We start from the raw sequence: 119,310 nt of genomic DNA, 5'->3' as shown, positions 1-119,310 counted from the left end.
AGATTCCTCACAGGTGTGCTGGAGGCCAGGGCAATGCCAGCTGGAGTAACAATATCCTTAGATACTGTGTTTCTGAGGTGTTCAGGGCCAAGAACAATAACTTCTGTCCGAGTTCAACATCAGATGATTGCAGGTCATCCAGGTCTTTATGTCCTTAAGGCATGCTTGGAGCTTAGCTAACTGGTGAGGTTCTTCTGGCTTGATCGATAAATATAGCTGGGTATCATCCGCATAGCAATGAAAATGTGTGGAGTGTTTTCTAATGATATCCCCTAAAGGAAGCATATATAAGGTGAATAGTATTGGTCCAAGCACAGAACCTTGTGGAACTCCATGACTGACTTTGGCGTACATGGAGGTTTCATCGTTAACATGTACAAACTGAGATCGATCTGATAAATACGACTTAAACGAGCTTAGTGCGGTTCCTTTGATGCCAATTAAATGTTCCAGTCTCTGTTATAGGATATGATGGTCAATGGTGTCGAATGCAGCACTAAGATCTAACAAAACAAGTATAGAGACAAGTCCTTTGTCTGATGCAGTCAGAAGGTCATTTGTAACTTTCACCAGTGCCGTCTCTGTGCTATGATGAGCTCTGAAACCTGACTGAAAGTCCTCAGGCAACTTATTGTCATGTAGAAAGTCACACAGCTGGTTGGCGACTGCTTTCTCAAGAATCTTGGAGGGAAAGGGAAGGTTAGATATAGGTCTATAGTTGGCTGAAACCTTTAAAGGACTGTGGTACATAGCCTGTTAATAAAGACAGATTGATCATGTCTAGTAAAGAAGTGCTGACTAAAGGTAAAACCTCTTTAAGCAGCCAGGTTGGGATGGGGTCTAAGGTCAATGGGAGGAAAGCAATCTAAACATACATCAGGTTTTACAGCTGTTTCTGAGATTCCTGTGTTTGAAGGTAAGATACCACCTGAAGACAGGAGGTGATCAATTCTGTCTCTAATAGTCACCAACAGCCACCAACAACTCTCTCTTCCTCTCCCTCTTTCTCTCTCTCCCTCTCTCTCTCCCTGTCTCTCTCTCCCTCCCTCCCTCCCTCCCTCTCTCTCTCTCCCTCCATGTCTCTCTCTCTCCCTCTCTCTCCCTCTCTCTCCCTGTCTCTCTCTCTCCATCTCTCCCTCTCTCTCCCTGTCTCTCTCTCCCTCTCTCTCCCTGTCTCTCTCTCTCCCTCTCTCTCCCTGTCTCTCTCTCTCCATCTCTCCCTCTCTCTCCCTCTCTCTCCTTGTCTCTCTTTCCCTCTCTCTCTCTCCCTGTCTCTCTCTCCCCGTCTCTCTCACCCTCTCTCTCCCTCTCTCTCTCTCCCTGTCTCTCTCTCCCCCTCTCTCTCCCTCTCCCTCTCTCTCCCTGTCTCTCTCTCCCTCTCTCTCCCTCTCTCTCTCTCCCTGTCTCTCTCTCCCTCTCTTCCTGTCTCTCTCTCCCTCTCTCTCTCTCTCCCTATCTCTCTCTCTCCATGTCTCTCTCCTCTCTCCCCCTCATTCTCTCTCTCTCTCCCTCTCTCTCCCTCTCCCTCCCTGTCTCTCTCTCTCTCCCTCTCTCTCTCTCTCTCCCTCTGCCTCCTGTCTCTCTCTCCCCCTCTCTATCTCTCTCTCCCTGTCTCTCTCCCTCCCCCCCCATTCTCTCCCTCTCCCTCTCTCCATGTCTCTCTCTTTCTCTCCCTCTCCCTCTCTCGCCCTCTCTCTCCCCTTTGATCGTCCTCTCTCCTCCTATTTTCTTCTTCTCCTCTCTCTCTGATTCTGGAGGGGATTTATTTGCTCTTTTCGTTGGTCGAGCACAATTGTGTTATTGGAGATAATTAATTCCAATCCCCATCAAAAGGCCTTAGTGGCCCTGGGGCCCCTGGTTCTGGCTTTCTAGTGGGGGGAATGAAAGGCGAGGGGAAGAAAGGGGCCGAGAGCCGCCTCATTGTGGACGACATTTTCCTCCATAAGGCGCAAGCGTAGAGAAAAGGGGCTGAGGGCTTTACTCAAATGATGCTGGGGGCCCCGGGGCCGCCACCGCCACCGCCGGAGGGCCCCGAGCGGCCCCGCTCCGCCCCGCCGAGAACATATGGCTCGTATTACAGCAGAGTGGGTGGCAGAGAGACCAGTTAGAGAGACAGTCCAGGTTTATCTGACTGAAGTAAAGATACTTCATTTTATTTTTAATGATTGAGACCAAAAAGATAAAAGATTAAATATCTATTTTATATATAAATATATTTATGCACATGTTGGAGCTGCATTAATAATAATTAGCATTATTATTATTCTGCAGATTATTTGTGCTCATCTGTAAATACTTTACTGAAGTAAAAGTACTAATACCAAAATGTCAAAATAATGTAAGTATTATCAGCTAAAAGTAAAAGTATACATTCTTAGTGTGATTGCATTATTAATGATGCTTTAAAAAAGACAGTTGGATAGCAGCAGTAAAAATATAAAGAAAATGGAAATACTCAAATAAAGTGCACATTTGTACTTTGACAGTACTTGAGTGAATATAATTATAATATAATTAATTATATTGCTGAAATTAGTTTTGAGCTTGTTTCTTATTTTATTTGAAGAATTTTAAATTTAAGATGCAAAACAAGAGATGGTTTCAGTTTCAGAGTCCAAAGTGACATCTTCAAAACACAAATAGAAACAATCAACAACAATAATCAATAAATCAAAGCTGGTATCAACACATCATCAATAATCAGAAATGAAAGGAAAAAAGGTAATTAAAAGCATCATTATAATGTAAGTATACTATCTGATTATTAGATGATTCAGAATGACTGCAACATTAATAATATTCCTGTTTATTAATCTGAATATTAATTATGACGTCAATATTTTCCTGATTCTTTATGTTTCTGACAGATTATATTCTTCACAAAGCTGAAAACATTTTGGAGAATTTCTAAATTTATCTTTATGATTATTTATAATCTAATAATCTGTCGGATCAATAATGTTCATTGTATTATTCCATCAATGTTACTTCAGGTTTATATTATCATTATCATTATTAGAACTACTGAAGCTTTAATGGTAAGACAGACAGACTGTTATTAATTAAGAAAATAAAACAAACAGTTCTTTAAGTGTGATAAATAAAAGGAAACTCATTAGATTTTAAAAAGCACCAGAATGTTTTTTGATGAACCCCGGTATGTTAGGACCAGGAACCCCGATATTTTCAACCCCTCTGACTCAAAGACTAATCATTCAGACTCATTTGTTTTGAGTCGAGAGGACTCCTGCTCTGAGCTGTCTAACACCAACATGCACCTCCTGTTTCCAGAGTCCATCATCTTGTAGCATCTTTTATGTGTATATTTTTTACTACATTATCTTGTTCTCGCTAGTTATCTCGTTTGTGCAAGTTATCGTCTTCTTCATGCAAGATCATATCTTGTTCAAACAAATTATTATCATGTTTGTACAAGATTTAGATCTTGTTGATTCAAGTTATCTTATTTGAAGGAGTTATTATTTTGTTCGCACTAATTATAATCTTGTTCACGTAATATTTCTATCTTGTTCTCGCAGGTAATTATCTTGTTTGCGCATGTTGTTATTTTGTTCACGCAAGATTTCTATCTTGTTTACACAAATTATTATCAAGTTTGCGCAAGTAATTATTTGTTGAACAATATGTGGTCCACAGGAGCGACGTGGACTCATGACCTGTGTGTTTGTAGGACCCTGTTCAGACAGAAGAGTTAAGCTTCAATTGGAGATACAAGGTTTTCACTGCAGCTGTTAACAGGTGACAAGGTGTGTGTGTGTGTGTGTGTGTGTGTGTGTGTGTGTGTGTGTGTGTGTGTGTGTGTGTGTGAAACAACATTCAGTTTTTATGTGAAATTAAATTTTACATCAACATTTAAAATGTGAAAGAAGCTGAAATTTTTTTCTGCAGTTTTTTTCTACAAACTGAACTCTATTTTTTTTTCTCCTTAGTGACGACCAGATGTGACCCTCCACAAAAAAAAGCCTCTCTGTGTTTGGTTAAATCATGAAGGTCATCGCCAGTAAAACGGCAACAAGCAGCTGATCCAGACAAATCAAATCACACATATTACACATGATTTACTGTTGTCAAATGTCAGTGAACGCATCACACTGAAATTATAAAGACTCATCTTCCAATCATCAGTCAGGTTATAGTTTTATCAGGAGAGAGAAAAAAAATATGTTTTATTCGCAAACAGGACAATAAAGTCACATAGTGTAATTAGTCCTAATTACTGGGCATGGTGTTTAATATTTGCTTTAATGAATGATCTATAAATGAATTGACCGACTCTCATCAGACAAAGTATAATCTCATGAAAACAAACTGTCAAACAATTCAATTTATATGTCACAAGTTAACGAACTGAACATATAATTACATATTATATATATTATCATGAATATTACATTTTAACATTACTTGAGTCTTTTTGGGAACTAAAAAATGACTAAAACTGGGCGCATATTTATTATGATTATTATCGGTGATAAAAGTGAATTAAACATCTTTCAGTTTTTATTAAAAGAAAAATACGTGAAAGAAAATACGAACAATGTTTTGAAACAAGAAATAAAAGATAGAAATGCTGTTATAGTTGTACCTTCTGAACAAACCATTGATCATTTTTATGTTAAAATATCTTTATAATAGAACCATGTATTCCTGCTGCGGTTCCTCTCGGCTCCTCTCGGCTCCTCTCGGCTCCGTGTTTTCGTGTTGCCGTTTCGGGATCATGTCGGCGATAATTAGCGGATAATTACAGGATCATTAGAGACATTTCGCGGCTCTGCGGCCAAAATGTGAGAAAAAGCTTCAGATCAAAGTGAAATCTGTCGGGATGTGTTCAGGTTCACGGAGCGGCGGCGGAGGTTACAGCCCACAAAGAGACACGAAATCCGGCTACAGCGGCGGCGCTTTGAGGCGCTTTGAGGCCGCAGGAGGTTCACCGTGTTCGGCTTGTTCACCAGCATGTTGGAGGGGAGAGAGCCGAGGGCTGCCGGCCGAACCCGAGTCCGAGCCCCGAGAAGTCCGACTAATGTAGGAAGACACGGAGAGACAAGAAGAAGACATAAAGACAATAAGAGACAAGAAGAAGAAATAAAGATAATAAACGACAAGAAGAAGAAATACAGACAATAAGAGACAATAAGAAGAAATAAAGATAATAAAAGACAAGAAGAAAAAACACAGACAATAAGAGACAAGAAGAAGAAATAAAGATAATAAAAGAAAAGAAGAAACAGACAATAAGAGACTAGAAGAAGAAATACAGACAATAAGTGACAAGAAGAAGAAATACAGACAATAAGAGACAAGAAGAAGAAATACAGACAATAAGAGACAAGAAGAGGAAATAAAGATAATAAAAGACAAAAAGAAGAAACAGACAAGAAGAGACAAGAAGAAGAAATACAGACATTAAGTGACAAGAAGAAGAAATACAGACAATAAGAGACAAGAAGAAGAAATAAAGATAATAAAAGAAAAGAAGAAACAGACAATAAGAGACTAGAAGAAGAAATACAGACAATAAGTGACAAGAAGAAGAAATACAGACAATAAGAGACAAGAAGAAGAAATACAGACAATAAGAGACAAGAAGAAGAAATAAAGATAATAAAAGACAAAAAGAAGAAACAGACAAGAAGAGACAAAAAGAAGAAATACAGACATTAAGTGACAAGAAGAAGAAATACAGACAATAAGAGACAAGAAGAAGAAATACAGATAATAAGAGAAGAAGAAGAAATACAGACAAGAAGAGAAGAAGAAGAAGACATAAAGATAATAAGAGAAGAAGACAACATGATAAACTAATAAACATTTGAACAGTCAGAAAACAACTTCCTCCAAATAAGAAGCTGATCGATTGATTTTTTTAAAAAAAGAAGCTGATCGATGAAACAGATCTTTAAATAATTATTGATAAGAAATAAAACTCGTATTTTTGATTAACTGACAGAGACCTCGTATCTCCACTCTGGGAACACTTATTCACGTGATTCAAATCATTTTCTGAACCTGCTGCAGAGCTGATCTGGATCCACCAGAGCCACCTGAGACTGAAGAAACCTCATAAAACCAGCACAGACCGACGGTCACCGACACTGCAGATACGAGGTTTTCACACGGACACAGCTGATTCATGCGCCGTTTCTTAAGAAATAAAATGACAAACAAGATTTCAACTTTCAACTGTCTGCAGTTTGATAATTTATGATAATAATACTAATAATTATAACATTAATAACAATAATACTACTAATAATAATAATATTGAACCTGTTAAAGTGATTTAATCCTGACACGAAGAAGAACTCATGCAGCAGAAACACTTTGATGATATTTTAGCCTTTAAAGAGTCCAGATCCGAGCAGGACCTGAACCACCATGAAGGTCAAGACCTGAACCTGAACAGTTTTATACACGTCCAGTATTTGAGATTGATTCTAAATAAAACCCGGATGTTCATTCTGCAGGTCTGTCGTCTCCTGATAATGTTCTGAAAAGAACTTATATTTATTATTATTATTATTATTATTATTATTATTAATGATTATTATTAATAATCTGGATCAAATATCTGAGACTGAGTTCATTGCTGACAAAGAAAAATACAAATGATAATAAAACGAAATGAGACAAGAGAATTCTTCTTCATGTTAATAATTGATTAATCACTAATGACGTCATTAAATATAAACTCAATTATTAATCAGCAATTAATAACAAATCAATAATCAGTGTTTCCTTGTTTTATTTGAAAATGACAGAATAAGTTAAGAACATGAAGAAAAACATGCAGCAGAGTCGAAAACTGACGGAACAAACACAACAAGGACTGGGGGGTCTTTTTGCACATAAAATCCAATCTTTCCTTCTTTCCTTCTTTCCTTCTTTCCTTCCTTGCTTCCCTGCTCCCTTCCCTCCTTCCTTCCCTCCTTCTCTCCTTCCCTCCTTCCTTCCCTCCTTCTCTCCTTCTCTCCTTCCCTCCTTCCTTCCCTCCTTCCCTCCTTCTTTCCTTCCTTGCTTCCCTCCTCCCTTCCCTCCTTCCCTCCTTCCTTCCCTCCTTCCTTCCCTCCTTTTTTCCTTCCCTCTTCCTGCAGACCTGGTGGAGGATGAGGAAGAGGAAGAGGAGGAGGTCAGTGCTCAATAAAACAGCTGCTTTTTTCCAGAGAAGAGAAGAGGACAACCTCCCACTTCATTCATGCACATGGTAATAATCAATAATCAGTAATTAATAGTCAGTGATGGACAGAAGAGTTTAAATACACAGAGAACAGACAGGAAGTGTTTTCTCCTTTTACACACAGAGTGAGTGATTAAGTATCCTGAACACCTACAATTATTAGTCAATTCTTTTCATAATAATGAATCATTCATGCTATTTTGAAAACCTCCATCAGTTCTCTGGGGGACATTTATATCTGTTGAACTCGAGTGTCTTATTAAGTTAATATAATAACAATAATTATAATAATAATAATAATATCTGGAAATGAAAAAGACAGATGCGCGACTTTTCAGCCCTGAGTGAAGTCTGCAGGTCGTCGGGTGAAGACGTCACCCTGGACTCATTTTATTGACTAAAACTTAAACAGACACATTCATTTTTAATTGTTAATGTTAATTAATAATTACATCAGTGAGTTCCAGTAACTAATAATTACAGATTAGTGTAAAGCTGATCATTAATTCTGATGCGACTCAATTTTATGAAGATCATGTGTCATGACTGAAAGTGTGTAAATGATGAAGAGATCAATATGTCTTCAAATGAAATCCAAACTGAGTCACATTAACTGGTTCCCAGCACATGATTCTTCTTCTCGTTATTAATCTAATGGAGGACCTTTGTGTCACTAAACACTTTGTATTAATAAATGATTTTTTTTATTATAATAATATATTCATTATATATTATACAGAGAAAGTTCCTCCGCTTCTCCTGAAATTACATTTCAATCCCTTAAATGTTCAAATGTTCGTCGGACTGAGGAGCCATGTGGAGGTCTTGATCGTCGATCATCAATATTCTTTGTTGTTTTCCTTTTTCACCAAAATATTAAAAGAAATTCACCTAAAAATACAAAAAGTTTGGATTTTATTTTTATGGATTTCTTTAATGTGAAAAGAGTTTTGTAGAAAAACACGTTGATGAACATTAAAACAGTTTAACAGAAACATTCCTGAGAATCAATAATCAGATCTGATCAATAGATTGACGACGGCAAACAGAGAAAAGATCAAACGGTGAGAGACTGATCAGGGATCTGTCTGAGACGGACGAGGACACGCAGAGAGGCGGGAAAATCAGTGTGTGAACTGACCCTTTAAATAAAAGGCCTTTTGATCTGCAGGGGGTTTCTCACTCTGAGGGTCGCGACCCCTCCGGAGGTCAGCAGAGACACACACGAGGTCGTGGGAGAAATAAAGTCTCGTCATGTTACAGGAATTATAATAATTAATCTCTCGTTGTTGCCATGACAACCACGTCATCATCAGCAGGTGACCTTTGACCTTGAGTCAGAATCTCCTGAAATATTAAATCAATTCAAATTTTAAGGCCTTAATTTACTCAGTGGTTTCCAACCTGAGGCTCTGGGCCCTCGGAAGGGTCTCATGATATATAACTAGAAATATGAGAATCATTGCAGATTCTCTCTAAATATGACAAAGTTAAAACCACCAGACGAAGGCGAAGGCGAAGATGAGGACGAGGACCAGGACGAAGATGCAGAGACTCATGAAATCTAAACGACCTTAAATTAAGTGACTATTTTAAAACCTTTACAGTGAGCTCAGTCTCTGTCTCATTTGACTTTCTAAAGTTATTTCTTTCATCACATTTCATCTTCATCTTCATCTTCTTCATTCCAACAGGACGCATGTACAAAGCCCTGCCAAATTAAAACCATGCAGCATAAATGTTAACAAGTCCGAGAGTGAAGAATTAAAACTTCTTCATTCATACGCTGAGATTATGTGTAGAAGACAATTTAAGTGTGCAATGCATGATGGTAGTTGGAGTGTGGTTAGCGACTTAGACTGTAGGAAACTGACTTATATGATAATATTTGAGACATTTAGTGAGATCTCTTTAACTTGAAGAGTTTTTAGAGGCCTGGAGGAGTAAAATGATCCAGTATCTCACAAAGAAATACTGGCAATAAACTTGATTTGTGTAGTAGGAATATTTCGTTTCTCGTTTATCACCTTGTTAATTATCTCTCGAGTCCCTGCGACTTCTACGTGCAACCACATAAAGGAAACACTACCTCCTGCAGAATCATCCAACATGGATGAACCTCCTCCTGGACTCTGGTCTGACTGATGATCCTGGTCTGATTTGAGGAGAATGTGTTGGAGGTTTTATGTAACATTTGTTGGAAATCTCTTTGGATGAACTTTAGTTGTTTGTGACTTGGTGTGTAAAAGGAGAACACAGACCTGGGATCAGTTTAGACAGCTGAATGTTAACGTGTCTCTTTGTGTCCTGGTTTGGTCACAGTGCAGGAGTCCAGTTCAGCTGCTGCAGTAACCAGCAGTCCAGCAGCAGCAAAGTCAATCTGGTTCAGTATCATCACAGTCAGACAGGAAGTCCAGGATGGACAGCTGCATGCAGAGAGTCCATACAGGAAGTGCAGCGGGTACTACGAAGTGTTGAGGAGTGGTCTGGGGTACACCCCCTGGTAGTAGGAGGCCTCCAGAGGCTCCATGGTCCTCCCCCCGAGGCTAGACGCCCCCCCACTGTAGGAGGAGTATTGCAGTGCCTCATAGGCCTTCAGGTCCAGTTTGTGCTGCTGCTCTGAAGACGACATTAAATTATTGATGGAAAACGGGTGGTTGAAGGAGTAGTGGGGGTCTCCTTTGAGGTGCAGCTGGGACTCATGTGCCATGGAGTGGGGGGGTAATGAAAGGGAGGACAGGAGCTGGGAGCCGGACACCTTCAGGTCCGACGCCCCGCCGACGCCTCCCCGAAGGTCCAGACCCGGAGGCGAAGTAGCCTGGCTGGAGGAGGGCAGGGAGGAGGAGTCCAGGAGTCCTGGAGGTTTGATGGAATCCCCAGAAGGTGACGCTCCTCCCCCTCCTCCCCCCTGCTCCTTCCTGCCATCAGATTTTGGCGACATCTTCTTCTCGCACTTGAATCTCTTCTGGCGGCGCAAGTAGCAGCCATTTTCGAACATGTTCCCGGAGTCTGGGTGCAGGGTCCAGTACGAGCCCTTCCCCGGTTTGTCTGGCGAGCGGGACACCTTGACAAAGCAGTCGTTGAATGACAGCGAGTGCCGGATGGAGTTCTGCCAGCGCTGCTGGTTCTGCCGGTAGTACGGGAACAGGTCCATGATCCACTGGTAGATCTCGCTGAGTGTCAGCATCTTGCTGGGCGCCTGTTGGATCGCCATGGTGATAAGCGAGATGTAGGAGTAGGGGGGTTTGGCATGTGGATAGCTCCGTCTGAATGCCTTGTTGTCGCGGCCGCGGTTCAGCCCACTGCCGTTGTACGCCATGCCGGGGCTCATGGTGGGACTCATGCCTCCATACGGATTCAGACCCATCGAGGCCTGCTGGGCCGACACCGAACTCATACTGGATGGGCTCAGAGCCCCACCCATCGAGGCCACGCCCCCGCCCAGACCCGACATGGCCGCCTGAGCCGAGCCGCCCATCCCTCCCACCGGGGCGGGGCTCAGACCGGTCCCGCTGTACGACATGTTGAAGGATCCTGATGTGGTCCCGCTGCTGGGCATGTAACCCGACATGGAGCCCATCCCGAGACCAGAACCCATCCCACCGCCTGCCATTGGAGAGTACATCTGCAGAGAGACCAGAGACTGTTAAACCAGAACAAGAACCAGTTACACCAGAACCAGTTAGACCTGAACCCATCCCAACACTCATCTCCCATTAGAGAGTCACCTCCGCCGAGACCAGAACCAGTTAAGGGACCAGTTAGACTAGAATCAGTTAGACAAGAAACAGAACCAGTTAGACCAGAACCTATCCCACCATTCTCCATCGGAGAGTATACCTGCAGAGATACCAGAAACAGTTAGTGAACCAGTTAGACTAGAACAAGTTGAACAAATCAGATCTAAGCCAGTTAGACCAGACCAGAAAGACCAGGTAGAACCAGTTAGACACAGTTTAGAACCAAATAGAACCAGATAGAACTAGAACCAGATAGACCAAGTCTGGTCTGGTCTGGTCTAACTGGTACTGGTTCTGGAGCAGTTTAACCGGTTAGACTAAAACTAGCTGGACAAGACTTTAGACCAGACCAAAGACTGTTAGTTAAGATTAATAACAGTTAGAGCAGACCCAGTTAGATCAAAACAAGGATCAGTGAGACAAGATCAGAGTCAGTTGAACCAAGTACCTAAGAACAGAACCACTTAGTGTACTACCAGTTACACCCGAACAAGTTATACCTGGTCTGGTCTAACTGGTACTGGTTCTGTCTGACCAATTATACCAGAATTTAGACCAGACCAAAGACAGATGGACCAGTACATGTTCAGCTTCACATTCAGGTGTTTGTGTAGCAGGACATCATATAGATGACAATAAAACCAGTTCAAGTCCACTCAGACCAGGTTTTACATGTTTGTGTTTGACCTCTGACCTGCTGTCATGACAGAAATAATCAAACTGGTTTCTGATCTGGTCCAGACTGATCGGGACTAACAGCACCAACAGTAAGTTATCAAACTGATACATTCAGTTTATTTATTGATTTATTTGTTTGTTTTGTTTATTGTTGATTGATTGATCAGATATATTTCCTGACAGCTTCATTTTTTATTTTGTAAGAGTTCAAACTGAGCAGCATCTTTACATTCAACCTGAAAAAATGTCACGTTTAACCTGTTTGTGTTCATTTATTGATTATTATCAAATAAAAATCCCTGAAAATACTGTTAATTAATCCTTAATTCACCCCTGATAATAAACACACCAGCCGGAGGTCACTAATGTGTCCATTAATTTGAAAACAAAACCTTTCAATTTGAATAGCCCTTCATTAACAAATGAAGTAGACCTTAAGGTGTACATGAAGTCATTTTAGTTAGTTATTAAGGGATTACCTCCTTAATGAATCTTTTATTAACCCCCGAAAAACAAACTAAACTTCAAATGAAGATGACTTCAACATGTGAAATAATGTTTTATAAATTAAAGTCTATTAATTAATCCATAAATGAGCCCCTCAAATTATTATTACATCATGTAGAATAAAAGAAGACTTTCAGTTTCAGTTCACAGGTGAATCAATATAAATTCATTGTAACACTTTACAATAAACTTAATAAATAATAATAACAAATGAATCTGTTAATGATCTTCATTACATCATAATTATTGATCATTAATAGTGTCACTTTATCTGAGATCTGAGACGAGCACACATTCAGTGTCACTTATTAACAGTCCTAACATATTTCATGTGCAATGCTGACCTCAGATCAGACCACAGAGCGAGACTCTGATTAATGAATCTGACAGCGAGACAGACAGGTAACATCACCTGTCTGTCTTTGACTTTATTCATTATTATTTATCACTGTCCAAAATATGGAATTGACTCTTTATAATGAACTCATTCTATATTTTATAAAATAATATAATTTCTATAATACCAAATGTTATATTATTTTATGTTATTTTATACAATATAATATATAGATATTTAATTATATTATATATTTATAATATCTACGATATCAGAAGCCTGATATTTTGACCTGACGGTCAGTTTTCAATTTGATCCGCGCGCTGCTTCTGTCTCCACTGACGGACTTTAATTAATATGTCACCAATAAAACATTAAAACTATGATATAAACGAAACAAGGGATATAAATGTCATCATCAATCATGTTAATAACACACCAATAGAATAATATTTAATAAAGAAAATGATTTAATATCAACAACCTGCGGATTCACGAAAGATTTTACATCCAATTTAATATAAAATCACTCAAATTCAGCCGATGGTTTTTAACAAATTCTGTTTAACTGTAGTAACGACAACATGAACAGTTAATAATCTTAATATCATATTAATTACAGCTCAACATGAACTTTACAGCGGCCGCTCTGTGAAATAACCTGATAAGATAAAAAAAAACATTATTATCAGGTCATAACTCCTCATAACTCATAACTTTCAATATAATAATAATAATTATTATTATTATCAGATGATGTCTTTAATGTTATTATCAAGCAAAATGTGTGTTAAAAACGACACAAACTGATGATCAATAACTTTTGGTTTCATGAAAATGATTCCTCCTGTCAGCCTTTCATACAAAATTCCTATTGAAAAAGACACAATTTTAGAATTAAAACGACATCAGTATAATGCAGGTGTCACATGACAAATAAAAACTTCTGAAACATGTCGCTTCAGTATAACAGCTGTACTTCATTTTATTTCATTCTTTTATTTAATTCGTCTTATCTAATTTCTCACAGCTTTGACCTCTGTGGAGATTATCAGTGTGTTCAAATGTTTCCAATCTGTCAGATGAACATTATTAATACAGATTGATCTCCCACAAGGTTTCTCTTCTCTTTTTTTTGTGTGTGTTTATTTTGTTAATTTTGTTTAGATGTAAATTCCAAAAAACATTATAAATAGGCTTATTTGATGAATAAAGCATTGTGATTGTAATACATTTAAACAGTCGATCGGTTCATCTTGCGCCGAACTTCTACTCCACAAACTCAAACTATATTGAAATGATTCAAACATTAAATAATAACGCGTTTGTCTTTCTATCTTCAGCTGATTGTGAATTTGTCATTTTTACGCTCCGAGTTTCTTTTTCAACTCTTGCAGTGAAAGCTTTGAGCGGCAGCGGCTCAAACAGGCGATTCATGTTTCAGTTTGTTGTTTTTACACCTATTTTTAAAATAGTTAGAAAAATAAACTTAGTTTGACGGAACAACACGTTAATATTTCCCGACTTCATAATAATAATAATAATAATACTAATAATAATATCAATAATGATAATCATGTGACTTTAATAAAGCGTCTCCTCCTCCCCTCAGAAACTCCTCTCAAGTTTAAACGTTTTTACTGGAAAACCAGAGAATTTTCCATTTAAATGGAAATGATCCGGACCGGTCTGACCCGGGTCTTAGACCCTCTCAGTGACGGTAAAAGCAGCGGTAAAGCGGGCTGAGTGTGACCGACCTCCTCGCTGTAGTATCCGCTCCAGTCCGGAGCCTCGTGCCCTTCCATCTTCACGGTGCCTAGCATGACGGGAGCCCGCAGGCGGAACACGGATCCTGCAGGTCCCGCTCCTGTTCTCCGGGTCCTGTCCCCGGACTGCGTGTCTGTCTGTTTCCTGGTCCTGGTGAAAGCGTGCCGAGCCAAGCCGGGCCAGGAGGAGCGGAGAGAGGCAGAGTGTTAGTGTCGGAGGAGGAGGAGGTGATGGTGACCTGCGGACTGATGTGATCCTCCTCCTCCTCCTGTATGTCCCACCCTCCAGCCCCCCCCCCCCCCCTCCCACACACACACACACACACACACACACACACACACACACAATCACTTTATTACCAACATAAACAGGAATTCAAGGAAAATAATTCATGTTTCGTTGGAAAAAACTGAGACTCAGACCAGAAACAGGACTTTAGAGTCCACGTCCCCCTTTTCCTCGCCATCTCTTCAGCTGTTTTTATATTGAATGTCCCTGAGTCCCCTTATCCACCTTGAAACTGCTTGACTTCACACATCATTAATGATGTAATGAAGATATTAACAGATTATAGAGAATCAAAAATGAAACAGTGAAAACCTTAAATCCCTTTAATGGATCCAAACTGTCTGAAAGACTAAAATATTATATTCAGATATTTAACAGGTTCACATGGACAAATTCATGGAAATATTAAGGGACTGGAATATATCAATTAAGGGGTCACAGCCTATATTTACAAAAACATTACAGGTAGTTTGTTCCTAAATCCAAATAAGTGTTGATTAATGGATACATTAATAGGCTTTTAATAGATTATCTGCAAGTTTAAGGGCTTTTTAAAAAGGGGACTGAATCAGATGAAATCCATTTTTGAATTTCCACCTTAACTGAGGAAATAAAATCTTAACTCAAGATTGCCTTACTCGCTTCTCCAAACCCTTAAATCCATTAGAATACCTTAATATATAATATGAGAATAATAATCAAATTAATGTATCCATAATTGATTACACAATTATACATTATTAACAATTAATTCATGGGATTGAAGGCAAAATATTAAGTCCAATAGATGAAGAACAAACAGGATTTTAAGAAGAAAATTAAAATGTATTTCACTGCAGCAGCACAGAGAACATAAAACTTAAAACACTTAAAGGTCGTGAGTCCAAAACAAAAGCAGGGACTTCGTCATTCATTCATTTTTATATCAAAGTATTGATTCAAAGCTTTAAGTAGGAACATAACCCTGTAACATATAAACTCCCCTCAGGTAGCTGTACTAATCATTATTATTTGTATTATTATTATTTGTTGAATTTATTGAACTGATTATCAGACATGTAGTGACCCTGTTTCTGATCACAGATCTGATCCAGGTTGACGGGTTCCAGGCTGGTGATTTAAAGCTGTTAATGAGCAAGTAACAGAGCAGAACAACGGCTCACTGCTCACCATTATCACACTGGATTAACTGGATGATCCACTGGATTAAAGGACACTTACACCAAAATACTGAGAGGAAGAGGAGGAGAGAAGAGGGAAAGTAAAATAACTTTATTGATACAGCAGTTTGAAAGTATTGTAGATACAGAGACAAAAAACAAATATATGAATATAAATATAAAAGAGAGAGTGACCAGTTCATTATTTTATCTGTAATCAGTTTGTGGAGAGGTTCTATGTAACCTTTGTTGAGAGATGACTCAACTCTGAGGTCAATTTTGAGTTTTAGTTTGTGGCGTTCAACTGCATAACTTAAAATAAACTGCATGAAACCGCGTTCTCCACACATCTCGCAGCAGGAGGAAAAAACAAACACCGACTGATTTACAGCGTCCAAACGGACAAACACACATACAGTCAACCTAGAACAGGTGTATGATGATGTCTTGGATTATTAGTTGAACAGGATTTCAAATCTATTGGATGATGGATCCAAAGGTTCACAGCCCGTTCACTATCATCACATCAGACACAGAGGAACACAGATACAGAAGTTACAAAGATAGAGGTACAACAAGTACAAATACTGCATCCATCATTTGTAATAAATTAGAGGAAACATGACAAATTAAGTTCTTTATTTAGGCCAAAAGGCTCCACCGTCTTACAAGTGTGAATCTAATATGTCACTGCAGCCTAGTTTCAGAGCTCTGGATCTTTTCGACGTGGGATAAGAACCTCACTGCAGAGTTTCGGATCAGGTAGACCTGGGCTTTTCTGCAAGATTCTTGACCTTTTGGTCCCAGGGTAAGAGCCCTGGTATATGCTTTTGGACCAGTAACAACAGTACAGTTATGAACTTCAGTGCAGAGTTCTGAACTTGTTGGACCAGGGACTGACCTTGCACAAAGTTCTGAACCCGTTAGACCTGGATGAAGTTTTTCTGCAGAGTTCTGGATCCAGTTGGACCAGCCTCTACCTTATGAGGCCACTTCCTGGCCCAGAGGACTCACCTGTTTTCCCCTTCATGGGGACAGAAGAGCACTTGGTGAGTCTGAATAAACCTGATTTGAGCTGGACTGTGTTACAGTATTTCTGTGATGTCATTTGTGTTGAGATTGAAAACATGGAGGTCCATGAAATTCTTTAACTCGGTTTAAAAGCCTGGAAGTTATAGCTGAGATGACATCACTGTCCAGGTTCCTGTTTGTGATTAAGGATTCAGATCCTGATGAGGAGGTGGTTCAGGTTTCTGTGTGACTCACAGGACTGTAAATCCTGCAGCCATCACACTAAAAGCTCCTCAGTAATAATTATCCTGTTACTGACTCACCTGTCACCTGTCCATGACCTCCTCACACAGACTGACAGACTCCAGCAGACAGGATGTGAGGTCTGAGGATATGACACTAACAGGCAGGTAGAGACTGGACCTGGACCTGGACTTGAATGCTTTCTTTAGGGTCCCCTGCTCCATTTAGAGTCTTCAAGAGGAAATGAAGTGACTGCTGCTGTTGCGTTGTGTAACTGTCTTTAGGGTACTCAGGAAGGAGGATCTGTTTCACCACTGACTTGGTGAATATCTTCCTGATATCTGCTGTGATTGACACGCCATCAAAAACAAGCAAGAAACCCGCGACAGTCGAATCAGCAGAAACATCATAAGAAGACTTTGTTGTTATTCTACCAAGTTGTGTTCTGTATGATCTAAATTAACATTATTCATATTTGAATAGTTACCTCTCTCTCTCGCTCTCTCTCTCTCTCTCTCTATATATATATATATATATATGTTTTTTTCTAAAACACATTCAGTGTGTGTGTGTGTGTGTGTGTGTGTGTGTGTGTGTGTGTGTTACAACCTGTTATTAAAGTCATGTTGATGGCTTTGTTTCACCTGAACTCTTCAACCCTGTTTTATCAGTTCATCTACACACACACACATGCACACACACACACCCACACACTGCTGTCAGTCATCATGCTGCAGACTACCTGAAGGTCAAACACTGTTAAAGTGTCTCAGTTGAACTTTCATCATGTGACCCCTCCAGTATCAGCTGAACTCACTCCACACACACAGCAGTGGATGGAAGAGTTCAGACTACGATACCCACAAACCACCTGTATTTCGCCAGGTTCATAATAAATGTACCATTTTGAATTCAATAAAGCACTTATCATATTTGACATATGCCACTAAACTTGAATTGTCGTTTGTGGCCAACGTTGTGTGTTCCATTTTGTTTTACTCGCCTGACATCTTGGCACTGTAGCCCAAGCTAGCATACCTGTCTCATCGTCGCCATCACCTTCTGGTCAAGCACCAGTACCTTCACTCTCAAGCCGCTTTTTAATCATAAACAAGCTGCTGAGTTTGGCACATTTGGCCGTGCCACCTTGTAAAGCTTTTTTTAAATTCTGGTCTTTTCAGCTCCCTCTTTTCTCTTTCCACTCTTGTCTTTGTTTATGTCTTACTCGCATCGTCTACCAAGTTGTAGCCTAATTAATCTAAAGATATTGTCACCCTAGATGGCATTGCCCTGGCCTCCAGCGCCACCATGAGGAATCTCTGAGTTGTCTTTGATCAGGACATGTCCTTTAACTCAAACTTCAAGGACTGCCTTCTTTCACCTCCGTAACATTGAAACATCAGGAAGATCCTGTCTCAAACAGATGCAGAAAAATGAGTCCATGCATTTGTCACGTCTAGGCTGGATTATTGCAATTCCTTATTATCAGGCTGTCCCAATAAGTCCCTGAGGACTCTCCAGCTGATCCAGAATGCTGCGGCACATGTACTGACAGGAACCAGGAAAAGAGATCATATTTCTCCTGTATTAGCTTCGCTGCACTGGCTCCCTGTAAAATCTAGAATAGAGTTTAAAATCCTTCTCCTGACCTACAAAGCTCTTACTGGTCAGGCACCATCATATCTTAAAGAGCTCATAGTACCCTATTACCCCACTAGAGCACTGCTGACAGGTGAAGTAGATACAGATACAGATTTCCAGTTTCTTCCTGAGTGTCTGACCCTCAGAGGGAGGAGTTGAACAGTCTGATGGCCACAGGCAGGAATGATTTCCTGTGGCGCTCTGTTGTACATTTGGGAGCAATGAGTCTCCCACTGAAGCTGCTCTTGTGTCCGACCAGTATGTCATGGAGAGGATGTGAGACATTGTCCAAGATGCCCCGCAGCTTAGACAGCGTCCTCCTCTCTGACACCACCGTCAGAGAGTCCAGCTCCACCCCCACAACGTCACTGGCCTTGCGGATCAGTTTGTTGAGTCTGTTGGAGTCCGCCACCCTCAGCCTGCTGTTATAGTTATAGCTGCTATTTCTACTGCCAGTGCTGCCATACATCTCTGCCTGTCTGTCTGTCTGTCTGTCTGTCTGTGTCTCTATGTCTATCTCTCTCTCTCTCTCTCCCTCTCTCTCTCTCAAACCCAACCAGTCAAAGCAGATGACCCCCCCAGCTAGAGTCTGGTTCTACTCGAGGTTTCTGCCTCTTAAAGGAAGTTTTTCCTTGCCACTGTCGCCAAAGTGCTTGCTCATGGTGGGAACTGTTGGGTCTCTGTAATAACATTATAAAGAGTCGGTCTCGACCTGCTCTATTTGTAAAGTGTCATGAGATGACTTTTGTTGTGATTTGGCGCTATATAAATAAAACTGAATTGAATTGAATTAATTACATCATTAATCAGGTGATCAATCGTAACCTCCTCCTGGGCCTCTGCAAGCGTGGCCTACATGATGTATTTATAAAATGATTGTGTTTAGCGACCCTGTCACCGGCCTTTGCGGAGGCGCCGCAGATTCTGGTCCAGGCTCTTGTCATTTTGTGTCTAGATTACTTCAACTCGCTTCTGGCTGGTGTACCTGCCTATGCCATCCGACCTCTCGGCTCATCTAGAATGCAGCAGCTACAGCGCTCCTCAGCACCCTGCACGGGCTACCGGTGGCTGCTCAAATTCAATTCTAGACACTGGTACTTGCCTACCTTGCTGCAAGTGGCTCAGGCCCATCTGACATCCAGGACATGGTCAAACCATACACCCCAGTCCGTCCACTGCACTCTGCACTCCCAATCAGCTTGCTACTCCCTCACTACAAAGGGGCCCAGTTACCGTTCAACAAAATCATGACTGTTTGCTGTCCTGACAATCCACAACGAGTGGAATGAGATCCCCATCGACATCAGGGCAGCAGAAACTCGGCACATCTTCTGTCACAGACTGAAAACTCATCTGTTCAGACTGAGCAAAGGGAGGAACAGTCGTGTCTGTATGACTCAAGCCTTAAAATGTATTCAAATAAGATCCTCTATCAAGACACTACAAATCATATCCAGCTACAAAAAGTTAGAACAGTAGTACACAGAGTCGTTGCAATGGAAACTATACACTGTCTCGTCTCGACCCAGTAGATTTGCAGACTGGCACAGTGCAAGTAGTTGCAGGTCTTGCTGCAAATCGTCTGAACTCGGCTTGAGAAAAGGAAGACGAGAACATCAAATCAAAATCACTGCATTAGCTAAAACAACCCCCCAAAAAACAATACAGATCCTGTTTGTTAGATGACTTCTTGTAGACTAGCACCTTTTTGCAGGACCTGAACCTGGTCTGTTACTCTAAAGTGTTGGGAGTCGGGCTGTTCCACACTCATTTTATTGCACCCAAACCAGCGTAAGATCTTTGATGACCTCAGTCTGCAGGTAAAGATCCAGTGTTACACCTGATCAGCACTCAAGATCTGCTCGTAGATATCAACCCCACCGCTCTGGTGGTCTAACAGCTGATGGTTCTGTTGTTCTTGTGTTCTGCTGTTTACAGAAATAGAACAAACAGCATCAGTTTGTTACCTGATTCATTGATGTGACGTGTTTGTGTTGTTAGGTGGATGATGCCACCTGCTGGATGAATGATGATCTGCTGCTGTTTGGACCGATAACAACATTTTCGGAGCGTAATGATCATATTTTAAATGTTTACAGTGTTATTGAGGTCAAATACAGACAGCCAGGAGTCTAATTAGTCTGTCCTGTCAGTCGCAGACCTCCAGAGGCCTCCAGGGGGGGGCTCCAGGGGGGCCTCCAGGGGGGCCCAGACACTTTGATCCAGATGCTGTGTGTCAGTGGATGTTTCTTTCTGGTTGTTGTCGCATTGAACTCATTTTTCATCCCCACAGCCTGTGCAATGTGTTTTACGCTATGATTAATAACATCAACATCACAGCTCTGATTTCTCTTAAATCTGATTTAACACGGTGAGGGATCAGCCAAGGTGAGTGAAAGACAGAACAAACTAAATTTAAATAAGACGGCAACATTACCTCATGTTGACATTCAGATGTCACAGCAGCAGAAAGAAGATGAATCTGACCTGTGGATCATTTTGATGCACTTATAATAAAGTGTCACTTTGAGTCCAGTCGATTTCAGATATTTATAGACACTTTTCTCCTCAGACATGAATATCAACTTGATCATTTGCTTATTATTACTGTAAACTATAAACTACTGTGTCATATTTTCTCATCTGATAGCAGGAGAGGTGAGACTGGTAACTTCCTGGTTTCAACAGAGAACTACATTACCCAGAATCCACCTGTGAGCTGAGAGAAAGCGTGATGGAGCCACTAGATGGAGTCAGAACCATGAACCACCAACATGACCCCCATTAATCCTCTTAGTTCATGACTCATTTATAAGCTTTGTTTGAAATAAACACACTGAAGTTTGTTGTGCCAAAAGTCCAGATCCCAGATCAGATCCATGACAGCTGTATCTCAGAGGAGATTGTGTGTTGTTCAGTCAGTAACAACAGCAACAATGTGAGAAATCAGCCATTTATTAAAACAATAGCATCAGTGTGAAGTGCTGCCAGTGACTCACTGACTCTGATCAATGACTCTGATTGTCTTTATTACAGGTATAACTAGGTCATGTAACTGAGGTCACCTGTGGGATGCGGTTGAAAGCTCCAAGAGCTGTTTCCACCGAGCAGTCAGTTCACTTATTATATCAACACTATCTAGTCCCTCAGCACTTTATTCTGAATGTCAAAGGTTCACATCAGCCCCCATTGCTTTTATTTTGAAGGTCAGAAAGTCAGAAATCGTACACGTTGTGGATTTAAACCTGTTTCATGAACTTCTTCTTCATTCATTCATGGACCCCCCCCCCACCCATCATACACATTTTTTTTACACATTTATTACTATTCTTATTCTTTTTAATTACATTTAACTGTGATTGTACCTTCTATGATTACATGTGACCGATACACTTGATTGATTGATTGATCCTTTAATCTGTCCTAAAGTGATTGGATCAAACTGAATTAATGACAGAGGAAGACTTCATTCATGACTGATGAAGATCAAAGTTATCACAACAAAATTCAGTTCGTATTTTAATAATTTAAAATTCCAAACAACGACAAGTTGGTGTTTTCACAGTGTCATTATCATCATCATCATCATCATCCTCTGTGTCCTGCAGGAAACTCTCAGCTAAACTGTTTCTATGACATCATCAGTGAGGTGACCTTCAAACAGCTGACAGGAGATCAGTTAATGAAGCAGGACGACTCAGTGATGAGATGGAACACAAATCCTCAGATTTGATCAGAGAGAAGCTTTTATCATCAACAGTATTGATCAATCAACGGATTCAGGTCATCACTGCAGATTATAGATCAGAGCCATCATCATCATCATCATCATCACCACCGTCTGTCAGGACACTTTATCAGCTGCTCAATAATGAAGTTCATGTAGACTTCCCGATGTTCAGACTGTGTTAGAAAACATCTGGTTCTTTGATGAAAAGTCAAAACTACAAGAAGTTGGGCATAACACCTACAACTCCCATGGTGCATCTCACTAACAACATTTTGCTTCAACTCGCTGTTTAAACTAACAGATTCCACATCAGTTTTATGGAATATTTCTTTATAACATCATAAATAAATGTACCAGAGAGGAATTATGTTTCTGAAGAAATGTAGAAGAATAATAATATGTTACACAGCCGTGTAGAAACTTACGTCACGACAGTAATAACATTACAAGTATTCTGGCTGCCACATAACGGTAACAACAGACACTGACCGATCCAGCTGATCCAGCTGTCAAGAAAAGATATTTATGGAACCTTAGGTCAATTCAATTACCATGTGACCCTTTAAGCCAATCAACTGTCAACATATAAATTACCTCCATTTCTTTCCGTGCTCTGATGAAGGCCATTACGCCCAAACGTGTTTTGTTGACATGGCCAAAAAGAATTGGTGAATTTGAGATTAGTCATCTTTGTCCCAAAGATCTGTGCCTGCTACCTTTTAGCTTTGAGTATTCAACATTAAATACATAAATTCTGTAGGAGACAGAGTTGCATTCTGGGAACAGACAGGTCAAATTTAAAGGAAAAAACTTTTGCAAAAATAAAATTTTAATTAATTTTATAATAATTGGTCTGTAATTTGAGTTCTTGAAGTATTGTTTCCTTAAAAAGAGTGAGATTATTTCTTAATATTTCAAATCAAAGCTGAGATCATCATGGTCAATAAATGTATGAACCTGAACAGCAACAACAATCAATCAATAAACTGCATTTGATTGACACCTCAGTGCTGTACATTCAGTGAGGTCAAAGGTCAAAAATATCAAAACAAAGCAGTAGTTGTTCCAAATCCACCTGTATGAGTCAGAGCAGGGGGCGGAGCTACAGCAGAGACACCTGAAGAAGAGCTTTCAATTGCAGTCAGACTGAAATCTGCCTGGTGACGTGCAGCGAAAAGCATGGCTAACATCTTACTGTCCATCACTCCCTGCAGCCAAGCAGCATCTCTCCTTCTTCTCCTGCTGCTGCTGTTTGTATTATTTCACCTGCAGTTATATGGTCAGTCCCGCCCCCTCTCTGATTGGCTGGTTTCACAGGTCAGTTTCAATCAGACTGAAGGAGGCAGGTCAGTTCATGACAGGAAGTGAACAAGTTTCATCCCGTTTCAGAGTGACATCATCAGATTCATCACTGTCATGTCAGTAAGAAAATAAAATCCTGCTTCACATCCTGGTGATCATTTTTAAATCGTCACTTTGTAGATTTCTGTTGTTGATGTGTTCAGTCCACATGATGTATTCTTTGTCTCCAGGGTCCTTCTGAGACATTTATACTCTTCTGACAGGATGTTGATGCAGCCAAACCAAGCATGCAACCCTCAGTTACCCATAATGCCCCTCTCAGTGTAGATCTGGATCAATGTAGGTCGTAGAATTTGACCTTGCACAGGATTTGTAGTCAGAGAACTACATCATCAAAACACAGTCTGGTTCTTTAAATCCTGGAGGTGCCATCGGGGTACAGACTACATCCTGGAGCTGGTGTTGGGGGTTCCTGTTCCTGTACTCTGAGTCCTCCTCCCAGTTCTCCTGCTGGTCCTGGTCCAGACTGAGTCTGCGGCTCTTCAGGGCGGTGCTGTAGTAGTCCAGGTAGTCCAGGGGCTCCTCGGGGGCCTCCATCCAGTGCAGACACAGGATCCTCTGAAAGGAGCGACGGAAGTTGTCGGACAGGAAGCCATAGAGAAGCGGGTTGGCGCAGCTGTTGGCGTACCCGAGGACGACGGCCAGCTGGCTGAGGGTGGGGTCGTGGTGCTGCAGGAAGACGCCCACCAGCTGCACCACGTGGAAGGGCATCCAGCACACCACGAACACTGACACCACCACCGTAACCATCACCGTGATCTTCCTCTCCGACTTCCTGCGCTGCTGCCAGCCGGCCCGCAGCGCCACCACCCGCAGCTGACTCAGGATCAGCACGTAGCACAGGCAGATGGCCAGCACAGGGAACAGGAAGCCCATCAGGAAGGCGTAGACCGCGAACGCCGCCATCCAGCGGCGCTCCGGCTCCGGCATCTGCATGTTACAGGCCACCGAGCCGTCCGAGTTGGGGGCGGTGGAGGAGAAGAGGATGATGGGAAGGATGACCAGGAGGGAGAACATCCACACGCACAAGTTCACCAGCTTGGCTACAGTGGGCCGCCGGTACCGGGACGCCCGCAGCGGGTGCACCACGGCGATGTACCGGTCCACGCTGAGCACCGTCAGGCAGTAGATGCTGGTGAACATGTTGATGGCGTCCACGCTGAGCACGAGGCGGCACAGCGCCGAGCCGAATGGCCACCGGCGCAGCAGCGCAGCGGTGACGACGAACGGCACGCTGAGCATCAGCAGCTCGTCCGCAACCGCCAGGTTCAGGATGTACAGGTTGGTGGCCGTCTTCATCTTAGCGTACCGGAAGATGACGTAGATGACCATGGAGTTCCCGCTCAGACCGACCAGACACACCACCGAGTAGATGGAGGAGATGAGAGCCGCGGAGGACGCTCCACCGCCGGACACCGAGCCGTTACCGTTCAGCAGGAAGTAGCCGCCGCCGTCCTCCAGAGAGCTCAGAGTACCATGAAGAGGAGAGGAAGACAGAGGAGGAGTAGAGGAGGAGGAGGAGGTGTTCAGCTGCATCACAGAGAGATGAAGGAGAGATTCATCCAGAAAAATAACATCAGATCATCAACCTGCTGCACCTCAAATGATCCGGTTCAACGCTCCAGAGAGGGAGGTGGGAGGGGGGGTGAGGGGGAGGGAGAGAGAGAGAGGGAGGGAGAGGGAGAGAGAGAGAGAGGGGGGAGGGAGGGAGAGAGGGAGAGGGAGAGAGGGAGGGAGAGAGAGAGAGAGAGGGAGGGAGGGAGAGGGGGGAGGGAGGGAGAGAGGGGGGGGGCGTGAGGGGGGAGTGAGGGAGAGAGGGAGGGTGGGAGAGAGAGAGGGGGGAGTGAGGGAGGGAGGGAGAGAGAGAGAGGGAGGGGGAGAGAGGGAGGGAGAGAGAGAGAGAGAAGGAGGAGAGGAGGAGGAGGTGTTCAGCTGCATCACATAGAGATGAAGGAGAGATTCATCCAGAAAAATAACATCAGATCATCAGCCTGCTGCACCTCAAATGATCCGGTTCAACGCTCTGGAGAGGGAGGGGGGGGGTGAGGGGGAGGGAGAGAGAGAGAAGGAGGGGGAGAGAGAGAGAGGGAGGGAGGGAGGGAGGGAGAGGGAGAGAGAGAAGGAGGAGAGGAGGAGGAGGTGTTCAGCTGCATCACATAGAGATGAAGGAGAGATTCATCCAAAAAAATAACATCAGATCATCAGCCTGCTGCACCTCAAATGATCCGGTTCAACGCTCTAGAGAGGGAGGGGGGGGGGGTGAGGGGGAGGGAGAGAGAGAGAAGGAGGGGGAGAGAGAGAGAGGGAGGGAGGGAGGGAGGGAGGGAGAGGGAGAGAGAGAAGGAGGAGAGGAGGAGGAGGTGTTCAGCTGCATCACATAGAGATGAAGGAGAGATTCATCCAAAAAAATAACATCAGATCATCAGCCTGTTCAGCTGCTGAAGCCTGGAGTGAGGGAGGGAGGGAGAGGGGGGAGAGAGGGAGGGAGAGAGAGAGAGGGAGGGAGGGAGGGAGGGAGAGGGGGGGGTGAGGGAGAGAGAGAGAGGGAGGGAGAGGGGGGAGTGAGGGAGAGAGAGAGAGAAGGGGGGGGGGGGGAGGCGGGGGGAGGCGCAGACTGTATTTAAAGCTGGCCAAACTCTCCCGGAAACGGCCGCTGCCATCTTGCACTGGTGACACTGGTGGTGAGTCGCGGTATTGAGGTCCCGCCCATACACCTGCCCGACCCAATCACAAGCACACCACAGTCAATCACAGGTGTCAATCGTGATGTCCCACCCCCAAGTCACCCCCAAATATCTAATTAAAACAAACTTATCAGAACAATGAACACTTGAACAAACCCGAGGTAGTGAATATTGATAACGTAAATGTACTTCAAGCTGAAGTAAACAGTCACTGGAGACTGAAGAGTTGAATGCAACACATGGAAATACTACTCTGCTTGTTTTCATTGACCCAGTCTTTGTTTGACTCTAGTCCTCATAAAGGAGACGACACAAATGAAATGGAATCCATCAAGTGCCTTAAAGTGATCAGTTTGGATTCTTGTAGAAAGCAAAAAATATTTATATTATTTGATTTAATTTGTGTTGTTGTTGAAATGTGCCCACCATTACAAGGCTGTAACACTCAGGAGCTAATCAGGAGCTTTTTTCAAGGTTTTTGTAGAGTGCAAAAACTGATATTCTTTATTTTAATTTAATTCATTTTATTGTTGATGAAAACACATCATTCCAAGACTGTACATTGTCAGATTCTTTATAAGACCCTGCTATAATTGTTGATTTTTTAAAAATGTGTGTTGAATTAATGACTTATTTCCTGTTTGAACATCTCCGTTCTTCAGGAAACCGGAAAACCCGTTTGTAAATACACAGTGTGTTTCCTGTCCTACAGAAACCTCTTGCATTATGTGGCCAAAAGTATTTGGACAACTGAATGTTTTTGTCATATTGATTAATATGGGGTGTGATACATACTTTTTTACAGTTTGAACCAGCATGTAGCTCTGAACAACAACACTGATAAATGACAGACATGATTTCAGCTTCTGGTTTTAAAATAAAAAAAGTCTTTATTGAACAGTAAAAACTTCTCCCATAATTATCAAGTTTTCTGTCTTTAACACAGATTACAACTCATATTCAGAAACAGATTCAGCTGGACATTGAAACATTCAGCTTTTTATTTTCTCTAAATTTCTCTATATTTAAATGATCATTAAAAGTCCTAATTAATAATTCTGTTTAACTCTTCAGTCTGTAAATAATAAATTAATTAATTTTGATCTATCAAAAGACAAAGTCAGAGGCTAAATGTTTTTTGTTATTTCCAGGGCTGCAGTCAAGTCACTGACAAGTCAGAGTTTAAACACTAGTCGAGAGTAAGACAAATCCGAGTTGACCAAAATAAGTCAAATTATCCATGAGATAAATTTGAGTCAAAACACCCACAAGACAGAAACAAGTCAGTCAAAACACTCAAAAGACAGAAACAAGTCAGTTAAAACACTCACAAGACAGAAACAAGTCAGTCAAAACACACAAGACAGAAACAAGTCAGTCAAAACACTCAAAAAACAGAAACAAGTCAGAGTAAAAACACTCAAAAGACAGAAACAAGTCAGTCAAAACACTCACAAGACAGAAACAAGTCAGTCAAAACACTCACAAGTCAGAAACAAGTCACTCCAAACACCCTCAAGACAGAAACAAGTCGCTCCTTGCTACCTTGTCATTGGCTGTTTCAAAGTAATCCTTGCCATCTTTGCTCTTCATCGCCATCTTCTCCGCCTTCTTCATGGCACGTTTCTTCGACTGCTTCATCAGGCAGCATTTTACCATCACTGTGACGACTATCACCAGCACCACTAGCGCCGCCACAGCAACAAGCACCGGGATCAGGATACCTGACAGCAAGCCACTGTCGCCGTTTGCCACCATATCCATGCATGCCTGCGAGTCCTCGTCATGGTGTTTCCCATTCTCGTCGGAGCAAACGCACCTGTGGGAGCCCTCGGTGTTCAGGCAGGTGTACCTGCAGGGGGAGCTGCCACTACACTCATCAATGTCCACACAGTTTCCAGAAGCGTCTTTATCGAAGCCGTCCTCACACGGCTGGCAGACGGTGGTGAAGTTGGCAGGGGAGTCGTCCAGCAGCCGCCACACAGCAGGACGGCCCAAGCAGTAAAGCTCCAGCTGAATTGTGGACCAGCACTCTACCTGGATCCTGCTGCTGTTGTCAGGGTCCAGACTGAGGAAGCGGGCACCAGGAATGAGGGGGTGCTGACATGAGTCCAACCCTGGCACTGGTTCAAGGTCAGGGTCAGGTCCCTGTAGTTCAGGTCCAGTTTTAGGCTTAAGGTCAGTTTCTGTTTCTGGTCCTTGAGTAGGAAGTTTATGTTCAGGTGAAGTTGGTTCTGGTTTTAGTGTTGCAGGTCTAGGTTCAGGCTTAGGTGATTCTGGTGTAGCAGGTTTAAGTGGTTCTGGTGTAGCAAGTTTAGGTGATTCTGGTGTAGCTGGTTGCTGAGTAGCAGGTTTAACACTGGCCTCTCTTTCCTCAGGTGTATGTCTTTCCTCAGGTGTCTCTCTGCCCTTAAGTGTCTCTCTTGTCAGTGTGTCTCTCAGCTTACAGATAAACTGGTAACTGGTCTTACAGGTGACAGGGATCAGGCCCCACCTGGTCACTGTCGACCCGTCTAACTCCCCCTTTAGCGCTGCACAGCGAACCGTCGTGCAGGTTCGCTTTGGCTCCGCTGTCCAGCGGCTCACCTGCGACTTCTCGCTGCCATCCTCCATCCACTTGAATCCTCTCAGTGGCAGCATGGGAACGACACACTCCTTCTTGACCCTCCTCAGCCCAACCCAGAAGGTGAATTCGTTCTGATTCAGAGGTGACGATGACTTGGAGACCAGGCTGAGGATGTCTGCGACCTCCTGCTCGGTGGCGAGGGTGGTGAGGACGCCTGGGGAACAGTCCTCCATGGCCTGATCGAAGCTGGCGTGGGTGTGGTGGACTGTGTAGCGTGGTGGTGAAGCTGGGTCACCCGAGATGTTTCTTAACAGGACGATGACCACCCAAAGGTAAATCCAGCTGGAGCAGAACTGAGACGCCATTTTCTCTGACTCCTCCCCCCCTGATGATGATGTCAGTCTGTCAAAACAGAGATCGTTGCACAAAAAGTTTGTTTCTGTTTGCACATAAAACTGTAAAAGAGACCAAATTGAAATATTTCTAGAAGAGGTAACATTTTCTGAAGAAACTTTGAGTGTGCTCACTTCAGTTTAAAGATTTGATTCCCGGGGTCTCACTGACTGACTGCATCGATCAGATTATTGATATCTCCAAACCAGTAGGGACAAAACTGAAGTCACTGCTTTTGGTTCTCCACAAGGACAGGTAGAAGGTCAGGAATGTACGAATGTACATTGTCTTAACACTTATTAATATATCTATTTAATATCTATTTTGAACAAATATTTTTGCCTTCACCTAACAATAGAAAAGTACTAAGTTACTAGATTTAGCGGAACTAAATCTAGTGAGTTTCAACTATGCATCATTTCAAAGCGATGGACGAGCCTGGAGTTACTTAAGTAACAATTTTTTCTTTGTCTTATTCACAGCTGCTACTAACTGATTAAGCACACAGTCCAAGAAATTGTTTTCACACTGCATTAAACTTAATCAAAGATCATCGTCCTAAACTGATTCAGTAATTGTTGATAGAACGGTTCTGTTAGTGTCTTCAGACTCTTTTTGTCTGATTCTAAAGAGTAGGAAAGAAGGAAGAAGAGTCTTCCTGCTCCTGATCTTTATCACTTATGTTCAAGATGACACAAATCTGACTATAATGACTTTAATGAGTTAATTTTCTTACCCTCAAACTGAGACTCAACTCGTCTTCTTCAGCTCCTCTCCTCCTTTATCTCTTTACCTTCTTCTCTTCACTTTCTTCTCTTCCAGTTCTTTCTCTGATTTTCTCCCACCTTTTCCACAGATGTTCTCCTTCTTTTCTTCTAGTCCCTCCCAGTTTCTGTTGGTTTGTCCTCCACAGTAGCTCTGCTGATAGACTGACTGCCGCCGCCCCCCGCCCCCCCCCCCCAGGACAGGAAGTGTGTTGTGTCTTGATATGGCGAACTACTTTCCTCCAGAGAAACACTGTTGTTCTCGAGATGAGAAACAAACTTCAGAGTCAAGATTCTGAAACCAGTTTCATGTTTGAACCAAGTCTCTCAAATGTCTTCATATTTTCAAAGTAAGATAAACTGTATTGATCCTGCACAAGGAAACAGAAATACAGATAAGCCACTTGAATTTAACCTGAACAGACACAATGTAGATATAATTCAACTCAACTTTATTTAAACGGCACTTTACACACAACACAGTTGATCCAAAGAGCACCATTGTATTTGTACAAACAGTGGAAACTACCTCATTCACATACAGTGGAGTATGATTGTTGAACAGCAACCCAGATGCTTCCTGCTTCCTGGAGGAAGTGTGTGAAGAATGGCAGGAAGTCAAGGGTCGTGGAGGGTGGAGCTATGACCAATGGATCGCTGTTGTCATGGTAACACCCTGATAGTAACGTGACTGTGTGTGTGTGTGTGTGTGTGTGTTAGTCCTCATCAGATTTAACTGAGATTTATTTTGGAGGTTTTCGTGAACCACCTGCTCATGATTGGTCATTTTCTAAAGCTCATTATGACATCAGAAATAAATAATAGTACAAAAACTACCCGCACAAAATACTACCAGTAGCACTAGCAGTAGAAGAACTTTAAAAAACACACAAGCACCCAAACGGGTAATACTATTAGTACTACTAGTACTAATAGTAATAGTACAAGCAATACTATAATAATAATAATAATATATTACTATCAGTATACAATAAAGCCGGTTTTACTTACCAGTAAAATCACTTCTAGTTGCAACTTCACAAACAGCACTACCAGTAACACTGGTATGAAGGTACTAGTTTGACCCTGCACTTCCTGTGTGATGCTGCTGAGGACCGGTGAAATAATAGTTCACCTCAATAGAGTTGATCCACAGTTAATCAGCTGTTTAATAGGATAAAAAATCAATAACAGTCTGAAGAGTGATGAATGAACCTCAATAAAGTATCATATTATTAATATTACTATTATTCATTATAAAATGTCTATCTGTTCTTCTTCTGTGGTGTCACCTGTCCACCTGCAGCAGGTGAGCACCCTGCTGAACTGATGACGCAAGTCTGCCCTCAGCTGATTGGTCGGTTATGTTATCGATCCTGTGACACTCACTCTGACTGACTGCAAATCAGCTGATAGGAGGGTTCAGGTGAGGTCACACACACCCACACCTGCTGTGTGACAAACAGATTATTGATTACTGATCAGGCGTCCTGCTGCTCTCAGTTGGAGGCGGAGCTCTAACGAGGAGAAAGCGACTTTCTGTGGAGGACCAGACTTATTAACAAAATGAAAGATCCTGAATATATCCTGAATATAAACTCTGGAGGTCAACTGCTGAGTATTTCAGTGTTCAACAGACACATTTTATTTAGTTAGTCTCTCTTAAAAGCTCAAACTGACAGAGCATCACCGTGGCGATCGATCGAAGTCAGCAAGGAGGGTCGCCACCGTGGCAACAGAGTCAGAGAGGAAGGTCGTCACTGCAGCAACAGAGAGAGGAGGGTCTTCACCACTGCCAGACAGTAGAAGTGACAGTAGACACAGCAGAGTCCAGTCCAGCAGTCAGCAGAGTAATAATCCAGGTCAGATGGTGGAGTTCTGCTGCCCCCTGCTGGATGTCAAGTTTCGTCTGATCTCATTTGTTCTTTAATTTTCTTCATCACAAACAGTTAAAACCTAACTCCAAAGAACACATAGATTATTAATTTATTAACTGAAATCTGCAGAAGATTTTGGATGAAAAGATGTTTTAAAATAACATCATCAGAGTGTGTGTACTCCTCATTATTATTAATATTAATGTCGTGACAATGTTGTACTGTGAAGGAGAAAATGACAGCAACAGTTAACTTCTCCACAGCAGAGTTTTATTAGAAACATGAACAAAGAATGAAAACATGAACTTTTAGGACTTTCAGTGTTCAACAGCTTCAAAGCGAAACAACAAAAAACAAAGAAATGACCAACAGTCGCCCACAGATCAGGGACTAATATAAAGGAAGTGCACAAACTTCTCTTATAATTTATGGAGAATTATTATCCCTGCTGAACAAACATCGCTGTGGTTAGAAAATGTAATAATCTAACTTAATCTGATTACACGTCACGTTTTACATCAAACAGCTGCTGTAGGTTTCTGAAACCTGTTGATCGTCACAAAACACAAAAGACACTTCACACAAAGCTGCTCTGCTTGACTCAAGTTACAACAATGACGTTTTGTGACGATCAATAAGTTCTTACATTACTGTGATGACTCAAAGTTTCCAGACTCTGTTGTTTCTTTTCTTTGCAGTCGCTCAGCAGAGATGATCTGATTTCACATTAGTCACCATGTGATAAACAGCTGAAAGAAAATAGATTAACTGGCTGAAAAAGATTTTCTGTCTTCTGTCTGTCTCTGATGGCAGCACAAAGTTTCCTTCTAACTGTTTTTATGCTTTTTAAATTATGAAACACTCAAATATTTTTTTCCTCTTTTTGAAAAACTGCTTGAACTTTGTGCATTTGAACAGTTGTATTAAACACAGAAACAGCAGCAGACCAGAGGTCAGCTGTCTCACTGCCATGTTGGATTAAAACCTTTTAAAAGGAGCAACTTTCAGCTCCTGAAATCATAAACTTACTTTACACGTTGACTCTTTTCAAACGCCTGCAGTACAGTTTTAGATTTCTGAATGTATTTTTCATACTTTTCCAGACAGCTTTTGGTTTCCATAAGTTATTAAGATCTATAGGAAAATTATTGAAATTTAAACTTACTTCAATATGACGGATGACACGATTTCTGGTTGTTAATTTGCACCAATCAGAATTCTCACCTGCATCTGCTGTGCTAAGCTACTGCTAACAGACATCACTTCCTGCTGCTGTTAGACAAGGCTTTAATTGTGAAGCAACTACAGGAACATTGGACATTGTATTTGTCACCTAGGTTACCTGCTAATTGTTCCATAACTTTATAAAATGTTAGCAGTGATGTAACACAACAGCATCAGACTTCAAACAGGATGTTTAACATGCGTCTCTACTGGTTATCATTGTTGTGAACCTGCTGCAGGTAACAGCAGGCAGTGTTGGCTTGTTAGTTCGTTGGTTGACAGGTTGTCATGGGAACTCAGGCAGCAAATGCAAAACAAAAGAATAAACATAACGCAGGCAGGTGAGGGGACATGTGAGGGGATAGGTGAGGGGATAGGTGAGGGGACAGGTGAGGGGGCAGGTGAGGGGACAGGTGAAGGGGCAGGTGAGTTCAGGCGGCGCTGGAGACAGCAAGTTTCTTCAGGTGATCCATGAACACCTGCAGGCTGACGTCGTCTGTCAGGATGGGCGCTCCAGACTCCTGCAGAGCAAACATCACATTTCACATCAACACTAAAACTGGCGTCAGTCTGAATCAAAGGTCAAAGGTCAGAGTCTTACCTGTCCCCAGGCGTACATGTTGTTGTGGGTCTGGGAGGGGTTCACTTTGGAGAGCAAGAAGCGAGCCTGGAATCATCATCATCATCATCAGTCTTCAACTTGATATTGACAGAAAGTTGAACTGTGCATACATGTATTTAATATGTGTATTTCTACTATAAAATGATTTTTTTTTATGTTTAATAATTTATTTGTAATATTTCTTTATTTTTACTACAGAATACTATGTATGTATGAATGTATAGTGTATATATTGATGTATTACTGATGTATAGTTTATATACTGACAGCTGCAGAGAGGTCCTCATCAACGGTATCCACCAAGCCCGTGGCTACAGTTAACTCCAAGAGTCCACTCTCGCCGAAGGAAACCAAGGCGGTTTCTAATTCACACTGAACCCCCCGCTGGACCTGTACTGGAGCCTGCCCCTACGTTGCCTGAAACGGACAGACCTCCAAGCAACACTCTCCAGGGACGGCAACCCCCGTTGCTCTAGTGGTCGGATCTTCCATCGTTCGCCATCATAAACTTCATTATGTTTTTAACTGAAACATGGTTGGATGATAACAACAGGGCAGCAGCTCTTATTGAGTCAGCGCCTCCTAACTTTAACTTTCTGGATGTAGTTAGAGCAGGAAGAAGAGGAGGTGGAGTAGCCGTTATATTCAAAGATGTGTTCTTGTGCAAACAATTATCATTTGGTACATACAACTCATTTGAAATTTTGGCAAAGTACAAATGAAACAACTTAGCCAGCAGTTCACTCGCAATGTCACTAGAGACATAACCCGGTCTATGAAGGATCTGGAGACGGAGGTAGTAGCACTGCAGACTTTAGCAGAGTCTACAGGAGATCGAGGGCTTTTAGACTCCCTCAAGTACAAAAAGTCGGCCATAGCCAGCATGCTGGGCGTTACGGCACAGGGAGCTCTGGTCAGGTCTGGTTTCCTGAACATCTCACAGATGGACGCCCCCTCTCACTTCTCCTTTGGGCTGGAGCAGAAAAAATGGACAAAGAAGATCATTCATGCTTTACGATCGGGTAACGGCTCGGAGATCTCAGACTCATCTGAGATCTGGATGTTTGCTGCCGGTTTCTACAGAGACCTCTTTAAGAGTGAATGGTCACATAATCCAGATGTGCACAGCAGTTTCTTCAATGACTCCCTCAGGTAAGTACAGAAGCAAACCGTCACCTGGAGGCAGACATAACTCTGCAGGAGCTGTTCACAGCCATGGCGAGTTTGCAGAGCGGCAGAGCTCCGGGGATGGACGGCCTTCCTGTGGACTTCTATAAGTCCTTCTGGTCTGAAGTAGGGGGAGACCTGCTCGAGGTCCTGACAGACAGTCTCCAGGGAGGGAGACTACCTCTGAGCTGCAGGAGGGCCGTCATCACTCTGCTGCCCAAGAAGGGAGACCTACAAGACCTCAAGAACTGGAGGCCAGTCTCTCTGCTGTGCACGGATTATAAAATCCTGTCCAAAGTTCTGGCCTTGAGGCTGAGAGAGGTGATGGCGTCCATCATCCACCCCGACCAGACTTACTGTGTGCCCGGCAGGCTCATAAGTGACAATGTCGCTCTAATTCGAGATGTTTTGTAACTCTCCAGTTCATTGACTATAGACACCGGTCTTATTTCCATCGACCAGGAAAAGGCTTTTGACCGGGTTGAACACCAATACTTATGGCAGACTTTGGCTGCCTTTGGGTTCAACCAAGGCTTTATAGCCAAGATACGGATTCTCTATAGTGACATTTTGAGCGTCCTGAAAATAAATGGTGGCCTGAGTGCTCCTTTTAACATCCAGAGGGGGGTGAGACAGGGATGCTCTCTCTCTGGCATGCTGTATTCTGTAGCCTTCGAGCCTCTGCTTCACAAACTGAGAAATGATCTTAGTGGTGTGTGTTTCCCTCATTGTAATGTGCCTTTTAAGTTGTCTGCATATGCTGATGACCTTATTGTGCTGGTCAATACACAAAGAGATGTGGACATTTTAGCAGACGCTGTCAACAAGTTTGGTTTTATCTCATCTGCAAAGGTAAACTGGGGGAAGAGCGAGGCTGTGATGGTGGGGAGAGGCTGGGGGATCGGCTCAGGCTCCCTGGTGCTTTAGTCTGGAGGAAGGGAGGGCTGAAATACCTTGGAGTTTTCCTTGGCGATGAGGCCGTCACAAGGAAGAGCTGGGACGATGTCCTTGAAAAGGTTAAAGGTCGGCTCTCAAAGTGGAGGTGGCTTTTACCGAAGATGTCCTACAGAGGCCGTACCTTGATTTTAAACAACCTCGTCTCATCTGCCCTGTGGCACCGGTTGGCCTGCGTCGATCCTCCAGTTTCTCTCCTGGCTCAGATACAGAGGGTTTTAATTGATTTTTTTTGGGAAAGGATGCACTGGGTCCCACAGAGTGTCCTCTTCCTTCCTAAGGAGGAGGGGGGGCAGGGCCTGGTCCATCTAGCCAGCAGGGGCGCTGCTTTCCGCCTCCAATTCCTACAAAGAATGCTTACTGGACCAAAGGACACTCTGTGGAGACCTTTATCCTGTTGCATCCTGAAAGGTTTTAACAACCTGGGTCTAGATTTTAGCCCTAACCCTGTTAATGGATACCACTGAGATGAGCACATCATCCCTGCCGGGTTTTTATAAGAGTGTTTTTAGGGTGTGGAACCTGCTGAAGAAAGAGAGACAGGAGAAGGTGGGCTCCCTGTACTGGCTCCTACAGGAACCCATCCTGTTGGGCACGTGACTGGATTGTCCCAGCTGGGGAGGAGCCACACTGTCCAGACTGCTGCAGACTGCAGGGGTCTCCAGGCTGGGACAGGTAGTGGAGCTGTCTGGGCCTCGGCTGGAGGACCCCGCTAGGCTGGCTGCTCGGTTGGGATTAAGGTCCATCCGAGTCACCGAGCAGCTGCTGGAGCACTGGAGATGTAAACTGACAGGACACGAGTGCCTACTTTTAAACTCTTTTATCAACGGTACAGTTGCTCCAAACAGAGAGGATCCGTATCCTGCCATCTGCCTGGTACCGGATTACAAAAACTGTAGCGGACCTCTGATGGAGCCTGTAAATCCTGCCTCCCTGAAGGGGGCCTCAGGGAAAACCCTTTACAGACTAATGGTAAAAACTTTGAACAGAGACAAATTAAATGGACGGACTGACACTCCATGGAGGGGTTACCTGGGTCTGGATCCCAGATCAAGACCTTCATGGAGGTCTTTGTACAAACCTCCACTGTCTAAAAAACATGCTGACTTGCAGTGGAGGATCCTCCATGGAATTATAGCAGTGAACTCCTTTGTGTCAGTCATCAATCCATCTGTGGAGGACAAATGTCCATTTTGTGACCACAGAGAGACTTTCACTGTTTTTATGAGCGTCACTGTCTTTCTGCACTGTTTCTGTTTTTACAAACTGTTTTTACCAGGTTTTTATTTGTGGTTTTAAATACACTCGCCAGCACAAGCACAAATGCCAGGTTTTAAACTTTGTTTTAGGACAGGCCAAGATGGCGGTGTATGTGAGCCGGAGGAGGACGGTGGAGGACGGGTTGATCGTTGATGTTGTTCCTGTGTGTGTGAAGATGATCAAGTCCAGAGTCCTGATTGATTTTAGCTTTTATAAGGCAGCAGGTGACCTGGACTCGTTCCAGCAGGTCTGGGTTTTGAAAAGGTTCTCTGTTCTGTGGCAGAGGGAGAACTCAGCTATGGAGATGTGCTCGTCTAAGTTATTTATTTATTTCTGGAAGGTTTTTAATGTAATTTATTACGCTTTTAATGTACTATGAAGAGCGGCTAATAAAGTTGATTTCAAAAATAAAATAAAAAATCTCTCTGTCTCTCTCTCTGTCCCTCTCTGCCACTGTCGCGGGAACTGTTGGGTCTCTGTAATAATATTATAGAGTTGGTCTAGACCTGCTCTATTTGTAATTTTTGATTTGGCGCTATATAAATAAAACTAAATTGAATTGAATAAAGAAACTGATATATTGACGTATATATATATGAATGTAAACATAGATACAGTTGTGTACATATATGCATGTGTGTTAGTGCCCCCACCTGGCTGCCTCCATGCTCGGTGTCGATGTATCTGGGCATGGGGAAGCGAGTATGCAGCAGCTCCTGGGCGTCGTCCACTGGAGCCTGAAGGAGGTGTTTGAAGTTTTCATACTCTGCCATTTCCTGATAACCGGCCTTCCTCCACTGAGCTACAGTCTGACAGACAGAGACGGGGGGTTTTGATTGTTTAGTTCTCCGCCACTGTTGCTAAGTGCAGGTTGTGGGTGTGTGTGTGTGTGTATATGTGTGTGTGTGTGTGTGTGTGTGTGTGTGTGTGTGTGTGTGTGTGAGCACCTCTCCGTGGTAGATGAGGATCTGAAAGAAAGTGTCCATCAGCAGGATTCGGTCTGGCAGGATGCTGCTGCTGTCCAACAGGACCGGCTTAAACAAAGAACACTCTTATCAATCACTGATCAATCACTGTGAGTGCAGCTGCTCTATGAAGCCTTCTCTGTCCCTTCACATTAAAGCTTCACTTCAGTTTGGAGTAAATACCTCAGGTGGTCCGTTGAATGAATAAGCGTAGAGCACAGGTTGAATCATGATGAGAGCCTGAGTCAGGTCCTGTCTATTGAACTGATGTCTGTAATATGAACTCTCATCTGGACTGTTGTTGAACACCTGCAGGAACGGAGAACGCCGCAGGTGGAACATGAACTGGAAAAAAAAAAACAGGTAACAGGTCAGCAACAGGTAACAGGCCAGCAACAGGTCAGCAACAGGTAGCAGGTCAGCAACAGGTAACAAGTCAGCAACAGGTAACAGGTCAGCAACAGGTAGCAGGTCAGCAACAGGTAACAAGTCAGCAACAGGTCAGCAACAGGTAGCAGGTCAGCAACAGGTAACAAGTCAGCAACAGGTAACAGGTCAGTAACAGGTAGCAGGTCAGCAACAGGTAACAGGTCAACAACAGGTAACAACAGGTAACAAGTCAACAACAGGTAACAACATGTAACAAGTCCGCAACAGGTAACAACAGGTAACAAGTCAGCAACAGGTAACAACATGTAACAAGTCAGCAACAGGTAACAACGTGTAACAAGTCAGCAACAGGTAACAGGTTAGCAACAAGTAACAGGTCAGCAACAGGAAACGTCATGTAACAAGTCAGCAACAGGTAACAACATGTAACAAGTCAGCAACAGGTCAGCAACAGGTAACAAGTCAGCAACAGGTAACAACATGTAACAAGTCAGCAACAGGTAACAACAGATAACAGGTCAGCAACAGGTAACAATAGGTAACAGGTCAGCAACAGGCAACGACAGGTAACAGATCAGCAACAGGTAGCAGGTCAGCAACAGGTCAGCAACATGTAACAAGTCAGCAACAAGTAACAGGTCAGCAACAGGTAACAAGTCAGGAACAGGTAACAACATGTAACAAGTCAGCAACAGGTCAGTAACAGGTAACAGGTTAGCAACAAGTAACAGGTCAGCAACAGGTAACAACAGGTAACAGGTCAGCAACAGGTAACAACATGTAACAAGTCAGCAACAGGTAACAACAGATAACAGGTCAACAACAAGTAACAGGTCAGAAACAGGTCAGCAGCAGGTAACTACATGTAACAAGTCAGCAACAGGTCAGCAACAGGTAACAGGTTAGGAACAAGTAACAGGTCAGCAACAGGTAACAACATGTAACAAGTCAGCAACAGGTAACAAGTCAGCAACAGGTAACAGGTCAGCAACAGGTAACAAGTCAGCAACAGGTAGCAGGTCAGCAACAGGTAACGACAGGTAACAGATCAGCAACAGGTAACAACATGTAACAAGTCAGCAACAAGTAACAACAGATAACAGGTCAGCAACAAGTAACAGGTCAGGAACAGGTAACAACATGTAACAAGTCAGCAACAAGTAACAACAGATAACAGGTCAGCAACAAGTAACAGGTTAGGAACAAGTAACAGGTCAGCAACAGGTAACAACATGTAACAAGTCAGCAACAGGTCAGCAACAGGTAACAAGTCAGCAACAGGTAACAGGTCAGCAACAGGTAACAGGTCAGGAACAGGTAACAACATGTAACAAGTCAGCAACAAGTAACAAGTAACAACAGATAACAGGTCAGCAACAAGTAACAGGTCAGGAACAGGTCAGCAACAGGTAACAGGTTAGGAACAAGTAACAGGTCAGCAACAGGTAACAACATGTAACAAGTCAGCAACAGGTCAGCAACAGGTAACAAGTCAGCAACAGGCAACAGGTCAGCAACAGGTAACAAGTCAGCAACAGGTAGCAGGTCAGCAACAGGTAACAGGTCAGCAACAGGTAGCAGGTCAGCAACAGGTAACGACAGGTAACAGATCAGCAACAGGTAACAACATATAACAAGTCAGCAACAAGTAACAACAGATAACAGGTCAGCAACAGGTAACAGGTCAGGAACAGGTAACAACATATAACAAGTCAGCAACAAGTAACAACAGATAACAGGTCAGCAACAAGTAACAGGTCAGGAACAGGTCAGCAACAGGTAACAGGTTAGGAACAAGTAACAGGTCCGCAACAGGTAACAACATGTAACAAGTCAGCAACAGGTCAGCAACAGGTAACAAGTCAGCAACAGGTAACAGGTCAGTAACAAGTAACAGGTTAGCAACAAGTAACAGGTCAGCAACAGGTAACAACAGGTAACAGGTCAGTAACAAGTCAACAACAGGTAACAACAGATAACAGGTCAGCAACAAGTAACAGGTCAGGAACAGGTCAGCAACAGGTAACAACATGTAACAAGTCAGCAACAGGTCAGCAACAGGTAACAGGTTAGGAACAAGTAACAGGTCCAAAACAGGTAACAACAGGTAACAAGTCAGCAACAGGTGACAACATGTAACAAGTCAGCAACAGGTCAGCAACAGGTAACAAGTCAGCAACGGGTAACAGGTCAGCAACAGGTAACAAGTCAGCAACAGGTAGCAGGTCAGCAACAGGTAACAACAGGTAACAGATCAGCAATAGGTAACAGGTCAGCAACAGGTAACAACAAGTAACAGGTCAGCAACAGGTCAGCAACTGGTAACAGGTTAGCAACAGGTCAGCAACAGGTAACAACAGGTAACAGGTTAGCAACAGGTCAGCAAGAGGTAACAACAGGTAACAGGTCAGCAACAAGTAATGGTCAGGAACAGGTCAGCAAGAGGTAACAGGTCAGCAACAGGTAACAACATGTAACAAGTCAGCAACAGGTAACAGGTCAGGAACAGGTCAGCAACAGGTAACAGGTTAGGAACAAGTAACAGGTCCGCAACAGGTAACAACAGGTAACAAGTCAGCAACAGGTAACAACATGTAACAAGTCAGCAACAGGTCAGCAACAGGTAACAAGTCAGCAACAAGTAACAGGTCAGCAACAGGTCAGTAACAGGTAACAGGTTAGCAACAAGTAACAGGTCAGCAACAGGTAACAACATGTAACAAGTCAGCAACAGGTAACAACAGATAACAGGTCAGCAACAAGTAACAGGTCAGGAACAGGTCAGCAACAGGTAACAACATGTAACAAGTCAGCAACAGGTAACAGGTTAGGAACAAGTGACAGGTCCGCAACAGGTAACAACAGGCAACAAGTCAGCAACAGGTAACAACATGTAACAAGTCAGCAACAGGTCAGCAACAGGTAACAAGTCAGCAACGGGTAACAGGTCAGCAACAGGTAGCAGGTCAGCAACAGGTAACGACAGGTAACAGATCAGCAATAGGTAACAGGTCAGCAACTGGTAACAACATGTAAGAGGTCAGCAATTGGTCAGCAACTGGTAACAGGTTAGCAACAGGTCAGCAACAGGTAACAACATGTAACAAGTCAGCAACAGGTAACAACAGGTAACAGGTCAGCAACAGGTCAGCAACAAGTAACAGGTTAGCAAGGCTCCACCTGCTGAATCCCTTAAAGCCCTTTTTTAACTTTCAATATCTCAGCAGGTGTTACAGTGTGTGGCACAGGTAATATGTCAATACAGTTGGTGGACTAATAATACATGCAGAACAGGTACAGCAGAGTATTACGGGATGTAGATCACCTGAGGGTAGAGGGAGAAGGTCTCAGAGAACCTGAAGGAGTTTGGGTCATCTTTGTGATAATCTCCAAACTTCTGACACTGAACACAAACAGAGATTAAAGTTAAAATCATCATATATTTGAATCATGAGTCTATAACTGTAGTTTTTACACACCAGTCTGATGAGCTGTCTGTCCAACCACCGGAGAACATCAGGACCCTCCTCCGTCTCCGCCCGGTACACTGCCAACCTGGCCATCAAGATGGCCGCCGCCTCCTGATCGAAGGATGCCGCAATGCTCTGAATCTGAGTCTGAGCGTCTGCCCAGCTGGAAGGAGAGGAGAGGGAGGAAAGAGGGGAGGAAAGACAGGAAGAACGGGGAGGAGAGAGAAGGACATTACAGGAACAGCAAATTCCTTGTAATGTACTGTATGTTAATTGGCAATAAACAGTTTCTGATTCTGATTCTGATTCTGACATTACCCCCCCCCCGGGGAACTGTGTGTGTGTGTGTGTGTGTGTGTGTGTGTGTATCACAGGGAGAGTTTGGCTTCATTTTTGTATAGTGGGAGGAAGTAGAGACGCGTCAGCCATCTTGTGTGTCTGTGAGTGAGTGTTGTCGTACTTCCTGGCAGTGGTGGTGACTCTGATGCGTCTCTGTCCAGATGAGTGTTGGTACTGAGTGACAAACTGGATTGCTCCACGGCCGCCCTGAGGGATCGGAGCATTATGCTGCAACACAAACAACAAAAAGGTTCAACAGCTGGAATCTGATCTACACATTCAACAGTCTGGTGTGCATGTCTACAGAGACAGCAACTTTGAGTATTTAGCTGATGATTTTTCAGTACTCCTTAAAATACAGTAAAATTCATTTTTACGCTGTAGTAGTGATACTTTCACTAACATCAAGTATGTGAATACTATAATAATGCTACTGATGTTGTGACGATCCACTTCAGTGGATGCAGAATGACCAGAATCAGTTGGACCATGACCGGAGCCAGTTAGGCCAGGTCAGACACAACTGAACAAGATAAACCAAACCAGTTTGACCAGATCACAGAACCAGTTAGAGCAAGTTTAGAACCAGATGGACCAGGTCAGAGACATTTGGACTAGATCAGTTAGAGTAAAACTGAACCAGTTCAAATAGATTACAGCTAGTTGGACTAGAACCAGTTAGACCAGATGTTAGACCAGATGTTAGACCAGATGTTAGACCAGACCAAACACATGGTTAGAGCAGATCAGAGACAGTTGGACCAAGTCTGTAAGACCAGAACCAGTTAGTGTACTACCAGTTAGACCGGAATCACTAAGACCAGATCAAAGACATTTAGACTAGACCAGTTGGAGCAGATCAGAACCAGTTAGAGGAACAGGTCTGACAAGTTGCATGTCTCACAATTATTTATGTTTATATTTTATTTGCCAGATTTTGTTCAGTTGTAGTGCTAGTGTTTGAGATGGCCTGATTAAATAAAGGTTATTCTATATCATTATTTTATATAGTTTATATTATCATTATTATTATTATTATTATTACTACATGTTGCAGCAGGTGAACATATATATACTACACAACCAGACACACTCTTCTCTCTGATTGGCTGCTTCCCACCTGAACCTAACCTAAGCTCCTCAGTGGTCTGAGGTTCAACAGCGGCAGGATGATGATGATGATTACAAACCTGCTCACCTATTATTATTATCTGAGTCAGGCTCTGTGACACGTGTACACACACACACACACACACACACACAGGATATTGGATGTTCAGGCAGCGTTGACATTACAGTCAGCAGATAACTGTGTGTGTGTGTGTGTGTGTGTGTGTGTGTGTGTGTGTGTGTCCTCTCATCATCATCTCAGCAGGTGACTGACAAGTGCACCACGGCAACGCCACCTCTGGAGACACACACACACACACACACACACACACACACACACACACACAGCAGGACACACCTCCTGCAGTCTGTCCTCCAACTCTTCGGACTCAGACTCTGATGGTCTCGAATCAGATTTAAACGATGACTTTAAAGATGAAACTGATCCCTGATATTGATCACAGACTGGCTTTCGTCTTCACGGTTTGACCTTTGACCTTTGTTCTGCTTCATTGACTCTGCTGTTAAGCTTCACGGAGGATAAAGAAGACTGAAGTGACATGTACCTCTTTTCCACCAAATAGTTCCAGGAGGAGCAGCAGGACCAGAGAGTCTTCTTTGTGGATTTTGGTTGGTGTTTCCACCTTGAAGATTAATTGTTTGACTAATCAGCTGTGTTCAGCACTCCAGACTTCACCCTGATAGTTCCTAAGTCATTGGAGAGTTTAAGGGTGCAGAGCAGGGCCACTTTTGGGGGACCAGAAACCAATTAAGACCCTGGTTCCACCGGTGGAAACACAGGGAAAGTTCCTCAGTGGCTGCTCACTCTCCAGGTTGTACTCTGGATTTTTAATGATATTTAACATCAGCGTGTTTCAGGTTCAGTAATCTCACCATTGTGGTTCATCACCTCTGTGGTGACCTAGGTCCAACCAACCAGCACTGCAGGATTTACTGTTTATATCAGAGACGTCTGGTGTCTGAAGAACAACACAGAGGACGTTATGTATTTTCACTGACTGAGTCTGACCTTTGTCATCATCCAGGGAGCCAGAAAACTCAACGTTTGTGAGACAGGAAAAAGTCAAGGTGAGCTGAGGTAGAAGCTGATGTAAAGACAATAGAAGCAACTGTAAAGACTGCAGAAAAGGCAGTACAGACAGTAAAAACAGCTGTAAAGTCAGTTGAAGGAGCAGTAAAGAAGGTTCCTGCTGCTGTTTATACTTTCATGGATATCTGATATCATGATATAACATGACACACTGAATCGTCCTCAGTGTGTTCAGGTTCAGTCCGATCACTGCTGTGACTCATCAAGCATCAGTTAAACACTGTGGTGACTGAGGTCCAATCAGCTCTTCAGACCAAAAGCTTCTGGATTTACAGTCTGTTTATATGCGAGACTTCTGTTCAGGTCTGGATCTCAGACTGAAGAACAACATAGAAGAGGTTTGGAGGTGTCAGTGTCAGGTTTCTGGGGATGATTAATCAATAAGTTGATAGTTTTTTGGGTTCTGGGAAATGTGATAGGCATTTCTTACTGTTTTCTGACATCCTGCTTAGATATACCATGGGAATATACCATGGGACCTGGATGGCTGAGAATATTCACAGACTTCAGACGTTTAATAGAACAAATGAATTAATCGGTTGAGTGAATAAACTGCAAAGATTGGCATCGTCCTGGATCCAGAAAACCAACTTAGGCAAAACAGGAGGAAGCTGAGGTGTGACGACCTGTCAATTAAACAACTGTCCCCAAACATTCTTCACTTTAATCCTCAATATCCTAGTTCCTAGATCTGTGATGTAACTTGTAACTGTTGATGTACTTCCTGTCCTGTGAGTCTGTCTGAAGATGGCAGATGCTCTGAGGACGTTGTATGCCACTCTGATGGTTCTGTCAGGTGTCGCCTCCATCTGTGGGAACCTCCTCCTCTTGCTGGTGCTCCTCCTCAACAAGGAGCTCCGGACCGACACACTGGGCCTCACCCTGAGCTTCAGCCTCAGCGACCTGGCCCTCGGACTCTCCACCATCCCCTTCGGAGCCTACAACAGCCTGGCCTGGCCCTCCTGCTGCCCCAGTGAGGGCGCCTCCTGTCAGGGCAGCGGCTTTATCTTCCTCCTTCTGCAGACCTCCTCTATCCATTCACTCACCTGGGTCACCATCGATAAATTCACTGAGATCTGCTTCGCCCTCAGCTACAGCAGCATCTGGACGGCCGGGCGGAGCCGGGTGGTGCTGGTCCTGGTCTGGTTGTTCTGCCTGGTGAACGCCGTCCTGCCCCTGCTGGGGTTCGGCAGCTACGTCTACAGCGAGTCGCGCTTCCTCTGCTGCCTGAGCTTCACCCCTGACAACAGATACTTTGTGGTGTTGTGGATGTTGGCGGGCATCGTGGCGCCGATCCTCACTATGTGCTCTCTATATGGGTATATCGTCTACGTGGCCAGGAAACAGGCCAGGAGGGGAACATTTATGTGCAATGAGCTGCACTGCTACTACGTTCCTGCCAACAATTACCTGAGGAGTTCCATCGTGATGGTCACAACCTCAGGTGAGTTGCTCCACACTGATTCGTCCTACCAGCCAGCTCCTGTCTTTATAAATTTGCACTGTTTGTCCGAACTCTGTTCAAACCAACAGAATTTTCTTTTAAATCTTTGTTTTCAATTCTAGTAGAGATCACAGAGTCTCAAAAGATCCCACATATGTAAGGCTGTCAGAATTTTAGGAAAATTAGTCTAAAAAAAAAGGGTGGTGAACTTATGACATTAGTATTTCTAAAATCCTGGTTACGGCCCTGGCTGTACGTTTATCCTGTGAGACATTAGAGAACAGGAGGAAGTTTTTCCTTGCCATTGTCTCCAAAGTGCTTGCTCATGGTAGAAACTGTTGGGTCTCTTTAACAATATTATAAAGAGTCGGTCTAGACCTGCTCTATTTGTAAAGTGTCATGAGATGACTTTTGTTGTGATTTGGCGCTATATAAATAACATTTAATTGAATTGAATTGAATTAAAAGGCACCCCACCCCCACCCCCTCAAAATTTAAAAAAAGGGACTTGCCTACCTGATATACTGTATATACGGCCAATTTTACTCCTTTAATCCAGCATATTGCCCGTTGGTCCAGTCTCCCTTTGTCATTACTGGGGAGGGCACACCTATTTAAAATAAATGTTCTACCATGCTTATTATATCCATTTCAAGTGGTCCCTATAGTATTATCGTGCAAATCACTATCAGACTTGAATAGTGCTCTCAGTACTTGGACAACACTACATTCCCGCTGACGCCCCTATAATTCCCCCCCTGGTCTAGAGCAGAACTCAGGAGTCCTTTTACAACTTACTTAGGACCTGATTGTTTGTGAATGATAACGGATGTTTTATTTTTCAGTGCATTGTGTTTGTGCATTCCTGTTTTGTATTGCCATTAGCTTTTTCATCTGTCAAATCTGTCATGAACTGTAACCCTGTCAATGTTTAAAAAAAAAATAAAAAAGGGACTAGCCTTTATTTGTTTGTAGCTATTACTTGTAGATATTGTCTTTATTTGAACACCAGCTTTTATCTATGAATTTACAGTAACTTGACAACTCTCTAATTGCAGAGGACAGGAGTTTATACGTAAATATGATCCGTCAAGACTAAGATGTATGAATTGTCAATCTGCAAGCATCATAGAAAGGACAGCTGCTTCATGTGTGGAAAGAACTCATGTACTCATAAAACTCAAAACAAACAGTAGAATCATATGTACATGTTGCCTTGACAACAAGAGCTGAGAGGAATGTCTGAGATAAAGCAGAGCAGAAAGCAGACAACTGAGAGTCACTCTGTTTGTCTCAGGATCAGCTTCTATGTTTACCTTTGTGACTCACTGTCATTACTCTAATTATGGCGACACACAGTGTCATAAAGACAGAGAGGGTCAAAGGTCATCACAGCAGCCTGCAGACAGTGGACGACACATTAACCAGATTATAGGTTTATATTCTGACTATTGGACGTCTCTAAATCTACTCTACTACTAGTCCCCATATCTCTGCAGCTAGTCACCTGATCTCTGCAACTACTCCTGAGACCTCTGAAGCTAGACGCCAGACCTGAAGCTACTCCCCAGACCTCTGAAGCTAGTCGCCAGACCTCTGAAGCTAGTCGCCAGACCTCTGAAGCTAGTTGCCGGTCCTCTACAACTAGACCTCAGACCTCTGCTGGTGAACTGCCAGTTTTTGGTTGGTTTTGAGGTGGTCATGTATTCCTGGTTATGTGTTGACAATTTCCTGTCTGTTTCCCAGTGTGCTTGCTGGTGTGCTGGCTGCCCTACATCTCAGTGTGTCTGTACGAGACATTTAGTGGTCAACAGAGTCCTGCTGTGACCTCTGCCCTCTCCGCCTGGCTGGTTCTGAGCAGTGCTGCCCTCAACCCCTGGATCACCTGTATGACGCAGACGTAAGTAGGATTCCACAAAGGCAAAGCCAATCATGAATGTACACCTTGTAGGATATAGCCCCTTATATAAATGTCAGATTAGTTGTGAAACAGCAATAAAACATAATAATGATGATAAGGAAATTCTGTCTATTTGTCTGTCTGTTCCTGCGTCTCCAGCAGGTACAGGGAAGGGGTGCGTCGGAGCATCAACAAGTTTATTCAGATGTGTGCATGTTCTGGGACACCTCTGGAGACCCACCCCCAGAGCTCCGCCCTCCACCTGGACACAGCCAATCCCATCAGCACAACAACAATGACTACGGCAGCAACACGTCCACCGTCATCACCAAAAACACCAACACCACCGTGATCAACACAATCCCGACATCATCATTCAGTCCAAAGTCAGAAACACCTGCTGTATTTGCAGAGACAAACAGGTCATCAGACTGGCCTATGACAGTCACACTGCACTGTGGGAAATGTAGTTCAGCCCTCCACTTCAGTTCATATGATTTGAAGACATTCCTCCTCCATCACATTCAGAGCTTGGAATCCAGCTGAGTTGATGGATGACGACGGTCAGTGGATGATGTTTACCCCCAGCTTTCAGGTTCAAATCCTGCTTACTCTCCCCTCCACACACCTGGCCAATCTCTGCATAAAGCAGGTGTGACTGTTGAATTCAGAAAGTAGCCCCCCCCCCCATATATTTCAGTTTCGGAAAGGGGGTTTCAGACACTGTAAGACGGTCAGACAAACGCTTTGTTTGCTATTGGCTGGTTTGCCATAAAATTGATTACAGACATTCATGGTCCCCAGAGGATCCTCTGCCTTTCCTCGAACCCCATCATCAGGTCAAGTTTTCACTTGGCAGGATACCTCTAAAACTAAACACTGAAATCCCATCAGCCTCAGCTGTACTGAGTTCAAGTTGAAGTGGATCAGCATCTGATTAGGATCCTGCTGGATGCCTTTGTGTGGACGTTTTCTGCACAAACTGGGAGGAGACCCCAGGAGAGACCCAGAGGACACTGGAGGGATTATATATCTGATCAGGATCTTACTGTCTTCCTGTTTATCCATCAGTAATGACTCTCACCGGCTGACGGGAGTGCTGCTATGGCTGCAGACTGTTGCTGAAACACTGAAACTGGAAGCTTAACATTTTTCAGGACACCACTTTGAAATGTGGTTCTGTGTGATTCTGTATAAAAACTTCTTCTCACAGCTGAGAGTTGAGCTGATTTAACATGTAAGGAGAAGAGTGCTTCAGGAGAAACAGCGTGTCTCTGACTTCGTCATATCCAAAGAGTCGGAGCTCTGGTTGTATAATAAGCAATAACATAATAATAATAAATACTATTAATGGATATAGACTGTCTAAAAGTGCTTGTTTCTTTTCTTGTGTGGCAGTCCATTTTCAGGATCTTCTACTCGATCAGTAAATCTTCAAGAACCCCTGATGCACAAAGCATACATAAAGTAAAAGTCACCTGAGTGGGGTTGGAAACAGGTTTTCCCTACTGTTCAACAATAACTCACCTGTGACTGCAGCTATCATCTGTGTTTTGGTTGCATTTCTACAGCCACAAAATCAACCTCAATGGAAATGTCTGTGACCTGAGTTTGTGCTTTTGTTTTGTTATTCTGATAACATCAATCAGCAGTTTCAGACTGATCTCAGACCATCTAATGGTCAGAGGTCAGGTGTTCGTACCTGGTTGACCACCTCGAAGTAAAGAGCCAGTGTGGTTGTTGGATCCAAACCACAGATCTTCCACTGACATGTTCCTCCCGTCCCGATCTCCTGTACCACACACACATGCAGTATGTTACTGTACAGTACAATGTACTACAGTGTTATACTGTATAATACTCTATGGTACAGTATAATACAGTATAATACTGTGTACTATAGTACAATACAGCGTGCTACAGTACAGTATAATACAGTACAGTATGTAACAGTGTATTACAGTATAATACTGTGTACTATAGTACAATACAGTTTACTACAGTACAGTATAATAAAGTGAACTACAAGTTAACCTGTTAGCACAATGGAAAAAAATATTGAGAACAGGATGTTAACTATTGCTAAATCACTAATTTTTACATTTCTATTTCTACATCTGTTAAAAAAAACAAACAAATATCATGTAAATCAACATCTTTTCTCTTTTGATGGAGCTAGGCTAACATTTGCCCCCTGCTTCCAGTCTTTATGCTAAGCTGGGCTAACCATATCCTGGACCTGTCTCTGTACTGGATGAATGATAGGATGGAACAATCTAAGAAAAATAAGAAAAAAACAACAGCCTGTATTTATGATTGTGCAAAACATTATTATTTTGTTTCTACGTGAACAGAATCAGATAAAATAAGGCAGCTGTTGTTGTTCTCCTTATAATCATGATGATTCAAATTTGGCGTTATATTCATTGGTAACAGCTGGTCAGTCACATCTGACTGTTAATTATCCAGTTATAATTAAAAGCTCTTTCAAATCAAACACACAGAGATTAAAGTGAGACAGAGGACAGACAACAGGAGGATTTCCGTCAGGTCAAAGGTCAGCTGTGTGTGTTACGTACGTTCTCAGAGACACAGGGTCCTTTAGCGTTCAGAGACACACAGGGTCCGATTGCTCCTGACACTTTGATCTCTCTGGAGGTCTGAAACAAAACACACAACACTGACTTTATTCATCTGGGAGACAGGTGACCAGGGGGTGTAGTCTCTGTCAGCAGGTGACCCGGGACAGGGCCTCTGTCTGCAGCCGAGGGCAGGGCCTCTGTCTACAGGTGACCCAGGGGCGTAGACTCTGTCTGCAGTGGCCTCGGGGCGTGGTCTCTGTCTGCAGGTGACCCAGGGGCGTGGTCTCTGTCTACAGGGGGCCTGGGGGTGGGGCCAATACTGGATTTTTGAGACCAGGACCAATACTGACATTTAATTCTCATTTTCACTTGTTTGATGAGGATCCTCAAAAGAATAGTGACTCAGATCTGTAGTGGGACAGTTTAAAGTGTATAAATCAACCTGACAGTGCCCTCTGGGGGACAAACTGTTTCTAAATGAGCTCAAATTTATCTTCTCTGGTGACACATACTGACTCTGATCAGCTGACCTGACAACAGTCAGCTGTAGGTTCGTACCTTGACCTCCAGTGTGGCGGCAAAGGCCATCTTGAAGGATCCCTGGACGTCTTTGGTGAAAACTCTCTGGAAGGTTTGTTTAAACAGAGATGTGTTGAAGGAGTCTGCCATCACCATGTACCCTCTGGAGAGACCAAGAAATACAAATACACAGAGTTACATCACACAACCAAATCTTTTCCTCTGTTAACCAGAGGAATATAATTCAATAATTCAACACTCCGTGCAACAATGTTTCACATTAAAAGCCTGTCAGCAGCTCAAAAGACATAATTCCTCCCCTTACCTGGAGGGCGTTTGTGAAACATCTACAGGAAGTGTTTCAGTGACAAAAAACGAAAGAAGCAAGGTAGAATTGAGTGACCTTGTGGGTACTATCACAGGTCTGGGGGTTAGGGGACAATGGCATCTTCCCTCCAAACCTCATTTTAGAGGGAATATATTTACAGGTCAGTTTCCTTTTGTGCTTTTGAACCTTCTTGGTTATGTTTGTGTGAAAGATAATTTAATGGTTTCTGGCATCGGATGTGCTGTAGTAACCTGGAAACTGTAAATCTGTTTACACACAGTAGGTCAGTCGTCTGATTTCTGCCCGACCTGAATCTGGAAGCCTGGCTGGATTATTTTACTTGTGGTGGTGAGAGAAGATGCTGCTTCCTGATTTTAAACATTTGGTTTGTTGAATCAGTCGGAGCAGACTGACGACGCACCTCTACATGTAATGATCGCTTCTTCTATCCTCCCGATCAACAGTAACTGTCACATGAAGAAAGACGATTAGAAATCTATCAAGCTGAAATCAGGTTTCTCTGATCTGATTACAGAAACCAGATTTCTTCTTAACACAATGTTTTAGAAATCAGCTAACTGTAGAAAGACAGCTGTAACCTGGTTACTGAAGAGCAGTTGAACGTGTGTGTGTGTGTGTGTGTGTGTGTACCCAGTGTAGTTAGCGCAGCACTTCATCTCCAGCAGGCCGGTCTGATCGAGAGCACAGGCGTAGATGTCGATGATGTGACCGTTAGTGGACGCTCTGTTAGCTAAAGACTCATAGTGCTACACACACAAACACACACACACACACACACACACACACACACACACAGTTATGAAGTCGATATCTCCCCCCCACAGTCTATAAATATTATCAGTCAGTATTATTCTTACAACAGATTTCTGTAGATCTCACTCACCTTGGTGGCTTTCTTCATGAACTTGGCGTTGTCCTTCTCAAGGTCATGCCAGGACCTGATGGGGGTCTTCAGTTCGTCTCCCACCACCATGCCAGGACCCTGCGTCGCTGGGCCGCCAATGAACGTCATGATCCGAGCACCCGTGTTCGGGAAGGTGCACTTTGGGTAAAAACACAGACTCTGTGTGACATGATGCTGAAACCTGAACACTGCTGATCTAAAACTGCGGCACATCTCACCTCCAGCAGGCCGACAGCGATAGACATGGCGACACCCAGCGAGCGCAGCGGTCTCTTTCCCTGAGTGACGGGCCAGGGGTCTCGCTGCAGCTCCCCCAACAGGTCAGTCAGATTCATGTCGATCTTCTGCACCGGCTGCAGGAACCTGAAGTAAAAGCCAAGAACACACGTGATGCTGAAATTATAACATGTTGGTTGATTCTGACTACTGACTACTGATTTCTTTTTTTTCTCTTTTCTCTTCTTCTTCTTTCTGTACTTCTCTATAGAGATCAATCAAACACTTGATCGTATTTTAAACATTTTTCTTTTTTTTTTTAAACATAAAAGCTATTCTGAAAATGCTAAAATACGGACTGCCTTAAAGATTCTGTATATACAGTGCATCCGGAAAGTATTCATACCGCTTCACTTTTTCCACATTTTGTTATGTTACAGCCTTATTCCAAAATGGATTCAATAATTTTTTTCTCTCAAAATTCTACACAGAATACTCCATAATGACAAAGTGAAAAATGTTTTTTTAGACAATTTTGCAAATGTATTAAAAATAAAACACTCAAATATCGCATGTACATAAGTATTCACACCCTTTACTCAATACTTTGTTGAAGCACCTTTGGCAGCGATTACAGCCTCCAGTCTTCTTCTATGATGCTACAAGCTTGGCACACCTGGATTTGGGGAGTTTCTCCCATTCTTCTTTGCACATCCTCTCAAGCTCGATGAGGTTGGATGGGGAGCGTCGGTGCACAGCTATTTTCAGGTCTTTCCAGAGATGTTCAATGGGGTTCAAGTCCAGCTCTGGCTGGGCCACTCAAGGACATTCAGAGACTTGTCCCGAAGCCACTCCTTTGTCATCTCGGCTGTGTGCTTAGGGTGGTTGTCCTGTTGGAACGTGAACCTTCGCCCCAGTCTGAGGTCCAGAGCGCTCTGGAGCAGGTTTTCGTCAAGGATCTCTCTGTACTTTTCTGCATTCATCTTTCCCTCGATCCTGACTGGTCTCCCAGTTCCTGCGGCTGAATAACATCCCCACAGCCTGATGCTGCCACCACCATGCTTCACTGTAGGGATGGTATTGGCCTGGTGATGAGCGGTGCCTGGTTTCCTCCAGACATGACGCTTGACATTCAGGCCAAAGAGTTCAATCTTGGTTTCATCAGACCAGAGAATTTTGTTTCTCATGGTGTGAGTGTCCTTCAGGTGCCTATTGGCAAACTCCAAGCGGGCTGTCATGTGCTTTGTACTGAGGAGGGGCTTCCGTCTGGCCACTCTACCATAAAGGCCTGAGTGGTGGAGTGCTGCAGAGATGGTTGTCCTTCTGGAAGGTTCTCCCATCTCCACAGAGGAACGCTGGAGCTCTGTCAGAGTGAGCATCGGGTTCTTGGTCACCTCCCTGACCAAGGCCCTTCCCCCCCGATTGCTCATTTTGGCCGGGCGGCCAGCTCTAGGAAGAGTCCTGGTGGTTCCAAACTTCTTCCATTTACGAATGATGGAGACCACTGTGCTCTTTGGGACCTTCAATGCTGCAAAAACTTTTCTGAACCCTTCCCCAGATCTGTGCCTCGATACAATCCTGTCTCAGAGGTCTACAGACAATTCCTTTGACTTCATGGCTTGGTTTGTGCTCTGACATGCACTGTCAACTGTGGGACCTTATATAGAGGACAGGTGTGTGCCTTTCCAAATCATGTCCAATCAATTGAATTTACCACAGGTGGACTCCAATCAAGTTGTAGAAACATTTCAAGGATGATCAGTGGAAAAAGGATGCACCTGAGCTTAATTTTGAGTTTCATAGTAAAGGGTGTGAATACTTATGTACATGCGATATTTGAGTGTTTTATTTTTAATAAATTTGCAAAATTGTCTAAAAAACATTTTTCACTTTGTCATTATGGGGTATTGTGTGTAGAATTTTGAGGGGAAAAAAAAGAATTTAATCCATTTTGGAATAAGGCTGTAAGATAACAAAATGTGGAAAAAGTGAAGCGGTATGAATACTTTCTGGATGCACTGTACATCAACACATATATACACACAGCCGTATATCCATACATCCCTCCATTTTTACCCTTATACATATATATACAGTGCTGTGAAAAAGTATTTGCCCCCTTCCTGATTTCTTTGCATATTTGTCACACTTAAATGTTTCAGATCATCAAACAAATTTTAATATTAGACAAAGATAACCCGAGTAAATACAAAATGCAGTTTTTAAATGATGATTTCATTTATTAAGGGAAAAAAGCTATCCAAACCTACCTGGCCATATGTGAAAAAGTAATTGCCCCCCCTTGTTAAATCATGAATTAACTGTGATTAACCACATTTTTTGGAAAGCTGAGTTCAATTTCACTAGCTACACTCGGGCCTGATTACTGCCAGACCTGTTGAATCAAGAAATCACTTAAATAGAACCTGTCTGACAAAATGGAGCAGGCTGAAAGATCTCAAAAAGCAAAACATCATGGCGAGGTCTAAAGAAATTCAAGAACAGATGAGAAACAAAGTCATTGACATCTATCAGTCTGGAAAGTGTTACAAAGCAATTTCTAAGGCTTTGGGACTCCAGTGAACCACGGTGAGAGCCATTATCCACAAATGGAGAAAACTTGGAACAGTGGTGAACCTTCCCAGGGGTGGCCGGCCTACCAAAATTACTCCAAGAGCGCATCGACGACTCATCCAGGAGGTCACAAAAGAACCAAGAACAACATCTAAAGAACTGCAGGCCTCACTTGCCTCAGTTAAGGTCAGTGTCCATGATTCAACAATAAGAAAGAGACTGGGCAGAAATGGCATCCATGGGAGAGCTCTAAGGCGAAAACCACTGCTGACCAAAAAGAACAGGCTCGTCTCACATTTGCCAAAAAACATCTTGATGATCCCCAAGACTTTTGGGAAAATATTCTGTGGACTGACGAGACAAAAGTTGAACTTTTTGGAAGGTGTGCGTCCCGTTACATCTGGCGTAAAACTAACACAGCATTTCATAAAAAGAACATCATACCAACAGTCAAACATGGTGGTGGTAGTGTGATGGTCTGGGGCTGCTTTGCTGCTTCAGGACCTGCACGACTTGCCGTAATTGATGGAACCATGAATTCTGCTCTCTACCAGAAAATCCTGAAGGAGAATGTCCGGCCATCAGTTCGAGACCTCAAGCTCAAGCGCACTTGGGTTATGCAGCAGGACAATGATCCGAAACACACCAGCAAGTCCACCTCTGAATGGCTTAAAATAAACAAAATGAAGGTTTTGGAGTGGCCTAGTCAAAGTCCGGACTTAAATCCAATTGAGATGCTGTGGCATGACCTTAAACAGGCCGTTCATGCTCGAAAACCCTCCAATGTGGCTGAATTAAAACAATTCTGCAAAGAAGAGCGGGCCAAAATTCCTCCACAGTGATGTAAAAGACTCATTGCCAGTTATCGCAAACGCTTGATTGCAGTTGTTGCCGCCAAGGGTGGCACAACCAGTTATTAGGTCTAGGGGGCAATTACTTTTTCACATAGGGCCAGGTAGGTTTGGATAGCTTTTTTCCCTTAACAAAATGAAATCATCATTTAAAAACTGTTTTTTGTATTTACTCGGATTATCTTTGTCTAATATTAAAATTTGTTTGATGATCTGAAACATTTAAGTGTGACAAATATGCAAAGAAATCAGGAAGGGGGCAAATACTTTTTCACAGCACTGTATATATACATATATACATATACAGCGGGGGAAATAAGTATTGAACGCATCAACATTTTTCTCAGTAAATATATTTCTGATGGGGCTATTGACATTAAATTTTCACCAGATGTCAGTAACAACCCAAGTAATCCACACATACAAAGAAATCAAAACATATATGTCCATAAATTAAGTTATGTGTAATAAAGTGGAATGACTATATATTGAACACATAAAGAAAAGAAGGTGCAAAAAGGCATGGGAAGCCAAGAAACCAGCTGAAATCTGTCAGTATTTAGGAAGCAATCCTGCCCCATCAGTGCAAATTAATATCAGCTGGTTTAATCCTAATTGATGGCCTATAAAAAGGTTTCTCATTACCAAGGTGTCACACAAGAAGCATCTCATGATGGATAAAAGCAATGAGCTCTCTCAAGACCTTCGCATCAGAGTTCATAGAAGAGGCCCCCAAAACCTTCAAGATTTGAAGACAGTTTGTGTGGAAGAATGGGCAAAAATCACACCTGAGCAATGCATGTGACTAGTTTCTTCATACAGGAGGCGTCTTGAAGCTGTCATTACCAACAAAGGCTTTTCTACTAAGTATTAAATACATTTCAGCAAGCGTGTTCAATACTTTTTCCCTGTGTCATTCCACTTTATTACACATAACTTAATTTATGGACTTATTTGTTTTGATTTCTTTGTATGTGTGGATTACTTGGGTTGTTACCGACATCTGGTGAAAATTTCATGTCAATAGCCCCATCAGAATATATATATATTTACTGAGAAAGATGTTGACACGTTCAATACTTATTTCCCCCGCTGTATACATATACACACACACATATATATATAAAAATGTATGTTTCTGCTGGTCTTTCTGTCTCCGGAGCTGCAGTCAGGATCTATGACTGCAGTCACCTGCTGCCCCCACAGTCCTGCTCAACACCCACTGCTTCAAAGATTATTATTAGTCCCCCCTAGCAGCCATTAAACCATGAGCAAGGCAGTCTCAGTGCTGTGATACCTCCAGAAACCCGACTGAAACGTTTCAAAAAGGTTGTTATTTTCCAGTGAAGGGAGAAATTGCTTGAACACTATTTTTTCTAAATTGTTTGCTATAAAAAGGTAACTTGGAAATGAGTCTATGGTTTGAGGGAGGGATCCAGCCCAGGTTTTCTTAGCAGTGGGTTCACACAAGAAGTTTTAAAATAATCAGAGACACAACGATTCGACAAGAAATGTTAAAAACGGACAGATTCCATTACTTATATAATAAGTCATGGGATAACACTGGTTCAAACTATCTTGTTGTGGGTGAAGGACATCAGAGTAAGTGGCATTGGGGTAATAGAGGCTCTAATTGACTCCACTTCATCAGTTAAACACAAATCCTTCAGCATATTGTTATAGTGTAATAATAACTCTGTCACAATATCATAATGTACCTGTAGACCAGATTAGTTCTCTCTTTCCTACATCCCCAGCTGTGAACATGTATTATTATCTATCCAAGGCTGCTTTCTTTCTGAGGTCTAGACCTGAAGAGGTGCAACAATATTTAGTGAAGACAAGCAGATGGAAGTGACACCAGATTATTGGTGAGGGACCTGATGGGCTTTGACTATCAAACAACGTGCAGAACTTTACATTAAAGGAGCAGAGTGACACTGTATCAACAGGAGATTCACAGCTAAGAAGCTCACTAGGCCTCCACCACGAGCCCTGACCCTGAACCACAGTGAGGAGCACTCAGTTCAACAGGCTGGCTGTGATCGTTAGTTTGAAACCAAGATTCTGTTCAAAACATATAATCATTTAAGATGAAAGTCTTACTGGATAGAGATCTCACGATGCCATTTCAGTGTATTTCTGCTGGGAGCTGAACTGAGTATGATGGAGAGTGTCAGTGACAGGTGTTGTGTCCAGGTGTGCTGCAGGAATGACTCTCCTCTCTACGGTGCTTTCTTAGTTTGTTATAGAAAGCCCATCTGTTGTTCTGTTCAACCCTCCATCTTGCTGCAGATTCAACATTTGTTTGGCTCTTTAAACAGGGGAGAGCTACCCCTCACTTAACTTTGGGAAACTGCGACGTTCTGTATCTGCTCCTCGTCTCTGCCTTTAACGAATATATCTCGAAACCACTTTATTCCCTTCCATGGAATCTTTGTCTGTGACCTCCACTGGCTGGTACACATTCAGTAACCTTTTCATTTTAATCACCTCAACGCAACCTGAGGCAATGCGTCTCCATCTTCCAATATCAGATTTTGAGTAACGGATCGTAATTGATGGATTTTAGTTGACTGAAGTCTTGTGGTAGATTGACTCAGTGATACTCATATCTTCCTCTGGTGGCTATTAATTATAGGGCAGCTCTAATTAAAAGTGAGAACCTGTGTTTTTCATCCATTTAATTCACGGCCAGATAATGGACCAGAATCTGTAAGAGAACTGCAGTGAAGGATGTAGGAGGTTTTGATAGGTGTATCAGAACATTGTCTATACTCCCCCTCCATGTCTAAACTAGATGCTATCCTTTCAATAAATTCAGATGTCTATACCTTTTATATTTTCATTTTGTTTCATCCATTGGCTCAGAGGCTCCAAAAACATGGCAAAGAGAAAAGGACTCGCTGGACCCCCATCAACAGCCACGTTCTTGTGTGATCGAGGTCGAGAGTTTCCCATTAATTGAGCCTGATGTTTATTATAAAGAGCCTGGATGGTTTGGAGAAACGTCTCCAACACTTGATATAAAAAGTCCCGTCTGACAGAGTCAATATGCCTTTTCCACTATTGCTCCTATTATAGGTTGCATCACATGCAACGTTCTTGTAGAACCTGTCTGATCTAAATGAAATAAATAAATAAATGTTTTCCATACGTCTGGCCAGACTAGCAGTAAACAATATATGATCTTGATTAAGGACTCTTACAGGACTACAGCTAGAAAGTTCCACTAAAATCACATTTCTTAATAGTGAAACTTCATATGACTCATATTCTGTTCCCAACGTCTTCTAGTTCACACTTTTTGTTAACCTGAGGGCGTTTTGACCAGTGCTGTGTGTGTGTGTGTGTGTGTGTGTGTTTTTACCTGTTGGACAGAGGCTGCGGGGCAGTTTGAGGACCTCGTCCCTGAGTGGCTGAAGGTTTGGTCAGACCGAGCATCTCCTGCAAAGTCACAAACAATTCACAACTGGTTAAACTGTTAACTACCAACAGTACAAGTTACAGTGTTAGTTAGCACTGTTAGCTACCTGCAACACTAGAGCACTTCTGAAGCAGCAACGTAAAGACCAAGCTACCTCCCCTGGATTAGGAAGACCTGGACCCTCCCTGGAGCCAGACCTGGGAGGTGGCCAGGTCTACACCCACCAGGTACAGGCATGCTCAGCTCAAAAGGAATGACATGGGGTCTTGGGGGCCGACCACTTCAAGGTGTTGTCAATCAGGCAGCAGGTAAAGTAGGGAGGTATCTCAGGGTCTTGTTCACCAGTGAGGGTCAGATGGAGGTAAGGTCAACTGGGGGGGGGCACTCTAGCAGTCATGGAGACGCACAGACCACATTGGAGGGATTATATAACCCATCAGGCCTGTGAACAAGAGGAGCTGGAGGACGCGACACGTCTGGGGTACTTAGGTTAGCCTGCTGCCACCGCAACCCAGACCCAGATAAGTTTTAGTGTTAGTGAGCACTAGTAGCTACCTGCAGGACTACTTACAGTGTGCTGGCTGAGTTAGATACCTGTAGCTGCTTAGCGTTCAGGTCCTTTGTCCCCCTGAAGACATAGCTCTTGGAGATCCCCTCACAGCCGAGCTCATGAACCTGAACCATCCGGCCAAAGGTGATGAGTCCCACCAGTGCAGTGGGAGGCAGCAGAGACAGGGACATCTGTAGAGACTCCTTCAGAGCCTGCAGGTCCTCGTCCTCCATACAGGTGTCCACCACGTACAGGAAGACCAGTGGCATCTGAGGACCCCGCTGAGGACAGAGACCACATCAGGTTTTCTGTCAGAAAATATGGTCTGCCTGCCTGTCTGTAAGTCTGATTACCTGTCTGTCTGTCTGTTTGTACTTGTCTATCTGTAAGTCTGCCTGTCAGTACCTGTCTGTCTGTCTACCTGTCTGTCTGTCTACCTGTCTGTCTGTGCATGTGTGTCAGTCTGTCTGTCTGTACCTGTCTTTCTGTCTGTCTATCATTCTGTACCCGGCTGTCTGTCTGTACCTGTCTTTCAGTACCTGTCCATCTGTCTGTGTGTACCTGTTTGTCTGTCTGTAAGTATGTCTGTCTGTCTATACCTGTCTGTCTGTCTACCTGTCTGTCTGCAAGTCTGTCTGTCTACCGGTCTGTCTGTAAATCTGTGTGTACCTGTCTGTAAGTCTGTCTGTACCTATCTGTAAGTCGGTCTGTACTTCTCTGTCTGTAAGTCTGTCTGTACCTGTCTGTCTGTCTACCTGTCTGTCTGTAAGTCTGTCTGTCTGCCTACCTCTGTTTGTCTGAACTTGTATGTCAGTCTGTCATTCTGTTTTGTCTGTCTGTCTGTACCTGTCTGTCTGTCTGAACTTGTATGTCAGTCCGTCTGTACCTGTCTGTCAGTCTGTCTGTCTGTCTACCTGTCTGTCTGTGCATGTGTGTCAGTCTGTCTGTCTGTACCTGTCTTTCTGTCTGTCTATCATTCTGTACCCGTCTGTCTGTCTGTCTATCATTCTGTACCCGTCTGTCTGTCTGTACCTGTCTTTCAGTACCTGTCCATCTGTCTGTGTGTACCTGTTTGTCTGTCTGTAAGTATGTCTGTCTGTCTACCTGTCTGTCTGCAAGTCTGTCTGTCTACCTGTCTGTCTGTAAATCTGTGTGTACCTGTCTGTCTGTCTGTAAGTCTGTCTGTACCTATCTGTAAGTCGGTCTGTACTTCTCTGTCTGTAAGTCTGTCTGTACCTGTCTGTCAGTCTACCTGTCTGTCTGTAAGTCTGTCATTCTGTCTGTCTGTACCTGTACCTGTCTGTCAGTCTCACCTGGACCACGTACTCGATGGTGGAGAACTGTGGCAGCAGCTCGGCCGGTTGATTCACCTCAGAGATTCCAGCGTAAGATGGAGGAAACTGAAACAGAGCAAATGCTCACTGTGTGTGTGTGTGTGTGTGTGTGTGTGTGAGAGGTGTTGTACCTGTACTGTAACACATCACAGGTGTAGTCAGTGAATGTTGGGGCCACAGTTAGAGAAAAACATGAGGTTTCAAGAATAAAGTCAAAATATAATATAATGAGATGTGGATAAAGTATTACTTTATAATAACACAAAAATACATGCGGAATTTGATGAGTAAAATGTCATAATGAGGTTAAGTTCATTTTCTTTAGAAAACAGTATTAGGAAAATAAAACTAATTCTACAAGAGCAGAGGTCATAATTTCTACAAAACATTATAATATTACAAAAATAATTTGTAATTGTATGAAAAACACAAACGACGTAACAACATTTGGTTGTAATTTAAAAGTCACAATGTTGTAAAAGTTAGAATAAGTTGTGGGTCTGTATATCCTCACAAGTCTAGAAGTAAATATGTGTGTTTATACTGTACCTGGTTCCTCTGGTAGCAGAAGTTACAGGCCCACAGTTTGGCTCTGTAGTCCACCTGGCTGAAACACACACACAGGTGGACGTTAGACTGGTGCTACACTACCTGTCTGCCTGTGCATGCTGTGACCTCTGACCCCTGTCTAAGACATCACCCAGGTGTGCAGTGATGCGTACCACAGCGGGTTGAGCACAGCCCGGCAGGTAGCCCTGCTGCAGAGAACCGGTTCGTACTGGATCGGTGGCAGGTCGGGTCGTTCCCTCAGCGGGGTGAACAGAGACGCCACCGGCACCACCATCCGGGTTGCCTCCAGCCGGCTGGACGGCCAAACGTTCCAGCTGAACCGCACGCCGTCACGCTCCTCGTTCTGAGCGATGTACTCTGGGAAGGTCGCCATGGCAACACAGGGAGACGGGGGGGGGGTCGGACACACTGTCAGGTAAAAGCTGGGGGGGAGACAACATCAGTGTTATGCAGTACCACTAATTGTACTGCAGTACAACTAACTATGCTGCAGTACCACTAACAAAACTGCAGTACTACTAATTATACTACAGTTCCACAAAACAAAACTGCAGTACTACTAATTATACTGCAGTACCACTAACAAAACTGCAGTACCACTAACTGTACTGCAGTACTCCTCCTCGTGGTCCTCCCTCTGGTGCCACCTTCAGGTCAAACTCGGATCAGACCCTTTTTACAGGTTTCTGATGAATCTTTGTAGATAAACCCGTCTGTACCTGAATGTCCGTGTTGCGTCTAACCAAAAGTTTTGTTTTCATTTAAAGTTCTGAGTTGGTTCTTGAATATTTTGCATTTTAACCCATTTTTTTCTTTTTGAATGTGTGTGTTTTTCGTCCAGGCCACACTGAACAAGTCTCTTTAACACAATTTTAATAACTGTAACTTATGTATCTGATGTCTGATATTTATTACGTTTTTACAAAAAGCTTTTTCAAAATACTACAAGAATTGTACAGAGTTTGGTTGGTAGCCTGTCAGTAACCTCTTATCTGGGTTCTGTTGGTATTTGGACCTCAGTGTTTCTTAAATCCTGTATACAGCTCTGAAAATCAAAATATTCATTTACACGTTTTGGAAAATCTTTCTTGTCAAATCTTCTTATCAAAACGTCCAAATTCCTTCACAACTACCCCTCCCACCTGAGAAGTCACCAACCAAACTCTGTACCATTTTTTAAATATTTAAAGAAAAAAATCACTTATCATTATCTTGTTTTCACATAACTGTAATGACGTAAAAAGTAAAATATTTCCTTCTGAAATGTGGAGAAGTAGAAGTATTAAGTAGCGGAAAATGGAAACCAAAATATTATATTGCAGTAACTGTACTTGGATAACTTTTCACCACTGCTGTTTAACACTGAGACTCAGACTGAAGCTGTTTATGATCGACAGACTGCAGGTGATCAATCAGAGCTGATAATCAATGACAGCAGTTCATTGATCAGATGACCGTTAATATTTAACTTTGCTATTCAAAATCCAGTCTGTTTAGATATCTGCTGCGGCAGACCGACGTCAGCAGGTAGCATACCTTCATGACACGCACAGGTAGGGTTCATGTGTGTCAGTGTCACACCTGAACCTGAAGGTTTTACTCCAACAGAAACTAAATAAACTAGTTTTATCTCCAGACTTCAGCTCAGTTAGCCTCAGAGCTAACAGCTAGCTGACAGGTAACCAGCGGCTTCATTAACGTCACACAGGTGACAGGTACAGGATGGACAGACAGGTGGCCTGGCTAAGTCCAGGAGAAGTTGGAGGTCTGTCAGGTCCAGGTGAGTCTCTGTATGAAGGTAAATCAGTGACTCACCGCCGCTCTAATGCTGTCGCTGCTCCTCTTGCTCCCTACTGACAACGAAGCAAAACAACATGGCGGCGGCCCGGCGCCACGTCAAGCCACAGAGGAGAGAAACAGGCAGAGGTCTCACTCTGAGCAACATTCAGGAACTTGCTGTGCTGTCATGGAGCATCAGGGCGACTGTTCGAGACAAACATCCTACATTGTGAGAATAAGTCAATACAACGAGTCGAGAAAGAACTAACTAATTACTAATTACTCTTTAATGACAAGAATGACTTTTTAATTTCAGGTTGAAGGGTCATGAGTGACAGGACAAAGTCGTATTTTTACCAGAAAGACAGAATCACGTGACTGCAGGCAGCAAAGTAAGTCATTCAAAAGTACATAGATGTAATGTTTAACATCAACATGACAAATGTCATAATGTAATATAATATATCATAATCAGAATATCGTGAGAACATTATTCTATAAAATCCAAGAGCAGAACATTGTGACAATGAAGATATTTGACGTTTTCTTAAAACATACTTTATTTTCTATAACTTCTTCCTTAAATAACTGACTCCAGACCTGTGTGGGCTGAACACTAACCTGAGGTCAACCTTTCACAAATTGAAATGCAGCAATGTCCTACTGTGAGGTGGCTCACAGTCCATGTCAGAGTGAATCATCTCTACAGTGGATCTTTGGTCGTGCCTCACCCAGAGCGCAGATCCAATTTGACTCAGAAATATGGAAAAAGCTAAAAATCCGAGAGAATACAAAATCATCCTGGTAAGTTTGACTTTTGGAGATAGTGTCTCACACTTTGCCATCATTTTTACTTACAAGTCAACATTAAAATTGTAAGATGGCGATTACATTTACATTAGGTCATAAATTTGACTTGAATAATCTACAATCACCTTCTCTCTTCTTTAGACTAGAAAATCTCGCGATGATTTATGTTTAAAAAATATCTGATTTCTCACGAATCATTTGTTGACGCCCACTTTATCTTCTAAACAATAAACAATGAAATAAAAAGACTGCAGGTTTAAAATTGTGCAATACAAATGTTTATTATATGACAAAAATACTGTCACTAACTAATGTTATCTTCATCATCATCATCATGTGGTGTCTCCTCATCCAATCAGGAGACTGTCTGCTTTTAAATCTTATACACAAGCATCTTATACAGAATTAAAGTAAGGAGGCCCAAACACAACAAGCTCATCTTCCTCCTCTCCATCACTTAAAGGAGCAGTCCAACACTTTTGTTATCAGTCAGATGTTTCAGATTGATTTCAGTTTGATCTTTGAAACATCTGAAGAAAACAGAAAAGAAGAAACTTCCTAAAATGACAAACAGCTTCTTTAAATCACCATTTTTCTAAAAGCAGAAATCTTTATTTTCCTGTGAAAAGCAGCAATGACAGAACGAAAACCCAAACATCTTTTATTTTGTCTTTCTGCACTTCCTGCTTTTGCACTCTAAAAGCCCCCCTCTCCACCTGTACCTGTCAGGAGGCGGGGCTTTAATTTAAAGTTTTAATGTTTTAAGGCAGCTGGTTGGTTGGCGGTCACATGTTGTTGAATCCCATCATGCCTTTCATGTTGCCGGCGGCTCCCTGCTGGAACTGACGCATCATCGACTGAAGACCCGCCATACCGCCTTAAAAAAAAAAAAAAACAACAACACACCACACACTTAATTATTATTTCAGGCTCCATTTATGCTGTAAAATACAGTTTGGAAAAAGGAAAATAAATAAATAATAAATAAACTTCATCAGTTTAGAACAAGAATAAGTTCAGTTGTGATCAGAGGATCAGGAGAAACCCTGGTTGGGGGGGGGGGGGGGGGGGGGTTATTAACCTGTTATTAGCCTGTCAGGGCAGGGTCTGCTGGGCCCCTGTGGATAAGTCCCATCAAGTCCAGAGTACACAAAAGACTGCTAGCTTCATTATGTGCACCATCAGAGCTGAGTCAGCTTCCTGCTGCTCTTGTTTCACATTAAAAGCATTGCATTGACGAGTCATATGAACGCATTTCTTGTGAAGGAGCTACAGGAAATACACAGACTGCTGATGAACAACAAGATGAGAACACATTCAGATCGATAGTGAGCTGTAGACTCTCCCAGTTACACGGAGTTGTCTATTTCTTTGATAAATGTAAACTTGTTGGTATGTCCCGGCAAACCGCGTCCTTACTGCAGCGGCCCAGGATCGTGCCCAGCCCGATGTCATCCCCCCTCTGTCCCTGTTTCCTGTCTCTATCCAATAAAGGTTTCATTGTCTAAATCTGATCGGTTAGGTTTTCTGCAGGTGCTCTTTATACAACCACAACTAAAAATAACGGATCCTCTCGCAGGTGTGATGGACAGGTAGACCAGGTCTCACCCATGTGGTGCAGGACTCGAGGGTCCATCATTTTGGCCATCTGCTGGTTCAGTTTGGCCATCTGAGACGGGTTCACGTTCTTTGACATGTCTCCTCCTGGAAAACACCAAACACACATCAGACCCAGGTTTAAACCCCAGACTGCTCAGTCCGCCCAGTCCCCCACATGAAACTCAGACACATACTGGGACATTAATTCCTACCACAACTAATGTTCCCAAGGGTCTAGTGTCAGTCCAGTTGGTTCCCCATCTTCCCCTCTTTTCTAACCTGTTCACCTGAGCTGAATGATTTCTGGAGGTTTCTCAACCTTTGAATATTTAGCCAGTTATTAAAAGTCAACAACATGTTCTTGCATTAACCATGTATTGACCTAAGCTGATGAGTTCAGACTCAGAGATAAAGTCACTGGTCGGAATGACGGCTGTCCCCCGTCTGAACTGATCTCCCCCTGAGGCCTTCAGCAGCCTGGTAGCTGCACAGGAGACCCCACACCGTCTGATCCTTTTAAGGACCAGTTTCCTGTTCTTCATCTTATCAATACGTCACTTTCTTCTGGCTCTGTGGCCTTTCAAAACTGCTGCTTAAAAAAACCAATCTTGATCGACAAATTATGAACTATAGATCTGAGAAACTTACTGCCTTCTCATCCATCAACAATCTGTTTGATAAATTTCAGTTTGGCTTTGGTCCCATTATTCAGCTGAAGCTGCTTTGACCAGAGAAGTCAATGACCTATGAGTGACTTTCTGACTGAACATCAGTGTTGCTGCTGCTGGACCCTTGACACTGTGGACCGCTGCATCCTTGAGTCGCCTGGAGAAGCGTGGTGTACCCCAGGGACAGTCCTTGGCCCCATGCTATTTTCCATCTATATGTTTCCCCTTGGTGACATCATTTGCAAACACAGGGTTAATTTCACTGCTATGCCGATGATCCACAGCTTTATGTACCTGTAGAGATAAACGACCTGCCCCAACTCCTACATTTAGAGGCGTGTCTGCCAGAAGTAAATGAATGGATGGGTATGAACTTTCTGTTGTTAGATGCTGATAAACAGAGTTATTAGTGTTAACCTGATCTTTGATTCTGTTCTGACATTCCAGTCTCATATCAAGGATCCTACCCAGGCAGCACTTTAACATCTCTGTAATAATATTTCTAATATCCCACCCATTCTATCATTGTGTGATCCTGAACATGTAGTCCAACCACTTGTACCTTCCAGACCTGATTATTGTGATGCCCTTTTCTCTTTCTTTAGTTAGAACCTAGTTGTGCCAGTAGAAGACTTAAGCTGGTCCAGAATGAGACTCCTCGCTCTTCACTGGTTACTTTTTACTTATAAAAGGCCTTGCATAGACTTGCACCACCTTACTTATCTGAGCTAATTACACCATGTAGACCGGCGCACCCCCTTCACTCTGTCAGTGCTGGTCTCCTAGTCATTCCTTCAGTTGGTGGCCCTCATCTGTGGAATGACTTTCCATTACATGTTAAAGAAGCAGTTGAAATCTTTAAACCGAAAACCTTTTAACCTAGAACCCAGAACTCTGTCGGGTCCATCTTGAAGTTTCTAATGTGGTTGTTTTACTGTTTTTATCATTCTATGTGCTTGCTGTGTGTTTTGTCCTGTATGTATTGGGCCCATGCTGATTCTGCACTTTGAATTAAATTGATTGATTGATTCTAATCACCCCCCCCTGACCCCATCCCATCTTTACCTTTAAAGAGTCCTTTGATGCCCCCCATCTTCTTGACCATCTGGGCAAACTTGGTGTACTGAGTCAGGAGCTCCTGGACGTCTCTGGTGGCGACTCCAGACCCCCGGGCCACCCTCTGGATCCTGTTGGGCTGCTTACTGAACAGTTTAGCACCGTCTTTACTGTCCAGTTCTGAAGAGACAGACATGAACCAGTAAAACCAGCAGAATCACAGAATCACCTGTGACATCACATCAGTTTGTTTGAGTTGATGTTAACCGGAGATCTATCAGGTCGTGTGTGTGTGTGTGTGTGTGTGTGTGTGTGTGTGTGTGTGTGTGTGTGTGTGTGTGTGTGTGTTACCTTGGTCGTTCATGCTGTCCATGATGGTCATCAGTTTCTTCAGTCTGGCCATTGATTCCTGTTCATTTCCTTTACTCATAAAGTCTGTACCGAAACCAGGAATCATCCCCTGAACGCATCACAGACAGACTCACTCAGCAGCTTCTTCAAATACATAACAGATATTTTCCTATAAATTTGTAAATATGTATTCGAGACTCTCAGGAGTCACGTGACTTCAACTGTTTCCAGGTCACTATGTGGATCATGTGAGTCGAGTCTGAAGTCCAACGCTTTGGCTACATTGAACACGTAACGTATGAAGAGCAGCTGCTGCAACTATAATCAATGAAAGTGGCTCCAGCAGGCCAAGAGCAGCTCCATCTTGATTTGCTGCAACTCACACAACCCTACGCCGTCCGTGCTGCAAGTTCAACAAGACACTTGCATACGTGACGTGTTCAACGAGGCCAAAGCATCCGTCATGTGACTCAGGTGTGACAGTGTGAGAGTTACCATGATCTGACCGAAGGGTCCCATCTTCATGATGTTCTGGAACTGCTCGTACATGTCTCTGAGGGTGAACTGACCTGAGGTCAGAGGTCACAGGTCAGGGATCATACCCACAATGCACTGTGTGTTCTCCAGGTGAGATGAGCTGTGTCTGAAATCTCTCCCTTTTTACTACGTGTTGTTCTATATTTACTGTCCTCAGTTCTACAACATGTCTGCTATCAATCCCACAATGCAATGTGTCACGTGACAGATGTGTAAATGACAGCTGTCGGTGAGGTCACCATATGATGAGGATGATGATGATGATGATGATGATAGACTAGTTTCTCACCGTGTTTCAGTTTGTCGATCAGCTCCTCGTTGTCATCCAGTTTCAGCTCGTTCACTCTGTCAATCAAACCCTCGATGTCTCCCATTCCTGACAGGAAGAGGAGTTACTGGGGGTTTCCATGGAAACACTCAAGACAATATGTTATTTACTGTAATGTTATGACGAGTGGTTGTAAAAATAAGTGTGTTTCAATTTGCACATAAAGAACTTTCAAAAATGTTTTTACGCTTAGTTGAAATGGAAAAGTTGGTTTATCAAGTGCAACCGAAACAGACTTGATGAATACATGCTGGCATACATGAACATCTGAAAACATCAGATCTGCATGGAGCGATGAGGAGGCTGTAACCTTCCTCACAACTCAAATATTTCCATCATCATCTCCATCATTTGAGTTTTGACTGGAGCTTTTTTAATGACGTCAAATTGTTGTGTCCTCCTCTTCTTCTGTGATGGTTTAATGGCAGCGACTGGAGAATTAGCTCCACCAGCTGTTTATCTCCATAAACCAGTGAACTCACGTTCACACAGAAAGAAGCAGCAACAAACGGTTTGTTTTTCAGCTACATTTGGATGGAAACCTGGCTATGTTTGTTTTTGTTCAATAATAATAATAAACTGCCACATCGAGGTTGATTACCAAGCAGTTTGCTGATGAACGGCTGAGTCTTAAACGGCTCGAAGTCATCGATGTGCTCTCCTGTTCCGATGAAGATGATGGGACTCCTAGTGGCTGCCACACTGACAGGAAGCAGCAGAAGAACATCAACACAACACTAGTCTACCTCCACACTTCACAGAAAGTTCTGAACCATCATCATTTTGGGATGGAAGATAAAAACGCTTCTGGCTTGTATTTCTTTAAACCAATCACAATCATGGGCAGCGCTGAACCCAGGAGGCAGCCACGGTAACAAGCAGACAGGAAGGGGAGGAGAATAAGACTGAAATAGTCAGCCAATGGCAGACTGATCCCAACAGCCTACATCCCGTGAGTCACACAACGCTGACAGGAAACAGCAGAAGAAGGGTCACTCTAACATCACACAGTGCAGTGATATCACGAGGCAGCAAAGGATGATGGTCTTACGCGCTCAGAGCTCCTCCTCCTTTCGCGTGTCCGTCCAGTTTGGTGACAATCACCGACGCCACGTCCACTTTGTCTTTAAAGGCTTTGGCCTGAGACTCACAGGCCTGACCGATCGACGCGTCCATCACATACACGATGTTGTCTGGTTGCTATGGAAACACAGGTGGAGAGAAACATCTGGAGGGGCTGAAACACACCTGAGACTGCCACAGGTATCTGAACGCACCGCTGCAGGTACCGACCACAGGCGTTCAGGTACTCACCACAGCATTGGAGACTTGCAGCATCTCCTCAAACAGCGAGTCTTCCTGTTTGTGTCGTCCGCTCGTGTCCACGATGATGATCTCAAAGTTCTCAGCTTTGAACTTCTCGACACCCTCAGCAGCGATCACCACCGGGTCCATCTCTGTGTAACTGAACACAACACACAGGTGTGACACACAGGGTGAACAGTCAGCAGACAGTAGGGGGCGCCACCTGTCTGACCGCTGAGGAACAACTCACCTGCCGTAGAAGGGGATTCTGGCTTTGGTGGCATTCTGTTTCAGCTGGTCGAAGGCACCTGGAAGAAGAGAAGAAGATCATCTACGCTGAAACATTTAAAATACTAAAACATTTACAGATGAATTACAAAGACTGATGGGCGTCGACAAAATGGAAGTGCTGAATGTAGCTGAAGTGTCAATAAGTTTGTAAGTTGTTGTCTCGGGTGAATAAAAAGGATGTGAAGTGTTGTCTCAGCGTTGTTTACCAGCTCTGAAGGTGTCCGCACAGATCAGACAGGTCTTCCAGCCTTTCCTCTGGTAATAATATGCCAGCTGCAGGAAACAAAGCAGTCAGTGTGACAACAGACAGACATCAGGGGGCACACTGCATCAGCCTACTGTTGAACCTATATCAAACCAGGGGGCGAGGTCTATCTACAGAGGGGGCGGGGTTTTGTTTCAGTTGTGTGATGTCACCTTGGAGCAGGTTGTAGTTTTCCCGCTGCCCTGCAGACCAACAAACATGATGACGTTATTCTTTCCTTTCGTGGGAGTCCAGGCCTTCACACCGGGGTCCACCAGCTGGAAATACAGTTTTATTTTTTAACAGATTAAAGACATTTGAGTATTGTCTCAAAATATTTTGAGTCCTAGAAAACAAATGTTTAGTTCCCAGACTCAGACTTTTCCAGGCCTGATGATCTGACCTTGACGAGCTCCTTGAAGACGGCGTGTTGGATCATTCTCCTCTTGTTCAGACCTGAAGCCATCTCCTCCAGATCTATGGCAGACCTGCAGGGACAAAATCCACAGAGAGAGCACAGTTCAATCACAGCTGCTGAACTGGATCAGGTCTAGATCCTGGATCAGGACTGTTTTATACTCACTTGACATTCTCTCTCAGCTGTTTGACCAGTTTGATGTTGACGTCGGCCTCCAGCAGAGCAGCACACACCTCCTTCAACATGGCATTCAACACCTGAGACACACAGACAGGTGAGTACAGTGTGATGAATGTCTGACTGAATGACGGTCCTCTCAGGACTCTGAGATCATGTCCTCAGACTGTTGGAGAGTTTCAGTGACCTCAGGAGGTCTTCCTTTACTCACAGATTCTGGTTTAAACAAATTATCTTTCAAATTGACCCATTATCAGCTAAAATGATTAAACAAAAAAAGTAATATACAGCAAACATACTCAGGCTTTGAAACAGCACTGAGACACGTTGGGAGATTAAAGTTGTTCATTTATCCTAAAAGATGAAGACTACAATCATCAGAGTATTTAACTTAAAGTCCAGACCACTGAGGATCAGATTCAATTTACAAAGTACATACTTAAAGTTAAATAAATAAATAAATAAATAACAGGAGAGAATTAAAATAATTTTGGTGGCTGGTTCAAGTTTCTGTAGGAGTTTGGTCACATGACCTACAGCTCTGTGTTACCTCTTCATTGATGATGGTGGCGTTGCTGAGTGACCTCAGCGCCGAGGTGATCTTTCTCCCCAGGTCGGCTAACACCATGATGGCGGTCTGAACTAATCCTGAAAGAAACACAGAGTGAGGGTCGTAAACATGAAGTCACATGGACCGAAAGGTGACTTACTGATTGGACAGTTTTGGTGATGTCATCCTGCATCATCAGAGCTACATGGATCCACAGAAGGGGGAGACTGACAACAGGTCAAGTGAGGTCACGAGACACTGGCATAAACAAACAGTGATTATTATCATTAATGGCAGAATGTGCGAACCAGAAACAGCCATCAGGAGTCTTATTAGAAAGAGGTACACTGATACACTGTGATTCAACCTCATGTTGAACAGAACAACACATTATTATTTGACTTATGAAACCCGTAACTCCAGCCGTCAGATAAATGTAGTAAAGTTGCTACAAATGATTATTGTCATTATCAATCAATTCATGTTATCAATAATATTTAAATGTGATTTCATTGTCGGGATGTGTTTGCACTGAGTGCATGTTAACAGTGAGGAGGGTATAGGAGGTTACCGTGTGTCTTAGAACACAAATCTGTGTGTGTTTGGAGGGGAACCCCCCTACTGAGCGTGCTCGGTGAGTCAGCAGGACAGCTGACAGGTGAAGGTCGCAGCACGCAACACACACTTCCTGTACAGAGAGGTGAAAAGTCAATAAATCAACAGATCAAGAAGTTCTATAGTCACAGAGGTCTCTAAACACAACACGACACATTAAGGGACACAAGGAATGATCAGGTCAGCAAATGAACTCTGCAGTAACCATGGCAACAGGACTGACGCGTGTTCAGATCTTGGTCATTCTGTTTGTAGGTTGCTGCTGTTGAACTTTACTGTGTTACACTGAGAGCTGTTCCTGTTATTTTGTCCACCCTCAGTGGTCTGAGTATCAGAAACATAAACCTTCATGAAGAGGATTTCCTACAAGTGTTCCTATTAAACTGGACACTTGGTGTCTTCTGCCAGTAGCAGATAGTTCAACAGTGTGTTGTTAGTAGCGATCCCTAGTGGCTCAGTTCAGCACTACTGACAGATTTATTAACCCTCTACAGTGTCTAGCAGGATCAGTTTCTGTAGGCACAGCTGCTCTGAGACATTCTGAGTCTAAACAAATACTGAGAGTGCAACATGAAAAACATTTGTATTAATGGATTTTGGCACTCCTGTTATTATTCTGTCTTACTTCTATTTGAAGGAGTCAGTGAGTCAGCTGTGGGCCACAACTTGAACCCAGTTGTTTCAGCCTGTATTTGTTCACATTTAGTCACATGGTCTTCATTACAGCAGCTGAATCAGCTGTTAGCAGCTCCTGTCTGCAGTGTCCTCATGGATGGACAGACAACTATCACTGATCACTGAGACACTGAAGGAAAGTTAAAAACAGGAAGATTCTCAGGCAGGTTCTGCAGGATCTTTCTCTCTGATGTCTGAGTGGACTTCTGGAGGTTTATTCTGACGGAGACCAGAGATAATGATCTCCTCTGGAAGTGGACGTCACTCTGAATGATTCAACATGTGTTTCATGTCTGTGAGCTCAGATCTGACTGAGTTACGACTCTGAGAAGGAGTGCGATTGCCTCCGGTCTCTCCCTCTGCCCCCGGAGAGCCTCACAGTGTGAAACCCTCCGGTCTGGACTTTTACTCTTGTGGACTCTTTGTGTTTACTAGATTACTAACTGTGTTGTGTTCAGGGCCTGTGGTGCTGGAGATTAATGTTTATGGAGGGTTAGGGTTAGGGTTAGGAGGACTGCTGTTCAGAATCAGAATCACTTTATTGATCCCCAAGGGAAAATTGTACAGTACTGGTGCTCCCATTCAAGAGTAGAAAGTAGAAAGTATGTACAAAATGTAAAAAATAAGAAAAGGAAACTAAAAAAATTTATACATTTAACATATTTAAGTGAAAAATAAAAGTACAAAATATATAGATATACACAATAACAATGTATATATATATATATATATAGATATATGTATGTATTTTTGTTGTTTATGATTAATTGACAACAGTTGACAGACTGAGTCTGAACTGAAAACAAAGACTTGATTCAGTCCCACTGAGGTGATCCATTTCTATTTATCAGTATCAGCTGCTCTTAGTGGAGGTTTGATTTTAGAATCATTTCAACAACAACATTCTGTGGTTCCAGTTTCCGGTCTCCTCTGATCAGGAGCGGTTTGTGTTGTTGACTGTTGGACATTTGAAATGTTTATTTCTGAGCAGAGAGTAAGCCTCATTGTGATGCAGCTTTTTGAACCCTTAAAACACAATAACTGTTACACTTGGTCTCCATTTTGTCAGTCCTTCTCTAGTCACACCATCATGTCGATAATCATATCGATTGGTCATCATTTGATCGTGCTGCTGGCTTTCAGTTTTGTTCCAACAACATGTCAGCTGTTTACAGCGTTTCTCGGTGCTAACGTTAGCTTAGCAGTTAGCTCAGTTAGCTAGCTGTGTGTTAGCTGCACGGTGTGTTGACACGGACACAGAGGACGGAATAAAGCGGCGGCAGTGGGAACATAAACGGCGGGAAATCGAGAGAATTCATAAGAAAAGCTTCTTTCTTACCGACTGTCGGTGTGTTGGATCAAACAGCAGCTGGAAAACACAGAAACTCTGCCAGAGGAACGTCATCTAATCCAAACCGACCCGGAAAATGTCGTCAGCCTTCTTCTTCTTCTGGCAATTTAATGGCAGCTGGAAACCAACGTATAAATACATGAGCGCTGCTGGAGGGCAGAGAGCGTAACGACAGCTTCATCCAACAATGAATCAAAACATTCATCAAATACATTTCATCTTTTGTTAATGAATCGATTAGTCGACAGACGTAACATTATTCTCTATTGATAACAGAAAAAGCACAGACCTCTGTTTCAGTGGACTGAATCTGAACTGTTCAAACAAAACAAGATGTCTGAAGACGTCATGTCGGACATTCTTTGTTATTATTCGAATGTTTTATGGACTGATTGATTAATAAAAATAGTCAGCAGATGAGTCGATCGTTAAGATAATTAGTTGCAGCTCTTGTATTTTGTTTTTCTTTCAGTGAACACACAATCAATAATATATATTAACTTTCAATAATAAAATATTCAATAGTTCTGATGTGATGTGAAGTTTGAATTCTTGAACAAAACAAAAATAAACCTTTTTTGTTTTGTGCAGAAATTTTAATAATAATAACAAATTAAATTATTTTAAATAAATTAAATAATACGAATTTCAATGAGAGCCAGAGCACAAATCATTACATTGCGCACATAAATTGTTCCTCCCGGCCTCCATTTGTTTGGCTATAAAATGTGTTTCATCGTTGACGGTAAACTATTTATCAAATATTATCAATAACATGTTTGAGCTTTGTTTACCGCTATCTTATTATAAGTAAACGTTAACTGTAAAAATGTTTAACTTAATAAAGTTTTTAAAAGAAAAAAATGCAACTGCTTCCGGGGCCTGTTTCTTTCTTAAGGTGGTCTGAATGTGTGATTTTTAATCTCAATGCTTTTTAACGGTCACACCTGTGTTTGCGTGACATTTGAACGTGTCCTCGCCTGAACAGGTAAATAAATGTTTGACAGTTGTTGTTTAATGGTGGCTCATAAGAAGTGATAGATGTGGGTTTCCAGGTTCCACCTTCAATGACGGACGCGTTCCTGGGTGCGGAGCTTCAGTCTGAAACTACTTTCAGTTTGAAGATGAATTTCTGTGAAGCGAAATCTGAAGTGAAGCAGCTGCTGAACAAAGTGAACCCGTCTGAACTCCCCAAACTGCTGAACTGGATCAGAAACTCAGGTAAACACACCTGGTGTCGGATTACTGATCACCGGACAGCAGAAACACGGAGAACATTTACAGTCAGGGTAACACGTGAGCTGATCACAGGTCAGACTTTCTGTCACTGATCAATAAGTTGAACGATCGTAAAACTCAGTCAGATAATTTCGTGTTCTGCTGCTGATGTAACAGCGTCTCTCTGGGGCTTATTAGGGTATTAATATTATTAGGGCCTGATGAGCCTGTTGTATTTGTAAGGATTGTTATTAATATTAGAAACTAATGCAGCTCGACTCCACATCGTCAGGGAGATTCTGTCAGGTAGGAAATATCAGAATGGTGTTATCTCGTTTCTGTCACATAAATGTTTTCAAACTCTGAATTAGATCAAATTTCTAAATGCTTCAAATTGAACAAACTTTCTTTAAATTATATTAAATCTAATTCCATGATGTTTACAGCAAAGCAACTAAAGTTACTGTAACTCTAATTCTTTAAATAACTATCTCAGGTCTCATCATCAAGGTTTCTTTGTGAGAGAAGAAAATCTGAATAAATAGTTTATATAATGTCATGTTACGGAACAAGTGACATTATGAAATAAAGCTTGACGTGACAGAAAAGTTTCATTGTTTTTAATTTGTTTAATATTGACCGCTTTGGGCCTCCATACATTTCCACCTGTTGTTTCTTCCTGCAGACGAGTTCGACGAGCTGCTGTCTGACAACAAGACGGTGATTCTGCGAAACATCTCCAACGAGCTGAGAGTCAGTGTGCCTGCAGACGCCATGTTTCCCTCTGAGACTACTGCACACTGCAAGGTACTGTAGTGCTACTGTAGTATTACTGTTGAGAGTCAGTGTGCCTGCAGATGCCATGTTTCCCTCTGAGACTGCTGCATACTGCAAGTGATGATGAAGATGTTAATATGAATGATGAAGGTGATGTTTCAGATGCAGCAGTGCTCTCGGCCCACTGTTCACGTTGACAGTTTCCTGTATGATGAAGATCAGGTGGACTCGCTGTGTGAGGAGGGAACCATGAGTCGGTCGTACTGTCTCACCTGTGGATCCTACAGAACCGCTCCACTTGGTGAGGAACATCACCGTTATCATCATCTTCTGCAGTCGCAGCCTATTTCTTCTTCCTGCTTCATCTTCTTCTTCTGTTTTTCTTCCTGCAGACTTCATTTCTCATTCGTTCTCGATATCAGAGCTTCAGTTTTTGTTTGAGAACGTTCTTCCAGACCTGAGTGGTCGGATGCTGGTGGACGTGGGCTCCAGACTGGGAGCTGTCCTGTATGGGGTCAGTAGAACCCAGAGGAACCCAATAGAAACAGTAGAAACAGTAGACAACATGCTGACAGTCTGAATGAAGCTGAAGTCTCAATTTTGAAAAAGAAAAGTGAACTGAGAGTTAAAAAACTGCTGAGAATGCATGATATCATTGTGTGTGTGTGTGTGTGTGTGTGTGTGTGTGTGTGTGTGTGTGTGTGTTCAGGGTTATGTGTTCAGCTCGGCCTCTCAGCTGATCGGTTTGGAGCTCAGCAACGAGTTTGTCAAACTGCAGAATGACATCCTGCAGAAATACAAGCTGATGGACCGAATCAAGGTTCCTCTGACTCTCACACACACACAGGAGTCCAGTGTGTCTGCTGACAGTAGAACTCAGTGGAACCAGTTTGTGACAAGTTTCATCTCCTGCAGGTTCTCCACACTGACGTCTGCCTGCAGGACATTCTGCTGCAGAACACTGACATTCTCATCATGAACAACGTCTTCGAGTTCTTCATGGAACCCAGTGAACAAGTCAGGTCAGGACTAATACACACTAATTAATATATATATATATATATATATATATATATATATATGACACACTGCTGAGTCTCTGTTCTCTGGTTCTTTAGTCCTGAATGAAGTTTTCTTACTACTGGAAAAGAACGTGGAAGCTGTGGTTTCAGCTCTCTGTACACAACACAGACACACAGGAAGTGTGTGTGTGTGTGTGTGTGTGTGTGTGTGTGTGTGTGTGTGTGTGTGTGTGTGTGTGTGTGTGTGTGTGTGTGTGTGTGTGTGTGTGTGTGTGTGTGTGTGTGTGTGTGTGTGTGTGTTCGTTCAGAGCGTGGAGGTTCATCATGGAGAACTTCAGGAAGAAAGGATCTCTACTGGTCACCGTTCCCAGTCTGTTGGAGAGTCTGAACACTCTGCAGGTAAAACACACACACGCACGCGTGCAGGACGAGCAGTAAACACAACTTGTGCAGCAAATTCCTTGTAATGTATGTTACTTGGCAATAAACAGTTTCTGAACTTACTTGAGTCTCATTAAATAACCACTTCCTATTTGTGTCCAGCAGGAGGCGCTGCAGCCTGGCTGGGTGGAGGAACTTCCTGTGGACTACGATGTTTACCTGGGCAGAGACACAGACCCTGAGGCTTTCAGACAGATCCACCTGTACAGGGTCATCTGATCTGAACTGGTCTAAACTGTTGTGAATGGGTCTGATTCCTGAACTGGTTCAGGACTGGTTTAAGTTTGAAGGTTAGACGGTCTGAACTGAATTGCGTTGGTCTGAGGTGATTTTATTCCAGGACTGTTCTGGACTGTTCTGGCCCAGGGTTCTTATAAAAACAAGAGTTCTACAGATCGCAGTTCAGGACTGGGTTGTGGACTGAGTCGCAGCAGATCTTCACAAAGTCCCTCCTCAGCTCTCAGAACTACTAACTAGTCTATAACTAGTGATTCACTGAATCAGGTTGCACCATTAAAACTAAGAAATGTCTCGGCTAGTAAAGGCTTGATGTATCAATCTGTTGCTATAGGAAACATCTGTAGTGCTGTCCAATCAGGAGCAATCAACTTTGTAAACAGGAAGTCAGTGTAGCATCACAAGCTAGCAGAACTTCATATAAACCTTAAAGTAAATGAAGGCACTAGTTTTTCTTTGTGTTTCAGAGTTTGTGGTCTTCATGCAGTTTACAATGACAGGGAAATATGTGGTTATGCTAAGCTCACTGACGTTATCTACTCAAAGGCAACATGTCTATTATAATGTTCATTTCTTCATTTACACTACTCACAAAAAGTTAGGGATATTCGACTTTCGGGTGAAATTTATGGAAAATTTAAAAAGTTCATGCTACAGTGATATTATATCATGAAAGTAGGGCATTTAAGTAGAAGCATGCAATGGTAATTTCTTCATCTCATTCCTCATTTCTGCTCAATGTGAGTCGACTTCATGTGAAAGCTGAATATCCCTAACTTGTTGTGAGTAGTGTATATAATTTTATCATCCAGCAAATAATCAATTATAATCAAATGAATGATAAAATAAGTTCCTTCATCGATAAATATTGTCATGTCAACAAAGAACCATTAAACTCAATAAATCGTTTTATTTCTGTGACTCTTCAGCTGTCATTGTACTGATCATTGTGTTTTATTAAACCGTCCTCAGGACCCGGTTGGTATCAGAATCAGAATCAGAAATACTTTATTATCCAGGGCCCTGCCTGCTGTGGTTTGCCTCTTACTTGTTAAGGTTGGCAACGTCTCCTCCTCTACTGCCCTCAGGGCTCCATGTTTCAGCCCATTTTATTTGATGCTCCCTTGAGGCTCCATCTTCTGAAGCCTTCCGCTGAATCTGAGGGATTCAAACTCCGTCACATCCTAAACTGCCTCCAGGAGGTGAAAAACTGTCTTCAGTTGAGCGACAACAAGACAGAAGTGATTGTTTTTGGTCACCACAACACCTCAGGGAGTATAGTTAGCCTCTTAGGGCCGCTGACACTGAACCTTCATGGCCATGCTGGACTCTTGGTGTCATCTTTGACTCAGAAACGGATTAACTCTGTGGTGAAAGGTTTCTTCTGTCAGTTAAAGAACAAAGCTAAACATGTAGACTGTTTCCACTGTATGAATCCCCTCAAGGCTACTGTACCCACTGTACCTTGTGTTGGCCAGTCCTCCTTGTCTCGCCTGCAGCTGGTGCAGAATGCTGCAGTGAGACCTCTAACTGGTACCAGTATAGGAGACAGCGTTACACTGGTCCTAGCATCCCTGCACTAGTTTGTTATTTGTTTTTAAAGCCAGTCATGAGCTGACACCCCGGTACATCTCAGGCCCTCTCTGCCCCTGCTCCACCTCCAGGCCTCTCAGATCCTCTGCTCTTAGTGGTTTCAATATTTTAGTATTTTCTAATCTTTTATTCTTAATAAATTGATCGTTTCTGTTTTATATATCTTTATCACCTTGTGTTCTTCGACATATTTATTGTTGTTTTGTGCCATTTTATTTATTTATTTATTTTTATTCAGTCATTTCAGCTGGTTCAATCTGTACAGCACTGTGGAGAAGTCTGGTTGTTTTTAAACGTGCCCTATGAATCAACTGGATTTGATGATGATGATGATGATGATGATGAGTAAGTGTCAAGGGAGGGAGACAGTGAAGGAATGTACAGGAGAGATTTGGGACACAGCCGTCTGGAAAAGAGATTAATTACTGAACTAATGTCTCACTGTCCCGGATGTGTAAACCTGCGCAGACTCACTGCTTCAGTTTTAACACTGATGACGCATCACCTCCTGCCCTCGTCACCGCTTCCTGGCGTTCACTCCTCTGATGTCACCGCTGCGTTTTATCAGCGCGGTCCTCACAGTGGAGCTGTTTCCAGGGCCACCATTGGATGGCAGCGGAGGAGTGGCAGGACGGTCGACCAAACGACGCTGAGGAGGATAGCGTAGCCCCGCCCACGTAGTCACTCCGAGTGGTGCGTTCAGGTGACACCCCTAAACACGGAAAACAAGAACCAGTCTGCCGTCGTGGGCCTGCTGGACTCCCACTGCTGCTATTATTATTTATTATTATGTTATTTATTTTGTTATTATATTATTATATTATTATTACTCTCTGCCTCTCTCTCTCACTGTCTCGTTTCCTTGCTCCTGGTGAACTGTGGTGTCTCTTTAATAATATAAAGACGACGGTCTAGACCTGCTCTGTATGTTCTGTTGTGATTTGGGGTTATATAAATAAAAATTGAATTGAATTGAAACACAAGATAACTGTCAGAGACACTGACAACACTGACTGTGGAAACTTCACTGAGCTGCAGGAAAACAGCCTTTTTAAACAACATCTGTATTAAGATTTTTAGGTACACAAACAATGAAAAATGAAAATGAAAGCCATGTAAAATGCTCATACACATAGCCTAAATAAACAAAATATGCAAGTGTTAAGGTTTGACATACAAATGGGTAGTTAAATTGAGGTGGTGGAGAACTACAAATTCCTGGGTGTTCTCCTGAACAAGAAACTGGACTGGTCTGACCACACTCAGGCCCTGTACAAGAAGGGCCAAAGTCGCCCCCACCTGCTGACGGGGCTGAGGTCCTTCGGTGTGTGCAGGAAAATGCTCCGGACTTTTTATGACACTGTGGTAGCTTCGGCTATCTTCTATGCTGTGGTCTGGTGGGGGGGGGGGGGGGGGGGGGGGCAGCAAGGACAGGGACAGGAGGAGGCTCAACAGACTGATTAGGCGAGCCGGCTCCGTTCTGGACTGTCCGCTGGACTCCATTGAGGAGGTGAGGGAGAGGAGGATCTGCACAATTTGTACATACATTATATTTTCCGTGTATATATTTATTTTTGTCCCCCATATTTTTTATATCTGTATTTAGTATTTGTATATTGTTTTTCTTTTTTAAAAAAAATACTTCTAATTCTTATTGACACAGTGCTGTCTGTTTCTGCACCTTCTTTGCTGCTGTGACTTGTAAATTTCCCCGCTGTGGGATTAATAAAGTCTAAATCTAAATCTAAACTACTAAGAGACCAGCCTCGTTAAACAAAAGTAAAAACAACTAAATAATTTTGCTGAGACAAATAATGCATCGGCAGATAATACATCTGCAACTATTTTGATAATTGATTTATAGTTTTAATTATTTCTTAAGCAAAAATGTTAAATAGTCACTGGTTCAAGTGTCTTTGTTTGTATCAAATAAACTGAAAACTTGTGGGTTTTGGACAAAACAAGACATTTTAGGACATAACTTCGATTCTGAGAAATTGACGCGGGCTATTTTCACTTTTCTGCCATTTTATAGACCAAATGAGTCAATTAAGTTATTAATACATTTTTATTATTACTATTTTGAAGTAGTATATTGTATTATCTATGTCCATGTTTAGTCAAGACACGTCTTCAAACTTTCTAAACCTCCTCAGTTTGACCAGCAGTCCAGAACACATTAAACAGATTCAAACGAAATAAATAAAATATAAAATCCTCACATTATTAACTGGAAACTTCTCTAAAACAAGTGAGGTAACCGTAACACTGAAGTGTCCCAGCTTGGTGAGGGTCCGTAAAGTGGATGAAAACTTGGTCAACAAGCCGCCAGTGAGAGCAGCTTTCAGCCTCAACCCGGGGACTTCTTCTTCACTTTGTGCCGCGGATTATCGGTTCATCGTCACACGACTCGGTAAAGCCCGCCAGCAGCAGCTTCTCCGGTGTTTCTGTGTGTGTGGGCGGAAGTAAAGTGCGTGTTTCTACAGTTACGGAGTGAAACCGAGTCCGTCCGTCTGTCCGTCTGTCTCTCAGACAGTGAACGGCACATTTCCATGTGGGCAGATTATCACCGAGTCTAACAAAAGACCCGCAGCGCTCTCCGCTCGCTCTGTTCGGTTTCAGCTCCGTTACTTTCAGCCCGGGACTCCGGTTTGAATCTACGGGTTGACTTTGGATTGTTTTCACAGAGTTTGTGTCTCAGATTCGGTCTTTGTGACTCGGTTTCCCTCCTTTTTTTCAAAGTGCTGCCGGTGGAAGCGGAGCTGAGAGATGCCGCTTCTCCACAGAAAAGCTTTTATCCGACAGAAACCTCCGGCGGACCTGCGGCCGGACGAGGAGGTCTTCCTCTGTAAGATCACACACGAAATCTTCAGGTCGTACGAGTAAGTACCTGAGAGGTCACCTGCCTCACCTGTGAGCCGCTTTAAAGAGCCGATAGTGAAGTTTGAATGATGTCCCGACTGACAGTTGGTCGGTTGGCAAACTTCCAGACAACAAAAGCCAACTTTATTCAGAACAAAGGATACAAGTTTTGTCTGCTGGTAAACTGGGGACAGTCTCCGTCCACAGGTGGGAAACCGGTTCAAGCCGGTAGCTGATATGAGAAGTGGACTGAACACTTTGGGGGCAGGTGTAACGTTAGGCTAAGTTAGCTAGCTCACTGAGCTAAAGTGAGTTAGCGGCGGTTAGCTGTGTTAGCTAACAGTGAAGCTGTCAGCTAGTTTTAGCCGTTAGCTGAGTGAAACAGGCCTGCTGTCACGTCAGAGCTGTTCAATAAAGTTTGGACTGTTAAACTCACCTGTTTTACACAGAACAGGTAAGGTGACGTTAGAGAGTCTGCTGTGTCCTGAAGTTCAGCACTAGAGAGGAAACTCCCATATATCTCTCTCTCTATATATATATATATATATATATATATATATATATATATATATATATATATATATATATATTTTTTTTTTTTTTTTTTTTTTTTTTTTTTTTTTTTAATTTATTTATTTATTTTTATTTTAAGTGTAAGTTGCTTCAGTTTGGTTTAAGGTATTAAAGGTGTTGGAGTCAGTCAGGTGAGGGATCTCTGAGTCCTGAGGAGTCTGGGTGTGTATCAGTGGATAAAATGAAGTATTGGACACAACCCTAACCCTCAGTTCTCTGCTTATGTCACTTACTGTTGAGATGTGATATTAAGATGTTAATTCATGTCTGGTTCTGTGGTAAATGTTTATTTCCCAGCTGTGATGATGTGTGGCAGGAGGTATCACTCCTCATCACCCCTCATTACTTCCTGTACTCTGTCCTCAGTGAGTTCTTCGAGCGGACCATCCTGTGTAACAGTTTAGTGTGGAGCTGTGCTCTGACAGGCCGGGCGGGCTTGACCTACCTGGAGGCGGTGGAGAGCGAGCGGCGGGCGAAGCAGAGTCTGCAGAGCTTCCCTCCATCTCTGGTGGTCCCTCTGCTCCACCTGGCTGCTCTGAGCCGACACTGCAGACTGACGGAGCTTTGCGAGGACGTTTACGCCTTTGTCAAAGACCGGTTTTTCCCTGGAGAGATGGTGGACGTCACAGGACGCAACGGAGCCAGGTACTGGGGGGTTTTAAAAATACAAATCCATGCAAGGTGCAAAACAAACACTCACTGGCCAATTCCTGAAACTGAAGCCACTCGACTGTGTTTTCTTGGCTATTTTGGACGTTTGTTGAATCAGTTTTTGTGCGAAGTAATAAATTGTAAGGACATGTTAGTGACAGAAAGAGAAGAAATAGTTCCAGTAAATGATGTCTGTTGTGAATGTGGAGGCTAGGGGGGTCCGGGGGCATTCTGTAGTAAAGTAGATGTAAAATAGAACAAGGGGAACGTGTTGCTTGTTATTGGCTCTCTGGCTAAATCTACATATGTCCAATGCAGATGCACTATTATATACTATTACTATATTATTATTATTATTATTGTTGTTGTTATTATTATTATACTATTAACTAGTATAAATGAGTGTATTGGTATAATTAAATAAAAAGTATAATGTTAGTATATTCATTATAATTTCTTGTACTATATGCCTTTTTGTCACTAGTATAATATTAATTCCAGTTGGACAGTTGAAGAAACACACAGCCAACATTTATAACTTCTTTGGTTTTGTTCCTTCATTGAATCCTTGTGTCTACAGATGTGGTTCGTCTCTAACATGTCAATAATCATAACCATCCATGTTTACTGCAGCACGTCAACCTTTTTTAATGTCCCGCCCCACCCAGGCTGTGATTGGTTGATTCATAATGTTAGCTAAATATCCAGCTAGCCAAACCCAAAGCCTGTTAATCTCGTCCCTGTTGGCTGCAGAACCTTCACTGACGGTTGAACTGGAGGGGAGGATGTGGACTGGTGCAGGATATATACACACACACACACACACACACACACACACACACATCTGTAGACACTGACGGCTCTCTCAGCGTTGTGTTCAGAGAAAAAGCTGCAAGAAGCCACTGAGCACGAGCTGCTCAGCAGACAGACTCAGTTAGAGACGAGCTGCTGAACATATGCAGCGTTTAGCAGCTGCAGAGACAAATGTGGAGGAGACCAGAAACAGAAACCTCCATCCATCAGGTGACACAAACACATGAAGGATCATGTTGCTCTGTGACTGCTGGATGTGGAAAGAAGCAGCTGTTTGGTTCAACATTGTGTGTGTGTGTGTGTGTGTTGTAGACATGTGTGTGAGATCCTGCAGGTTCACTCTCCCCATTCCAGCGCTACCGGAGTGCCAGCTGCCAACGGCCACGCCACACCAGCTGATGGTGACGCCATCGTCATCAGTGATAGCGACGACGAGAGCAAAGCCTTCCAGAGTCCCACAGCACAGATAAACGGGTCAGTGGGTCAAAGGTCACCTAGTACTTATGTTGTTAAGTGAACAGGTCAGAGGTCATACGTGAAGGAAGAGTCACAACCTGCAGAGTTACAGATATCGGGGGGGGGGGGGGGGGGGGGTTAATTTTAATATCACCTGCTCTGGTCAAGTAATTTAATCTGTATGTGGCTGAATCAGCAGTTTTGATACTGAAGGAAACTTAAAAACATGGCGATTCTCAGTGAAGTTCTGCAGTGTCTTTTTCTCTGATCTCTAAGTAGGGCTGCACAATTATTGAATATTAATCGCGATCATTATTTGTGGCTGTGCCCTGCAGCGAGAGTAGAAGAGTAAAATACAACAGAGAGCAGGCTAAACAAAAGTCAAATGTCTGGAGCAGAAGGCGAAGAGCTAGTCCCTCGAAATGGATCATTATTCGAAGTATTTCAGATTTCAGGCAAGTGATATTAAGAACAAATCATATGCAAAGAGTGCAAAACACGCAAACTGCAGTACGATGACAGCATGAACATGTCTAATATAACATCGCTAAGAGCGACACTGTAAAAAGATTTGGTACAATATTATTTATATTTAGCTTTCAGGAGATGCACTGTGAATAAGGAGCAGTCTTATTTTGATGCAAAGATTTGTACAGTGATCTCAGTATTGATCAAAATAATCGTGATTATCATTTTGGCCATAATTGTGTAGCACTACCTCTAAGTGGATTTCTGAAGGTTTATTCTGGCTGGACAGAGACACTTATGACCCTGAGCAGGAGTGCAATCTTAGACTCTGATTCAGCTCCTGCAGTATCTTTGAATCAGAATCAGAATCAGAAACTTTTTATTGCCAAGTAACATACATTACAAGGAATTTGCTGTGGTCTGAAGGTGCTATTGTTTTGATAACAAATAAGTAGAATATAAAAGCTAAAATAAGAATAAAAATAAAAATAAGATAAGATAAATAACAGTGCAGTGACCAGAATAAAGTAAAGTGTCCAGATAAAGTGTCCAGTAGGGGGTGGGTGCGTTAATGTAACGCAGTGGGGACAGGGGTGATGTACGTTAATATAACGTATAGCTTGTGTTTGTGTTCGGGGGGGGGGGTCAGTCAGAGTTTGTCAGGTTGACTGCAGAGGGGAAGAAACTGTTTTTGTGACGGGAGGTTTTGGTCTGATGGACCGCAGCCTCCTGCCAGAGGGGAGGGGGTCGAACAGATGGTGTCCGGGGTGGGAGGGGTCGGCAGCGATCTTCCCTGCTCTCCTCAGGGTCCTGGAGGAGTACAGGTCCTGAAGAGATGGAAGGTTGCAGCCGATCACCCTCTCTGCAGAGCGTATGATACGCTGCAGTCTGCGTCTGTCCTTGGTGGAGGCAGCAGCGTACCAGACGGTGATGGAGGAGGTGAGGATGGACTCTATGATGGCGGTGTAGAAGTGAACCAGCATTTTTTGTGGCAGGTTAAACTTCCTCAGCTGCCTCAGGAAGTACATCCTCTGTTGGGCTTTCTTGATGAGGGAGCTGATGTTCAGCTCCCACCGGAGGTCCTGGCTGATGATGGAGCCCAGGAAACGGAAGGACTCCACAGTGTCCACTGGAGAGTCACACAGGGTGATGGGGGCGGGTGGGGCTGCGCTCTTCCTAAAGTCAACAACCATCTCCACTGTCTTTGAAGCGTTAAGCTCCAGGTTGTTGCTGTTGCACCAGGTCACCAGGTGGTCAATCTCCCACCTGTAGGCAGACTCATCCTCTCCAGAGATGAGTCCGATGAGGGTGGTGTCGTCCGCGAACTTCAGGAGCTTGACAGACTGGTGACTGGAGGTGCAGCTGTTGGTGTACAGGGAGAAGAGTAGAGGAGAAAGAACGCAGCCTTGAGGGGAGCCGGTGCTGATCGTCCGTGAGTCTGAGACGTGTTTCCCCAGCTTCACGTGCTGCTTCCTGTCAGACAGGAAATCTGTGATCCACCTGCAGGGGGGGTCAGGCACGTTCAGCTGGGAGAGCTTGTCCTGAAGAAGAGCCGGGATGATCGTGTTGAAGGCAGAGCTGAAGTCCACAAACAGGATCCTGGCATAGGATCCTGCGGAGTCCAGGTGCTGGAGGATGAAGTGAAGAGCCAGGTTGACGGCGTCGTCTACAGACCTGTTGGCTCTGTAGGCGAACTGCAGGGGGTCCAGCAGAGAGTCTGTGATGGATTTGAGGTGGGACAGGACCAGGCATTCAAATGACTTCATGACCACAGAGGTCAGGGCGATGGGTCTGTAGTCATTTAATCCTGTGGGCCCTGGTTTTTTGGGGACGGGGATGATGGTGGAGGCCTTGAAGCAGGCTGGCACGTGGCATGTCTCCAGTGAGGTGTTGAAGATGTCCGTGAACACCGGAGACAGCTGATCGGCGCAGCGCTTCAGGCAGGATGGGGAGATGGAGTCTGGTCCAGCAGCTTTACGCGGGTTTTGTCTCTTGAAGAGTCTGTTCACATCTCTTTCAAGGACAGACAGAGGTGTCGATGCTGGAGGAGTGGGGGGCGCTGTGGGGGGCAGCTGTGGTGGTAGGAGGTGTGAGAGTTCAGCCCCAGGTGTGATGAGGGGGTTGGGGCTGTTGGGCTGGAGCTGGTGGGTGATGGTGTGGGGGATGGTGTCAGGACTGTCCCATTGTCTTTCAAAGCGACAGTAGAAGTCGTTGAGGCTGTTGGCGAGGCGTCGGTCGTTAGCAGAGTTGGGGGCTCTTGGCTTGTAGTTGGTGATCTGCCTGAGCCCCCTCCACACAGAAGCAGAGTCGTTGGAGGAGAACTGGTCTTGTAGTCTCTCTGAGTACAGTCGTTTAGCTTCCCTCACCGCCTTGCTAAACTTGTACTTGGCTTCCTTAAACTCTGCTCTGTTGCTACTCTTAAACGCCTCTTCCTTTTCCAACCTCCTGACTCCCCTTCAGCTCTCTGGTGCCCCCCTGAGGAGGCCTTCTCTATTGTCTCTGTCCTGCTGAATGTTTCCATGTCTGTTACAGACCGGATCCTGTCATTTTTTAACTGTCACATCGTGAGTCAGGAGTGGGATGATGATGGTGTGTGTGTGTGTGTGTGTGTGTGTGTGTGTGTGTGTGTGTGTGTGTGTGTGTGTGTCTCTCTCTCTCTCTCTCTCTCAGCAGGAGGAAGAAGAAGCCTCTCAGTTCGTCAGTGTTTAAATATACAGTGAGGATGATGAAGGACGAACACAGTGAGACGTTCACTGTCAAAACCAATCAGATCAGGTGCGAAGGTTCACTTCTCACTCATCATCATCATCATCATCATCCATACTGTCTGAGTGTTTCATTACTGATGTTAGTGAATGTTAAGAGCACCCTCTGCTGAACCACAAGGCAAACGACTTCCAATACTCAGTTGTGATTATAGACTGTAAAATACTCAAAATCAAGTGACACTCATCACTTACATTGAAACTGCCAGTCATGTTTAACACAGACACGATGTGAAGGAAGAAAAACAAGCCGGACTTTTATTTAAACACATCAGAGATCTGCGAGAGGAACCTGTCAGCTGCTTCATGTTGTGTTTGTTCAGTCGCAGGAAGACCAGCATGTCCAGAGAGAGACTGAAGCTGCTCTTTAAGCAGCACTGTGAACCGCAGAATGGGACCATAGCACTCAAGGTGAGAGAACCACATTACATCCGAATTACACATCATCACTTCCTGCGTGTTGACGATGACTTCCCGTGTACTTCCCGTGTCTTGACGATGACTTCGCGTGTACTTCCTGTGTCTTGACTATGACTTCCTGTGTACTTCCCGTGTGTTGACGATGACGTCCCGTGTGTTGACGATGACGTCCCGTGTCCTTCCCGCGTGTTGACGATGACTTCCCGTGTGTTGACTATGATTCCCCATGTGTTGACAATGACTTCCCGCGTACTTCCCGTGTGTTGACCATGACTTCCCGTGTGTTGACCATGACTTCCCGTGTACTTCCCGTGTGTTGACCATGACTTCCCGTGTACTTCCCGTGTGTTGACGATGACTTCCCGTGTACTTCCTGTGTGTTGACTATGACTTCCCGTGTGTTGACCATGACTTCCCGTGTACTTCCCGTGTGTTGACGATGACTTCCCGTGTACTTCCTGTGTGTTGACGATGACTTCCCGCGTGTTGACGATGACTTCCTGTGTACTTCCCGTGTGTTGACTATGACTCCACATGTGTTGATGATGACTTCCCGTGTACTTCCCGTGTGTTGACTATGACTCCACATGTGTTGACGATGACTTCCCGCGTACTTCCCATGTGTTGACGATGACTTCCCGTGTCCTTCCCGTGTGTTGATTATGATTCCCCATGTGTTGACGATGACTTCCCGCGTACTTCCCGTGTGTTGACTATGACTTCCTGTGTGTTGACAATGACTTCCCGTGTGTTGACGATGACTTTCCGCGTGTTGACAATGACTTCCTGTGTACTTCCCGCATGTTGACGATGACTTCCTGCGTGTTGACGATGACTTCCCGTGTACTTCCCGCGTGTTGATGATGACCTGCTCTCTCTCAGCCCTCCACAGTGATGAAGTACAGGCTGTCTGAACAAACCTTCTCGCAGTTCTTCCCTGATGAGCCCCCCCTGTTCCCCTTCAGTCCCCCCGCTAAAGGTGGAGGGCGTGGCTCACCTGGACAGGTGCGAGTGATGGCTGTTTTTTTTACTTTGATTGTTAATGCTAAAAGCCCTACAAATACAAACAAGGTTGACTTAAATTCAAAAACCAGGTAGACAAAATACAAAAAAGGGACATATCTAGTGTATCCACCCACCAGAGAGAGAGGAGGAATAAATAAATGAGAATAATATTAGGACGTAACAGCGAGGGCAACAATCTCAATGATGTTTTTTGATTTCACTGTGTAAATAGTTAAGGTACAAAGGAGGTGGAGTGCAGAGGATGAGCAAATTCCTTGTAATGTATGTTACTTGGCAATAAACAGTTTCTGATTCTGATTCTGATGAGTTGAGGAGTCTGAGCCTCAGCTGCTCTGTTGTCTGGTGGTACTTCTGTATCAGGGGCGACAGGTTGTGGGGGGATGTTGTATCTTTCAGGCTTTTGCTCTCTGATATCACTGATGCTCAGTAGATGAGTACCCATGATGTCCTGGGAGGTTTTAGTCACCCCTGCAGAGCCCTCCGGTCCTGTATTGGAGGAATATTCATTTTATGATTAATTTAAAACATATCCAGCAGCTTTATAGTGCATTTGACCTTCTGTGGAAACAGAATTAAAATGTCTTTGTTGAAGCATTATATTTGATTTCAGAAAGTGTGCTCATGCCCTGTCGAAACAGGTTGATCTTATTGATTAGTAATATTTCTGATCAGTATAGTGTGTGTGATGAGCATTATATTGAACATATGTGATGTGTCTCCAGGCGGGTTCGTCTCTGCTGAAGGCGGCGGAGAAGTTAAAGCTGCTGCAGCAGAGGGAGGAGATGGCAGTGGCAGCTCAAGACAGAGCTCGGCTGAAGAAGGAGAAGGAGGAGGCGCAGGAGGCCAAGAGGAGGGAGAGGGAGGACCGAGAGAGGCTGAAGGAGGAGCATAAGAGGAGGTTTGAGGAGGAGAAACGGAGGAGGAGGGAGGAGAAGGAGCTCAGGAAGCTGGAGAAGGAGAAGGGGAGTCACATCAAGAGTTTTATACTACTAATTCTAAAAGTTCCAAAAGTAAATAAATCAAATGGAGACGTTTTTAATCTGATTTACAGGAACGAGAGAAGCTTAAGGAAGAGAAGAAGAAATACGCTGAACGACTGAAACTGTGGAACAAACCCAGAGAAGACATGGAGTGTGAAGACCTGAAGGTCAGTGAACGCACCTCAGTAACGGATTCACTGATCCTGGACCTGTTTACTGTCAGCTTTCTGTTTTAGGTATCGACTGTCATGTTGTTTCTGTCTTCCTACCTGTAGAAATAAAGTTTAAACTGAACCAGACTCTGCAGCACTCAGGTGGAGACCCACAAGCAGAACTTTTATTTGTACAGAAAGATAAATGTTACTCATTGATTTCACAGCCTTATCAATAACCACCTATAAGTGTTCTGTGCTGTGGACAGAACCAGACTGTACATCCAGATGATGATATCTGTAAGGGTTCTCCTCTAAACCAGGATCTGTGTGTGTTGGTTCTACCAGGACCTGCCCAGTCCGGTTCCAGTGAGGACTCGTCTTCCAGCCGAGCTCTTTGGAGAAGCTCTGATGGTTCTGGAGTTCCTGCGGGCCTTCGGCGAGGTCTTTGACCTGAAGGACGAGTTCCCTGACGGAATCTCTCTGGGTTAGAACACACTTTCTCTAAACTCTACTGGACAGAACGAGACCAGGATCCTGTGGTTCCTTGCAAGTAGGGTTGTACTTACAAGGTTCTGCTCCCAGTCTGGGTCACTCTGGTGCTGTGGTCCTGGTCTTGTTCCAGTATGATAAATGGGATGTGTTGATGGATCTAGTAGAGGTTTTACTAGTCAAGCCGATTCTAACAAATGTTCCACAGGTTCTGGTGGTTCTAGCAGAGGCGCGAGAAGTTTTTCTCATCTTCATCAACAAATATTCTTGAGGTTTGGTTGATTCAAATGTAGGTTCTAAGAGAGGTTCTGTAAGATGAATTGGTACGAACGGGTTCTGAAGGTTCAGCTGGTTCTTGTAATTTTCAAGAGATTCTGTTGAGTATGTTCTCTTCTTACAGAGGTTCGAAGTTTAATTTAGAACCTCTTTTTTTAATAGATAATCAAAATAATCACTAAAGGTTTTCTAGGTTCCATTGGTTAAAGTAAAATCAAAAATGCTAAGTTGGTCCAAATACAGATTGAAATAGAGGTTTTAGCAGATGTTGTAGTGGTTTATTTGGTACTAGCTAAATTGTGTTTGTTTTGTCTCTGGCATTTAAGGTTGCTTTGATAGATGTTCCTCTGCAGAGGTTCTGGAGGTTGTGCTGGTTCTAGCAGATGTTCTCTCTCTCCACAGAGGTTTTAGAGGAGGCTCTGGTGGGTTCTGACCCTGAAGGTCCTTTGTGTGAGTTGCTGTTCTTCTTCCTGTCGGCCATCTTTCAGGCTCTAGACGAGGAGCAGGAGGAGGTGGCTAAAGACCAGGCTGAAGGTCAGAGAGACACACACACACACACACACACACACACACACACACACACACACACACGTTAGGGCCACACGGAGAGCTATGATTGGTCAGCTCAGACACCTGCAGTTTAACACCGTCACACCTGGACAGGAACAACCTGACAGAATGAAGCTGCTGTTGTTTTGTTGTCGCAAAAACACAAACATGATGTGTGTGTTTTGTATGTATTGTGTATGTGCAGACCTGTCGGAGGCTCTGGACGACGACTCTGATGCCACTCAGTCGGCTCTCAGCGCTGTCGCGTCATTGGCTGCCGCCTGGCCTCAGCTGCATCAGGGCTGCAGTCTGAAGCAGTTGGACCTGGACAGCTGCACGCTGTCAGAGATCCTGCGGCTGCACATCCTGGCATCTGGCTCCGACTGTTACCACGGCAACGCCAAGTTCCGCTATCAGAAGCGGGGCGGGTTCACGCTGATGGATGACCCGTGTGTCGAGCTGCGATTGGCTGAGCCGGTGCTGCTGAAGAGGCTAACAAGCATGGCGGTATACGACCTGACACCAGGTCAGCAACCGACCAATCAGACAGTAATCATTGATTTAGATTGACATGTGTGCAGGGGAGCTCTGGGTTTGTGTTGATCAGTTATTGATCAGTTATTGACGTGTGTGCAGAGGAGAAGCTGAGGATCCTGCAGGCTCTGGTGGGGAAGCTGCTGACGTTGGCGTCCAGCAGAGATCTGATTGAAGACTGTGTGGAGGAGCAGAGAGCCGCCAGACAGGAACTGAGAGAGATCAGAGCTGAACAACACCGCCGAGAGAGAGAGGAGGCCGCACACAGGTACACACTACAGTATACACACAGGTACACACAACGGTATACACACAGATTCACACAACGGTATACACACAGGTACACACACAACGGTATACACACAGGTACACACACAACGGTATACACACAGGTGTAGACACAACAGTATACACACAGGTGTAGACACAACAGTATACACACAGGTGTACACACAACAGTATACACACAGGTACACACAGGTACACACAACAATATACACACAACAATATACACCCAGGCACACCCAGTCTTCCTCGTCCTCCTCGTCCTCCAGGGTTCGGCTCCGTAAGGAGGAGAAGCTGAGGGAGCAGGAGCAGAGGCTGAAGGACAAACAGCAGAGGCTGAAGGAGCAGGAGGTGAAGGGAGGACTCGTCACCAACAGGTAGAGGAGAGACTGCCAGCAGCACACTCACTCATATGTCAATGTGATTTTATCTTTAAACAACTAGAAGAAGTTGTTCTCTTGAAGTAAACTGATGTATTCCCACAAACACTATAAACTACAATACACAGTTTGTGAAAGAAATGTAGGAACCAAAAGAAGTTAAAGTGAAGTGTGTGAAGTTTCGGGAATAAAGTATGTACTTAGTGAAAGTAATTGAAATGTCAAAGTAGTTGAGCTGTAAATCAGTTCAAGCGTCAGTTAAACAAAAAACTGAAAATTAATGTTATTTTACTTGTTTCCATGAAGACTTTTGTTTATCAATAACTTGATCAGTAACAGAAGTGTGTGTGTGTGCGCAGTGAGACTCCTATAGAACAAAACACTGAGGAAGACGAGGAGCAAAACTCTTCATCCAACAAGAAGAAGATTAAAGGTAAAAACATTAAATCAGTCTTTTCACATTAAATCTTACCTCAGCTTGTCCTTTCTGCTGAGTCATGAGTGTCTCCTCTCTCCTCCAGCTCAACTCAACCAGAAAGAAAACCAGACCACCTCCTACCCAAAACCCTCGTCCTGCCCCCCCACCAGCCTGACCGCTGAGGAGCTGGAGAACGAGCAAGAGAAGGTCCGAACATCTGATTATTGATGGACTCATTTATTATGTGTCTTTATTATTTATAGATATCTATGTCTAATGTCCCAGTAGTGACATCATTGTCCCATCACCAGCGGGCCGAAAGTCCAAACTGTCCTTTTAAGTTTCCGTCTTTGCGATCAGAGGGATTGTCGTTGTTACAGAGAAATTTTTCTCAGAAATCAAACAGTTTTAACTTTAACTAATTGGTTCCCATTTTTATTCCCGTGTTGGTTTCAGTACCTGTCGAGAAGTTCAGACAGAAAGTGAAGCACATTTTCACCTTGGGAATTTGAAGGTACTAGCTGTGTACCGACGGGACGGTGCTAGTCACTAGATTGACTGTGAGACGAGTCACGTGCTGGTCTGAATCAGACTGATCCATCATTGTACGTTTGCACTGCATTGATTAATGCAGGTGGTCTGAGCATCATGTTCGTTCCACCCGCAGGTTCGAGAGCTGCAAGAGCGGATCCAGAAGGCGGCAGCCTGCACCTGCCTGCTGCCTCTGGGCAGAGACCGCCTGTACCGCCGGTACTGGCTCCTCCCCTCAGCCTCCACTCTGTTTGTAGAGGACGACTGCTTTGGCCTGACGGAGGACATGCTGCATCCAAGTCCAAAACCTGCACAGGATCCCACAACCAAGATGGAGGACGAGGAGGTCGTCAAAGAGGAGCACACCGAGGGAAAGTAGGTCGCTTAGTTTTCTTCTGGTCCTGTGTCTTAGACATGAGGAGCTCCGGTGTTCAGACAGGTTTCTAATGATGATAATATCTTCCTCCTGGACAGTGCTGGCTCAAGCCCCGCTCCCCTCCACCTCTGTGGGCCGCCAGTCAAACGTCCCAACCAATGGTCCTTCTACAGCTCAGTGGAGGAGGTGGATCAGCTGATTGAGGCTCTGAACCCTCGAGGTCACAGAGAGAGCAGCCTGAAGGAGGCCCTGCAGCAGGAGAGAGAGAGAATGCAACAGCTGCTGCAGAACTGTGACCGGAACAAATACAGTCACTCAGGTAACACACATACTCGGGTGTAAACACACTCAGGTGTAAAAACACACAGCTGTAAACACGCTCGGGTGTAAACACACACAGGTGTAAACACACTCGGGTGTAAACACACACTCAGGTGTAAACACACACAGTTGTAAACACACTCAGGTGTAAACACACACAGCTGTAAACACGCTCGGATGTAAACACACACTCGGGTGTAAACACACTCGGGTGTAAACACACACAGCTGTAAACACACTCGGTTGTAAACACACTTGGATGTAAACACACACTCGGGTGTAAACACACTCAGGTGTAAACACACACAGCTGTAAACACGCTCGGATGTAAACACACACTCGGGTGTAAACACACTCAGGTGTAAAAACACACAGCTGTAAACACGCTCGGGTGTAAACACACACAGGTGTAAACACACTCGGGTGTAAACACACACTCAGGTGTAAACACACACAGTTGTAAACACACTCAGGTGTAAACACACACAGCTGTAAACACGCTCGGATGTAAACACACACTCGGGTGTAAACACACACAGTTGTAAACACACACAGTTGTAAACACACTCAGGTGTAAACACACACAGCTGTAAACACGCTCGGATGTAAACACACACTCGGGTGTAAACACACACAGGTGTAAACACACTCGGGTGTAAACACACTCGGGTGTAAACACACTCAGGTGTAAAAACACACAGCTGTAAACACGCTCGGGTGTAAACACACTCAGGTGTAAACACACTCAGGTGTAAACACACACAGCTGTAAACACGCTCGGATGTAAACACACACTCGGGTGTAAACACACACTCGGGTGTAAACACACACTCAGGTGTAAACACACACAGTTGTAAACACACACAGTTGTAAACACACTCAGGTGTAAACACACACAGCTGTAAACACGCTCGGATGTAAACACACACTCGGGTGTAAACACACACAGGTGTAAACACACTCGGGTGTAAACACACTCGGGTGTAAACACACTCAGGTGTAAACACACACAGGTGTAAACACACTCGGGTGTAAACACACACTCAGGTGTAAACACACACAGTTGTAAACACACTCAGGTGTAAACACACACAGGTGTAAACACACTCGGGTGTAAACACACTCAGGTGTAAAAACACACAGCTGTAAACACGCTCGGGTGTAAACACACACAGGTGTAAACACACACAGGTGTAAACACACTCGGGTGTAAACACACACTCAGGTGTAAACACACACTCAGGTGTAAACACACACAGTTGTAAACACACTCAGGTGTAAACACACACAGCTGTAAACACGCTCGGATGTAAACACACACTCGGGTGTAAACACACTCGGGTGTAAACACACACAGCTGTAAACACACACAGCTGTAAACACACTCGGTTGTAAACACACTTGGATGTAAACACACTTGGATGTAAACACACAGCTGTAAACACACTCGGGTGTAAACACACACCTGTCCTGCTTTTCCAGATGATCCGGAGTTGTCCCGATCTGTCCCAGAATGCACTGCTGCAGCTGAGACTCTGATGGAAGTCAGGCTGAGAGACCTGCTACTGGACATTGAGGACCGAATTCACCAGGGAACTCTGGGGACTCTGAAGGTACACTCTCACCTGCTGCTGAACACAGAGAACCAGACCCAGCAGGTAACCTCACACTCACCTGTCTGTCTCTCTCTGTCTGTGTTTAGGTGATGGACAGACAGGTGTGGCGCTCAGCGCTGGAAGCAGGAAACTACGAGCTGCTGTGTTCTGACGGCAGAGAGAACGGAGGGATGAATGGACGAATGGAAGCCATGGAGGTGGACTCACCTGCCCACCTGAGAGCCAGAGACAGGTACACACACAGACTGGCAGACAGACGGGTAGAGTTAGGTACCTAGTAAGTAGTTCACACTGACGGCAGCTAGAGGGTGCCGTGAGTACCAGGTACAGACATGCTACTTCCTGTTTATCTTCCTCCTCCCTCTTCTTCCTCTGTGTTTCTGTGTGTTTTTATATTCTGTGTGTGTGTGTGTGTGTGTGTGTGTGTGTGTGTGTGTGTGTGTGTGTGTGTGTGTGTGTGTGTGTGTGTGTGTGTGTGTGTGTGTGTGTGTTACAGGCTGCAGGAGCTGAAGTCTGACGGCGTGGCCTCGGGCACTGGGACTCCTCAGGTGGTCAGCAGCTCGGTACAAATCCTGGCTCAGGCCCTCGTTCACATCGAGCAAGGCATTGAGAGGCGCTTCCTCAAAGCTCCGCTGGGTGAGTCTCTTCCAGGCTGTTCCAACACTTTCCAGGCCTGGAGAAGGTCTGGAAGAGTGTGTCAAGATGAGGAGGAACTGACTGAAAGAGCTGAACGACGTGCGATTATTTTCACATACAAGTACGAGTCAGGATTTTAGTGGCAATGGTAATGATGATGTCCCAGACAAGCATGTCCCCCTCCGTCTGGAGAGTACGACGTGCAGGTTTTGACACATTTACTGTCATCAAAAAAATCGCAGCACTGGGCCGTATTGTGATTAATTGTTCAGCCCTAGAAAATACATGAACAGACCATAATACACATGAGACGTTTGCACTGTCGGGAATTCTAGCCTTATCAGGTTGAATTTGGCTATCAAAAATAAATAATGATCATAAATAATTAAAAACTATATCTAATAATGGGGCTTTAGTTTAACATTAAGGTAGAATGGAACACTGTTTTAAGGTGGGTGTAACATGTCAATTTGAGCTATCAAGAATTATCAAAATTGATATTTAAATAGTAACTTTAAAGAACAATGACAACAACGATTATTATTATTAGTAGTAGTAGTAGTAATTAGGAAGTTCCTCGGGGCACCACTTCTTAAATATATTTAACAAAAGGGAAAACAATAGCAAATTAACTGATTTAGTCTCATTAATAGTATGCCTTTAATGTTGAATACTTTAATTAAAGTAATTATCCTTAGTTAAATTATCAATGCACAAATGCAATGGTAACCTAATTACTATCAGGCCTATAACATTAATGAAATAACCATATACTGAAGAAAATTTGGGGAGCTCTTGTCACGGCAGAGGCTGCTTTCAACACAACAACTTCTTGTTCTCAAACTCACATGGGTTCATTATTCCATCAAGTATAACAAACAAAGCAGAAATGAAAAAATCTTAACCTGTGAAGAATCATATATCAAAGTGTGTGTGTGGGTCTCTGTCTAGATAATACAACAAAAATGTGAAAAACAAAATGGCGAGCTCAGTGACCATGTGGTGACTGAGAACCTGCTGGAGTGTGCGTGACCACCAGTGCAGGGTGTCACCATGATGATGATGCATGATGTCACGTGAGCGATGTAAAACAAAGGAAAACTAGCGGGCCGAGTGTCCGATGGGGGAGCTGAGAACCACATGAGGGTAGAGATGAACGGGCGAAACAGGTGGACGAATTTTAACACAACTAGCCTGAGTCGGCCCTGAGCCGCGGCGTCACTCACTCTGAGCATATGTGTGTTTTGTGTGTATCAGTGAGAGAGAGAAGAGAAAAATGCATGCAAGGCCTAACTGAATAAAATCACTTCCACGGTGGGTTTCACTGAATAAAACTTATTCATCCAATCATCAACAATGAACGGCGCTCAAAACACACATGCAACATCAACAGCCAGCAGCGCTCAACATAAATCACAACAGGAAGGCAGTTTCACTAAATCTGCCCAGCTATCCAGCCTTACTTGAGGAATCACTCCATGTGATTTCAGTAGGTTTTATGCGACTGAAGTCCTGTGGATGGCGATGTGGGCTGGTCCGTTATCTTTACGCTCGTCAGCGAAAAAGATACTTTTCTGTTTTCCTCCTCAAATGCAGCGGCAGAGAAGGCAGGCAGTCATCGACGTGTAGAAGAAAAAATAAAAAGGGAAGCAGGTCGCCTTTTCAATCTTCAAAAAAGTCTACTGAGTGTCTTACAGTAGAAAAATCTCAACTGGTTTTCAGCAGTAATTACTATGTACAGGAGTCTTTAGAACAAAGTTAAATTATCTTACTCTACCGCGGCCAGCTGGAGAGGTGGGAGAACAGGACATCTTTGTTCAGTAGTCCAGAAAGGATGGAATTCCTTCGGAAGGGAGAGCGTCTCTTCACAGCAACTTCACGAAGTACTAGAGAGAACTAAACCTATCCGCCGGTCTTTATTGACAAAGTGACGTCGTCAGTCAACTGAGGTCAATAGCTCTTCTTTGTTCTATAGAACCCAGAACATGTGCTATCATGTGTCATCTCGAGGGGCCAAGAACAAGGAGCATGTCGTGTCATGTGCCATTTTGAAGGCTGAGGGCCTACAAAGTCAAGATACATTTGAGCAAAATGCTAGTAGAACCTAATGGAAATGTAGTTAGCTTTCTCATCAGAGACTGCGGCAAGTTACTTAACCACACAGATTAAAGTACAGGTGTGTATGTTTCATTGTACATGTCTGCTTTGACATGGATAACAACTGGCTCCTCCCCCCACAGGTGAGGAAGACTCAAAGAAAGACCAGAAGATGAAGAAGAACAAGAAGAAAGACGAGGACCAGGGCAGTGACGGTATGACTTCCTGTTTAATAAGAGAGCGTAAATCCTCCAGCCACAGGAGGGAAGTGATGTCAGCACAGTGACGATGAACAACACGTGGAAATGAAACTGTAGGAATGTTCTCCTCAAACTGTTGGAATGTTGTCACCAGGTCCAACAGTCTGTAGTTAGTTTTGTTTTTCTGTCATAATCTGATTTGATCTGATCTCACATCACAGCTGGCTGGTGACTATAAACTGATTCAGATCTGCAGGAAGCTGCCTTTAAACACTGCCTGTCTGTGTCTCACCTGTCTGTCTGTCTGTCTGTCTGTCTGTCAGATGGCAGTGACAGTGGCCGGGTCAGTAAGACGGTGTTGGAGCGATGGAGGGAGTCTCTGCAGTCCTGCTCAAGTCTGTCTCAGGTCAGAAAAAAACACACATCCAGATTTTCAAGGCGCAGCTCTTATTGGCTGTTCGAAATGTCAATCACAAGACAGTGTGCACACCTCCTGAGGCTGAATCCCAGTGTGAACGCGGTGTACCTGTGACGTGTTCATCATGACTCTGGGAGGATGATGATGATGAAATTTGATATTAGACAAGAATTCATGACTCATAACCTTCTTTACTGACACCTTATGCATAATATGTGCAAGTCTGCTGCATTTCATAGTAGCTATAACAGATACAGTTATTATCTGCAGTGAAACGTTCCTTTATTCACATTAAACATTGAACTTCACGTGAAAACCAACCGTATCGGTCAATCCAAATGATTCAGACTCTGATTTTTAGTTCATTGATGTAGTGAGCGTTGATACTGCACAGGAACATAGAATATTAAGTCAAATCAAATAAATCAGAAATAAAAATTGTGGTTATTGGACATGAATCGTGGGTTTGGACAGACCTCGGCCCGTAAAGCCCCCTGGTCTGAAAGTGTGGTGAAGTCGGGACATTTGGATTCAGCCTGAATGTGTTCAGTTTTTGTCAGTCTGTCAGGATACGAACAACAAAGTTACAGCAGAAAGACCAGTCGCATCATCTTTCCATGAGAAGTGTCATCCTGACTGCTTCATAACACCTGTGAGTCTACTGTGGGATTAACATGCTGATGTGTGTCTCCAGGTGTTTGTCCACCTGTCCAGTCTGGAGCGAAGTGTCCTCTGGTCTCGCTCCGTCCTCAACGCTCGCTGCCGCATCTGCAGGCGCAAAGGAGACGCTGACAACATGCTGCTGTGTGACGACTGTGACCGAGGACACCACACTCACTGTCTGAGGCCCCGCCTCAAGGTAGATACAAGCCACACCCACTGTTTGAGGAAGTAGTTCCAGCTGGTATTAGCATCATACTAACACTGGCACTGGTTCTGCTGCAGCATTTGGACCCTGTGGATTATTAACTACATCCTCTCTGTTTGTGTTAGTCGGTCCCAGAGGGCGACTGGTTCTGTCCAGACTGTCGACCCAAACAGAGATCCAGCCGCTTGCCGTCCCGTCAGCGCTCTTCTGTTGAGGAGGAGGAGGAAGAAGAGGTGGAGGGGGAGTCTGAGGAAGAGGAAGAGGAATCAGAAGAGGAAGAGGAGGAGTCTGAGGAAGAGTCAGAGGAGGAGGAGGAGGAAGAATTAGTAGTGAGGTAAGTGTGGAAATATTTCAACCTCATCCATCTGCACTGAGATCAGTCTCAAATAGCAATTTCTCCTCTTATCTGTAAATATCTGTAGCACCAAGAAGAGCCCAGCCCCCCCCCCTAAAGGAAAGAGCCAACAGGCCACACCCAAAAACAGCACCGCCTCAGCAGGGAAAAACCTATCAGCTTCCAAGTCAGTATTCTTGTAAGCTCTGATCCCAGTTTACTATAGTGCTGATCCCAGTTTACTGTGAGTCACTTTTTCCAATCTATCCAATCACAGGTCTTCGGGGAAAAAGACCACGCTCCCCACTGTGAAGGCCAACATGGCGCCTGGAGGTAAAGCTCCGGCCCGCTCTGGGAGTCGAGTCAGTGCCCGTCTGAGCCACGAAATCCTGCCACCAAACGGCAACACCAAGACCTCACCTGGTCAGAGCGAGCCCCACAAGAGACTGCCGACAGGTAAACAACCAATCAACAGTCAGTAACACCTGGGGGACTGTTTCGCTACAGTTTCTGGGTTGAACGACACGTTTCTTTGAAATGCAGAGAAGCGGCTTTTCTCTTGTTTGGTCGGTGTGTCAGAGGTGTTACCCAATCAGCAGCGACATGCCATATCTGAAAAGAACACTAAGAATGTCCTTCTCAGCTGCTGTAGCTGCAATGTTTGCGTAACACGACAGGGTGTTCAACGCACCACCGTATCAGTTTAAATAAAGGTTTGCTACGTTTTGTGGGGGCTGAACGCAGCCTGCCGACAGGTGAGCAGCTGTAAGGTTTCTTGGTGAACGAGGACTGAAGTGAAACGTCTTCCTGGGTTGCTGCTAAACACCAACAAAACCAGTAACCTCTCCCCTCTGCTCCTCCCCCAGACGTGGCTCCCCCTCCTAAACCCTCCAGACCCGTCCTCCCTGTCCTGCCCCCTTCATCCTCCTCTTCCTCCTCGTCTTCATCCAACCGACGCTCCTCTGGCAGAAACCACGGGGTCCACGAGCTGTCGGCCTGCGAGCAGCTGACTGTGGAGCTTGTCAGACATGAAGACAGCTGGCCCTTCATGAAGCTGGTGTCCAGGACTCAGGTACACACACACACACACAGTGCTGCAGTGGCTAGCACAGAGCGGGCACTGAACCCTAAGTTCCTTAGTTCCTGGGGGAGGCCTGCACCTTGCATGACAGCTTGGTCACCATCGGTGTGTGAATGTGACCTGATCTGTAAAGCGCTCTGGGAATCATGAAGGTTGAAGAGTGCTATATAAGTGAAGACCATTTGTGATTTACCAAATGTCTTTAAAAGTGATTATTAACATAATTTAGAAAAAGTTAAAATACAACATGGTTCTAGAAGATGGTTGGATGTGTGTCTGTACAGAAACACCATGAACATGAAGGTCTCTTCTCTCTCTAATCAACATCAAACTGAACCAACCTGAAGGCAGCAGAACATTTGAGGGTTCCACGTTCTTAAATGTGAATATTTGCTGCTTTTCTTGGTAAACAGTAAAAATGTCTTGTTTAGTCGAATAAACAGTCAAAAATATTCTGTTTTGTGATGTTACAAACCAAATTCATTGAGAAAGATCGATGATAAAGTTTAACAGAATGTCATCAGAAGGTCACCGGCTGGTCTGTTAACAACACACAGGAACACACACACTGACGATATACAGTGCATCCGGAAAGTATTCACGGCGCTTCACTTTTTCCACATTTTGTTATGTTACACCCTTATTCCAAAATGGATTAAATTAATTTTTTTCCTCAAAATTCTACACACAACACCCCATAATGACAATGTGAAAAAAGTTTTTTTGAAATTTTTGCAAATTTATTAAAAATAAAAAACTAAGAAATCACATGTACATAAGTATTCACAGCCTTTGCCATGAAGCTCAAAATTGAGCTCAGGTGCATCCTGTTTCCACTGATCATCCTTGAGATGTTTCTGCAGCTTAATTGGAGTCCACCTGTGGTAAATTCAGTTGATTGGACATGATTTGGAAAGGCACACACCTGTCTATATAAGGTCCCACAGTTGACAGTGCATGTCAGAGCACAAACCAAGCATGAAGTCAAAGGAATTGTCTGTAGACCTCCGAGACAGGATTGTCTCGAGGCACAAATCTGGGGAAGGTTACAGAAAAATTTCTGCTGCTTTGAAGGTCCCAATGAGCACAGTGGCCTCCATCATCCGTAAGTGGAAGAAGTTCGGAACCACCAGGACTCTTCCTAGAGCTGGCCGGCCATCTAAACTGAGTAATCGGGGGAGAAGGGCCTTAGTCAGGGAGGTGACCAAGAACCCGATGGTCACTCTGTCAGAGCTCCGGAGTTCCTCTGTGGAGAGAGGAGAACCTTCCAGAAGGACAACCATCTCTGCAGCAATCCACCAATCAGGCCTGTATGGTAGAGTGGCCAGACGGAAGCCACTCCTTAGTAAAAGGCACATAGCAGCCCGCCTGGAGTTTGCCAAAAGGCACCTGAAGGACTCTCAGACCATGAGAAACAAAATTCTCTGGTCTGATGAGACAAAGATTGAACTCTTTGGTGTGAATGCCAGGCGTCACGTTTGGAGGAAACCAGGCACCGCTCATCACCAGGCCAATACCATCCCTACAGTGAAGCATGGTGGTGGCAGCATCATGCTGTGGGGATGTTTTTCAGCGGCAGGAACTGGGAGACTAGTCAGGATAGAGGGAAAGATGAATGCAGCAAAGTACAGAGACATCCTGGATGAAAACCTGCTCCAGAGCGCTCTTGACCTCAGACTGGGGCGACGGTTTATCTTTCAGCAGGACAACGACCCTAAGCACACAGCCAAGATATCAAAGGAGTGGCTTCAGGACAACTCTGTGAATGTCCTTGAGTGGCCCAGCCAGAGCCCAGACTTGAATCCGATTGAACATCTCTGGAGAGATCTGAAAATGGCTGTGCACCGATGCTTCCCATCCAACCTGATGGAGCTTGAGAGGTGCTGCAAAGAGGAATGGGTGAAACTGCCCAAAGATAGGTGTGCCAAGCTTGTGGCATCATATTCAAAAAGACTTGAGGCTGTAATTGCTGCCAAAGGTGCATCAACAAAGTATTGAGCAAAGGCTGTGAATACTTATGTACATGTGATTTCTCAGGTTTTTTATTTTTAATAAATTTGCAAAAATCTCAAACTTTTTTCACGTTGTCATTATGGGGTGTTGTGTGTAGAATTTTGAGGAAAAAAATGAATTTAATCCATTTTGGTATAAGGCTGCAACATAACAAAATGTGGAAAAAGTGAAGCGCTGTGAATACTTTCCGGATGCACTGTATAACTGAGTGTGACTTGCCTGTCTGTCTGTTTGTGTGTAGGTCCCTGACTACTATGACATCATCAAGAAGCCGATCGCCCTCAGCACCATCAGAGAGAAAGTCAACAACTGTGAATATCAGACAGCAGGTGAGGAAACACACACACACATGCACTCACTCATTATTTGTCATATGTATATTTTATAATTTCTCATAATGTTGTAATAACATTATAAAGAGTCAGTCTAGACCTCTGCTCTGTGTCATGAGATGACTTTTTTGTGATTTGGTGCTATATAGATGAAATTGAATTAGAGTAAGAATTCAATTTTAAACACTATTTCCATCAGTAGTTCCATCTGTTTTTAAAATGATGTATTTATTATTATATGAGATGGTGTCAGTCACAGATCACTGATCAGCTGTTAAATATTGTTGAGAGTCCACGGCTGCACCTTCAGGTTTAGTCTGTCACTGGCAGCGTTGTGTGAACGTTTCAGCACTGACTCTGATCCAGAACTCAAAGATGTCATATATATATATATATATATATATATATATTCAGATACTAATCAATAGATACTATAGTACTGGTGTCCTGTTGTACAGCTGTTTGTATTTATCATTGACTTTTTAAATAGCTGTTGCCTTCAAACAGCAGCAGGAACATTATTCATTGTCTTTTTCTACTTCTGCAAACTACTGCAACATAAACTATTAAATATGGCAGAAAAACATCAGAAATTTGACTTGTGATTTAAGATGCTTTTAATGTGAACCTCTTCAGGAAGTGTTCCGTTTTATTGACAGTATCTTTAAAGTGTCAGTGACGGAGAAGTTAGATAGAGGTTATCTTCTATATTGTGATGGTTTAGTTATGAGAGAGATTTATGTTAGCTCCGCTAACAAGCTAGCACAGTTAGCTGTGCTGTTATATGATGGCCCGGTTAGCTAGTCACTAAATCACATCTGACAGGATACATTTATTTAACCCCCGAGTTCAAGATGTGTCATCAAAAATGTTTCTACGTTTTACAGGAAAACAAAACTGAAAATAAACATGAGACAAACTTGTAAAATGTATTTTTATTTTATGACAAAGTGGAATTGATTCCTGTCTGTCTCTCTGCCTGTCTGCAGGTGAGTATGTCTCAGACGTGGACCTGATGTTCTCTAACTGTCTTCAGTATAATCCTCGTCACACTAACGAGGCGAAGGCCGGACACCGCCTGCAGCAGTTCTTCCACTCGGAGCTCAGCAGACTCGGCCTATCAGAGCGCAGCTCGGCCCCGCCCGCCAAACGCTCCCGACACTGAACCAAACGCACTCCACTGACCTCACCACTGTCCACTCTGCTGATTGGTTAAGGGAGGAGACGTGGCCTGATGGCCCCCCTCCTGATGGACTGACATGGTGTCGCTCCTTCATGACCATTGACCCCCCCCTGAACCGGTCGGCCACAGCACTCTGTAGTTTAAAGAGACTACAGGGGTCAAAGGTCATGAACATTAAAACACTGTATGATTAAATGAATGATAGAATTGTCTCAGGTGAGCCTCAATAAAAAAGCAGCTCAGACAGTCCTCTCACCTGGTCACCGGCTCACCAGGTCACCTGATCCGAAGCTTCACTCTTAAGACAAATAAACCTTATGGAAAATAGTTTTAGCTAATATGAGTTCATGAAAGCGTAGAAAAGTTGTGGAGTAGATTTCCTTCAACATTAACTTCCTGTCTTTGTGGACAGACGGTGGACATGTAGCAGACATTCCTGTGGTGCTGTAGGACAGTAGAGACAGTAGAGTCCCCACAGTTTTCATCTGATGTTTCTTTTCATCCAGAAAAGCAAAAACCACTAAAGAAAGTTCAGCTTCGCACTAACGATTAAAATCAAATCAGGCCGTTTGTGTTTTGCTCAGGGACCAAATTTTTGATTTGAATGAAAATGATTTTCTAACAGTGCAGCTGTTTTTTACTGAAGCAGAGTGCCACCGTGGCAACAAGGACTCAGGCTATATATTAAAGGCTATGGAAGTCTGTGGAGGCCAAAACTAAAATGAAATAATTTAAACAAATTGAATTGATGATGTATGACAAACATTTAACATTTAAAAAGCAGAATATATAATTAATATCTAAAGGTTATAATAGAAATGATTGACAGATAAATATCAGTGTGTGCAGAATGACAAAGACTTACTGGGCTGTTCCCAGAGCTTTCAACTGTATCTCGTGGCCTTCTCCAGGAAATGTAACTGCTCAGGTAACTGCTTGGTACAACTACCTGTTATCACATGACCAAAGTTCCCTACGTAGGTCATGTGATGACTCCTGAGCAAACTGCATGGGATACGGCCGAAAGCTCAGCTGCTCGGCTCAGTAAGTGGACCTTGCATTTAGAATATTTAACAGACTTTATTTTCATTTTGGCAGATAATGATAAATACTACTGAACATGCAAACTGGACTGCTTAACTTAAGTTCTGATTTCAGCTTGTTTCCAATTGAAATTAATGTTTATGATGGCAGGACTCTCCCAGTGTTCCCTGTGTGAAAACAAACTCAACAATTTTCTATAAAGAAGTCCATTGTATTTAGAAATGAGCTAAAATCAGGACATGGCCGTCCTCATGGCAGCGTTCAATCTATTTGTCAACAGTTTGTATTTTGGCAGTAAGTCTACAGTTTTCAAATATACATGTTGACTTTTACTCACTTTAACGACATCTTGATCGTCAAACCTTCACTAAAACTTCCAAACATCAAAATGAAAATTGGATTTTAAACTCTGAATTCTGTCGTACATCATGAGGACACAAATGGAGAGGTTCAGCCTCAGACTTCCACAGATCTCAACCTTTGTTGATCTTTTATCTCCAGATTTCAAACTGTTAATGAGGTCAAATGTCGACACACAGGCCCCGCCCTCCAAACACAGGAGGTGCTTTTCAGCTGACTGACTGATTCATCTGGAGGAAACGCGTGATGTCACGTTTAATTCAGTCCTGATCTCAAACAGTTTGTTATCTTGAGGAAGTGAAATACCTGAATCAGCCTTAAAGGAACAGTCCAACATTTTGGTTATTCATGTCATGTCATGTCTCATGTGCATTCAGTCTGACTCAGGATGTGCTTAGCTTAGCTTAGCTTAGCTTAGCATGAAGACTGGAAGCAGATGGAAACAGCTAGCCTACTGCTCACTGATTAACATGTTCTGAAGCCACAGACACGAAACTGATGTTAATGACCCAAACTAAGAAAATGAGAACGGACTGTTCCTTTAAGAATCGGAGCTGCTGTGGCCTCTGTGGATTTGTAGTTTTTTTTATTTTATTTTGACTACTGCAACATTTTCCTGCTTTAGGCAGTTTTGTTTGACGCGTTCTTCTTCTGTGATGATAGTGTTTCTGCAGTTCAGTCAGCTGTGTGTGTGTGTGTGTGTGTGTGTGTGTGTGTGTGTGTGTGTGTGTGTGTGTGTGTGTGTGTGTGTGTGTGTGTGTGTGTGTGTGTGTGTGTGTGTGTGTTGGAGGTCAGCTGTAGACACTGTAGACAGTGAAAACAGTGAAGACACTACACTGTACACTGGAGCTGCTGCGTATTTATTTAGTTCTGGTTGTCTTTATTTATGACTCATAGATGCCTCCTGATGCTCTCTAACATGGTGGTTGTTGTTGTTGTTATGATGTAAAAATAAATGGACGTTTTATAACCAGCTGCTGCCTGCTGATCTGCTCACACACACACACACACACAGGTTCAGGTTCACAGCACACACACACACACACACACACACAGGTTCACAACACACACAGGTTCACAACAGGTTCACAACAGGCACACACAGGTTCACAACACACACAGGTTCACAGCACACAGGTTCAGGTTCACAGCGCACACACACACAGGTTCAGGTTCACAGCACACACAGGTTCAGGTTCACAGCGCACACACACAGGTTCACAGCACACACAGGTTCACAGCACACACAGGTTCACAGCACACCAACACACAGGTTCAGGTTCACAGCACACACAGGTTCACAACACACACAGGTTCACAGCACACACAGGTTCACAACAGGTTCACAACAGGTTCACAACAGGCACACACAGGTTCACAGCACACACACACAGGTTCACAGCACACACACACACAGGTTCACAGCACACACAGGTTCACAACAGGTTCACAACAGGTTCACAACAGGCACACACAGGTTCACAACAGGTTCACAGCACACACAGGTTCAGGTTCACAGCACACACACACACACACAGGTTCACAGCACACACACACACACACACACAGGTTCACAACAGGCACACGCAGGTTCACAACACACAGGTTCACAACAGGTTCACAACAGGCACATGCAGGTTCACAACACACACACACACACACACAGGTTCACAACAGGCACACGCAGGTTCACAACACACACACACACACACACAGGTTCACAACACAGACACACAGGTTCACAAAACACACACACACACACACACACACAGGTTCACAACACACACACACACAGGTTCACAAAACACACACACACACACTGGTTCACAACATACACACACACGCACACACACACACACACACACACACACACACACACACAAACAAACAGTGACAGCAGCCGCTGACTCGCAGTTCAACATGTTTGTGTCAGTTTGACTTTAAGTTTCTGGTCTAAGAGAACCCCCCCATCCCCCCTCCCCCTCCCACCCCCCTCCTCCCTCCTCCTCCTCCTCCTCCTCCGGTCGGCCGGCCACATTCCCCGCTACCTTTCACCCCTGAGAAACCCCGATCTGACGGCGAAGCAGCGCGGACAAACCCCGGGACAACATGGTAAGAACCGCCCGCAGACTCTACTCCGGGTTTAATTGTGATCTAAAGAAACCGGTTCTTGTGCAGTCCGGATCCTGCGGGTCTCCAGAGGACCGTTATGTGGCTCCGCGGGTAGCGTGATGTTAGCTAGCATGGCTGCCGCTCCCGTTAGTTAGCTCTCTGTAACCGACGGTTATTCGGTGTTTACGTTACATAGAGACCTCTCCTAGTAACGGGGTTTCATCTGGTGACTTTAACGGAGGGTTTCGGGTTTTATGTATGCAACGGTCCGTGTTCCGAGCCTGGCCTGGCCGGGCCTGCCCCCAGGCCGTGTGGCCCGGGGCGGCCATCTTATTCCCGCTGTGGTTCTGCTGGGCTGACCGGCCCGCACCCGACCGGGAAACACAATCGGACCCGGACTAAACCAGGTGAGCTGAACTCACTGAACCGTACTAAACCGGTTCAGTTGAAGGAGTGGGTTCAGGAGGTTGGATTTAGTCCGGGTCTTTTAGCTGAGTCAGATAGACAGGCAGGCAGGCAGACAGACAGCAGTGACTCTGCAGTCAGTCAGTCTGTCTGTCTGTCAGTCTGAAGGCCTGGAGGCTGATCACTGGTTTAACTGACAAGGAAGAGGTAAACACCAACTGACCAGTAACATGTAACTCCAACTGACCAGTAACATGTAACACCAACTGACCAGTAACATGTAACTCCAACTGACCAGTAACATGTAACTCCAACTGACCAGTAACATGTAACACCAACTGACCAGTAACATGTAACACCAACTGACCAGTAACATGTAACACCAACTGACCAGTAACCGGTTCAACTCAACAGCAGTCAGATCTGTGAACTCTTTATTTTCTTCACTTTACACAAATAAGAGTTTGTCAAACTTCAGACATGTTAATATGAATAGATTATGAATTAATGATTAATTCATATATTATATTTAAAACATTAACAACAACTAGAAGAAAATTAAAGTCTGTCATTTGGGCTGCAGCTGATTATTATTTCATTAATTGATCAGTTAATATTTTGGATAATACATTGTCATCACTCTCATCGTCTCCAATATTTCATGATGATTCATTTTGTCAATTGACTAATAAATTAATAAATTGGTTGTTTCACCTCTAATAACAAAAGTAGCACAGTGATGCAGCTTTAATAACAATAATAATGCTAAGTAAAGTGATTGTACTATTTTGTAACAGTAATCAGGTATATAATGGATAATGAAAATAGTTAGTGACTACTGCTTCATTAGCAAAGAACTGAGTCAGTCTGCCAACATGTCTGATGATTATTGATCCAAAGCTTGTCTCAATCCGCTGTGATGTCTTAAACAGACACATTGATCAGCTGACTGTGACATCAGCAGTGGTGCAGCCCGACTGATACCCACGTCCATATTTGGGGTTTCAAAAACATGATCATTATTTATCGACCGATAGTAATTTTAAACAACAATCTTGATTCGGATCCCTTATATTGTTTATACTGAGCGTAACGTTTTATAGTGTAGATATTGATATATATATATTGAATACTGATTTATCTGTTTAGCTCCACTTCACACGCCTCGTTCTGTCCGACAGCATAATGAAATTCACTTTACTGAGATACAAAACAGAGAAGAAGAGAAACCGACAGTGAGGATGGATGGAGAATTATATTTAATAAGTAAGAGTGTTCAGTGGATCAGCTGACGTCTTTTAGTCCGATACGAGTCATCTGATCCGTTTTATCAGAAGCTGCAGCCTAAAGGGACATTCTGTAAAACTACAGTACGCTGCAGTACACTGCAGTAGACTACTGTACGCTGCAGTAGACTACAGTGCAATCTGTGTTCAGCCTGGAGCAGCTAGTTTCTCCTCACATGCTGGGTCACATGACCACCAGAGCAGTGAGGTAGCACATGTTGGAGCACCGCTACTAACCAGGAAACAGGGAAACTGTTAAAACCAATAAAAGCACTGTTGTTGACAAATTGTTGTCAATTAACTTTCCAACGATTGGTTAATCAGCTAATCAATATGGAGTTTTCAGACTCTGTGAGCTCAAACTGAGGGTTGGATGATATGATATGACGTCAGCTCAACAACCGGCGACCAATTAACAAATAAACTCGCAAAATGTCAAATGAAATACTTGTACACCTTCTTTCATTTAACAGAAAAATACAACTGCATATATTCTGAATTCAATGCGACAGAAACAAATTAAAACACACCAAAACCACCGTCTTGGTAAGTCTTTCCACTGTTCCAACAATCACCAACTCCGTTTTGGTCTAAATAAACCATTAATCCACTGAGTTAGATATATGATATAAAATATTCTGTTGTGTTCCCCTGCTGCCTCTCTGAGTTAGTTCGCTGAACCAGAGTCTGTCTCTGAGCAGCGGCTCTCTCTCGTTCTTCAGACACAGACCATTAAATTAACCAAATAAAAGGACAAAAATCGCCCCAAAAAAACCAACCGGTGATGGACTCTATCTTCGTCCAATGGGCCGACCCTAATTCATACATTTTCATTCTCCATTAATCTGTCAATTATGATTGATTATTAAAATAGTTGCTGATTAATTTTCTGCGGATGGATTAACCGACTGATCGTTAAGCTCTTTATTCACATGCTAGTGTGTCGTCATATGAACTAATCACACCTGTCCTCTGCAGGCGTCAGGTGTGACAGTGAACGATGAGGTCATCAGGGTGTTCAACGACATGAAGGTGAGGAAGTCTTCAACCCAGGACGAGGTGAAGAAGAGGAAGAAGGCAGTGCTGTTCTGTCTGAGCGAGGACAGGAAGAAGATCATTGTGGAGGAGGGGAAGCAGATCCTGGTGGGGGACATTGGGGAGACGGTGGACGACCCCTATGCCTGCTTCGTTAAGCTCCTCCCCCTCAACGACTGCAGATACGGCCTGTACGACGCCACCTACGAGACCAAGGAGTCCAAGAAGGAGGACCTCGTCTTCATCTTCTGGTACAGTACTGATCAGGGACCAGTCTTTGATCAGAGACCAGTCGTCTCCTGAGTTCTGACTGTTCTCCTGAGTTCTGACTGTTCTCCTGTGTTCTCCTGTGCTCTGACTGTTCTCCTGTGCTCTGACTGTTCTCCTGAGTTCTGACTGAGTTCTGACTGAGTTCTCCTGTGCTCTGACTGTTCTCCTGTGTTCTGACTGTTCTCCTGAGTTCTGACTGAGTTCTGACTGAGTTCTGACTGAGTTCTGACTGAGTTCTGACTGTGTTCTGACTGTTCTCCTGAGTTCTGACTGTGTTCTGACTGTGTTCTGACTGTGTTCTGACTGTTCTCCTGAGTTCTGACTGTGTTCTGACTATTCTCCTGAGTTCTGACTGTGTTCTGACTGTTGTCCTGAGTTCTGACTGTTCTCCTGTATTCTCCTGTGTTCTCCTGAGTTCTGACTGTGTACTGGCTGTGTTCTGGCTGCGTTCTGACTGCGTTCTGACTGTTGTCCTGAGTTCTGACTGTGTTCGGACTGTTCTCCTGTATTCTCCTGTGTTCTGACTGTTCTCCTGAGTTCTGACTGTGTTCTGACTGTTCTCCTGTGTTCTGACTGTTCTCCTGAGTTCTGACTGTGTTCTGTCTGTTCTCTGACTGTTCTCTGACTGTGTTCTGGCTGTGTTCTGACTGTTCTCCTGTGTTCTGGCTGTGTTCTGACTGTTCTCCTGTGTTCTGACTGTTCTCCTGTGTTCTGACTGTTCTCCTGAGTTCTGACTGTGTTCTAACTGTTCTCCTGAGTTCTGACTGTGTTCTGGCTGTTCTCCTTCTTCTGACTGTTCTCCTGAGTTCTGAATGTGTTCTGACTGTTCTCCTTCTCCTGAGTTCTGACTGTGTTCTGACTGTTCTCCTGAGTTCTGAATGTGTTCTGACTGTTCTCCTTCTCCTGAGTTCTGACTGTTGTCCTGAGTTCTGACTGTGTTCTGTTTGTCCTCAGGGCTCCAGAGAACGCTCCACTGAAGAGTAAGATGATCTACGCCAGCTCTAAAGATGCCATCAAAAAGAAGTTTACAGGTGAGTCATCATGTGACCTGCTGGGGTCAGAGGTCACTGGGGGGAGTCATATTGTTGATCATTACCGATTATAGATCATTACATATGGGTCTGCCGCATCCATTGCTTGCTGATGGTGTTGTGAATGTGCGTGCCGTGTAACCATGGCAACCATAGAGGGAAACGAGACAGGAGCTTATTTGACCTCTTGACCACTCCGGGACAATAAACAACGTTTATGATAATCTAGTCTGGAACACCTGTCAGGTTCTGTCGAGGTGTGTGTTTGTTCAGTTGTGTGTCGTCTGTCTCTCTGACGTCTCCCTGACCCCTCAGTGACCTCAGGTGTGTCTCCTCAGGTATCAAACACGAGTGGCAGGTGAACGGACTGGACGACATCCAGGACCGCACCACACTGGCTGAGAAGCTGGGCGGGAACGTGGTGGTGTCTCTGGAGGGTAAGCCGCTGTGATGTCATTGCAGCGAGCCGAGCGGAGCCAAGCCAACCGCCGTGCCATCCGGACCGAAGCACCTGACCCCACCTGAACACCGCCGCTTCACTCAGCAGCTTGCTCTGTCTGTATCCATGTCCTGAAGGAGTTAGCGTCTTTAGGCCTCTTTGTTTTCTTTTTGTTTTTGTTCTTTTTGCTTTTTTCCAACATGAAGGAGATCTCATTAACATAATGATATGCAAACACCTCCCAGTTTGTTGCCACATGACTTCTTTTCACCTGGCAGGAAAAAACAGAAAATGGCACACTATCAAACCCCAGGACGGTTGTCTCTCTCTCACAGCCAGAGTTTTGCCAAAAAGTCGATGTGAAGGAAGCAGCCACACGTGTTGGAGGCGAGCGCTGCACCGCGAAGCTCCGCCTCCTGCAGCACACGGGTCATGACGCTTTTTACATGACTTTATTTATTATTGTAAACTGTTGTTTCTTCTTCAGTATGTTCAAACCAGGCAGACGTATTGTTAGACTATGCATTCAGAAGAGAAGAAGATTATAACCCAGCACTTTTTGTTGAAACACTACAGGTTGAGACAGAAACGATGTTAAATTCTCTGTTTTTATGTCACCAAGCTAACGTTTGTTTACCTCAGTTTCATTCCTGTCGGACTCACCGTCATTCTAGCTGTTTGGTCGTCGCCTTACTTTCAGTTCGAATGTAACCGTCACACCAGTTAGTTAGAGTGCACTTTTATTTTCTAAAGAAATACTACAGGAAGCAGATTTGACCCCAGCAGTGAGAGACGACCCCACAACGACAACAACAACAACAACAACAAGACATCTGGAGCCTTAACGTGGAACGTTGTTTCTGAGATCACAGGAAGCCACTTTGCAATAAAAGCCTGTGGCAGATCTGAAGCCTCCCGCCTCGTCTCTGCTTCCACCAATCACAGAGCGTTTTTACCCACAGGTCGTCCACTCGGTGTCCCTGAGATCCTAATGAACAGGTGTCAGTTATGTTCTACTTCCTGTGTACTTTACTTCTTGTTGTACTTCCACCAGTAAGGTTAAACGGCCCCTGAATGAGAACGTACTGAACACCGTAGAACCTCAGTAGAACCAGTTTGACCCCAGTAGAACTCTAGTGGAGCTCATTAGAACCCGTATGACCTTAAAAGAACCCCAGTGGAATTACTGTGATCCCAATAGAACTGTAGAGCACATGCAGAAACAATCTGACCCCCAGTAGAATCCCAGTAAAACATAATCATGTTCTAATGTACCTAGAAGAACAAATATGACATCAGTAAAACTTCAGTAGAACCATCTTGACTCCAGTATGACCTCAATAGATCATCAAATGAACCAGTGTGACTCCAGAAGAACGTTGATAGATCCATTGGAGCCTTAATAGAACAAATATGATACCAGTGTGACCTCAGTAGTTCTCCATTAGAACCAGTATGAACCATATAGAGCCAGTATGGCCTCATTAGAATCCACATAATGTCACTAGAATCCCATTAGAAGCAGTATGAAATATAGAATGTTAAAACAAATAAAACTTTAAATATTTGTCCATGAATACAAATCAAACACAATGTTCTTTAGACTGAGAGGTTCTACAAGTGTCTTTTCTGTCTATAGAGGTTCTACAAGTGTCACGACTTGTTTCTGGTTCCTGCAGTAAATGTCAGTTTCTCAGATAGTGTTAGTGACTCAGTTTGAATCAACATGAAACTGTTTGAATCCTCAGAACAAAATATTAAAATGTGGTTCTTTGATGAACATTTGAAGGTTCAAGAAGCCTGTGGACATAAAAACATCATAGTAGACGTTAACTAAGAATCCCAAGGTGCATTGCAGATAGAAATATCAAATCACACAGCTTCACACTCTGTTGTATGCCACGCTAATAGGAGGTGGGAGCTAAAGATGAAGCAGCTGAGGAAACTGAAAACAATCTGTAGCTTAAATCAGTTCACTTTTAAATTCTGGGTCAATCTTCACAGCAACAATGGCTGAGGCTCATGGGTAATGTAGTATTTAGACCCATCTTCCAAATGACAGCTAAAACCTGATTGGTTCAACACGAAACAATCAGAAGATTCGTACTTTGTGAGTGTGATGTTGATCCATCCGGCTCACTGCTGATGTTCTGTCTCGATCATCCCAAAGCAGCAGCTCGAGTGCATCACTACAAACTGTTCAATCTTAATCCAAATTTACAGAACTTGATTTTAAATTCTATCAGAAATGTTTCTAAAGATCCTAGATGTGAGTGTTGTGTATATGTGTGTAAAATGAAACAAAAAGTTTACTCTGACGAGAGAGAAGAAAAGGCTGAACAACATCCAAACAAGTGCCGGTGATATCTGCTGATTTTCCAGTCTGCAGCATCAATGGTTTCCACAGAAACAGCTTTTAGCTCTCAGGGAGGACCACTTTTTAGACCCATAATGAGCCCCAGATTTATTCTACAATCTTTATACATATCAGACAAGTCTCAGACCAAACCAGGCCTAGACTAACTTTAGACCAGTCTATCACTTCTCAGTTTTGACCTGCTGTCTTGAGTCCTATATTCCAGCTGAGTCCTAACTTCCTGTCTGAGTTCTGTCTTGTATGAGGTCTGACGTCCTGTCTGAGAGTACATCCGAAGTCTCTTAATTGCATCCACGTTTCCCTCACTTGCATCTTTTCCTTGTGTCTTGGTCCCTCCCACCGGGATTCATGGAGGGACATTTGTTATGGGGGGTGGTGAAGGTCAAAGCAGGATATAATCTATATAGACCCTTGCTGGGTCCATCCGGTACCACAAGCACAAACACACACCCATTTCATGAGAAACAATGAGGGCTCCATGTCCAGTGGAGCCCCAGTGGAACCACACAGTAGACACCTGACGTTCTCCATGAGGGGATGAAGCTTCTGTCTTCCTGTCTGGGTTCTGTCTTCCTATCTGAGTTCTGTCTGGGTTCTGTCTTCCTGTCTGGGTTCTGTCTTCCTGTCTGAGTTCTGTCTTCCTGTCTGAGTCAGGCAGCTTCAGGAGCTGAATGAATGGAAGCTGTAAATTCCTGACCTTAAAAGGTCCTAACTGTGAAAGCAGCCAGTGACTCTGGTCTTACCCAGATCCAGCAGAAACCAGAACCAGGTTTGTGTTTCCTGCTCATGTTTAAAAGTGTCCCTGCGGCTGGTTCAGCTGTCGTCAGCAGTAAAATGTGTTGTATAAAGTATAAAAGAGAGGAAGCTGCTGACACTCTGATCAGCTCTAGAGAATCTGATCCTCCTGCTGCTATTTCTGGATCACACATGCTTCTGAGTCCCGTCATCACTATCCACAAAAGGCAAAACAGGACGGACAGACGACTGAGAGCTGAGCTCAACTACAGCTCAACTACAGCTCAACACAACAACCACACGACAACAGACCAGCTGCAGAGGACAAGTCAAATAAATTGATTTATTAGGTCCAACTGATGAGATACTATGGGATACTAGGGTTTTTTTGTCTTATATTTGATACTTCATCAATTTATTTTCTTCTCCAGGCAGTTATGGGCTTCCATACAGATCATCAGAAAGACAGGATCTTAAACCAAAACAACTCCAACAGTAGGAAAATAATTTTACTTTGAAAAACTGCACTAAACTGAACAAACATAACAAAAACAAAGGTACACACAGGTCCCCAGTTTGAAACGGGATGGAAATTTGGTCTTTTAGCGAAGTGGCGATATCGACAGGAAGAAATGAGCATTAAGAGGATGGTGGACTGAAATAAAAAACAGATGCATAATAATGTAAATTAGCCGAGCTCTAACTAAAAATGAAAACTATAACCTCACTAAAAGCATTTTACTGGCACAAAAATATGTTTCCGCCAGTTCAGTGGGCACATAAACTGAGAGTACAGATTCACACATGGCTCTTTTTTCTCAGCTGACCCCAGCGAGCCTCTGTAGAATTTAGTTGCCAATGAGCAAACATGTCTTGTCTAGAAAGCCAGCAAGCCAACAAGCAACCGAGCAGAATAGAGACAGTGAAATAAAATCTGTTTTTTGACTACTTGTTTATGGAAATCTCTTTTTGTCTTCCTCTTCCTAACAGTGATTTCATGTTTGAATATCAGTTGGTTAAAACTGTGTGATTGAGATGTAAGTAAGTCTTTAAGTTGTGATTTAAATTTTTTATCTTATTAGTTGACAAGCTAGTTACCAATTCATCAGTAGTTAGCTTGTAGAGGTTAGTTGATGGTAAAACCCCTTAATCATGAAGATAATCCAATAAATATTCATAATCATATTAATCGTATTTCAATAATTCACCCCAATGCTGGGAATAGAGTCAATGGTTGCTCATGTTGCTCATTAGTTTTTATTAGATTCAGGTTTAGATCAGATTAAACACCATTAATGTTGTCTTCCTCAACATGTTTGGTGTGTTGTTAAAGGTCAAATAAAGATGAATCAATTAGAGATTCTTGTTTCATTGTGTAACTGCTGCTCAAACTGCAATGTTTCCTTTTGACATTTCTATCTCTGCACCTGTTCAATAATGAAGAGACAACATGTAGACACACTTGTTGTCTTTTGACTGAGAGCACCCCCCCCCCCCCGGTTCCAGTCTTTGTGCTAAACTAGGCTAAACACACCCTGTCCAGGATTAAGGATTTTCCATTATCAGACTTTAACTCTGAGAGAGGATGGAGGTTTGTTCAGGAAGCTAACGGGATGTTTTGGTCCTCCATGATGGATCTTCTGCCACAGTGAGAGGTATTAAGTATTAAAAGTAAAAGTATTCCAGTAGTCAGATGTCCCCTGTGACTGTCCTCCTGTTATAGATTCTGTCATTAGATGATTATTCCTCATCATTAATGTGAAGCAGGATGTTACTGTTGGAGTTGGTTGAGGTGGAGCTCATTCTGAACTATCAACTAATGATTATTAGTTCATTGTGGATGAATCAGCTGATTATTTTCTCCTGATTTTATGATCATAAAGTCATCAAGTCAAAGTTTTATAGTTTGAACCATTCATTGAGAGTTAGAGAGTCTCGGGGTGAGAAGATCGAGGACTCCATTACCCAGAATGCCCTTCGCGAGTCAGGAGATAACAGTGCTGATAACAGAGTTCTGTCTCCTCCTGCTGGTCACAGAGCTGAATTATACGTGGCTTTAATTATACGTACAGAAACACACTTAATTAATACCAGACTTGAATGTAGCTGTAAGCAGATATAAAGTGTTCATTAATGTTCAGTATTTGTTAACTTCTCCTATGAACACATTTTATATTGTCACAGTTTTATTTGTCGTTCATCTTCTGTTTACACAGCAGCCTCCTCTTATTACACTTAACAAATACATGAATAAAGACCAGTTGACCAGTTATTACATCTTTACTGATTATAC

The 119,310-nt window shown here is 43.6% G+C and overlaps 9 protein-coding genes across 13 annotated transcripts; 4 read left to right on the top strand and 5 right to left on the bottom strand.

The window, feature by feature from the left end:
- Positions 1-9,659: 9,659 nt before the first annotated feature.
- On the bottom strand, positions 9,660-14,280 carry foxa1 (forkhead box A1). The gene is made up of 2 exons (XM_070920633.1): positions 14,215-14,280; positions 9,660-10,820 (listed from the first exon to the last, which is right to left on the bottom strand). Exons 1-2 carry the CDS (start codon positions 14,278-14,280, stop codon positions 9,660-9,662), a joined length of 1,227 nt encoding a protein of 408 aa, XP_070776734.1.
- A 7,224-nt stretch (positions 14,281-21,504) lies between these two features.
- On the bottom strand, positions 21,505-25,210 carry sstr1a (somatostatin receptor 1a). Its single transcript, XM_070920182.1, has one exon. It carries the CDS (start codon positions 25,193-25,195, stop codon positions 23,984-23,986), a length of 1,212 nt encoding a protein of 403 aa, XP_070776283.1. The 5' UTR covers positions 25,196-25,210; the 3' UTR covers positions 21,505-23,983.
- Positions 25,211-27,216: 2,006 nt separating this feature from the next.
- Positions 27,217-30,172, bottom strand: clec14a (C-type lectin domain containing 14A). Its single transcript, XM_070920509.1, has 2 exons — positions 30,039-30,172; positions 27,217-29,311 (listed from the first exon to the last, which is right to left on the bottom strand). The coding sequence occupies exon 2, from the start codon at positions 29,272-29,274 to the stop codon at positions 27,859-27,861; it is 1,416 nt and encodes a 471-aa protein (XP_070776610.1). The 5' UTR covers positions 29,275-29,311; positions 30,039-30,172; the 3' UTR covers positions 27,217-27,858.
- A 2,024-nt stretch (positions 30,173-32,196) lies between these two features.
- On the bottom strand, positions 32,197-63,636 carry sec23a (Sec23 homolog A, coat complex II component). 2 transcript variants are annotated; one of them, XM_070920202.1, is made up of 21 exons: positions 63,591-63,636; positions 61,928-62,197; positions 61,755-61,812; positions 61,185-61,271; positions 59,916-60,152; positions 59,265-59,341; positions 56,892-56,897; positions 52,472-52,616; positions 52,233-52,391; positions 51,980-52,095; positions 51,040-51,163; positions 50,479-50,559; positions 49,602-49,691; positions 42,456-42,562; positions 42,005-42,158; positions 41,851-41,928; positions 38,319-38,480; positions 38,118-38,204; positions 37,824-37,979; positions 33,769-33,834; positions 32,197-33,688 (listed from the first exon to the last, which is right to left on the bottom strand). In XM_070920202.1, exons 2-21 carry the CDS (start codon positions 62,146-62,148, stop codon positions 33,599-33,601), a joined length of 2,301 nt encoding a protein of 766 aa, XP_070776303.1. In that variant the 5' UTR covers positions 62,149-62,197; positions 63,591-63,636; the 3' UTR covers positions 32,197-33,598. The 2 variants fall into 2 exon arrangements, with proteins under 2 accessions (XP_070776303.1, XP_070776302.1); XM_070920201.1 differs by lacking the exon at positions 56,892-56,897.
- Positions 45,303-48,251, top strand: LOC139298199 (adenosine receptor A3). The gene is made up of 3 exons (XM_070921111.1): positions 45,303-45,999; positions 47,746-47,899; positions 48,059-48,251. Exons 1-3 carry the CDS (start codon positions 45,303-45,305, stop codon positions 48,249-48,251), a joined length of 1,044 nt encoding a protein of 347 aa, XP_070777212.1.
- Positions 63,637-64,619: 983 nt separating the features above from the next.
- Positions 64,620-74,616, bottom strand: srp54 (signal recognition particle 54). 2 transcript variants are annotated; one of them, XM_070919946.1, is made up of 17 exons: positions 74,518-74,611; positions 72,460-72,576; positions 71,889-71,986; positions 71,327-71,418; positions 71,147-71,231; positions 70,917-71,021; positions 70,706-70,772; positions 70,459-70,516; positions 70,218-70,368; positions 69,955-70,103; positions 69,505-69,605; positions 68,865-68,951; positions 68,534-68,607; positions 68,039-68,147; positions 67,697-67,867; positions 65,973-66,068; positions 64,620-65,241 (listed from the first exon to the last, which is right to left on the bottom strand). In XM_070919946.1, exons 3-17 carry the CDS (start codon positions 71,964-71,966, stop codon positions 65,150-65,152), a joined length of 1,515 nt encoding a protein of 504 aa, XP_070776047.1. In that variant the 5' UTR covers positions 71,967-71,986; positions 72,460-72,576; positions 74,518-74,611; the 3' UTR covers positions 64,620-65,149. The 2 variants fall into 2 exon arrangements, with proteins under 2 accessions (XP_070776047.1, XP_070776048.1); XM_070919947.1 differs by lacking the exon at positions 72,460-72,576 and having other exon boundaries at positions 74,518-74,616.
- Positions 74,617-75,652: 1,036 nt separating this feature from the next.
- Positions 75,653-79,136, top strand: LOC139298016 (uncharacterized). Of its 3 annotated transcripts, none has more exons than XM_070920833.1 (8): positions 75,653-75,750; positions 76,433-76,554; positions 76,687-76,825; positions 76,917-77,038; positions 77,234-77,344; positions 77,440-77,546; positions 77,855-77,945; positions 78,093-79,136. In XM_070920833.1, the coding sequence occupies exons 1-8, from the start codon at positions 75,654-75,656 to the stop codon at positions 78,204-78,206; spliced, it is 903 nt and encodes a 300-aa protein (XP_070776934.1). In that variant the 5' UTR covers position 75,653; the 3' UTR covers positions 78,207-79,136. The 3 variants fall into 3 exon arrangements, with proteins under 3 accessions (XP_070776934.1, XP_070776933.1, XP_070776935.1); XM_070920832.1 differs by having other exon boundaries at positions 78,090-79,136; XM_070920834.1 differs by lacking the exon at positions 77,234-77,344 and having other exon boundaries at positions 78,090-79,136.
- Positions 79,137-82,586: 3,450 nt separating this feature from the next.
- baz1a (bromodomain adjacent to zinc finger domain, 1A) lies at positions 82,587-106,607 on the top strand. The gene is made up of 29 exons (XM_070920075.1): positions 82,587-82,699; positions 83,619-83,897; positions 85,029-85,190; positions 88,311-88,415; positions 88,729-88,816; positions 89,708-89,836; positions 90,574-90,811; positions 90,901-90,998; positions 91,332-91,470; positions 92,154-92,285; positions 92,506-92,826; positions 92,937-93,102; positions 93,389-93,496; positions 93,859-93,932; positions 94,021-94,124; positions 94,585-94,823; positions 94,923-95,143; positions 96,628-96,758; positions 96,848-96,993; positions 97,258-97,397; positions 99,638-99,709; positions 100,018-100,100; positions 100,807-100,971; positions 101,106-101,314; positions 101,403-101,501; positions 101,592-101,770; positions 102,181-102,386; positions 104,650-104,737; positions 105,730-106,607. Exons 1-29 carry the CDS (start codon positions 82,587-82,589, stop codon positions 105,903-105,905), a joined length of 4,410 nt encoding a protein of 1,469 aa, XP_070776176.1. The 3' UTR covers positions 105,906-106,607.
- A 2,747-nt stretch (positions 106,608-109,354) lies between these two features.
- cfl2 (cofilin 2 (muscle)) lies at positions 109,355-114,815 on the top strand. The gene is made up of 4 exons (XM_070920035.1): positions 109,355-109,439; positions 112,109-112,416; positions 113,390-113,466; positions 113,805-114,815. The coding sequence occupies exons 1-4, from the start codon at positions 109,437-109,439 to the stop codon at positions 113,915-113,917; spliced, it is 501 nt and encodes a 166-aa protein (XP_070776136.1). The 5' UTR covers positions 109,355-109,436; the 3' UTR covers positions 113,918-114,815.
- Positions 114,816-119,310: the final 4,495 nt, after the last annotated feature.

Source organism: Enoplosus armatus, chromosome 15, assembly GCF_043641665.1.
Source record: "Enoplosus armatus isolate fEnoArm2 chromosome 15, fEnoArm2.hap1, whole genome shotgun sequence".
NCBI lineage: Eukaryota > Metazoa > Chordata > Actinopteri > Centrarchiformes > Enoplosidae > Enoplosus > Enoplosus armatus.
The sequence above is the reverse complement of the archived record's forward strand: the minus strand, read 5'-3'. Positions and strand labels throughout refer to the sequence as shown.

What these genes read in the sequence shown, in the direction of transcription:
- clec14a (XM_070920509.1), bottom strand. Translation starts at nt 29,274, where the DNA reads ATGGCGTCTCAGTTCTGCTCCAGCTGGATTTACCTTTGGGTGGTCATC.
- cfl2 (XM_070920035.1), top strand. An exon ending in GACCTCGTCTTCATCTTCTG is followed by an intron (nt 112,417 to 113,389) that starts GTACAGTACTGA and finishes GTTTGTCCTCAG; the next exon opens with GGCTCCAGAGAACGCTCCAC. An exon ending in CATCAAAAAGAAGTTTACAG is followed by an intron (nt 113,467 to 113,804) that starts GTGAGTCATCAT and finishes GTGTCTCCTCAG; the next exon opens with GTATCAAACACGAGTGGCAG.
- LOC139298199 (XM_070921111.1), top strand. Translation starts at nt 45,303, where the DNA reads ATGGCAGATGCTCTGAGGACGTTGTATGCCACTCTGATGGTTCTGTCA. An exon ending in CGTGATGGTCACAACCTCAG is followed by an intron (nt 46,000 to 47,745) that starts GTGAGTTGCTCC and finishes TCTGTTTCCCAG; the next exon opens with TGTGCTTGCTGGTGTGCTGG. An exon ending in ATCACCTGTATGACGCAGAC is followed by an intron (nt 47,900 to 48,058) that starts GTAAGTAGGATT and finishes CTGCGTCTCCAG; the next exon opens with CAGGTACAGGGAAGGGGTGC.
- baz1a (XM_070920075.1), top strand. Translation starts at nt 82,587, where the DNA reads ATGCCGCTTCTCCACAGAAAAGCTTTTATCCGACAGAAACCTCCGGCG. An exon ending in GAACAAATACAGTCACTCAG is followed by an intron (nt 95,144 to 96,627) that starts GTAACACACATA and finishes CTGCTTTTCCAG; the next exon opens with ATGATCCGGAGTTGTCCCGA. An exon ending in CTGTGAATATCAGACAGCAG is followed by an intron (nt 104,738 to 105,729) that starts GTGAGGAAACAC and finishes GCCTGTCTGCAG; the next exon opens with GTGAGTATGTCTCAGACGTG.
- sec23a (XM_070920202.1), bottom strand. Translation starts at nt 62,148, where the DNA reads ATGGCGACCTTCCCAGAGTACATCGCTCAGAACGAGGAGCGTGACGGC. An exon ending in TCGCTGTCGGCCTGCTGGAG is followed by an intron (nt 52,392 to 52,471) that starts GTGAGATGTGCC and finishes TTTTACCCAAAG; the next exon opens with TGCACCTTCCCGAACACGGG. An exon ending in ACATGTACGCCTGGGGACAG is followed by an intron (nt 33,689 to 33,768) that starts GTAAGACTCTGA and finishes TTTGCTCTGCAG; the next exon opens with GAGTCTGGAGCGCCCATCCT.
- LOC139298016 (XM_070920832.1), top strand. Translation starts at nt 75,654, where the DNA reads ATGAATTTCTGTGAAGCGAAATCTGAAGTGAAGCAGCTGCTGAACAAA. An exon ending in AGACTACTGCACACTGCAAG is followed by an intron (nt 76,555 to 76,686) that starts GTACTGTAGTGC and finishes GTGATGTTTCAG; the next exon opens with ATGCAGCAGTGCTCTCGGCC. An exon ending in CTACAGAACCGCTCCACTTG is followed by an intron (nt 76,826 to 76,916) that starts GTGAGGAACATC and finishes TTCTTCCTGCAG; the next exon opens with ACTTCATTTCTCATTCGTTC.
- sstr1a (XM_070920182.1), bottom strand. Translation starts at nt 25,195, where the DNA reads ATGCAGCTGAACACCTCCTCCTCCTCCTCTACTCCTCCTCTGTCTTCC.
- foxa1 (XM_070920633.1), bottom strand. Translation starts at nt 14,280, where the DNA reads ATGCTAGGCACCGTGAAGATGGAAGGGCACGAGGCTCCGGACTGGAGC. An exon ending in GCGGATACTACAGCGAGGAG is followed by an intron (nt 10,821 to 14,214) that starts GTCGGTCACACT and finishes GTCTCTCTGCAG; the next exon opens with ATGTACTCTCCAATGGCAGG.
- srp54 (XM_070919947.1), bottom strand. Translation starts at nt 71,966, where the DNA reads ATGGTGTTAGCCGACCTGGGGAGAAAGATCACCTCGGCGCTGAGGTCA. An exon ending in GTTCATCAGCAAACTGCTTG is followed by an intron (nt 68,952 to 69,504) that starts GTAATCAACCTC and finishes TCTTCCTGTCAG; the next exon opens with GAATGGGAGACATCGAGGGT. An exon ending in CATCAAAGGACTCTTTAAAG is followed by an intron (nt 66,069 to 67,696) that starts GTAAAGATGGGA and finishes GGTGTTTTCCAG; the next exon opens with GAGGAGACATGTCAAAGAAC.